The sequence below is a fragment of the Heterodontus francisci genome, chromosome 40 (genome assembly GCF_036365525.1).
Source record: "Heterodontus francisci isolate sHetFra1 chromosome 40, sHetFra1.hap1, whole genome shotgun sequence".
NCBI lineage: Eukaryota > Metazoa > Chordata > Chondrichthyes > Heterodontiformes > Heterodontidae > Heterodontus > Heterodontus francisci.
In genome coordinates this window covers 12,215,544-12,354,828 of record NC_090410.1, presented here as the reverse complement: position 1 = coordinate 12,354,828, position 139,285 = coordinate 12,215,544, and the positions used below count along the sequence as shown (strand labels likewise).

Below are 139,285 nucleotides of genomic sequence, written 5' to 3'. Positions count from 1 at the left end.
AAAAGATCAGAACAGCACCTCCTCCTTCACTGTGCCAAATTTCCTCACTCACCAAATTCCCTGAGTTAAATAATCTGTCATAGCCGTACTCCGTTGAGCTGGCATTTGTGCTACTCAAAGTTTTATTGGATGTTTTGTGTTGGGTGAGTTTGGTTGGATTGATTGTGCTGGGTGAGTCGTGTTGGATGATTTATGTTTCATCAATTATGTTGGAGAGGTCCTGTTGGTTGAGTCATGTTATATCCAGTGAATAAAATAAATTGGGTTGGATAAGTTGCATTGAATGAATTACATTAGGTGAGTTGTGCTATAAGAAAGAAAGACTTGCATTTATATAGCACCTTTCACAACATCCCAAAGTGTTTTATAGTCAATGGAGCTCTTTTTTTAAATTTGCGCACAGCATGCTTATACAAACAGCAACAAAGACCAGATAATCTGTTTTAGTGATGTTAACTAAGGGGTAAATATTGGCCAGGACACCAGGGATAGCCACCCTGCTCTTCTTCAAAATAGTGCAATGGGATCCTTTATGTCCACGGGAGCATACAGGGCCTCAGTTTAACATTGCATCTGAGAAACAGCATCGCTGACACTGCAGCACTCCCTCAGTACTGAACTGGAGTTTCAGCCTAGATTTTTGTGCTCAACTCTCTGGAGTGAGACTTGAACCCTGACTCAAAGACAAGAGCTCTACCAACTGAGTCACAGCTGATACATAGATGAGTTGCATTGACTGAGTTTTGTTGCGTGGGTTGAGTTTGGTGAATTATGTTGGATGACTTACATTCAAGGAGTTACAATGGGTGAGCTTTGTTGGTTGAATTATGTTGGTCAAGTTATGTTGCATGCATGTGTTTTAGAGTAATAGAATCATAGAGAGATACAGCACTGAAACAGGCCCTTCGGCCCACCGAGTCTGTGCCGACCAACAACCAGCCATTTATACTAATCCTACATTAATCCCATATTCCCTACCGCATCCCCACCTTCCCTCAATTCTCCTACCCCCTACCTACACAAGGGGCAATTTACCACGGCCAATGTTTGATGAGATGCTTTGAATACTTTTGGTCAGATGAGTTGTATTGAGCAAGTTGTGATGAATGCATTAAAGTTGCTTTGAGTAATTTCTGTTGGACAAGATGTGTTGAGTAGCGCATGTTATTGACACCTGGGTTGGCGCAATGAACAATAGTTGCCAAGTTGGTCATCTTTCTGTCCTGAATTGCAACACCCAGAACAGGAATCAACATTGCTGCAAAAGGGATCAAGGGATATGGGGAAATAGCAGGAACAGGGTACTGAATTAGACGATCAGCCATGATCTTTTTTGAATGGCGGAGCAGGCCCGAAGGGTCAGCACCTACAGAAATTGTACCCCAGTCAGAGTCAGCACCTTCAGGAACAGTACCCCACTGAGAGTCCCCACCTTCGGAAACATTTTTTTAAAAATTTCATGAAATTTGAGTGTCGCTGGCAAGCATTTATTGCCCATCTGTTATTGCCCTGCGAAGGTAGTGGTGAGATGCCTTCTTGAACCACTGCTGTCCTTGTATCAGTTCACCCACAGTGCTGTTAGGGAGGGAATTCCAGCATTTTGACCCAGCAACAATGAAGGAACGATGATATATTTCCAAGTCAGGATGGTGTGTCATTTGGATGTGAACTTGCAAGTAGTGATGGTCCCATGCACCTGCTACCCTTGTTCTTCTAAGTGGTGGAGGTCGCTGGTACAGAAGGTGCTGTCAAAGGAGAATTGGTGAGTTGCTGCTGTGCATCTTGTAGATGGTACACACCGCTGCCACAGAGCACTGGTGGTGGAGGAAGTGAATGTTTAAGAAGATGGATGGGGTACTGATCAAGCGGGCTGCTTTGTCCTGAATGGTGTCCAGCCTCTTGAGTGTTGTTGGAACTGCACTCATCCAGGGAAGTGGAGAGTATTCTATCACATTCCTGACTTATGCCTCGTAGATGGTGGGCATGTTTTGGGGAGTCAGGAAGTGAGTTACTCACTGCAGAATTCCCAGCCTCTGACTTGCTCTTGCAGCCACAGTATTTATGAGGCTGGTCCAGTTAAGTTTAATGTCAGTGATTCAGCAATGGTAATGCTGTTGAATGTCAAGAAGAAGTAGTTAAATGTTCTCTTGTTGGAGATGGTCATTGCCCAGTACTTGTATGGCACAAATGTTACTTCCCACTTATCAGGCCAAGCCTGAATGTCACCCAGGTAATACAGCCTGCAGGCACAGACTGTTTCAGTATCAAAGGAGTTGCAAATGGAACTGAACACTGTGCAATCAGCCAGGAACATCCCCTCTTCTGATGGGGGGAAGATCATTGATGTAACAGCTGTACCCCAGTTGGAGATAACACCTTAAGGAACTTTATCCCAGTGAGAGTCAGCACCTTCAGGAACTGTACCCTAGTGAACGTCAGCACCTTCAGGAACTGTACCCCAGTGAGAGTCAGCACCTTCAGGAACTGTACCCCAGTGAGAGTCAGCACCTTCAGGAACTGTTCCCCAGTGAGAGTCAGCACCTTCAGGAACTGTTCCCCAGTGGGAGGTAGCACCTTCAGGAACTGTACCCCAGTGAGAGTCAGCACCTTCAGGAACTGTACCCCAGTGAGAGTCAGCACCTTCAGGAACTGTTCCCCAGTGGGAGGTGGCACCTTCAGGAACTGTACTCCAGTGAGAGTCAGCACCTTCAGGAACTGTACCCTAGTGAACGTCAGCACCTTCAGGAGCTGTAACCCAATGAGATTCAGCCCCTTCAGGAACCGTACCCCAGTGAACGTCAGCACCTTCAGGAACTGTACCCCAGTGAGAGTCAGCACCTTCAGGAACAGTTCCCCAGTGGGAGGTGGCACTTTCAGGAACTGTACCCCAGTTAGAGTCAGCAACTTCAGGAACTGTAACCGAATGAAAGTCAGCACCTTCAGGAACTGTCCCCCAGTGAGAGTCAGCACCTTAAGGAACTGTAACCCAATGAGAGGCAGCACCTTCAGGGACTGTACCCCAGTGAGAATCAGCACCTTCAGGAACTGTATGCCAGTGAGAGTCAGCACTTGAAGGAACTGTGCCCCTATCAGAGTCAGCACCTTCAGGAACTGTAACCCAGTCAGAGTCATAACCTTCAGGAACTGTACTCCAGTTATAGAAGTTGTAATTATGAGAGAGTCAGGACCTGTAGCTCACACATGGAGAATGACCTCTGATGTGAGGGATATTGTCATGTGGGAGCTATACTGAGGAATAATCAGGAGGTTTGGATGTACTGTTGAGTTACATTGGATGAGCTGTGTTGCCTGAATTATGTTGGTCAAGTTATGTTGCATGCATGTGTTTTATTTTTATTTTTTTAATTTTTAGAGATACAGCACTGAAACAGGCCCTTCGGCCCACCGAGTCTGTGCCAACCATCAACCACCCATTTATACTAATGCTACACTAATCCCATATTCCTACCACATTCCCACCTGTCCCTATTTTCCCCTAGCACCTACCTACACTAGGGGCAATTTATAATGGCCAATTTACCTATCAACCTGCAAGTCTTTGGCAGGAAACCGGAGCACCTGGCGAAAACCCACACAGACACAGGGAGAACTTGCAAACTCCACACAGGCAGTACCCAGAATTGAACCCGGGTCACTGGAGCTGTGAGGCTGCGGTGCTAACCACTGTGCGGGTTTGATGAGATGCTTTGAATACTTTTGGTCAGATGAGTTGTATTGAACAAGTTGTGATGAATGCATTAAAGTTGTTTTGAGTAATTTCTGTTGGACAAGATGTGTTGAGTGAGTTCTGTTGGGCAGGTTGCTTTAGGCAAGTACTGTCAGAGGTAATGTTTTTGATGAAATGTACTTGGTGAGCTATGTTGGGTGTGTTCCATTGGCTGAATTGAGTTGAGTGAGTTGCTTTAAATAAGTTTGCATTGTTAATTGGTTAATTACATTGTGTAGGCAACAGTTTGTAGGATGAGTTTTGTAGGCAGACTTCTGAATGAGTTATGTTAGGAGCTATGTTCTGTCAGAAACATTATATTGCATGACTTGCATCGAGTGAATTGCATTACATAAGTTGTGTTAGTGAAGCTGCATTGAGCAAGTCATCCTGGGTGAGTTGAAATGGACTGAGTTGTGTTGGATGAATGTGTTTAATAAGCTGCATTGAGTTATGTTGGATGAGTTGTATTGAGTGAGTTTTGCAGTGTTAAGTTGTTGTGAGTGTTCTGCTGTGTGTGCTGTTTTGGTTGCCTTTGATTGAATGAGTTATGTCGTATGAGTTGCAGAACTCTGCTGCTGATGTCCTTGCTCACACTAAGTCCTGTTCACCCATCACCCCTGTGCTCGCTGATCTACTTTGGCTCCCGGTCAAGCAACACCTCGATTTTAAAATCCTCATGTTTGTTTTCAAATCCCTCCACAGTCTCGCCTCTCTCTATCTCTGTAGTCTAATCCAGCCCTACAACCCTCCGAGAACTCTGCGCTAATTCTGGCCTCTTGAGAATCCCTGATTTTAATTGTTCCACCATTGATGGCTGTGTCTTCAGCTGCCTAAGCCCTAACCTTGGAATTCCCTCCCTAAATCTCGCCATCTCTATATATCTCCTTCCTCATTTATGGCACTCCTTAAAACTTACCTTTTTGACTAAGCTTTTGGCCATCTGCCCTAATATCACTTCATGTAGTTTGGTGTCAAATGTTGCTTTTTGACACTCTTGTGAAGTGCTTTGGGGCATTTTATTATGTTAAATGCACTATAGAAATGCAAGTTGTTGTTGGGTGAGTTGCACTGAATACGTTTTGTTGGATGAATGGTGTTGGGTAAATTCTATCAATTGGAGTGTGAGTTCTATTGGATGAATTATGTTGGATGACTTTGAGTTGAGCTTGGGTTCCATTGGTTTAGCTGCATTGGGTGTGTTGTGCTGAATGATTTCCATTGGTTCAGTTGAGTTGGGCTGCTTGCATTGAATGAGTTATGCCATGTGAATTAGTCACATTCTGTTGGGTGAATGTGTGTGAACTTGGTACTAGTCCCTTGGCATTGTTACATTTCATTCCCCAATAGGCTTAATTGGCAGGAAATGCCTATGAAACCTATCTGTAGGAGCCCATGGGTAAAGGTATGGTGGTAAATTAAAGTATGTTAGTACAAAGGTAATGCAGTGTTATTCCTGTAACAGTCACCATGCACTTTTAGCTTAGTTTAGTTTAGTTTAGAGATACAGCACTGAAACAGGCCCTTCGGCCCACCGAGTCTGTGCCGACCATCAACCACCCATTTATACTAATCCTACACTAATTTCATATTCCTACCACATCCCCACCTGTCCCTATATTTTTCCCTACCACCTACCTATACTAGGGGCAATTGCTAATGGCCAATTTACCTATCAACCTGCAAGTCTTTGGCATATGGGAGGAAACCGGAGCACCCGGAGAAAACCCACGCAGACACAGGGAGAACTTGCAAACTCCACACAGGCAGTACCCGGAATTGAACCCGGGTTCCTGGAGCTGTGAGGCTGCAGTGCTAACCACTGCGCCACTGTGCCGCTGTGTTCTCTTTACCAGATTCTCCCCATTCTCAGATCTCCTCAGGTTGGATACCACTGGCAGGTGAGTGAGTTGGCAGAACACTCAGTCCCAATCCTTTGCCAATGCTATTCTAAACCCAGATGCAGGCCAGAGCTGTGGTTCTCCAAAATGTATTTCAAATCTGAAACGTTCCGTGCGAAGTATTCCTTCGACATTGTTTGTTTTCAACCATGAAATTCATTTCAAAAATTTGGTGAAAATTGACCTGAGCATTTCTTTGTCATTGGCTAAATCGTGTTAGATAGGTCCCCAGGAAATGCCACCAAGGATATAAACATCAACGTTTTTGCTTGTTGAGCACAAGACATGCTCCTTTTCAATGTACCATCTACCTTATTCCACCTTGGTCTTCCTGCACCAGCCACCATCTATCGTCAGTGGGACAAATGGTTTTCTCCTGTGATGTACCATTCTTTGATTCCATACCACATCCTGCTCCCAAATTTCCTCCAATTCTAATCTCAGATTAACCACTAGGAAAACATAAGGTTTTGCTGTATTAAAGTGCCAGGCCTTTTCTTGGCACCTCCCCAACACAGTTTAAATTGTGAAACAGTGTGTAACAAATCCCCATCAAAGCTCTTCATGCAACAACAAGTTGTTATGGTAATATATTGGACCAAAATTAGGTGCATTCCAGCAAGCTGCAACACCATGGAGGCTTTACACAAGGTGCCGGCTGTGACTCAGTTGGAAGTACTCTTGTCTGCTGAGACAAAATGGTTTTATGTTCAGGTCTCACTCCACAGACTTGAATATAAAATCTAGGCTGACGCTTCAGTGCAGTACTGTGGGAGCACTACACTGTCAGAGGTGCACACTTTTTGGATGAGATGTTAAACCTCTCCGGTTGCTGTAACGGATCCCACTGCACTATTTTGAAGAGCAGGGGAGTTTTCCCTGGTTCCCTCAATCAACAGCTAAAATCAGATTATATGGTCACTATCTCATTGCTGTGTGCAAAATGGTTGCCATGTTTTCTACATTACAGCTGTGACGACAGCCGCAAAATTGGGCTCTGTAGCACCCATAGTTCCGGTGCTACGGGTGCCATTTTGGTACCAAACTGGCATCCTCGCTGCGCTGGCATGCACCCAGCGAGGCTCGCACCAAACGCCATCTAGGTGAGGACATTAGGGGCATACATTGGAAGTATGCAGAGTGGGCAGATCATTCACCAGTTTGCTGTTCCCTCAATTGTTCAGCCACCAGGTCAAACCAGAGGGTGACTGCTGGGCAACAAGGGCTATCCGCTTAACACGTGGCTCATTACTGTGTTCCGCCAGCCAACCACACGTGGCCAGCATACGTACAATGAGAGTCATGCTGCCACACGAAACGTCAAAGAGCAGATCATTGGTGTGCTGATGCAACGGTTCTATTTCTTGGAGTACTCGTCGGAGTGTGTGTCCTGATTCATGCTGCTCTGCTCCACATTCTGGCCATCGTGAGGACACAGCCCTTGCCATCAGGAGGAGGTAACTAGAGCATCCTCTTCCTGGCCAGGCTGTCCATGATCACCTCATTCGACTTTGGTTCCATTGAATACAACCCAAATCCCCATGGTACGAAAGCCTCGCACCTTACCATTCCTCTGTTCCGGACCATCACAGTGTGCTCTCGGTCACAAAACTGAAAGAACAGCCAACATAAAACAACCATTTCAAAATAACTTTATCTAACAAGTGGTCCAAAATGCAAGAGTCAACCAATCACCCTTGTGCATTCCCTTAGCGCCTGTCTTGCGGGTGCCTTTGCCCTTCGTAGGTGCTCCTACACAGTGGCTGCAGCACAGTTGATGGAAGGCTGCAGATTTTCAGTGGGGGACGCTGCAGATGGACTTTCAGGACTCCCTCGGGCGTCATGATTATGGTTGATCATCTGCTTCAAGCCCACTTTCCTGCCTGTTCCCCACATCACTTAATTCACTGAGAAACTAAAAACCTGTCTATTTCGGTGTTACGATCTCAGTGAGACAGTTAACATTAAAATACGATATTATGAAATCTAGAATAGATAGACAGTTAACATTGAAATATGAGAATTACATGACAAGATTTTATGTTCTAATACCTTTATTATAACAACTAAACTAAAGAAATCTCTATTAACGAAATAGTACTTTGTAAATACTTGATACTCCAAATTATTTTAACTTATTAAAATATTTGAAAACCTCATACCACATTTATACGTTACACAGTCCTCTTTGATGGCGAAATCTTTACTGTTAAAAGTCACAAACTCCTCCCAGTTGCAATGGGTTGGCTCTCCCAGACCTTTTCAAAATCAATGTCCTCCTCGCTCACTTCTCTGAGCACTTTCTACCTGGACGTCTGTGAATAAGGTGATTGCTGGTGATCCTGTTGGGCTTTTACTTCTTTGCAAACTTCAGCTTTCAAAACAGGTTCAAGTCTTCGCAGCCTTTCTCTGTTGTCAGGCTTCAAAGAGCATGTGTTCCCTCTCTCTATCTCTCTTGAGGCTGCCACTGCTGTTTGACTTCCTTTCTTACAACCTGTTCTGAGGCTGCCACCACTGGTCTTCTGTACAGCCTCGCTGCCTTCAGAAAATCTGTTAAATTTATCTGGAATCAAATGTCAATAACTTATTGTCCTTTTCCAATATGCAAAGTTCAGCAGTCTGGTTTCACAGAGCCACCTGGGCCTTCCATTGTTCCCAGGTGTTAACAGCTGCCTGGTACATTTGCATCCTCAGTACCACTGACCCCTTGTTTACGATCTGAAAGTCTGGAGGGTGAAACCCATTGCTCTTCAGGAGTTATCCCTGCAGCCTCCGTTTTTCAAAAAAAAAAATCCCTCGTTAAAAGGTGCCTGAACGAAGTACCCAGCATCGAGAAGAGGGGGGGAGGCCCGCTGAGAGCCACTCCCGTGCCCTTGCTGCCAACCCTCCTACATCCCCTTCCTCCTCGAGTCCCACCGTGCAAGACCCCTACCACCCTGACCTACCTGTGGCCTAGGACCAGCGCCACTCCTGTGCCTCGTGTGGGTTCTCAACTGGCAGTAGCTACCACCTCCACAGTGGTCCTACTCAGTTAACGAGCTGCTGGCCTCTGATTGGTCGGCAGCTCTCAGAGGGTGGGACTTCCATCGCCGGGGTCCTTGATCTCGTGGAAGGCCCATCGCTGTCCACTTAAGTGGCTAATTAGCATTAGATTCGGTGGGCCTCCCACAGAAGGGGCGACGCGGGATTCTCGGCGGCGGTTTTTCTAGACATCGAGTCTCCCATTGCCCAGATAAAATCCCAGCCCAAGATTTCGGTCTTGTTCTTAAGCAGAATAGATGTGAGGTCACCTGACTTCTCAGACTCCATCTTAAACTTTTAAAAATCAGTTTGTAAAACATAATCATATTACAAAGTCCAGTGTTCATAACACTCAGCCTTAAATATATTTAATGATGGAACATCCACAACCCTCTGGGGTAGAGAATTCCGAAGGGGACACAGTCTCAGAATAAGGGGCAGGCCATTTAGGACTGAGATGAGGAGGAATTTCTTCACTCAGACAGAGGGTGGTGATTCTGTGGAATTCTCTACCCCAGAAGGCTGGGGATACTCAGTCATTGAGTATGTTCAAGACAGAGATCGATAGATCTCTAGATATTAAAGATATCAAGGGATATGGGGATAGTGTGGGAAAATGGCATTGAGGTAGAAGATTAGCCATGATCTAGTTGAATGGCAGAGCAGGCACAAGGGGCCGAATGGCCTACTCCTGCTCCTATTTCCTATATTCCTTTGAGTGAAGAAAATTCTCCTCATCTCCGTTCTAAATGATCAGCCCAATTTCCTGAGACTGTGCCCCCGTGCTCTAGATTCCCCAGCCAGGAGAAAGAACTGCTCAGTGTATACCCTGTCAAGCCTCTTCAGAATCTTCTATGTTTCAATGGGATCACCTCTTATTCTTCTAAACTCCAGAGAGTACAGACCCAATTTACTCAGCCTTTCATCATAGGATAACCCTCTCATCCCAGGGACCAATCTAGTGAACCTTCACTGTACCACCTCCAATGCAAGTATATCCTTCCTTAAATATGGAGACCAAAATTGGTGTGGTCTCACCAAAACCCTGTACAGTCGTAGCGACCTCTTTATTCTTGTACTCCAATCCCCTTGCAATGAAGGCCAACATGCCATTTCCTTCCTAATTGCTTGCTCTACCTTTTGGCTAACTTTCTGTGTTTCTTGTACAAGTCCACCCAAGGCCCTCTGAACATCAGTATTTATAAGTTTCACACCTTTTAAAAAATATTCTACTTTTCTATTCTTACTACCAAAGTGAATCACCTTACACTTCTCCACATTATACTCCATCTGCCACGTTGTTGCCCAGTCACTTAACTTGTCTATATCACTTTGCAGCCTCTTTGTGTCCACTTCACAGTTTCCAATCCCACCTAGCTTTTGTATCGTCAGCAAACTTAAATACATTATTCTGTCTCTTCGTCCAAGTCATTAACATAGATTGTAAATAACTGAGGCCCCAGCACTGATCCTTTTTTTTTCTTTCTTTTTTTTCCCCAAGGTGGCCTTTATACCCCAGGCCCCTTTTATATTTTTCATGTCGAGGGGGAAGCACTGATCCTTGCAGGCCTCCACTAGTTCCAGCCTGCCAACTTGAAAATGCCCCATTTATCCTTACTCTTTGCTTCCTGTCTGTTAATCAATCCTCTATCAATGCTAATATATTGCTCCCAACTCCGTGAGCCCTTATTTTGCGTATTAACCTTTTCTGCGGCAGCTTATCGAATGCCTTTTTAGAAATCCAAGTATACTACATCTACTGGTTCCCCTTTATGTACCCTACTAGTTCCATCCTCAAAAAACTAATAAACTTATCAAACATGATTTCCCTTTCGTAAAACTATGTTTACTTTCTCTGGTCACACTATGATTTTCGAAATGCATTGTTAAGATTTCCTTAACAATAGATTCCAGCACTTTCCCGACAACTGATGTCAGGTTAACTGGCCTGTAGTTCCTTGTTTTCTCTCTCTCCCTCCTTTTTTGACTAGCAGCTTCAGACTGCACCACCTCAGTATGAGTGGCAGCAGTTTGAACTGGCTGGCTGACAGGCAACTGCAGGGGCACTGATTGTGTGGCTGTGGTGGGAGCATGAATCTGTCGCACTGAGAGAAGACAACAGGTTTGTGCTCTATGGAGCCACTGCCATTCCCCTGGGGCAGCACATCAGTAATTCTAGTAAGCTGCTGGAGCACAGATTGCTATTCTGCTGTGATGCGATGAAAGCCCCTTTAAGCGCTGGTATCCGCAGCCTTGATGGCAGCAGTGTGTACCTGCTTAGTACCAAGCTGGGATTGCATGCTAACAAGCTGAGATTTCACAAGAACATAAGGCAAAGGAGTAAGAGTAGGCCATTTGGCCCCTCGAGTCTGTTCTGTCATTCAATAAAATCATGGCTGATCTGATCTTGACCTTAACTCCATTTTCCTGTCTGTTCCCCATAACCCTTGACTCCCCAGTCTGAGCTTCCACTGCAGCACTCAGACTTTGTGTGGCTTCTGCTTGTACTGCATTGGAAGCTGAGGCACTGGCCATCAGATGCTGCATCTCTTGCAAGTGCTCTCTTGGAGTTCACCGCCACTTCCTCACTGTAAAGGATGAGCTTCCAAGCTCTGTGCCAGATTGGAGCCCGACTCCTCCATGCTTCTTGATCGTGATATCAGGCTTTCTGGAGGCCTGCCAATATACCAAGCATCGCCTCATACTTGCCAATTTTTCTGTACACCACCCCGTCAAAGTGCTCATCTGAGTCCTCTGCAGCAGAACCCATGTGCAACCTCACCCTCCGGGGAGCTGGCACCTGCGCAATCCTTTCCCCTTGCCCTGGCTGCAGGCCACTCATTCCTGGTGGCTCACCGCATGCAGAAACTGCTGCTATGCTACCCTCTAAAGTAAGCACAGTGCCAGTAGCTGAGCCGGTGGCTGCAAGTGTGAGATCAAGTGACTGTGCTTCTGCTTCAGTCTCCTGCACTTCCTCTTGTTCCTCTTGCACTTCATGCTCCTGTACCAGTGTTTAACCAGGTGGCAGTTCTTGGGTATCTGAATGGAGAAAGGCAGAAGGGGTGAGGGAAGGGGGAATGGAAAGCAAGAGGTGCACGGTTACACCATCTGTAGCTTGTAACTCGGAAGAGATTTTAGGATGAGGGGGAAGTCAGATGTGAGAAGCTGCATCAGGTAGGAACATAGAGCCATCCTCAGTGGTTACAGCCTCGTCGCTGACCACAGCCTCAGTCATGGTCACTCCAATGACGGGCAGCACTGCCTCCTCCATGGAAATTAGGGCATGCAACCTTGCCTGTTCCTCTCCGGTTAGGTGCTGCTGCCTCTGATTATGTTCTGCAAGAGAGGGAAGTGTGTCACTGAGGGTAATGCAATGTGTTTGGGTGATGTGTCTGTCATTGTTGAATAGCTGGCAGTCTGTGCTGGGTGTGAAGCTTGTAGCTAAGTGTGTGAGGGTGAGGCGAGGCTATAAATACGAGGTCTGAACTGTGCTTGGTAGAGATGGTTGGTGGGTGGGTGAAGGAGTTGTGGTGAACGGAGCAGTGTGTGAGGCGAGTAATGCAGTTGGTAGGATATGGCATGTGAAGATGCATTCGCTGACCTTGACCACTCGTGTGAGGTCATTGAACTTTTTGCGTCACTAGACATTGATACCTGCTCCCACCACTTTCTTACTGCCCATCTGGAGGGCTCCCTGGCCCCCTGAGGGAGCAGGGCCTCTCTCCTTCTGTCTACCCCCTCCGCCAAGGTCTCCAGTGCTGCTTTTGGAGTCTGGCCTTCTGCGCCAGTTCCATTCTTCTGTAACCAGTTCCAGCACCTGCTGCAGCCAGAGTGCACCTCACCTTTGAGACGAGCAAACTGGCTTTAAGTCGTGCAGGCTAGTTTTAAGTGCTAGCCTTGCATGAGCCTGGGTCCCTAACTGAGGCTTGTAGCCACTCAGTTGTGTGTTTAATGCTGGGCTGCATGCCGCAATTGTAATTATTTACAGGCAGCACGAAGTTTGCGTGCTGTCTGCATTTCTATGAATGAGTGCGAGTTAACTGTGCATCACAATCCCCAGGGCTGTTTTTCAGCCAAATCCAATTTTTACCCCGACGTTACAAATTTATGTCATTGGCTGAAAAGCACTTTGAGACGTCTCAAGGTTGTGAAAAGCGCTCTATATATTGCAAGTCTTTCTTTACTGTTTAATTTTAAGGACTAATTATTCTGACTATCTTCTGCCCTGGTGTAAAACAAGGATATTGTGCCCAAAGCACACTTTGTCTGTCCTGGCCAAGTGTGGTGCCTGTTTGATAGTCACAACACAGCTCAGGCCTGACAGAACTTTGTATTGGCAAACAGGAGATAGTTGGAGGGCCCCAAGATCAGCTAGGTCATTTTACAATCCAATTTGGTGTCCTGTTAAATATACTACCAGGCCCTGAGACCTTCTGAGCCTCACCGACCACTTCTTACTCTGGCCTCCCCATGCTGCAATGAGAAGAAATTGAGGCAGGAGGCCGGGATCTCCCCATCCCACCTCATTGAGATGAAAGCTGGGCCTGTGCCGGTTCAGTTCCCTGCCCCATTGAGGGAAGCCTTAGATATCCCAAAGCAACAGAAAGAGGGTGTAGGCCTGGTATAATCAACCTGGCATAACAGGTCCTAACCCTCACCCCACCCCCACCTTTGCCCCAGCATATGATCAAAAAGCTGGTATCTGAAACAGTGACCATGAAGATGTTGGAATGTCAGAAAACCCCATCTAGTTCACTAATGTCAGTTAGGGAAGAAAACCTGCTGTCCTTACCTGGTCTGGTCTACAATAGACTCCAGTCACACAACAAAGAGGTTGACGCTTAACTGCCCTTTGAAGTGGCATAGCAAGCCTCTTGCAGTCGGTGTCCACATGCAGCAAGCCTTGAGCTGATAAATTGCAATTAACATTCGCGCCATACAAGTGCCAGGAAATTACCATGTCCAACAAGAAAGAATCTAACCACCTCTCCTTGACATTCAATGGCATTACTAGCCCTGAATATTCCACCATCAACATCCTGGGGGTCGCCATTGACCAGAAGCTTAACTGGACCATAAATACTGTGGCTACAAGAGCAAATCACCTCCTGACTCTCCAAAGCCTGTCCACCATCTACAAGGCACAGTTCAGGAGTGTGATGGAATACTCTCCACTTGCCTCTCCACTGGATGGGTGCAGCTCCAACAACAATCAGGAAGCCCGACAAACCAGAATAAATCAACCAGAGCAAAGCAGCCCACTTGTTTGGCACCCCATCCACCACCTTAAACATTCAGTCCCTCTACCACTGGCGCACAGTGGCAGCAGTGTGTACCATCTACAAGATACATGGCAGTAACTCACCTTGGCTTCTTCGACAGCACCTTCCAAATCCACAACTTCTACCACCTAGAAGGACAAGGGCAGCAGTTGCATGGGAACACCACCACCTGCAAGTTCTCCTCCAAGCCACACACCATCCTGACTTGGAACTATAACACTGTTCCTTCACTGTCGTTGGGTCAAAATCCTGGAACTCCTTCCTGAATAGCACTGTGGATGTACCTACACCACATGGACTGCAGAAGACAGCTCACCACATCCTTCCCAAGGGCAATTAGGGATGGGCAATAAATGCTGGTCTTGTCCACACCCCTTGAACAAAAGTTTAAAAACTTACAGCGCAGAAGATGGCCATTCGGCCCATTGTGTCAGTCCTGGCTCTTTGAAAGAGCTATCGAATTAGTCCCACTCCCCTCCTTCTTTCCCATAGCCTTGTACATTTTTCCTTTTCAAGTATATATCCAATTCTTTTTTGAAAGTTACTATTGCAGGCAGCGCATTCCGAATCAGAACAACTCGCTGAATTAAAAATAAATTCTCCTTATCTCCTCTGTGGGTCTTTTGCCAATTAGCCTTAATCTGTTTCCTCCAGTTACAGATCACAGGAACTTTATAAAGCAATATTTGTAACAGTTGCTCCTTATTTACCCTATCAAAATTTCAACACCTCTATTAAGTTTGCCCTTAACTTTCTCTGCTCTAAGGAGAACAACCCCAGTTTCTCCAGTCTCTCAACATAACTAAAGTCCCTCATCCCTGGTACTATTCTGGTAAATCTTCTCTGCACTCTCTCCAAGGCCTTTACAACCTTCTTAAAGTGCAGTGCCCAGAATTAAACACAATACTCCAGGTGAGGCCAAACCTGTGATTTATGAAGGTTTACCATGACTTCCTTGCTTTTGTGTTTGAAAATTTGAGTATTAGCAGTTTAAATTGAAGGGCTCTCACTCTCATTGGATCCATGCACATCTTTCTCTATATTTTTAGAAAAATTATAATCATTATAATATGGGAGAGTTTGTGCTGTGCTGCTCCTCCGCCAGAAGATGGGGCTACTGTGATTTATTTGCAAATGGTCTTGTGTAACAACAACAATAACTTGAATTTATATAGCGCCTTTAACTTATTAAAATGTGCCAAGATGCTTCACAGGAGCATTATAAAGCAAAATTTCACACCGAGCCATATAAGGAGATATTGGGCTAGAGGACCAAAAGCTGAGCCAAAAAGATAGGTTTTAAGGAGGGTCTTCACAGAATTGCTACAGCGCAGAAGGAGGCTATTCGGCCCATTGTTTCTGCAATGGCTCTCCAAATGAACATTTCACCGAGTGCCATTCCCCTGCCTTCTCCCCATAACCCTGCACATTCTTCCTTTTCATATCACTGTCTAATTCACTTTTGAATGCTTCAACTGAACCTGCCTCCACCACACTCTCAGGCTTTAATGGACCCAGGCCTCGCTTATCTTAATATAGTTATTAAACCTGTCATTATTTTTTATTCATTCATGGGATGTGGGCATCACTGGCTATGCCAGCATTTATTGCCCATCCCTAATTGCCCTTGAGAAGATGGTGGTGAGCTGCCTTCTTGAACCGCTGCAGTCCATTTGGGGTAGGTCCATCCACAGTGCTGTTAGGAAGGGAGTTCCAGGATTTTGACCCAGCGACAGTAAAGGAACGGCGATATAGTTCCAAGTCAGGATGGTGTGTGACTTGGAGGGGAACTTGCAGGTGGTGGTGTTCCCATGTATTTGCTGCCCTTGTCCTTCTAGTTGGTAGAGGTCGTGGGTTTGGAAGGTGCTGTCTAAGGAGCCTTGGTGCATTGCTGCAGTGCATCTTGTCGATGGTACACACTGCTGCTACTGTGCGTCGGTTGTGGAGGGAGTGAATGATTGTAGATGGTGTGCCAATCAAGCGGGCTGCTTTGTCCTGGATGGTGTCGAGCTTCTTGAGTGTTGTTGGAGCTGCACCCATCCAGGCAAGTGGAGAGTATTCCATCACACTCCTGACTTGTGCCTTGTAGATGGTGGACAGGCTTTGGGGAGTCAGGAGGTGAGTTACTCGCCTCAGGATTCCGAGCCTCTGACCTGCTCTTGTAGCCACAGTATTTATATGGCTACTCCAGTTCAGTTTCTGGTCAATGGTAGCCCCTAGGATGTTGATTGTGGGGGATTCAGCGATGGAAATGGCGTTGAATGTCAAGGGGAGATGGTTAGATTCTCTCTTGTTGGAGATGGTCATTGCCTGGCACTTGTGTGGCGCGAATGTTACTTGCCACTTATCAGCCCAAGCCTGGATATTGTCCAGGTCTTGCTGCATTTCTACACGGACTGCTTCAGTATCTGAGGAGTCACAAATGGTGCTGAACATTGTGCAATCATCAGTGAACATCCCCACTTCTGACCTTATGATTGAAGGAAGGTCATTGATGAAGCAGCTGAAGATGGTTGGACCGAGGACACTACCCTGAGGAAAACCTGCAGTGATGTCCTGGAGCTCAGATGATTGACCTCCAACAACCACAACCATCTTCCTTTTCGCTAGGTATGACTCCAGCCAGCGGAGGGATTTCCCCCTGATTCCCATTGACCTCAGTTTTGCTAGGGCTCCTTGATGCCATACTCAGTCAAATGCTGCCTTGACGTCAAGGGCAGTCACTCTCACCTTACTTCTTGAGTTCAGCTCTTTTGTCCATGTTTGAACCAAGACTGTAATGAGGTCAGGAGCTGAGTGGCCCTGACGGAACCCAAACTGAGCGTCACTGAGAAGGTTATTGCTAAGCAAGTGCCACTTAATGGCACTGTTGATGACACCTTCCATCACTTTACTGATGATTGAGAGTAGGCTGATGGGGCGACAATTGGCCGGGTTGGACTTGTCCTGCTTTTTGTGTACAGGACATACCTGGGCAATTTTCCACATTGCAGGGTAGATGCCAGTGTTGTAGCTGTACTGGAACAGCTTGGCTAGGGGCGCGGCTCCCCCATCACTGAGGATGGGGATATTTGTGGAGCCACCTCCTCCAGTTAGTTGTTTAATTGTCCACCACCATTCACGGCTGGATGTGGCAGGACTGCAGAGCTTCAATCTGATCCGTTGGTTATGGGATCGCTTAGCAGTTTGACACGCAAGTAGTCCTGGGTTGCAGCTTCACCAGGTTGAGACCTCATTTTGAGGTATGCCTGGTGCTGCTCCTGGCATGCCCTCCTGCACTCTTCATTGAACCAGGGTTGGTCTCCTGGCTTGATGGTAATGGTAGAGTGGGGGATATGCCAGGCCATGAGGTTACAGATTGTGGATGAGTACAATTCTGTTGCTGCTGATGGCCCACAGCGCCTCATGGATGCCCAGTTCTGCATTGCTAGATCTGTTTGAAATCTATCCCATTTAGCACAGTGATAGTGCCACACAACACGATGGACGGTATCCTCGATGTGAAGGCGGGACTTCGTCTCCACGAGGACTGTGCGGTGGTCACTCCTACCAATACAGTCATAGACAGAAGCATCTGCGGCAGGCAGATTGGTGAGGATGAGGTCAAGTATGTTTTTCCCTCGTGTTGGTTCCCCCACTACCTGCCGCAGACCCAATCTAGCAGCTATGTCCTTTAGGACTCGGCCAGCTCGGTCAGTACTGGTGCTACCGAGCCACTCTTGGTGATGGACATTGAAGTCCCCCACCCAGAGCATATTTTGTGCCCTTGCCACCCTCAGTGCTTCCTCCAAGTGGTGTTCAACATGGAGGAGTACTGAGTCATCAGCTGAGGGAGGGCGGTAGGTGGTAATCAGTAGGAGGTTACCTTGCCCATGTTTGACCTGATGCCATGAGACTTCATGGGGTCCGGAGTCGATGTTAAGGACTCCCAGGGAAACTCCCTCCCTACTGTATACCACTGTGCCACCACCTCTGGTGGGTCTGTCCTGCCGGTGGGACAGGACATACCCGGGGATGGTAATGGCAGTGTCTGGGACATTGTCTGTAAGGTATGATTCCGTGAGTATGACTATGTCAGGCTGTTGCTTGACTAGTCTATGGGACAGCTCTCCCAACTTTAGCACAAGCCCCCAGATGTTCGTAAGGAGGACTTTGCAGGGTCGACAGGGCTGGGTTTGCCATTGTCGTTTCCGGTGCCTAGTTCAATGCCGGGTGGTCCGTCCAGTTTCATTCTTTTTTATTGACTTCATAGTGGTTAGATACAACTGAGTGGCTTGCTAGGCCATTTCAGAGGGCAGTTAAGAGTTAACCACATTGTTGTGGGTCTGGAGTCACATGTAGGCCAGACCAGGTAAGGACAGATTACCTTCCCTAAAGGACATTAGTGAACCAGATAGGATTTTACAACAATCGACAGTGGTCATCATTAGACTAGCTTTTAATTCCAGATTTATTAATGAAATTCAAATTCCACCTTCTGCTGTGGTGGGATTCGAACCCATGTCCACAGAGCAATACCCTGGGTCTCTGGGTTACTAGTCCAGTGATAATACCACTACGCCACCGCCTACCCATTATTAGCCATTGTATTGTTTTTTGCCGTATTCCCTTTTTGTGGCTCTTACTATTTTCTTTGTGTCTCTCTGTCGTGCCCTGATTTTCTCCCACCTGTTATTGGGCTCTGGCCTGGAGGAAAATGACTCACAGCTGAGGGAGAAAAGATAGGAAGGGAGGCGGAGAGCTTTAGGGAGGGAATTCCAGAGCTTCGGGCCTTGGTAGCTGAAGGGACGGCTGCTTAAGGTGGAGCAATTCAAATCGGGGCTGCACAAGAGGCTAGGATTAGAGGAGCACAGATATCTTGGAGGGTTGTAGGGCTGGAGGAGATTACAGAGATAGAGAGGGGCGAGGCTATGGAGGGATTTGAGAACAAGGATTAAAATTGGGACGGTGTTTAAACAGGAGCCAGTATAGGTCAGCAAGCACAGAGGTGATGGGTGGACGGGACTTGGTACGAGTTAGGATATGGGCAGCAGAGTTTTGGATGAGTTTACGGAGGGTAGAATATGGGAGGCCGGCCAGGACCTCGTTGGAATAGTCAAGTGCAGAGCTAACAAGGCATGGAATGAGGATTTCAGCAGCAGATGAGCTGAGGCAGGGGCAGAGTTGGGCAATGTTACGGAGGTGGAAATAGGCGGTCTTAATGATGGCATGGATATGAGGTCAGAAGCTCATCTCAGGGTCAAATATGACACCAAGGTTGCGAACAGTCTAGTTCAATAAGGCAAAATCCTGCGAATGCTGGAAATCTGAAATACAAACAGAAAATGCTGGAAATATTCAGCAGGTCAGGCAGCATCTGTGGAGAAAGAAATAGAGTTAATGTTTCAGGCCAGTGGCCTTTCATCAAATACAGTCGTTTTGTGTGAAACGCATCGTATCTGCAATCATGATTCCACTTCAATAATGAGCAACTGCATCGTCCACTATGCCACTGAGCCACACAAGCTATATTGGGTTCCATCCCCAGTCTGCTCTGCATTGAATACTCCATTGGCACTTACTGTCCATGCTCTCACACGCATAGTGGAATTTTAAGAAGGAAGCCCATGGAACCACACCAGAAACAGTCACCAGCTTTTGGAGAGGAATGGAGAGACTTCGACAGAGGAATGAGAAATCCCTTCCATCGGGTCCCTCCAGAAGATGCTACGCGGCCTGCACCATTGGCAATTCTCGTCCCTTTATGTAGATCTAAGGGATGTGTATAGTTGAGGGAAATTGCCCAACATTGTGAATATATAGAGTAAACCTGAGAATACACAGAGTAAGACAAAGCACCCACCCTTTCACTCCTGTGCCTCAATATTGAGCTTCTACCCCCACGGTAAATGTGAGAAGGTCAAGGATGGGGTAAGACATTTTAAGTGGGGATCATGCCCCAACCTGCTGTGTACACGCCAGGTTACCACAGCAGCAAAATCATTCTCCATTTGGTTCCTCCTCTAGCTCTGGTTCTCCTGAGTTTTGGTTCTGAGACACTCCCAGGATGAGGGAGTTTCTTAGCCTCTGTATCAATTTCTCTATCTTATTATCCTTCACCTTTTGACTCCCACACTTTCTCCTGCCTTTATCACACTCCTTCTATTTATATTTATATCTTCTGTTCTAATTTCTAATTCCCCCTTTCATTTTAGATTATTTTTCTTGCTCTGCTTTGCTCTTGATGTCTCTGCCATGACTTCCTTTGTCCTCCTGTTTGTTACGATCTCCCTTCCCCCCTCCCCCTCCCCTTTAAGCTAGATTTAGCCACATCCCCCAAGAGCTGACTGTGTGTGTGTGTGTGTGAGAGAGAGAGAGAGAGAGAGAGAGAAGCAGCATCACTGAGGCTGTGTAATGTGTTCACAATGACGTGGGACAGTGCTGTGAGGCAGGCCCCCCTCGAATGATGGTTAGGACCCAGTCGGGTAAACCAGCACCTCGGGATCGTCTGTACCAGGACTCCAGCTGAATGGGCCTGCACCACTTGGGACAGGTGATGGGGCAGGTGCTGGGGTTTGGACACTGCAGTATGTTCACCTCCATTTTCTATTGTAATGCCAGCTTTTCTGTACTGACGCAGGGACTGCATGAATGAAATCTAGCTAACAAGAGCCCCACCCCTCTACCCTTGAAGTCTCCCTCCAGTCCTCAGACAACAGAGGTTAGATCCGAGCCACACATCCTTGGTGGTTTAGTTTTAATCAAGCAACTGAGCATCCATTCATTAGGACAAAGAGGCTGCGTGGGTGTGGATGACAGATTGTCGCTGCTTTGCCAGTGTGGGAGGTTGCATGCAATGAATGAATGGATGGAGACGGTCAGTGTTATTGCGACCTGCTAGTGTCCTCTCTGCTGTTCAGTATCTGAGCCAATAGATTTGAAATGCTCCTGATTTTTTTTAACAGGCAGTTTTGCTGTTGACCCTTATGGTGCTGCTTTCCATGCCTGTCACCTCTTGTACCTCTCTCTGCATCTGCATTTTACTGTTGTGTGCATTCTTTCCACAAGACTGTTTGATTTGAACAGAATCCTCACACTTATGCACGCAGACACATTCACACACACATGGACAGCCTCACCTGCACATACATTCTTACATTCACACACACTCGTGATGTACACCTATCTGATACATACATACTTAGCCCTTTCAGTAAAGACATGCCCAGTGTGGCACTGGGCCATACACGAGGATGCTCCAGGTTCAGTCCTTGGACTGTGCTGAGTTAGCTCGGGGTAGCGGTGGGCATGACAATTGGCCACAAGCACACACATCATAAACACACAAGCACCGGCACACACATACTGACACACACACAGCAATGACACTGACACACACACAAGCACACATACACTTTCATGCACTATCACACACATACGTGACATGCACAATCTCAACACTTTTACACACATACACTTTCTCTCATTCATACACACACACTTTCTAACACACAGAAAAACAACTTGTATTTATATAGCGCCTTTAACATAATAAAACGCCCCAAGGAGCTTCACAGGAGCATTATAAAACAAAACATGACACTGAGCTACGTAAGGAGATATTATGTCAGATGACCAAAAGCTTGGTCAAAGAGGTGGGTTTTAAGAAGCGTCTGAAAGGACAAAAGTGCGATGAAGAGGTGGAGAAATTTAAGGACGGAATTCAGAGTTTAGGGCCTTGGCAGCTCAATGCATGGCCACCCATGGTGGGATGCTCAAGAGGCCAGAATTAGAGGAGCGCAGAGATCTCAGAGGGTGTGGAAGTAAAGGAGGTTTATAAAGATAAGGAGGGGCAAGGCCACGGAGGGATTTGAAAACGAGGTTGAGAATTTTAAAATCGCAGGACCCAATGCCAGTCAGTTAGCAGAGAAGTGATGGGTGAACGAGACTTGGTATGAGTTAGGACGTGGGCAGCAGAGTTTTGGATGATTTTACAGAGGGTAGAATATGGAAGACTGTCCAAGCGTGCATTGGAATAATCAAGTCCTAAATCCCTCAGCACTCTATACCTGCTGTGATTCCAGGTGGCCCGAGAACCAAATTAAACTTGTCCTCATGCTCACCAGAATAGTTCAGATCAATTAGCTAACTCAACACAGCTCACCTGTTAGGGTCCTACTGACTTTGCCCTGCACACAGGCGCACAGGTAAGTCGGGGGTGGAGGCCCGCAGCTGGTTTGTGGAGCCAAGAGGAGCATTCCTGCTCCTTCCGACTCCACAAAAAAGAAAACTTTGGAAGTCTCCGGGTCTTTTTTGAGTGGCTTCCCGCATTCCCTTTAAGGACCTCTGGCCAAGACCCAGAAAGTACAATTGGAGGTGGTGTTCACAAACTGCACCTTGAGTGAAGGAGTTAAAGAGCGAAGTGAAGACACTAGCCTCATTTCAAAATTGAAATACTGACACACACAAACACACTAACTCACACACACTTGTTTACACTCAGGAGTCAGCTGTGGTTCAGTGGGTAGCATTGTCGCCTTGGAGTCAGAAGGTTTCAGGTTCAAGTCCCACTCCAAAGACTTGAGTACAAAAATCTAGGCTGACACTCCACTGCAGTACTGGGAATGCTGCACTGTTGGAGGTGCCATCTTTCAGATGAGATGTTAAACTTAAGGCCCTTCCTGCCCTTTCAGGTGGTTGTATAAAATCCCACTGCACTATTTTGAAGAAGTTTAGGGGAGTTCTTCCCGGTGTCCCGGCCAATATTTATCCCTCAATTAACATCACTAAAACAGATCATCTGGTCATTATCACATTGCAGTTTGTGGGATCTTGCTGTGTGCAAATTGGCTGCCGCTTTTCCTACATTACAACAGTGACTGCACCTCAAAAGTGCTTCACTCTTGTAAAGCACTTTGGGATATCCTGTGGTCATGAAAAGTGCTAAATAAATGCAAATCGTTCTTCTTTCAATGATTGGAATAATGTCTTTTATCAATATGGTTACTCCTGCTTTTACATTTTCCCTTTGAACTAACTGAAGACTTTATAGCCTGGGATATTTAGTTCCCAATCATACCCAACTTGAAGTAGGTCTCTGGAATGGCAACTACCTCATACCCCTTAAACTGAATTTGTGCTTCTAATTTACTTGTTTATCCTTTACACCAGATACATTGAGTACAGAACTGGCCACACCCTGCTCATGTGTCCTGATGACGTATTTCTTGTACTTTATCTTATCTTTCAACACACCTGCTTTATTTTTATCAGGTATTTTATCATTATTATCTATAGAATTTTTTTCTCAACCTGAGATTTTTATGTTGTCACTCTTTGTAGTCTGATCTTTGTTCTAATTCCTTTTCATATGAATATAAGAAATAGGAGCTCTAGTGGGCCATTTGGCCCTTCGAGCCTTCAATAAGATCATGGCTGATCTACGTCAATTCTCACAAACACACACACCACAACAACTTACATTTATATAACGCCTTTAAAATAGTAAAATGTTTCAAGCAATTCACAAGAGCGTTATCAAACACAATTTGACACCGAATCACATACGACAGATAGGTTTTAAGCATCGTCTTAAAGAACAAGAGAGGCAGAGAGCTTTAGAAAGAGAATTCCAGAGCCTAAGGTTTCGACGACTGAAGGCACAACTGCCAATGATTATTTTTTTAATTTGTTCATGGGATGTGGGCGTTGCTGGCTAGGCCAGCATTTATTGCCATTCGTAATTGCCCTTGAGGAGGATGTGGTGAGCTGCATTCTTGAACCCCTGCAGCCTGTGTGGTGTAGGTACATCCTCAGTGCTGTTAGGGAAGTAGTCCCAGGTTTTTGACCCTGCAACAATGAAGGAATGGCATGATATATTCCCAAATCAGGATGGTGTGAGACTTGGAGGGGAACTTGCAAGTGGTGGTGTTGCCATGCATCTGCTGACCTTGTCCCTGTAGATGGTAGAGGCCACAAGTGCAGGAAGTACTGTCGAAGAAGCCTGGGTGAGTTGCTGCAGTTCATCTTGTAGATGGTACACACTGTAGCCACTGTGCGTCGGTGGTGGATGGCATGGCTGTTTAAGGCAGTGGAGGGGGTGCCAATCAAGCGGGCTGTTTTTTCCCGGATGGTGTCGAGCTTCTTGAGTGTTGTTGGAGCTGCACCCATCCAGGCAAGTGGAGAGTATTCCTTCACACTCCTGACTTGTGCCTTGTAGATGGTGGACAGGCTTTGGGGAGTCAGGAGGTGTGTTACTCGCTGCAGAATTCCCAGCCTCTGACCTGCTCTTGTAACTACAATATGGCTGGTCTAGTTCAGTTTTTGGTCAATGGGTAACTCCCAGGATGTTGATGGTGGGGGATTTGGTGATAGTAAGGCCATTGAATATCAAGGGGAGGTGGTTAGACTCTGTCTTGTGGAAGATGGTCATTGCCTGGCACTTGCGTCACACGAATGTTACTTGCCACTTATTAGCCCATGGTGGAACAATGAAAATTGTGGATGTGCAAGAGGCCAAAATTGGAGATGTGCACAGATCTTGGAGGTTTGTAAGGCTGAAGGAGCTAACTGAGATAGGGAGGGACAAGGCTGTGGAGGGATTTGGAAACAATGAGAATTTTAAAATTGCGGTGTTGCTCAACCAGAAACCAATCAGCGAGCACAAGGGTGATGAGTGAATGGAGTGGTGTGAGCTAGGGCAGGAGCAGCTGAGTTTTGGATGAGCTCAAGTTTATGGAGGGCGGGAAGACGGGAGGCCGGACAGCAGTAAGTCTAAAGATAACAAAGGCTTGGATGAGGGTTTCAGCAGCAGATCAGCTGAGGCAGGGGTGCAGTCGGTGACGTTACAGAGATGGAAATAGGCTGTCTTAGTGATGGTGAGGATATGTGTTTGGGAGCTCATCTTGGTGTCAAATAGAGCACCTCGATTGCAAACTATCTGTTTAGGCCTCTGTTGGCAGGGAGACGGATAGAGTCACTGACCAGGGAATGGAGTTTGTGGTGGGACAATGGCTTTGGTCATCCCAATATTTTGTTGGCATAAATTTCTGCTCATTCGGTGCTGGATGTCAGGCAAGCAGTGTGACAAACTAGACAGTGGAGAGGTCATGAGAGGTGGTGATGAGCTAGTGTCAGTGTACATGTGGAAACTGACACTGTGTTTTCGGATGATGCCGCCGAGGGATAGCATGTAGATGAGAAATAGGACGGGGCTAAGAATAGATGCTTGGGGGACAGTAGAGGTAATAGCGCAGGAGAGGGAAGAGAAACCAATACAGGTGATTTTCTGGTTACGACTGGATAGATAAGGATGGAACCAGGTGAGGGCAGTCCCTCCCAGCTGGATAACCAAGGAGAGGCGTTGGAGGTGGATGGTGAGGCCAACAGTGTCAAAGGCTGCTGACAGTTTGAGAAGGGCAGGGAGGGATGTCATTTGTTACCTCGATTTTTCAGTACTGTGGGTGAGGTGGAAACTTGATTGGAGGGATTCAAGTACAGAGTTCTGGGAAAAGTGGGCACGGATTTGGGAGGCAACACTAACTCTCACACACACTGACTCACACACACACACACACACACACACACACACACACACAGACTGATTCATACACACACACACACACACACACACACACACACACACACAGACTGATTCATACACACACACTGACTGATTCATACACACACACTGACTGATTCTCTCATGCATATACTGGCATAAACACACACTCACTGACTAATTCTCACACATGCTGGCACACTCTGGGCTGGATTTTCCCATGGGCTTTGGGAGCCTGAGGTCAGGACTAAATGGGAGTCAGAAGTGTGCCCACCAGCACAATCTTCCTGGAGGCTGCCTCCTAATTGGCCGCTTCCACGGTCACCATCCTATGAGGACAGCGGGCTGGCTCAATCAAAGGGCCAGCAGCTCTTGTGCCTCGGCAGCCCCACTGGGAGAGGTGGGCGCTGCTAAGGCAGGTCGAGGATCCCGACGGCGCCTCCACACAGAGGTGCCCTCTGAGGCATTCATGAAATTAGAAATTGAGGAGGATCAAAGGCCCCTCGAACCAGAGGGGAAGTTCCCCTGGAGGATTAGTCTGGGACGCGGGAGTGGTCTTTCTTGCCTTTGCCCTCATTGTTGCGGCATGGAGCTTCCAGCTCCAAAGAACACCCCCCACCTCCCCTTCCCACACACAGCCTGCCATAGAGAGGCTGCCTTCATTGAGATGGTGGCCTCCATACGTGGCTGGGGGCCACTCTGCCTGTGGCAAAATGCTGGCGAGACTGCAAAATTGCTTCTAGTTGGGGGCTTAATCATCTTAATAGGCTGCCTGTCTCTGTGATGTCCTGATTTAGTTCCCCACCTGCCCAACATGGTTTCCTCTACTGGCTCTCCCCCACCTCCAATCCTGTCTCCACGGGCTGGGAAAATCCAACCCTCTGACTCTATCACAAATACTAATTCTCAATCACACCCTAAGATACACATACCCACACTGATTGACTCTCATACACACTGACTCGCACATACGGTTTGTAACATACTGCCTGTAACACACAGGGATTTGAGCTTTGTTCCTCTGATCACCACATTCAGACTGACAATTACAGGCCAGTCTGCCTAATGCCAGCGGTGGGAAAACCTTTGGAGTCAATAATCTGGGACAAAATTGAAGTCCCCTGGAGCTGTGGGTTTGCATGTTAGGTGGATTCATTGCAGTCCAGGTGAGGGAGAATGTTTATCAGCTTCATCATGCGTGACTCAGTTCCAGCTGGGAGTGGGGGAATGTTTGCTGATTTGATGTGATTGCACTTTGCTTTCTCCGTTAGAGGAATCTGCCTCGACCGTCTCCACCACTCCGGATTCTACCCCTTCTTCTACTGAAGGTAAGCTGTGCCCATTAACCCTTTCAGTGCCCAGTGTCTGCTGCTTCCCAGCGATTTGTACTGGTTTTTATGATGTTTCCTTTCGAGTTGTGAAGGACATTAAATTGCATGGTGTAAACAGGATCAACAGACAAGCAGGGATTGGAATACATTAAGCAAGTGGGTTTGGAGGATTAAGGGGAGAAGGTGAGTAGGTAGGGTTTGAGGTTGCAGTGAGAAGGTTCACCAGAATGATCCTGGACTTTGGGGGTTACTGTAAATTCGGGGTCAGGTTGCACTTCCTTGAGTATAGCAGATTGAAGGGTGATCCCATAAGCTTCAATTTTTCTAACAAGTCTATTATGTGGTACTTTATCAAACACCTTTTGAAATTCCACATATACATCAGCCGCACTACCCTCCGTTACTTCATCAAAGAATTCGGTCAAGTTTGTCAGACAAGATTTTCCTTGAATAAATCCATCTTGCCCTCAATCATTAACCCATATTTTTCCAATGGACTTCAATTTTGTCCCAGATTATTGACTCCAAAGGTTTTCCCACCGCTGGCATTAGGCAGACTGGCCTGTAATTGTCAGGTTTATCCCTCTCCCTTTTTTTGAACGGGGGTCTCATATTTGCAACCCTCCAGTCCTCCGTCACTGCCCCCAAATCTCAGAAGGATTGAAAGATTGTGACTAGAGCCTCGGTTATTTCCATCCTTGCGTCCCTCAGCAACCTCCCATCTGGACCAGGTGACTTTTCTACTTTGAGCGCTGCCAACCTTTTAAGTACATCCTCTTTGTCTATTTTTATCATATCCAATTTCTCTACTATCTCTTCCTTAATTGTGACATTGGTAGCATCCTCTTCTTTAGTGAAGACAAATTAAAAGTACTCATTTAGTACCTCACCATGCCCTCTGCCTCCATAAGATGTCCCTTTAGGTCCTTACCTGGCCCCACTCTTTGACTACCCTTTTACTATTTATATGTTCATAAAATACTATGTTCCCTTTTATGTTACCTGCTTGTCTTTTCTCATACATTCTCTTTGGCCTTCTTAGTTCCTTTTTTTTCAGTTTTCCTCTGTATGTTCTATATTCTGCTTGATTCTTTACTGTATTATAAATCTGACATTTATCATAAGCCTCTATTTTCTGTTTAATTTTAGTCATCCAGGGAGCTCCAGCTTTGGATAATCTTCTTTTACCCCACATAGGAATGTGTCTCATCTGTATCCAAACTGTCTCCTCTTTGAAGGCCTCTTTTTTTTAAATTCATTCATGGGATGTGGGCGTCGCTGGCCAGGCCAGCATTTATTGCCTATCCCTAATTGCCCTTGAGAAGGTGGTGGTGAGCTGCCTTCTTGAACCGCTGCAGTCCATGTGGTGTAGGTACACCCACAGTGCTGTTAGGAAGGGAGTTCCAGGATTTTGACCCAGCGACAGTGAAGGAACGGCGATATAGTTCCAAGTCAGGATGGTGTGTGACTTGGAGGGGAACTTGCAGGTGGTGATGTTCCCATGCATTTGTTGCCCTTGTCCTTCTTGTTGGTAGAGGTCACAGGTTTGGAAGGTACTGTCTAAGGAGCCTTGGTGTGTTGCTGCAGTGCATCTTGTAGATGGTACACACTGCTGCCACTGTGCGTCAGTGGTGGAGGGAGTGAATGTTTGTAGATGGGGTGCCAATCAAGCGGGCTGCTTTGTCCTGGATGGTGTCGAGCTTCTTGAATGTTGTTGGAGCTGCATCCATCCAGGCAAGTGGAGAGTATTCCATCACACTCCTGACTTGTGCCTTGTAGATGGTGGACAGGCTTTGGGGAGTCAGGAGGTGAGTTACTCGCCTCAGGATTCCTCTCCTCTGACCTGCTCTTATAGCCACGGTATTTATATGGCTACTCCAGTTCAGTTACTGGTCAATGGTAGCCCCTAGGATGTTGATAGTGGGGGAATTCAGCGATGGTAATTCCACTGAATGTCAAGGGGAGATGGTTAGATTCTCTCGTTGGAGATGGTCATTGCCTGGCACTTGTGTGACGCGAATGTTACTCTCATTGCTCATGTGCTGTTCCACCTGCCAGACTTTCTTTCCAGTCCATCTAAGCCAGATCCCTTTCTCAGCTCACTGAAATTAACCCTCTTCCAGTTGAGCACTTTCACCTTTAATTGTTCCTTGTTCCTATTTCCTATGTTTCTGTAACAACTCTATTCCAATCAGCCGTCATCTAATTGAATGGCGAAGTAGCCTTGAGGAGCTGTATGGCCTACACCTGCTCCTAATATTCCTGCTTCCTAAAAAGTGGTTAGGTGGGATTTGGCGATATAGGAAGAAGCTAGTTAGGTAGGATTGAGGGATAGGGAGAGAAACTCGGTAAGTGGGTTTGGAGGATACAGTGAGATGGTGAGTTTGGGGGATATGGGGAAAGGTGGGTAGGTGGGATTGGGGTATATGAGGAGGAGGTAGGTAGGTGAGTCAATCTATCACCACCAGCTTCTGAAGGGAAATTAGGAATGGGAAACAGTTGCTGGCCTGGCCAGAGACGCACACATCCTACTAACGAATTTAAAAAGAAAACTGGAGTGATGGGTTCGCTTTGACAGCCGTTTGCTGCTCCTGTTCTTTCCATCTGATGTTGTAGCTGAATACTGAGGGATTTTTCTTGCTTTCCTTCCCTGCCCAGGTGTCAGTGAGGAAACAGATTTCTTGGAACCCCAGACTGCAGAAGAACATTCTGATGACGATGTACAGACAGACAGCTCCCTGTACTGGGGTACCCCCCGGCAGATGTCCCTGGAGTCAACCCTGTCAATCGGAACTCCGCTCGGTCAGCCACCGTGTTTCCCAGGGGGGTTTCCATCTAGCAGCTCCCCGGAGCTCACAGTGAGGGCCTTTGCTGAGGGAGCCAATGGCTCGGGGGTAAGGAGGCCCTCGGAGAGTGACGTACCCCACAGAACTAAAGAGAGAACATCCCAGCTGAGGGGGGTCATCCGAACCGAGACAATCGAGACCTTTTTAGCAGAAGAGGAGGATGACACAGAGGAATATCATTTTAATCTGTTTGAAATGACTGACCAACAAAAGGACAAAGTGGAGCGGGAAATAGTCCCCGAGCCCAGGGATAGAGCTGACTGGGATCCCTTGCAAACCACCTTAGTTCTTACGACTTTGGGAAGTGCGCTAACTTGCCGGGATCACGAGGAGACCAAGGTACCCAAATTGAGACTGAGCAAAACCGAGATGGAGCCTCAGGCCGAGGGAATATTGAAGGGGGATCCAGAGCTTGAGTTACTCCCGATGGAAGAATCGGGAGACTGGGAGGCCCATGAGATATCTGAAGCGCATACTGCTGAGGTAGAGACTGAGGCTGACGAAGAAAGGTTTCTGGAGGGCGGCACCTCTAACCAGACCGAGCTGGGTCATGGACAGGTTCTCCAGGTGATGCGACTGAATGCCGAGCCTCATCTGGTGATGATGACTGAACCAGAGTTTACATCTTCAGACCCCTCCTTCCCACCTGTCACTGGTAGGTATGCAAAGGTTTAAGGATCATTGCAGACCCTAGCTTGTTGCGCTGTGTATGGCAAGGCTGCCAACATCAGACACCCGGGGGAAGGAAGGGAACGTACACTGGAGACAGTCACTGGTAGGTAAAAACACAAACATGGTTAAAAACAACAACCTGGATTTGTTGTGTGTCCGCAGGTAATGCCAGTCTTGATGCAATGGAGGGTGGGTTATCCCAGAATCCATTGCAGTACCCAACAGCTTGTGACTAAAACTACAGCACCTCCCCATTTCATGAGGATTTTGTCTGAGAGATGGGACAGCCCAGATTCCATTGTCACTGGTGCGGGGAAAACAACAGAATGAGTGCTAGGAATTACCAACACAGAGCGCACGTGCACCGACCACTATCTTGCGGTGGGACTCCACTCAAGTGTGGCAAAGAATGTGTCTCTACAGCCAGCTTTCTGTCTTAGCTGCCCAACAAATGAGGGGCAGGGTGCAGGGTCAAAGCACCAGTACAAGGGGCAGGGGGCAGCTGAGGGGAAAGGTGCAGGGTCAGGTGCTGGTACAAGGGGCAGGGATCAGCCGAGGGGAAAGGTCCAGGCAAGGGTGCAGCATGGCGTGGATCTCAGCCCTGTCGTCACCTAGTGTCCCGCACTTGCCAGCGGGGGGTCACTGGTTGGTGAACAGGAGAGGGAAACAGTGGCTGATTTCCCCCTCTCCCTGACCCAGTGGTACTGAGTACAACAGTAAGTCCTCCCACTGCTCCTGGCCAGTTAGACAGCTGATGGAGGTGTCAGAAAGTCCGTTCTCAACATTTGCCTCAAGACCATTAAATACAGTAACTACACGCCTGTAATGAATATCCTGGGGATAAAATTGGACATGGGCAGGGGGCAAAACAAGGGGTACCACATCAGGTGCCTATTGTACACCCTGTCCCAAATGCAGCTCCATTGACATCAGTAACACGGAGCATCCAGCATGTGGTTGGCTAAAGCAATCCTGACTGGTTTGTGATCCCTCCAAAGTCCAATTTTATCCTTGCAGTGTTAGCAGGATCGTGTCACTCGGGTTACTTCCACGTGACTTCATGTTTCAGTGTGTGAAGTGCGAACTGCAAATGCACAGTGCAGTGAAACACAACTGCACACAATAGAGCTTCACCCCCGCCCGGGCACTCTCGCTCACTCACACTCAGTCAGTCGCTCAATTGCGCACAGGCGCTCAGGCATGTGCGTAGACACTTGCATACTCTTTCCCTTGTACGCTAATCCACATGCACACGTGCCTCTTACTGGGAGTTGCTATGTCGCGGTCGCAGGGTAGATAAGGACCTTCATGATGTTCACTGTTCATTTCACTTTCAGAAGCCGAGGGAATGGCAGGCGAGATGGAAGTGATGGAGGCAGCAAGTTTGATGGGCACAATGGAGGAAACAGGCTCAATAGGCACAGTCGAGACAACAGGTTCAATAGACAGGGTGATGCCCGCAGGAGTGACGGGCACTGTGGATGCTGTTTTGCCAGGAAGTTGTGACTGCTGTGTTTATACAAATAATGCCACTGGCTGCCAAAACTCACTCGCCCTGGTCACCGCGCCAAGTGGTTATGAAATACGGGAGGTGACGGATGAGGAGACACGTGCAGAGGACTGGCAGTCACCACAACAACCCAGTGCCTTGGACCAATCAGATCATCCCAAATCACAGGGCTTGGAGGCAATAGACCAATCAGGTAAATCCATTTCCAGGGCAGGTACAGCACGAGTTAGATACAGAGTAAAGCTCCCTCTACACTGTCCCCATGAAACACTCCCAGGACAGGTACAGCACTGGGTTAGATACAGAGTAAAGCTCCCTCTACACTAAAAAAAGGGTTAGATATGGAGTAAAGTTCCCTCTACACTGTCCCATCAGACACTAAATCCCAACAATTGATGGTGCCCAGGTAACTGAATCCCAAGGAGAGTCAGCAGTTATATCAGACAGTATCTGAAGGGCAAAGTTTATCCTGGGAACACAGACCAATAGTTTTTGTTACCTCCAGACTCGACTCTTCCTCTGTTCCCCTGGCCGACCTCCCATCTATCACCCTCCATTAATTTGAGCTCATCCATACCTCGGTACCCTAACTCAGACCAAGTTCCATTCACCCATCACTCCCTGGTCCAGCAATGCCTCAGATTTAAAATTCTCATCCTTGTTTTCAAATCGCCTCCATGGTCTCGCCCCCTCCCTATCTCTGTAACTTCCTCCAGCCCCACAACCCTCTGAAATCTGTGTTCCTCTAATTCTGGCTGCTTGCATCACAATTCCATCGCCCCACCATTGACGGCCATGCCATCAGCTGCCAAGGCCGTAAGCCCTGGAATTCCCTCCCTAAACCTCTCCGTCTCTCTCTCCTCCTTTAAGATGCTCCATAAAACCTACCCCTGTGACTTCTTTTGGTCATCTGTCCTAATATTTCGTTATGTGGCTTGGTATCAAATTTTGTTTGTGAAGATAAATGCTCTTGTGAAGCACTTGGGATGTTTGACTATGTTAAAGCATTATATAAATGCAAATTGTTGTAGGGCAGCTGGCGCTACTGTTCAATCACCTCCTCTGGAATGAATCGCTGCAGACCTCTGCTTACTCTGTCTCCAATCTACCAACGACTTGATACAAAACGCACAGTCAGGAAACAGCCCAGATCCTGTCTCACACCATCCAGACAGGAATAGTCCGGATCCCACTATACATCAAATACAGTTGAGAAATAGATAGTGTTTCCCTCAGTCACTGTAGTAACGGCAGGGTGCTCCCCCATTCCGTACTGTGAAAGAAAAACCGTTGACGCACAATAGTTATTTGGCCTTGAAAGACAGCGGCAGAAATACACCTGTAGTTTATCTTGAAGTAATGTTGTCTCTTTAAAAATTCCAATAGGGCTAATACTGAAAGGGTTGCACTGGGTAGAAGCAGGAAATGGGAAGTTGTGCGCTGCTATCTTGGCCCCGATATTGAAAGGGTTAAATTGGGTTCATGTCACTAAGGGTCCAACACAGAAGGGGTTACACTGGATTGCTGTAATTCAGGCTTCCTGGGCTTTATAGATAGACTCTTAGAGTATAAAAGCAAGGAAGTTATGCCAAACCTTTACAAAACACTGGTTAGGTCTCAACTAGAGTATTGTGTTCAGTTCTGGGCACCACACTTTAGGAAGGATGTCCAGGCCTCGGAGAAGGTGCAGAGGAGCAGTGGAGAATGGGTCATTGAGTATATTCAAGGCTGAGCTAAACAGAATTTTGATCTACGAGGGAGTAAAGGATGAGGGGGAGCAGGCAGGAAAGTGGAGTTAAGATCACAGTCTTATTGAATGGTGGAGCAGGGTCAAGGGGCCAAATGGCTTACTCCTGCTGCTATTTCTTATGTTCTTATTTACCAGAATGGTACCAGGGATGAGGGACTTCAGCTATGTGGAGAGACTGGAGAAGCTGGGATTGTTCTCCTTAGAGCAGAGAAGGTTAAGAGGAGATTTGATAGCGGTGTTCAAAATCATGAAGAGTTTGATAGAGTAAATCAGGAGAAACTGTTTGCAGAGAGCACAGATTTAAGGTCATTGGTAAAATAATCGAGCGACATGTTGTAACTTTTTTTTCACACAGTGAGTTGTGATCTGGAATGCACTGTCTGAAAGGGTGTGGAAAGCAGATTCAGTAGTAAGATTCAGAAGAGAATTGGTTAAATATTTGAAGGGAAAACATTTACAGGACTACGGAAAAGAGCAGGGGAGTGGGATTAATTGGATAGCTCTACCAAAGAGCCAGCACAGGCACAATGGGCTGAATGGCCTCCTTCTGTGCTGATCATTCTAAGATTCTATCTATATGTAAGGGTTCCAGCGCTGGAAGAGTTAACACTGCTCGAAGAAGGGTGTTGCTGGGCAACACTCCATCTGCAATCTGATTGGCTGTGGAGGATACTGCAGCATTTACAAAGCTGGCTGGTCCCTCCCGACTCTATCGTAGCATCAGGCAGGATCTGCTTTACCAGCTGTGCCACCGGAAGACCCAGGCTTCAGCTACAGTCCCCGAGACAGGCTTGTGATGGAGGTCAGGTCCGAGTGTCCAGGGATGGAGAGTGTGTGGAGCTCTGTCCTCTGTAAAGAAAAGGGTATTGAGCAATGTTTGCTTCACATTGTGTCGAATAACTAGCTAAACGCTGCCAGCAGATTGTGGGGAGAGAGAAAGAGAGCAGGAGAGAGACAGGCAGAGACAAAGACATGAAGATAAAAAGAGAGACAAAGGAAGATAAAGAGAGAGAGAAAAGACAAAGAGCGAGACAGAGAAAGACAAAGAGAGAGACACACAAGGGAGAGATAAAGGGAGGGAGAAATAGAGAAAGGTAAAGAGATCACGAGGAACAGACAAAAGGGGGGAGAGAGAAACAAAGGGAGAGAAAGGGTGGGACAGAGAGAGAGAGAGAGTGCATTGGTAAAGTAGCAATTAACAGGAGGAAGGGACAGGAAAATTTCCAGCAACAGAGATGAGGCTGCAACAGCATCTTTGTGAGACCAAGGCAGGCAGAGACAGAGGAGAAATAGAAACAAAGAAACACATAGCCAGGATGAGGTTAGGCAAAAGCAATCGTTGAAGAGAGGACAGAGACAAACACAGAGGCTGGGATAAAGTCAAATACAGAAACAGAAGGGTCAGTCAGCAAATGTCTCCTGACACCAATTGTTACATTTCATTTTCTGCCATCTGCTCTGTTACTTTTTATCTTAAGGTTTATAGAACTCTAAATACCAGTTACTGGCGTTTTGTCACTGCCTCGCCCCTCACTGTGAGCCAGGATTGGCCTCTCTGCCTCATTCTTCACTGTGTGCCGGGCACTGGCCTCACACTCCCTCGGTGCTCAAGTGCAGACAATCTATGTTCTGCTGAACATGCACGTCTCGGCATCAAGTAAGAGAATGCTCCTAAACCTGGTGCATGTACTGTCTTGTACTGATCCACAGTCCCGTATACAGTGAAAGTACTGATACAGAAAGGGGAAGGATGGGACAAAGAGAAAAGGAGATGACGAGAGAGTTGGGAAAAGGGCGACAAGGAGAAAAGGAGGGGGAAGAAAATAAGGTTGAGAAAGAGAGACAGGTGAAGGGATGAAGTGAGTGAGCAGGGAGAGATAAAGGAAGAAAGAGAAGGAATTTGAGAAATGGTGAGACCGGAGAAACAAAGAGAAGGGGCAAAAGAGAAATAGAGGCAGATAGAGAAAGAGCGATGACAGATATTGAAAAAGAGAATAAGATAGATGGAGAAAGAGGGGAGGAAAGAAAAAAATTAAATTCTGAAAGAAGCGGAGGGAGAAAGAGAGAAAATAGAGATGGAGGAAGAGAGAAAGACGGGGGAGGAAATGAGAGATCGTGAAAAGAGTGCAAAAGAAAAAGAGAAAATGAGGGAGAAAAAAGACTTGCATTTCTATCGCACCTTTCAGAACCTCAAGATATCCCAAATTGACAAAATGAAGTAATTTATGAAGTGTAGCCACTGTTGTAATGTAGGAAATGTGGCAGCCAATTTGTGCACAGCAAGATCCCACAAACAGCAATGTGATAATGACCAGATAATCTGTTTTTGTGATGTTGATTATGGGATATATATTGGCCTGGACACCGGGGAGAATTCTTTGAAATAGTGCATGCAATGTTCACGCTAATCTGTGCGGGTGGTCACACAGCAGCCTGAAAGGTACCATGCAGGCCTTGTTCTAAAGGAAACATTGGTACTACGGGATCTTTTACGTCCACCTGACAGAGCAGACGGGGCCTGAGTTCAACATCTCATTCAAAAGATGGCACCTCCAACAATGCAGCACTCCCTCAGTACTGCACCGGAGTGTCAACCTCGATTTTGTGCTCAAGTCTCTGGTGTGGGACTCGAACCCACAGCATTTTGACTGAGGTGAGAGTCATCTGAGTAATGACTAAGAATGAGAGGAGATCTCATTGAAACTTACAGAATTCTTACAGGGCGTGACAGGGTGGCTGTAGATAGGATGTTTCCCCTGGCTGCTGAGTATAGAACCTGGGGACACAGTCTCAGAATAAGGGGAAAGCCATTTAAGACTGAGGTGAGGATGAATTTCTTTACTCAGAGGGTGGTGAATCTTTGGAATTCTCTACCCCAGAGGGCTGTGGAAGCTCAATCATTGAGCATGTTCAAGACAGAAAGCGATAGATATCCAGATACTAATGACATCAAGGGATATGAGGATAGCGTGGGAAAATGGTGTTGAGGTAGATGATCAACTGCGATCTAATTGAATGGCGGAGCAGGCTCGACGGGCTGAGTGGCCTACTCCTGCTCCTATGCTCCAAACACTTACAGGAATAGCAAGAAAAAAGTGAGAACGTGAAAGGTGGGTGAGAAAGAGGGTGATAGAAAATAATGAGATGGAGAAAAAGGACAGAGAGAAGGAGAGAGAATGAGAAATGGAGGGAGAGGGAGAAAGGAGGACAAAGCCAATGTGGGAGGAAGAGAAATATGGAGAGAGAATGGCAGTGAATAGAGAGAAAATGGAAGAGGGGAAGAGGAGTGATAGAAATAGAGAGGAAGGGCGACAGAGAATGAGGAAATGAGAAATAAAGAACGTAGAAGTGGAGAGAATGAGGATAAAAACAATGGATCAATGGAGGCTGAGAGGAGATTGCAAGAAGGAGAATGAGGGTGGAGAGTGAAAGACTGAGGGGGAAAGTAGAGAATAAAATGGGGAGAGAAAGAAGGAAAGAGAGAGTTAGAGATGGGGAAAGAGGAAAAGAAAGGGAGGCAGGAGAGAGAGAGGAAGAGAAATAATTAGAGAGAGAGGAAGAAAGTGGAAGAGACTGCAGGAGAGGGAGAAGGGAGAGAGTGAATAAAAAGAGATACAGAGGTGACATGTCTGTAGTTACCTGGCAGGAGAAGGTTAAGCAGTGTGTGAGGTTCTGCCCAGAGTCAGTATGTGCTGCATGCATGCCTAATTGGGCCTGCACTGTCTCTCAGCCTCTAGTAAACCTGAAGTGAATCAAAATGATTAATGTATATTTTATTGTGGGCTGCTGTGGTTAATGCTGCTGCAGTAATTCTGCACCGACGCAAATCTGGGAAGAGATCAACGATGAATAGAGGAGCCCCTGTAGCCATGGTAACTGTGGTCTGACAGATATTGGACTGAAACCAGGGTAACTGCAGTCTGATGGAGATTTGGCTGTATCCAGCGTAACTATGACCTAGTGCAAATTGGGCTGTAATGGTGTAACAGTGGCCTGATAGAGGGATGTGTCATAAATGTATTTTCTATTTCCAAAGGAAGTCTTTCTACTGATTTGTACGTTTGGAGCAAGTTACATGAATATTTCAAGCCACTACCTTTGATCCCAGCTCATCTGTCACTTGGCTCATTCTGTCTGCAGCAGAAACCAAGTGAAAATGACCATCAGTATACAGACACTGCGCAGCTAGCATCACTTTCTGCGACTGACCTTTATAAGGCTTTAGCCGGGAAACTTTCTCCTGGCTAATCGCTACTCTAATTACACGTTTTAAGGGTGCAATAAAGCAGGAGGAACACGGGAACTGTTTGTTTGTGTTCATCTAATCCGCTGAACCCTTGATACCAGAGTGAAATGAAAGTTTGGGAGGAGGCAGTGCCTTCAGGAGAGGAGACTAGGCAGTCAACAAAAGCACATTCTGGGCAATAGGCTGCCAACTGTCAGCTGTGGCTCAGTGGTAGTAGCACTCTCGCCGATTATTTATGAAGGTTGTGGGTTTGAACCCTGCACCAGAGACTTGAGCAAATAACCTTAGACTGATACTCAAGTGGTACAGTCTTGCGGATGAGATGTCATCACCCCGTCTGTCCTCTCAGGTGGATGTAAAAGATTCCATGTCACAATTCGACGAAGCACCAGTGAGTTGTCCCCGGTGTCCTTGCCAATATTTATCCCTCAACCAGCATCACTAAAACAGATGATTTGATCGTTTTCACATTTCTGTTTGTGGGATCTTGCTGTCTGCTAATTAGCTGCCGCGTATCTTCCATTCCATCAATGACACTTCAAAAGTACTTAATTGGTTGTAAAGTGTTTTGGGACATTCTGAGGTCATGAAAGATGTGGCATTAATGCAAGTTCTTCCTTTCGGGAACTTTGGGATGCGGGTTTCTTGGTTCCCTAGCTTGGCTGCTACAACAGGCTGCTAAAGTAGTGAGACGAGGTTCAGGCAATCGAGAGTTAATGTGTGCCGAGGCTTGCCTGGGAACGGGCATTCCTAGCACAGAGTGCTGTCCGCCAGACCCAGCAGCAGGTGCTTCTCCCGGCAACTGAGGAAAAAGACAGGAGCAGAGGATGGGATGGAAAGGTTAGATTTGACGTTTCCTCTCCATACAGCTACAGGATGACAGCGAGAAGCAATGTGTGGTAGCAGGTTTGTGGGCGGAATATAGGTGGTGGAAGTTTGAAAAAGTCTCTCCATGCTGCAGCGGCCAGTGACAACTTCCATTCAGAATTAGCCCGAGCTCTGACAAGCACTGGGGAGAAGGAGGTCTTGTATTTACTCACTTTGGCAATGTCTTTCTCTAGGTAATAGGTCCAGGTACATTCTCTAATTTTTAATGAATTCGTTCTAGCTTCTCCCTCTCCGTGCTGGCCTGAGGCCCTCATAAAACCTCTTTTTTTCCCCTTGCAATTCGATCTGATCAGCTGTCGCAGCAGCAGTGATCACCCAGCTGCTCCGTCCTGTCCCCTTCAGTGAACAGGCTAATCATAGCACCAGGGAATGCTCAGACTCCTAAACACCAGCCCCCTGGGAAGTGACAAGTGTTGTATTTCACTGGCCTGAAACACAGCCCCTGATGGTGCTGGGTGTGTGGCTACGAGGTTGCCAGGCACATGGGCTCTGCTTGCACAGAGTCTGTCACTTCTGCATCCTGAGGCTTTCTTTCATTTTAATGGCATTTCTTTTACAACTGCCAAAGAAATTGATCAGCTAGAGATTGATCCTGGACGCCAGATATGTACCAGACACGATTCACACCATGAATTTTTTTCACTGCCCATAATGGTTCGTCTTTCCCAGGGAGCTTTGACTTTCAGAGGAGGGGAGAGGGTTGCACAGCCACCAGCTGCCATCCCCCAAGGGCTGGAGGCTGGGGAGCAGCTCACACAGGTGCTGCATCACATAGGGCTAGAGAGGGCCCCATGGGCACTGACTGCTGCTGAGCTTACAGGTCCCGCAGACGCCGACGCTCAGAGGGGAGCCTATGCTGGCTGTCAAACCCAGTGCCCTGATTGGGGGGGATGACGTGCCGCAGTAGAACTAGGCGCCGAATCCGAGGATAGATTGCGGGCATCATAAAGTGAGCTACAGTCGTGCGGAAAGTGTTGGTCGTCCTGCAGTTAATTGGGCAAACTACCCTGTCGGGGAATTTTAGTTACTGTGTCAATGGGAATTCAGGCTGCTGAGAAACCTTCCAGTTTTATCCCCAGCAGAAATTGGATGGAGAATATCCCAAAAGCTAGAGGTTTCTGCGTGTTTATCTACCAAATCCATGACCTCTGCCACTTAGATGAACAAAGGAAGAAGGTTCATGCGACCCTCCAAGTCACACACCATCTCGGCAATGGAAGTATATTAACGTTCCGTCATCGTCACTGGCATAGATGCACCTTCAACACACAGACTGCAGCTGTTCAAGAAGGCGACTCACCGCAACCATCTCATGGGCAATAAATGCCAGCCTTGCCAGCGATGCCCATGTCCGCACGAATGATCTTTTTAAAAAACTGTTATTTTTCTACACACAGGGTGCAGCTTGACCTGGACGTCAACCCAGGAACAGTTACAGCAAGTAGCCACTGTTGGAAACCCCTTTCTGGTGACTTGTGCCGATTAAGTGCCAGCTCTTCCATCCCTTTCTCTCCTCATACTGTTTCTCTCTCATTTTCCCGCAGCGACTGACCTTCTGTATTGGGAGGACGTGAAGAAGACAAGCACCTTGTTTGGTGCTATTGTCCTCATCTTGTTCTCCCTCACCCAGTTCAGTGGTATCAGCGTGCTGGCATACTTGACACTGTCTGTCCTCTCCGTCACCATCAGCCTCCGACTTTACACAGCCGTCCTGCATCTGATCTACAAAACACAGGAGGTCCACCCATTCCAGTGAGTACCAAGCAACACCCACAAATAGGAGCAAGAGGAGGCCATTCAGCCCCTCGAGCCTGTTCTATCATTCAGTTAGGTAGGGTTGTTCTCTATTTTAATTCCATCTACTGCCTTGGTCCCATATCTCTGAATATCCTTGCCTAACAAAAATCCATCAATCTCAGTTTTGACATTTTCAGTCAACCTCTCAGCCTAAACAACTTTTTTGGAGGAGAGAGTTCCAGATTTCCACTACCCTTTGTGAGAAGAAGTGCTTCCGGACATCCCCCTGAATGGTCTAGCTCTAATTTTAAGGTTATGCCCCCTTTTTCTGGACTCCGCCCACCAGAGGAAATAGTTCCTCTCTCTTATCTACCTTATCAACTCCTGAAAATCATCTTAAACATCTCATTTATATCGCCCCTTAATCTTCTACATTCCAGGAAATACAAACCGAGTCGATACAATATTTCCTCATAATTTAAACCTTCTAGTTATCATTCTGGCATTTGCTCCGAGTGACAGACACCATGAAGAGCAATTCACCCTTAAACTGGGACAAATTTATCAGTAATGCTTTAATACTTGTTTCGGTATTTTGCTTACATTACAAAATGTTAATATTGAATTAGCGAACACTTTTGTCCCCTTTTCTCCCCAGCCTTGACAGCTTGGCTCCCACTCTCTGTGTGTCTGTCTCTCTCTCTCGCTCTCACCTCTCCCTCTCCTCACTCACTTCTCTCTCCCTCTCCCTCTCTCTCCGCAGGGTCTATCTAGATTTGGACATTAATCTGTCCCAGGAACAGTTTCGGAAATATTCGGAAATAATGGTGCTTTACATGACCAGTGCTGTCACACACCTCCGCCGGCTTTTCCTTGTTGAAGACCTGCTGGATTCACTGAAGGTGAGAGCTGAGAGATTTGGGAATGGGTGGAATTGGACTGTGGGGTGCGACACTATCAGTAACAAGACAAACAGCTGCTGCTGGGTGGCCAGTGAAAGCTGGGTTTATATTACACTGATCAGATAACAGAGATAGACTGTCAGTGTGTTAAATCCACACCTCATATTGACAAATTTTGTTACTCAGAGCCCTGCCGATGGTTTCAATGCAGTGTCAGATTGGGGAGTGATGGATTTTCATAACCGCCTCTCCTGGAAGTTCCCAGTTCAATTTCAGTGATTTTTTAAAAAGCATTTTAACAATTTTATTGGGTACACAACTGTCACTGCAATAACACTGAGGTACAGTACTGGTGGGTACAGATCTGTCACTGTATCACACTGGGATACAATACTGGTGGGTACAGGTCTGTCACTGAATAACACTGGGATACAGTATGGTGGGTACAGGTCTGTCACTGTATAACACTGGGATACAGTACTGGTGGGTACAGGTCTGTCACTGGATGTCACTGGGATACAGTACTGGTGGGTACAGGTCTGTCACTGTATAACACTGGGGTACAGTACTGGTGGGTACAGATCTGTCACTGTATCACACTGGGATACAATACTGGTGGGTACAGGTCTGTCACTGAATAACACTGGGATACAGTACGGTGGGTACAGGTCTGTCACTGTATAACACTGGGATACAGTACTGGTGGGTACAGGTCTGTCACTGGATGTCACTGGGATACAGTACTGGTGGGTACAGGTCTGTCACTGTATAACACTGGGGTACAGTACTGGTGGGTACAGATCTGTCACTGTATCACACTGGGATACAATACTGGTGGGTACAGGTCTGTCACTGAATAACACTGGGATACAGTACGGTGGGTACAGGTCTGTCACTGTATAACACTGGGATACAGTACTGGTGGGTACAGGTCTGTCACTGGATGTCACTGGGATACAGTACTGGTGGGTACAGGTCTGTCACTGTATAACACTGGGGTACAGTACTGGTGGGTACAGATCTGTCACTGTATCACACTGGGATACAATACTGGTGGGTACAGGTCTGTCACTGAATAACACTGGGATACAGTACGGTGGGTACAGGTCTGTCACTGCAATAACACTGAGGTACAGTACTGGTGGGTACAGATCTGTCACTGTATCACACTGGGATACAATACTGGTGGGTACAGGTCTGTCACTGAATAACACTGGGATACAGTACGGTGGGTACAGGTCTGTCACTGGATGTCACTGGGATACAGTACTGGTGGGTACAGGTCTGTCACTGTATAACACTGGGGTACAGTACTGGTGGGTACAGGTCTGTCACTGGATGTCACTGGGATACAGTACTGGTGGGTACAGGTCTGTCACTGTATAACACTGGGGTACAGTACTGGTGGGGACAGGTCTGTCACTGGATAACTCTGGGGTACAGTACTGGTGGATACAGGTCTGTCACTGTATAACATTCCAGGAACCACACTACACTACATGAAATGTAGCACTCCAATTAAACCACACCACACAAAACACATTCTATTACCAACATGTTGCATTACACTAATGACAATGACCTCATCCACCAGCTTTGTAAACTGATTCTTTGGTTCTCCAGCCTGGCCCTTCCCCTCTCCTGAGGCTCCCTTGCTAACCTCAAGGTGAGCGCCACAATTGTCTCATGGAACAAAAGCAGAAAACACTGGAAATACGCAGCAGGTCTGGCAACATCTGTGGACAGAAAAACAGAGTGAACGTTTTCAGGTCTGTCCTTTTATTAGAACTGTCAAAGGTTAGAAATGTCATACATTTTGAGCAAATAAAAGAGAGGGGGGCGGGGGGAAGAAGAACAAAAGGGAAGGTCTGTGATAGGGTGGAGGGCAGGAGAGATTAAATGACAAAAGGTTTCATAATACAAAGCCAAAGGGAGTGGTAATGGGTAAAAGAAACCAACAAAAGATATGTCTCACATTTTGGCAGGATAGCAGCTGTCCAAACCACAAAGTAAAGAGATTAAAAAAGAAAACCAACCAAAAAAAAAACACCAAGAAAGAAAGAAATTGGGGCAGAGGTTATGATCTAAAATTATTGAACTCAATCTGGAGTCCGGAAGGCTGTAAAGTGCCCAGTCAAAAAATGGGGTACTGTTCCTTGAGCTTACGTTGAACTTCATTGGAGCACTGCAGTAGGCCAAAGACAGAAAGATCAGAATGGGAGCAAGCTAGAGAATTGAAATGACAAGCGACAGGAAGCTCCAGGTCATGTTTGCGGACTCAATGGAGGTGATCGGCAAAGCGGTCACCCAGTCTGTGTTTAGTCTCCCCAATATAGAGGAGACCGCATTGTGAGCAGCGAATACACTATACTAAATTGAACAAAGTAAAAGTATATCACTGTTTCACTTGGAAGCAGTGTTTGGGGTCTTGGATGGTGAGAAGGGAGGAGGTAAAAGGGCAGGTGTTACATCTCCTGCACTTGCATGGAAACCTGCCGTAGGAAAGGGAGGAGAAGTTGGGGATGGCTGAGGAGTGTCACGGAGGGAACGGTCCCTTCGGAATGCTGAAAGGAGGGGAGAGGAAGATGTATTTGGTGGTGACATCACGCTGGAGGTGACTGAAATGGCGGATGATCCGTTGAATACCGAGGCTGGTGAGGTGTAAGGTAAGGACAAAGGGAACCCTATCATGGTTCTAGAGGGAGGGGAAGGGGTGAGAGCAGCAATGCATGAAATAGATCGGACATGGTTGAAGACCCTGTCAACCCAGTGGCAGGTTGGGGGGGGGGTGGTGGTGGAGGGGGGGATTCTTCGGTTGAGGAAAAGGGAAGACATATTGGAAGTGCTAGTATGGAAGGTTACATCGTCCGAATAGATGCGACGGAGACGGAGAAACTGGGAGAATGAAATAGAGTCCTTGCAGGAAGTGGGGTGTGAGGAAGTGTAGTCCAGGTAGCTGTGGAAGTCCACGGGCTTATAGTGAATATTGGTTGATAGTCTATTTCCAGAAATGGAGACAGGGAAGTCAAGGAAGGGAAGGGAGGAGTCGGAGATGGACCATGTGAAAGTGAGAGAAGGGTGGAAATTGGAAACAAAGTCAATATAATTTTCCAGTTCAGCGTGGGAGCAGGAGGTGGCACCGACACAGTCATCAATGTACCAGAAGAGATGAGGGAGGAGGTCTGAGTAGAACTGTCATTTCTCTTCAGATGATGCAACCTTCCATACTAGCGCTTCCAATATGTCTTCTTTTTCCTCAACTGAGGATTCCTCCCCCCCCCCCCCCCCCTCTGTGGTTGGCAGGACCGTCAACTGTGTCCAATCTATTTCTCGCACTTCAGTTCTCACCCCTTCCCTCCCTCTGGAACCATGATAGGGTTCCCCTTGTCCTCACCTTCCATCCTACCAGCCTCGGTATTCAACGGATTATCCTCTGCCATTTCTACCAACTCCACCGTGATGCCACCACCAAAACACATCATCTCCTCCCCTCCCCTTTCAGCATTCCGAAGGGACCGTTTCCTCCGTGACACTCTGATCCACTCCTCAGACAGCCCCTACAACTACCCTCTTTCCTATGGCACCTTTCCATACAAGTGCAGGAAATGCAACACCTGCCCTTTTATCTCCTCCCTTCTCACCATCAGAGGCCCCAAACACTCCTTCCAAGCGAAACAGTGATTTTCTTGTACTTCTTTCAATTTAGTATACTGCACATGCTGCTCACAATGCGGTCTCCTCTGCATTGCGGAGACTAAATGCAGACTGGGTGACCGCTTTGCCGAACAACTTCACTCAGTCTGCAAGCGTGACCCCGAGTTTTCTGTCGCTTGTTATTTCAATTCTCCACCTTGCTCCCACTCTGATCTTTTTCTGTCTTTGGTCTGCTACAGTGTTCCAATGATGTTCAATGCAAGTTCCAGGAACAGGACCCCATTTTTTGACTGGGCACTTTACAGCCTTCCGGACTCCACATTGAGTTCAATAATTTTACGTCATAACCTCCTTCCCCATTTTTTTTTCTTTTTCGTGTTGTCTTTTGCTGGTTCATTTTCTTCCCCCCCCCCACACCCCAAGCACCTTTCTTTCTTTCTTAACCCCTTTCCTTTGTGTTCGGATGGCTGTTATCCTGCCATTCGCACCTCATTGAGATACGTCTTTTGTTGGTTTACTTGTCCCATTACCACTCCCTTTGGCTTTGTACTATGAAACCTTCTGTCATTTAATCTCTCCTGCCCTCCACCCTATCACAGACCTTCTCTTTTGTTCTTCTTCCCTCTTCTCACTTGCTCAAAACCTGTTCAATGTCTAACTTTTGATAGTTCCGATAAAAGGTCACAGACCTGAAACATTAACTCTGTTTCTTTCTGCACCGATGCTGCCAAACCTGCTGAGCATTAACAGCACTTTCTGTTTTTGTTTCAGATTTCCAGCATCTGCAGTATTTTGCTTTTTTATTGTCTCATGGCCCTGGTTGAATGGCAGCAAAGAGTCACCGTGTGTAGCCACATTTGACAAACATCAGCTGCTGCTATAGAAACAGGAAAGGCAGGTTAATGAGGTTGACTTTCACCTTCTGCACCAGTGTTCTTAGCATCGCTGGGGTGGAACCCGAAGAGGAGAATGTGGGAAAGGGGACAGCAGGCCCTGACCCTCCCCTCCTGCTAATTTAAGGGGCATGCAAATCAGACGGGTTCTGTTGGGGTCATGTCTCAGCTTATTTGCTGCTGAAGCCCTCATCCATGCCTTTGTTACCTATAGACTTAATTATTCCAATGCACTCCTGGCCAGTGTCCCATCTTCCATCCTCCATAAACTCCAAAACGCTGCTGCTCGAATCCAAATCACGCCAAGTCCTGTTCACCCATCATTCCTGTGCTCGCTGGCCAACACTGGCTCCTGGAGAATTTCAAAATACTCATCCTTATGTTCAAATCCCTCTGTGGCCTCATGCCCATCTCCTCCTCTCAGTAACCTCCTCCAGCCCTTCAACCCGCCGAGATCTCTGCATTCCACCAATTCTGGCATCTTGCACATCCTTGACTTTAATCGTTCCACCATCACCTGGGCCCTCAGCTCTGGAATTCCCTCCATAAACCTCTCCGTCTCTCTCTCTCTCCCCTCCTTTAAGACGCTCCTTTAAACCTACCTCTTTGACCTTGTTTTCGGTCACCTGTCCTAATATCTTGTTCTTTGGCTCTGTGTCAAATTCTGATTGATTACGTTGCTGTGAAGTGCCATATCGGGGCATTTTACTATGTTAAAGGTGCTGTATAAATGCAAGTTGATGCTCTTGTTGTTCATGCTGTTCCTCCCCTGCTGGAGCTTCCTTTCTCATCTCTGCACAAACAACAATTACACCCAGGTGGTAAAGATGACAATCTACCCCCACTCCCCACCCCCCACCCTGCCTCTGGCCTGCCGATGGTTCCCACCAGAAATGTTAGCCTGTTTTATGTTTTTCTCTCAGAGAATCTGACGGCCAGCTGTTTATTTCCAGAACTTTCTGTTTTTATTTTGTAGGAGAAACGCTCTGATTTATAGTTCCTGGTTCAAAATGCCGCAGTTACATGCAGAGACTGGAGAAGCTGGGGTTGTTCTCCTCAGAGCAGAGAAGGTTAAAGGGAGATTTAGTAGAGGTGTTCAAAATCATGAAGGGTTTTGATAGAGTAAATAAGGAGAAACTGTTTTGCAGGGCTATGGGGAAAGAGCGGGGGAATGGGGCTAGCTGGACAGCACAGAATGGCCTCGTCCTGTGCTGTACGATTCTATGATGGGGGTGTTGTGAAGATTAGGTATTGAAGCTGTGTGTGTCTCTCTCTCGCAGTTCGGAGTGCTGCTTTGGTTGATGACGTACATCGGGGCCATATTTAACGGACTCACCCTCACCATTCTGGGTAAGGTGCCACAGTTACTAAATCTGTAAAGACAGACTTCAGTCTAAGTTCCTGCTCCAGGCTTCTGTGTGGCTCCGCCAGTAAGCACACCCTGCAGACTGTTGGAGCGAAAGGATTCTCCATTGTAGCTTTGGCGGAAGAATCACAGGAAAACGGCCTGGGCAAAATTAGGTTGAGGTGAATGAGCAAGAGAATTCTTGGGGGATTCGATCTGAAGTTCAAAGTATGAAAGCCGGAGTGGCCACAGAACTGTAATTGGCTCAGTGATAGACACAGCACCCAATGTGGAACTGACCCAGCACAGCAAGAAAGACCCAGGCCCCATCCTTAGCCTGTGCTGAGTTAGCGTAGGGTGAACTGGATCCTGATTTAATTAATAAAACAGTTCGGATATAATTTCTTGCTTGTCTCCTTTTAATGCTCCACGTGCCCTGATTGTTTCTTCCTCATGTTTTCAGTGGCGGTTGCTGTCTTCATTGTTCCCTTGGTGTACCGGAAACACAAGGTTAGTAATGCTCCCCTGCTCAGCCTCTTGCCACTTACCATATATGTAAACCTGAGGTGGTGTAAAGAGTCACACACGGCCAGAGGCAGAAGCTGGCCTGAGCAGCAAGAGGAGAACCATCCAGTTGTTGATTGCTTTCCCGTTCCCCCTGCTGGGCAATATATGGGCGAGGAGAGAATCAGCCTCAGCTCTGATGCCTCCCACAGTCGATTAGCATGCTGATGGTCACTGCCATGGCTTATATAAAAAGAATGGGAAGTTAAGAGGGCGTGCGGCAACACGAGGGAAAGCAACCATGCAATTGATCATCAATATTGCTTGCTGGAAACCAGCAGGTGTCACAGGCCATTGGTGATGGCAATTCCACCCCATCCCATCCCCTTCTCTGGGCACCCTCCTACCTGCTGTTGTTGAGCAGCCTCTCTCCCATCCCCCATCGACTATTTGCCAATCCCCCACTTCCCTAGAACCCACTTCATCACGTCACTGTGGCACTGATTTAGGTGAGAGGAGTGGCTGGGGAAAGAGCTCCCATTGTGTGATAGGAACATCCCCCACCTACCCAATTAAGCGCCGTTAGCTCGCTGATTTCTTCTCCATTTTCTCTCCAGGTGCAGATCAACCAGTACCTGGGGCTGGTGAGAGGTCAGATCAAGGAGTTCACAGCAAAGTACGTTTCCCTTTGTTGGCTTTAGCTATTATCAAAGAGGGGGCTGATATAATTCCAGCCGAGTCATCTGCCTGCGGGAATGTCTGCAACTGTGCTCATACTGGGATAGCCACAGTAGCAGCAGAGCTAAACTGCATCATAGAGATCATGTTGCAGGTTCAGTGGGATGACTTTCTGAGTGTGTGTGAATGCATGTATGGTGGGTTTAATTGTGTATATGAGAGGCGTGAGTGTATGTGGGTTAGTATGGGTGTGGATGGGACTGTGTGAATGCATGAGCATGAGTATGTTTACATGTGAAAGTGTATATGTGAGCTTGTGTGTGTTCCAGTAGCACCTATGTGTGTTTGTGAACATGTGTGTGAGTGTATGTGGGAGAGTTTGGGGCCAATATTCCTCTCATGTCCCAGATACAAAGCAGATCAGAGAGATGAGGTGAGACTGGCCTGACCCGGAGTTATTCCTGGGGGAGGCGGGGATGTCTTAGAGTGGGTGGAGCCTTAACACCAGCAGCATCTGCACGAGTCTGGAGGATTCACACTGACCTATCAAACACTGACCACCCTCTCCCACTGACCCCTCACCCACTGACCACCCTCTCCCACTGACCCCTTGCCCACTGACCACCCTCTCCCACTGACCCGTCCCCCACTCTGACCGCGCTCCCACTGACCCCTCACCCACTGACCGTGCTCACACTGACCCCTCACCCACTTTCCGTGCTCACACTGACCCCTCGCCCACTGACCCTGCTCACACTGACCCCTCGCCCACTGACCGTGCTCACACTGACCCCTCGCCCACTGACCGTGCTCACACTGACCCCTCGCCCACTGACCGTGCTCACACTGACCACTAGTCCACTCACCCCTCGCTCACTGACCCTTCATATACACTGAATACTCAGTGACTTCTCAAACACACATACACTTAACCCTCACAGACACTGAATACACTCAGACACACTAAACATACAAACACACACATCACACACACACACATGCGCTCACCCACACCAGCCCCACACATTCTCTTGGATGAGTTTAATAAGCCTTTACAAATTAACCTTTGCCTGTAGAAAACTGATGGTACAGAACAACCTCCATCTCTCTTCAATCCCTTTCTCTTCCTTCTCATTGCAGGATCCAGGCGAAGCTCCCAGGCTCCAAACCTAAAGCTGAATAATAAGAGAAGAACCAGCCCTGAGCCTGGAGCACAGCACAGAGCGAGCACCTGAACCCAACAATGCAATTATTATTTATAGATGAAAGTTTTAACCACCCACCAATCAGAGCACAGGGACTGGACACGCAGTCCTTTAAGAGGCAACTTGTGACCATGTTAGGTTTGTCCCAAGTACTGAAGACAATCTCCTTCAGATGAAGCCAACCTTTAATGTGGACTCAACCCCTGTCCCTCTAGTAGCCGAGCTGGTCACTGTGCCACATCTATACCTCATGTGATCCTTGGGAGATTGACAATGTCACTATGAGGGAACGAAGACAAGATTTAGACTGAGGGGATTCGGAGGCTAGAAAAGGTTCAGGGTGAAAATCGTAGAGTGGGGTGATTAGATGGAGGGGGTTTAGGGTACAGGTTGGGAGTTATAGGGTGGTGAGTTTAGATAGAGAGTGTTTATAGTACAGGGTGGGGGAGGGGTTAGATGGAAAGAGGGTACAGGGTGAAAGTTTTTGGCTAGTGGGTTTAGATGGAGGGGGTTTAGGGTACAGGATGGGAGTTGTGGAGTGGTGGGTTTAGATGGAGGGTGGATTAGGGTACCTGGGTGATAATCCTTCCTCACAATTACTCTGATAAAGTTTCAGCACTGAGTAACCAGAAAATAGAATCAAAGTTAACATTTACAGGAAACGTTCAGTAAAAATGAAAGCCCCGGGAATTACGGAAAACCCCCCAGCTCACCACTCTGAAAACTCCTGCTCCCTTTGTTTTTAAGTTTTGTGCTGTGACCTGGTGCGATATTCTACATTAATGCCACATGTTACCATTCTTATTATATCCGATCTCTTTAAAGTTAGTTGATGTCATCGGGGAAATGCCAGAGATTCAATAGTTGGCCTCAGTACCTTAGAGAGGAGAAAATCGGCCGGGGTTCCTGCTTCTGCTGCCTAGCTAGTGATTCCAGCTGGGAAGTGCATGTGTATGGATAACAACTGAGGGCAGGCTTAGCTGTGATGCCCCTCATGGTCCAATATCCTGTTGAAACTTGCTGCTAGGTCACACTTGAAAAATGGTCACATGGATGAGGTATTGGAGCCAATGGAATGCTCATGAGATGGCAAACCCTCAAAATTTAGCAACTGTGAGAGGGAAGTAAATTTAAGATTGGGGACGAAGTATTTATTTAAAACAATGGTGCTTGCTATGTATGAAATAAAGCATCAAAAATATATAGTATATTAAAAATCTTACATTTGCATGCAATTCCTGTTAAAGTTTTACTATTATAAATTCCTGTGCCTATGTTTATAAAGCTATGTAAACATGTGACACTGTAATTACATCCTGCCACCAGTGGCGGCACTGCAGCACTGGTCGGAGGGCAAGATTATAGCAGGGGTGAAGTTCAACTTCAGGCGGGACTACAAAACAGGCAATGGTGGACAGGTTGCCCGATTACACCCGACAATGCAATGGAATAACCAGCCAGGTGTATGACAGGCGGCCAATCCACAACAGCCTGTGTTGCACTGCCACCCAAAGTTGAATGTCACGCCTAGTGTGACAAGTTTACATGGGCAATATCCATTATAAATAAAGACATAGGAATTTACAACGGGAATACAAAAGTTAGAAGAGAATGTCTGACTTTGCAAGGGGGGAATGAATTACATCCGCATGCCCTGGTCCATACTCTCCACCTGTACAATGCCCCAGGAGTTAAACTAGCATAATATAAACATCATTTTAGTTTTTAAAAAATGTATTGCTTTCAGGTTTTTGGTTTCTGTCCAGATACCGAATATAAAATAAAGATAAATGATTCTTCACAACAGGCAGGGCTGATGAGAGAATGGGGTTTCAGGCATTTAACTCTCAAATTCTCCCTTGGCATTTCTGCCATCTGTTCCACCAGGTACCGTTACTGTGCTCATCACACTGATCAATCACTTTCCAAAAGTCTCAGGCACATAGACTGGCACCTGCACTAACTCTCAACCTTAACCTACTTGCTGCTGTGTTGATGTGGCTCAGCTTACCTCTTACTCTCTGTCAAAAACAGGTCACCTGCGCATTAGTGTGTTGCTGTTGGTGGGAGCTTGTTGGAAATTCTGTATTTCCTCCATCATAACAGTGGATGCACTTTACAGACTTTAACGTGTTTTGGGATGTTATGAAAGCTGCAATATAAATGCAAATCTTTCTATTTAAAAAAGTATGCCATTCTAAATAAATCTGTGATCAGAAGTGTCTCAGACTGGCTAAGTAGGCAGTTTGCTTTACCCAGGTAGTATTGAACCATGAGGATAACTTGTGTCCCCTCTCACAGGCTGCGCAGACATCTCCAGCACTTTGAACCATGTTAGCCTTTAGCATTTTCAGAAGAGGAGGTAAAAGGGGAGAAGAGTGCATTGATTATTCCAAAATATCTGTAACTGTCAATCACAGTGAGGTGTGCCCGGCCAGTCCAAGACCCTGTGCTCTGTTGTTCAGTAAATCATTTGAAAGTCTGAACTTGTAAAGGAAAGTGTATCTGCATCTGAATCAGTGCAATAAATGAGGCATTACTCGCCAAGAAGTGTGTGACTCATATCAAAACAGAAAGTGCTGGAAATACACAGCAGGTCGGGCAGCAGCTGTAGAGAGTGAAACAGAGTTAACGTTTAAGGTCGGTGACCTTTCATCAGAACTCCTGAGAGAACGGAGTGCAGCAAGTTCAGAGGGAAACAGGTTGGAGTGAGTGAAGGGAGCAAAGAAGTTGAGTCAGCCGCGTCACGCCCACAGTTCTCAATGAAAAGATCAAGAGCAGGTAAGAGGCCAGAGGGAGAGGTCCAGGTGGAGGGAGAATACTGGAGGCGGGTGAATGGGTCTGCTGGTCAGAGGGAGGACTCCTGGCCAAAGAAGTGAGCCCGGAGGTGATGGAAATTGAAGAAGAGCTCAACATCACGCCGAGGGCAAAATTCATTGAGGTGGGGGCGTATGGGATAAAACTGAGTTCTTAACCGAGTACAGATTGTTTAGTGTCAGAGGGTATGGTGAATACACAGCAAGGGGTCAGATTGGAAGAAGCGATGGGGTCAGAGGGAGGTGAAAGGGAAAAAAGATCTGGAGGATATTGGTACCCATGAGTTACTGGAACTTGCGTTCCTTAACACCTGAAAGGAAGCGAAAAGGTTTTTTGTTAATGCATCAGATAAGGCGAAGGATAAAATGAAAGCACAGACAGGACACTTTGAGATCGGGTGAGTCGGTGCTGCTGGAGAGAGAGGTCCGGTGTGTACATGTGGCGCCGCATGGCACTGAGTGTGGATCTCAGGATGCAGAGAGAACAGCAGTCCGAGGAACGTATATCTCGGAGATACCTGTAATCCTGGGTGGATTCGAAAACATGAAGGATTCAACTTCTGTTGGAATAAGTCGGAGCCGGAGACAGTCGCTGAGGAAGGAGATGTGGCTGCGAAAACGAAAACACCTTATCAAACACCAGGAGGGAAATGGAAAGCAATGGAGGTGAACAAGGTGAAAGAGACGAGCGGAAATCCCGTCGGAGAGAAGAGCAGAACTTCTTCAAGGTAGGAAATCTGAACCGAAAACAGAAAGTGCTGGAAATACTCAGCAGGTCAGGCAGCATCTGTGGAGAGAGAAGCAGAGTTAATGTTTCAGGTCAGTGACCTTTCATCAGAATTGTTGGAGAATGAGAGGGAGGGAATAAGAGGGAGGGGAGGGACCAGGCAGGTAGGTGTGACTTCAGCACAGTAACAGCAAGTGGAGCTAGAGCAGGGATCAGAAGCGGAGACAGCACCCATGGGGAACACCGATTCTTTCAACAATGATACTTACCCCCCGGAGAACACTGAACCCTTCCCCCAGGAGAAGGGACCCGGGAGCCGGGAGAACCCGGTGCGGTTCAAGGCTCAGGATTACGAGCGACTCCGGAGCCGGTGCCTGCGGGATGAGCAGCTCTTCCAAGATCCCCTGTTCCCGGCTGAGCCGGAGTCCCTGGGAAAAGGGATAAATTCCAACATCGAGTGGATCCGCGCCAGTGTAAGAGTCTGGGGCATACAGGGTTAAAGCAGGGATAGGGCGAATGAACTGGGCTGGACTGGGACAAACTAATGGACCCGGACTGAGGTTAAACTGGTTTGAATTGAAAAGTTTCAATCTGGTTTTCCCAAAGCCAACCGGTCCCTGCCAATTATCTCTATCTTTCCGAGATTTAGTGACGCTCAGATTATTTATGTTACAGCGTCAAAGTACATAAACCATTCCTGCATTGATAACGCTGGTTGATGATGTTCTACAATAGTTTTCACTTAATATTGCTGGGAGTGTGTCAGTATTTACAGGGGGTCCCCGGGAGTGTGTCAGTATTTACAGGGGGTTTCCGGGAGTGTGTCAGTATTTACAGGGGGTTTCCGGGAGTGTGTCAGTATTTACAGGGGGTCCCCGGGAGTGTGTCAGTATTTACAGGGGGTTTCCGGGAGTGTGTCAGTATTTACAGGGGGTCCCGGGGAGTGTGTCAGTATTTACAGGGGGTCCCGGGGAGTGTGTCAGTATTTACAGGGGGTTTCCGGGAGTGTGTCAGTATTAACAGGGGGTTTCCGGGAGTGTGTCAGTATTTACAGGGGGTCCCCGGGAGTGTGTCAGTATTTACAGGGGGTTTCCGGGAGTGTGTCAGTATTTACAGGGGGTCCCGGGGAGTGTGTCAGTATTTACAGGGGGTCCCGGGGAGTGTGTCAGTATTTACAGGGGGTCCTGGGGAGTGTCAGTATTTACAGGGGGTCCCGGGGAGTGTCAGTATTTACAAGGGGTTTCCGGGAGTGTGTCAGTATTTACAGGGGGTCCCGGGGAGTGTGTCAGTATTTACAGGGGGTCCCGGGGAGTGTCAGTATTTACAGGGGGTTTCCGGGAGTGTGTCAGTACCTGCAGGGGGTCCCGGGGAGTGTGTCAGTATTTACAGGGGGTCCCCGGGAGTGTGTCAGTATTTACAGGGGGTCCCCGGGAGTGTGTCAGTATTTACAGGGGGTTTCCGGGAGTGTGTCAGTATTAACAGGGGGTTTCCGGGAGTGTGTCAGTATTTACAGGGGGTCCCGGGGAGTGTGTCAGTATTTACAGGGGGTTTCCGGGAGTGTGTCAGTACTTGCAGGAGGTCCCGGGGAATGTGTCAGTATTTACAGGGGGTTTCTGGGAGTGTGTCAGTACTTGCAGGGGGTGCCGGGGAGTGTGTCAGTATTTACAGGGGGTTTCCGGGAGTGTGTCAGTATCTGCAGGGGGTTTCCGGGAGTGTGTCAGTATTTACAGGGGGTTTCCGGGGAGTGTGTCAGTATTTACAGGGGGTTTCCGGGAGTGTGTCAGTATTTACAGGGGGTTTCCGGGAGTGTGTCAGTATTTGCAGGGGGTCCCGGGGAATGTGTCAGTATTTACAGGGGGTTTCTGGGAGTGTGTCAGTACTTGCAGGTGGTGCCGGGGAGTGTGTCAGTATTTACAGGGGGTTTCCGGGAGTGTGTCAGTATTTACAGAGGGTCCCCGGGGAGTGTGTCAGTATTTACAGGGGGTTTCCGGGAGTGTGTCAGTACTTGCAGGGGGTCCCGGGGAGTGTGTCAGTATTTAAGGGGGTTTCCGGGAGTGTGTCAGTATTAACAGGGGGTTTCCGGGAGTGTGTCAGTATTAACAGGGGGTTTCCGGGAGTGTGTCAGTATTTACAGGGGGTTTCCGGGAGTGTGTCAGTATTTACAGGGGGTTTCCAGGAGTGTGTCAGTACTTGCAGGGGGTCCCGGGGAATGTGTCAGTATTTACAGGGGGTTTCCGGGAGTGTGTCAGTACTTGCAGGGGGTCCCGGGGAGTGTGTCAGTATTTACAGGGGGTTTCCGGGAGTGTGTCAGTATTTACAGGGGGTCCCCGGGGAGTGTGTCAGTATTTACAGGGGGTCCCCGGGGAGTGTGTCAGTATTTACAGGGGGTTCCCGGGGAGTGGGTCAGTATTTACAGGGAGTTTCTGGGAGTGTGTCAGTATTTACAGGGGATTTCCGGGAGTGTGTCAGTACTTGCAGGGGGTCCCCGGGGAGTGTGTCAGTATTTACAGGGGGTCCCCGGGGAGTGTGTCAGTATTTACAGGGGGTCCCCGGGGAATGTGTCAGTATTTACAGGGGGTTTCCGGGAGTGTGTCAGTATTTACAGAGGGTCCCCGGGGAGTGTGTCAGTATTTACAGGGGGTTTCCGGGAGTGTGTCAGTACTTGCAGGGGGTCCCGGGGAGTGTGTCAGTATTTAAGGGGGTTTCCGGGAGTGTGTCAGTATTAACAGGGGGTTTCCGGGAGTGTGTCAGTATTAACAGGGGGTTTCCGGGAGTGTGTCAGTATTTACAGGGGGTTTCCGGGAGTGTGTCAGTATTTACAGGGGGTTTCCAGGAGTGTGTCAGTACTTGCAGGGGGTCCCGGGGAATGTGTCAGTATTTACAGGGGGTTTCCGGGAGTGTGTCAGTACTTGCAGGGGGTCCCGGGGAGTGTGTCAGTATTTACAGGGGGTTTCCGGGAGTGTGTCAGTATTTACAGGGGGTCCCCGGGGAGTGTGTCAGTATTTACAGGGGGTCCCCGGGGAGTGTGTCAGTATTTACAGGGGGTCCCCGGGGAGTGTGTCAGTATTTACAGGGGGTTCCCGGGGAGTGGGTCAGTATTTACAGGGAGTTTCTGGGAGTGTGTCAGTATTTACAGGGGATTTCCGGGAGTGTGTCAGTACTTGCAGGGGGTCCCCGGGGAGTGTGTCAGTATTTACAGGGAGTCTCGGGGAGCGTATCAGTATTTACAGGGAGTCCTGGGGAGTGTGTCAGTATTTACAGGGGGTTTCCGGGAGTGTGTCAGTGCTTGCAGGGGGTCCCCGGGGAGTGTGTCAGTATTTACAGGGAGTCCCGGGGAGCATATCAGTATTTACAGGGAGTCCCGGGGAGTGTGTCAGTATTTACAGGGGGTCCCGGGGAGTGTGTGTCAGTATTTACCAGGGTCCCAGGGAGTGTGTCAGTAGTTACACAGGGTCCCGGGGAGTGTGTCACTATTTACAGGGGTTATCCAGGAATGTGTCAGTATTTACACGGGGACCCCGAGAGTGTGACTGTATTTACAGGGAGTCCCTGGGGAATGTCTCAGTATTTATGGGGGGGTCCCTGAGTGTATGTCAGTATTTACAGGGAGTCCCCTGGACATGTGTCAGTATTTATATTGGCGGTGTCCCAGGAACATGTGCACATTTGAGGGGCTCGGGCCAATATTTGCAGAAAGTCTGTGGGAGTGTTTCAGTGTTTCCAGTCAACCCCTTACACAGAAAAGTTGAGCAATTCAATGTTAACCTGAGCTTCTCATTTCAATTTCCAGGAACTCTTTAGAAAGCCCCATTTTTTTGTGAACTCGGTCAGCACTACAGATATCTGCCAGGGACAGTTGGGTAAGTGATGCAGACAACTGAGAACCCCACAGTGAATCCTTCACATTGTTACCTTTACAGATACAGGTCACTCTTTGGTTCCTTTCCCTCAACGTTGACCTCATAATGCCTGTTGCACAGTGCACTGAGAGACTAGATTTCTGACTATAGTTGGGAGCAGCAAGGAGTTATTGCTTGGAGCAATTGTCATGCATGACCCTACCTGCCAAGAATGAGACACATTAATTTCACCACATGAACATTGCTTTTTAAACTGTTACTGGAGTAAAGAAAGAACTTGTTTTTAAAAAAAAAAACACCAGACCCTTGACTGGAAAGACATTTGCATAGTAACAAACAGTACTTGGAAAGGACAAAGGGGCTACTCCCTGCTCCAATTTAATCCACAATAGACTTTTGATTACCAGACGTTGAAGGTGGAGAGGCTAGCATTCCAGGTTAACTGCTAAGATGGCCGAATACACAAACAGACATGGTCAGAACAGTTTAGTCACATGACTGACTGGCTGTTGGAGTTTTTTTTTATTTGAACTTGCCACAGAACGCTGTTTGCTCCTGGACTGAAAAGACCTGTCTCCTGTCTGCTCTCATCTTGTTCTCACCAGCTTCAGAAACCAATGAAGACATGAACCCCAAGAGAGAAAAGTCTGCTACAGTGAACAAGGTTTAAGAAGAATACTGGGCCCCAACGAAAAGCAAGAACTACCTACAAAAGGACTACAGTGAGCTTGAAGCACAGTAACAAGAAACTCTTCTGATATTGCCTCGAACCTCTCTACTTTATTTTTTCTTCTGCTCTTTTCTGTCTCTGTTTGCATGTGCTTATCGCGTATGGATGCTAGCATGGGGCGCAGTATGTATCTGTAGGTGTTAACTGAATTAGAGTTTAAGTTTAAGTTGATAAATTTCACTTTTCTTCTTTAAACCTAAGAAGGGCTGTTTGTGCTCATTTCTTTGCCTTATAATTGGAAAACGGTGAACAAGGATTCACCAAGGGGGAGCTCAAAACACAGTGTGTTTGAAAATTAAATCCTGTTACAATAAGACCAGGTGAAGGCTAAAAGAGACCCTTAGACACCTTCCTCACCTGGTCATAACAAGCAAATTATTTCCTATTGCTCTCTACCTGGACAAGGAGGTTTGCAGAGCACACTACGAAATTTGAAAATAGAAAGTAGACTAAGAGAAAAAAATCCTTTAACTGTCCCTCCAGTTCCCATCTCCACTCAGAATAATTGACAAGATAAAGATCAGAATGTCAAACTGCTCCTGTAAAGGATGCATTTCTGATGTTTGGCTTGAAGCACATTAATGGGACAGTGCAGAGGGATCTTTACTCTGTAGCTAACCCTGTGCTGTACCTGCCCTGGGATTGATTGATGGGACAGTGTAAATGGAGCTTTACTCTGTATCTAACCCCGTCCTGTACCTGCCCTGGGAGTGTTTGATGGGACAGTGTAAAGGGAGCTTTACTCTGTATCTAACCCCGTCCTGTACCTGCCCTGGGAGTGTTTGATGGGACAGTGTAAAGGGAGCTTTACTCTGTTTCTAACCCCGTGCTGTACCTGCCCTGGGAGTGATTGATGGGACAGTGTAAATGGAGCTTTACTCTGTATCTAACCCCGTCCTGTACCTGCCCTGGGAGTGTTTGATGGGACAGTGTAAAGGGAGCTTTACTCTGTATCTAACCCCGTCCTGTACCTGCCCTGGGAGTGTTTGATGGGACAGTGTAAAGGGAGCTTTACTCTGTTTCTAACCCCGTGCTGTATCTGTCCTGGGAGTGTTTGATGGGGACAGTGTAGAGGGAGCTTTCCTTTGTATTTAACACCATGCTGTACCTGCCTTGGGATTGTTTAGATCAGGCATGGCGTAGTCAGTCCACCGGATAGTGCCACATCTGTGTCCGTTCTTGGGGTTAGATTTCGTCCCAGGTCTCTGATTGACAATTAAAATAAAAGCAAAATACTGCAGATGCTGGAAATCTGGAATAAAAACAGAAAGTGCTGGAAATACTCAGCAGGTCTGGCAGCATCTGTGGAGAGAGAAAGAGTTAACGTTTCAGGTCTGTGACCTTTCATCAGAATCATAAAGGCAGCAATGTTCTAGAGTGTATTTGGGACAGTTTTACGGACAAGGGACAGGCCATATGAGATTTCGTGCTAGGTACCGAGTCAAAATTAGTGATCAGCCTGACGGTCAGGGAACATCTTGCAAACAGTGAATTTAATGGTAACTTTGAGAGAGAGAGAGTCACAAACCCAGGTTTTAAACTTAACTCAGGCTGACTTCAAAGGGATGAGACATAAACTGATCACAGTCAACTTGGCAGAACTGTTAACGGGTAAACTTACAGACGAACAGTGGGAGTTATTTGAAGGAGTATTTGGTACAATACAAGACCCGTACGTACGCTTAAAAGGCAAATACTCCAGTTAAACAACCATGGTGAAAAGTGAGATAAGTTACATGGTAAAGCTAAAAGGAAAGGTTTATACAATTTCAAAGAAAAGTGCATATTGAGCAGACTGGAGAGCTAATAAAAGCAACAAAGGGATTTACAGCAAATTTTTAAAGCTGCATAATCTACCTCTCCTGATTCGCAAACTGTGCCATTGGACTGGAAAAAAAATCAGTCAGTTATTTAGAAGTGTGATGTAGAGAAACCAGCTAAGTACAGACCTGACAGTTTAACATCCGTTGTGCGGATGTTGCTAGAATCTCTCAATAGGAATAGAGTGACTGAGACGTGAACCAATTTGTGCCGATTGGAGGCGGTCAGTCTTTTGGGCCTCCTTATCTCGAGAGACAATGGATATGCGCCTGGAGGTGGTCAGTGGTTTGTGAAGCAGCGCCTGGAGTGGCTATAAAGGCCAATTCTGGAGTGACAGGCTCTTCCACAGGTGCTGCAGAGAAATTTGTTTGTTGGGGCTGTTGCACAGTTGGCTCTCCCCTTGCGCCTCTGTCTTTTTTCCTGCCAACTACTAAGTCTCTTCGACTCGCCACAATTTAGCCCTGTCTTTATGGCTGCCCGCCAGCTCTGGCGAATGCTGGCAACTGACTCCCACGACTTGTGATCAATGTCACACGATTTCATGTGTGACTTTTCAAAGAAAAGTGCATATTGAGCAGACGTTCGCCAGGGAGCTCTACTTGGGCCTCAGTTTTTATCAATGACAGATGAAGGAATAGTGAGCTGTACATTCAAGTTTGCACGTGCCAGTACATTGAGAGGCACAGTCATTTATGTAAAAGAGAGCAGGAGGTTACAAAGGGACATCAACAGATTAAGTGAGTGGACAAAATTGGTGGCAATTGGCGCTCAATGTGAGGAAGTGCGAGGTCATTCACTTTGGAGTCAGGAAGCAGACATTAGAGTATTTTCTAAATGGTGAGGAACTAGGGAACTGTGGAAGAGCAGAGATTTCGGGGTTCATGTATACAAATCGCTAAAAGCTAGTGGACAGTTTTAAGAAACAATTAAAGAAGTTTATAACAAGGGGGCTGGAATGCAAAGGGGAGGAAATGATGCTCAGTTCTATAGAGCCTTAGTCAGACCCCATCTGGAAGACTATGTTCAGTTTTTTGGGCAGCACGTCTCAGGAGGGATATATTGACTTTGGAGAGTGAACAGTGCAGAGTCACCAGAATGATACAGCGGGGGTGGGGCAGCGGTGTAATTTTAAGGACACATTGGTTAGTATTCCCTTGAGCTGAGTAGATAGAGAGATGATCTAATCAAGGTGCTTAAAATGATTCAGCAGGGTAGATGCAGCGAAACTATCATCTCTGGTGGCAAAATCCAAACAACGGGGTATCGTCTTACAAATTGAGCCAGGCCATTCAGGAATGATGCCAGGACGCGTTTCCTCACAAAGGGTAGTGGAAATCTGGAACTTTCTTCCCCAAAAAAGTTGAAAATGTCAAGAATGATTTTTATTAGATAAGGGAAATAGACCAAGGCAGGTAAATGGGGTCGAGGGACAGATCAACCATGATCTAACTGAATGACAGAACAGATATAATGGTCTCCTTCTGTACCTATATTTACACAAGCAAATGTGAAGGCTGATGGGTTGCAATAGATACATTGATACAATAGATACATTGCCCTGTCTTTTCTCATTCGGATACCGACTGACCCACTGCGTATTTGCTGGTTACATTCTTACAGTCTTTTCTCTCTCTGACTCTCTCTTTCTCCCCTTCTCTCATCAGGTGACTGCTGGTTCCTGGCAGCCATGTCCTCACTGACCCTGGACGAACAGCACTTCTTCTACGTGGTTCCCAGTGACCAGAGCTTTCAGAAGCTGTACGCTGGAATCTTTCGCTTTCGGGTATGGAGCTGCGATTAATCGCCTCGGTTGGGGCGTGCATGTGTTTTCATGCTTACAGACCTATTAATTTAACCTGGGCAGATTTCCGAGCTACAGGTGACTTCAATACCCCTGGGTTAGGGATCAGCCAGGGTTCCATGTGGCGCCTGCTGGAGAGTGCATGTGTGGATGTTCTTGATGGAGAGCCAATAGGATGTGACGCCTCCCACAGTCGAATAGCCGATGGGCACTCCCCTGTCTAGACGCGCATGTGAAGAATAGCTGCTTGAGTGAGGATGGTGCAGGGTCCCGAGAAGGAATCAGCGCCTTTGAGAGAGAAAGGGAGCAAATAGGTGGCATGCTCAGTCAGAAATGCATGATTTCAGGAAGTGCATTTAATTTTCCTTCTGCCTTCCTATCTTTCTCCACAGTTCTGGCAATACGGGAGATGGGTGGAGGTTGTTGTCGATGATCGACTCCCGACACTGCAAAAACGGCTAGTCTTCACCCGTTCCTCCTCGCGAAACGAGCTCTGGAGTGCTCTGCTGGAGAAGGCCTATGCCAAGTAGGAATTTAACACAAAGTGTTTCCTTCCATTGTGACACAGGGTTTGCTGTCATTACATGAGGGAATATTCTTCTTTACATTCCAAAATTTTCCTGGTAGCTTTTATAGGCCAGGTGTCATTGCTTGGAATAGAACACTTCCTTCACTGTAAAGCCCTCTACAATACCCACAATCAAACACTCCCAGGGCAGATACAGCAGGGGTTAGATACAGAGTAAAGAAGAAAAAAAAAAAAAACGGGGGTTAGATACAGAGTAATGCTCCCTCTGCACTGTCCGCATCAAAAAAAAAAAAAAAAAACGGGGGGGTTAGATACAGAGTAAAGCTCCCTCTACAAAAAAAAAAAAAAAAAAATGGGGGTTAGATACAGAGTAATGCTCCCTCTGCACTGTCCGCATCAAAAAAAAAAAAAACGGGGGGGTTAGATACAGAGTAAAGCTCCCTCTACAAAAAAAAAAAAAATGGGGTTAGATACAGAGTAAAGCTCCCTCTACACTGTCCCTCATCAAACACTCCCAGGACAGGTACAGCACGGGGTTAGATACAGAGTAAAGCTCCCTCTACACTGTCCCTCATCAAACACTCCCAGGACAGGTACAGCATGGGGTTAGATACAGAGTAAAGAAGAAAAAAAAAAAAAAAAAAACGGGGGTTAGATACAGAGTAAAGCTCCCTCTACACTGTCCCCATCAAACACTCCCAGGACAGGTACAGCATAGGATTAGATACAGAGTACAGCTTTAACCGTAAAAAAAAAAGGGGTTAGATACAGAGTGGAGTGTCGCACTGACTGGTCACGAAAAGATTGCAGCATAAATAGAGTGCAAAAATCGGGAATTTGGTGAGAGTAGGAGAGTTCTCCAGTAAGTGTAGATGTGTATTTCTCAAACTGAAATTTAATTTAACATTTTGAATTTAACTTCGAACTTTGGGCTAGTTAACAGAAGCTGTCTGTCAGTGGCAGTTGACTATCAGTCAGCTGTAAGTGATTGTTTGAATAGATGTTAATTCCTGTGAGCAGGATTCTGAGTCAACACTTGTAACTTGGGTGTGGCTCCAAATGTTCTAGAAAGCAAGCAGTATCTGCTCATGCAGATGGTAGTAAATAGAGAGCAACAGTCGGGAATTTGGCAAGAGTTGGAATTCGGCGCAGACAGATTCGGGGTTTTCCAACGGGCTTTGTAAAAAGGTTGGAACCCAGCAGAAAACCCCAAATTTGTCCGAAGTTCTGAAAGCTCTGTCAACTGTGAGGTGTGATCTTTGTTAAAAGCTAACCAACCATCTGCTGTGTGTTCCCGCTCTCTGCAACTGATAGAGAAAAGAGGACAGAGAGAGAGAGAAATGGGGATGGGGTGGGGGGAGGGGGGAAACAGAGAGAGAGGGTGGGGGAGACAGAGCGAGGATGACACAGAGAGGTGGGGTGAACGACACAGAGAGGGGGGACACAGGGAGAGATAGAGGGAGAGAGAGTGATCAAGATCACTCCTGACACATGGACATCTATCCAGAATACTCCACATCACCACAAGTGTGCGGGCAAACATTGACTACTTGTGCAAGCCAATCAATGCCAGATATCTCACTAAATTGGCGTCCAACATAGTGATGAGAAAGTAAGTCAATAAATTAGTCTTCTCATTTAAAGCTTCTTCACAAAAATGTACATTTGTTGTTGTTTTGATTAATAGTAAGATAAATCTTTAATGCCTTTATCTTTCCGAAATTGTCTCACCGGCCCTCTATGTAAGACAAAAATTGTAATGTGGCCCCCGCCACGCGAAAAGGTTAGACAACTTTGATGTAGATGTCGGATTTTTTCAGCAGGGTATGTGATTTCTAGCTTGCTGGAATGCCAGCTGTTACAAGTAGCTTCACTTCCTGGGTCAGTCTCTCTCTTTCTCTGGCTGTCTTTTTATAAGGTAAAACTGCGTCACCTCTCACCTCCTGTTAGGAGATCGTCTCCCCATGGTGATCACACAATGGCCCAGGATGTGGCTACTTCACACCTCCTTTGTTTTAGAAGAAGACATTCAATTCTGGAACGTTTTTTGGATTGGTTTTTAAATGGGTTTTATTGACCTTTTGGCTTTGAAGATTTGTCTTTTGTCTTTGTCCGACTGTTTGAATACACAAAAGACGAATACCCTTTTTCTTTGGTGGCCATTTTGGGCCATTGTTCACTTTTTAAAATAAGGGTTCATTTTTTAAACACAAAGTCTCCAATACTTGTATTGGCTTATGTAAACTTAAGAGAAACACACGGGTTAGATAGATAGAAACTATTTCTGCTGGTTAGGGAGTCTAAGACTAGGGGGCTTGGTGTAAAGGTTAGAGCCAAAACTTTCAGCAGTGAAATTAGGAAATGCTACGTACAAAGTGTGGTAGAAATTTGGAATTCTCTTCCGCAAACTGCGGAAACTGAGATTGATAGATTTTTGTTAGCCAAAGATGTCAAGGGAATGGGGCAAAGGCAGGTATATGGTGTTAGACATAGATCAGCCATGATCTAACTGAATGGCAGAATAGGCTCGAAGGGGTAAATGGCCTCCTCCTGTTCCTGTGTTCCTAGGTTGCTCTGTTCCAAATTAAAGAAGTGTTGGGAATGAGAGAGGTTGGACAATTTGAAGAATCATTGATGGTTCGAAGTTAGTTTTAGTTTAGTTTAGTTTAGTTTAGAGATACAGCACTGAAACAGGCCCTTCGGCCCACCGAGTCTGTGCCGACCATCAACCACCCATTTACACTAATCCTACACTAATTCCATATTCCTACCACATCCCCACCTGTCCCTATATTTCCCTACCACCTACCTATACTAGGGGCAATTTATAATGGCCAATTTACCTATCAACCTGCAAGTCTTTTGGCATGTGGGAGGAAACCGGAGCACCCGGAGGAAACCCACGCAGACACGGAGAACTTGCAAACTCCACACAGGCAGTACCCAGAATTGAACCCAGGTTGCTGGAGCTGTGAGGCTGCGGTGCTAACCACTGCGCCACTGTGCCGTTACATTCAGATTAATCTGTATTCCCCTGTACATTGTCCGAACACACACGCTTCATGCAGAGAGACCTCCCAGTCAGGCAGCAGCATGCGATGGTCAAACAGTGAACATATGAAATAGGAGCAGGAGTAGGCCATTCAGCCCTTCGAGCCCACTCCGCCATTCAGCGTGATCATGGCTGATCTTCTACTTCAACGCCATTTTCCTGCACTATCCCCGTATCCCGTGATGTTTTTAATATGTAGAAATCTATCGATCTCAACCTTGAACATACTCAATGACTTCACAGCCCTCTGGGGTAGAGAATTCCAAAGATTCAACACCCTCTGAGTGAAGAAATTCCTCCTCATCTCAGTCCTAAACGGCCTACTCCCTTTATTCTGAGACTGTGTCCCTGGTTCTGGATCCCCGCCCCCAGCCAGGGGAAACATCCTTCCTGCATCCACCCTGTAAAAAAATGTTGTATGTTTGAATAAGATCAGCTCTCATGCTTCAACAGTGGTCAAGGAGGGAGAAAGATAGTAATTATGATGTAGAGGGACGCAAAGTCTTGGGGTGGATAAAGGAGTCCGGGGAGAATGAAATCTTCCTCTGTGGAGGAGGTATAAGGGGAGGGGGTGGTAGAACTGCTGTTAGTTCTGAGTTTGCAGTATTTCTTGTTCTGAATCTGCTGCCACCCTACGACTCCTTTCCCCAGCTTAGTGACGGGGGAGGGGGAGTTGCCCATCTCCCATCTATAGCCAGACCAGCCTGTCAATCAGGAGCTCTGATGCTGTGGTGGTTAGGGGTGGGGAGGGGGAGAGAGTGAGTGAGAGTAAATGTGTGAAACGTAAAATGGTAATACAATATTTTTCAAAAGTAACTGAGGAATGGCTTTGAATAAAAACCTTCTGACATTCAACTCTCTGAGCAGCAACCTGAAAGCAGAACCTGACAATTTAGCTACACAACTCTTGCTGTGAAACTGGAGTAACCGGTTTGTAATTGTACCTGGGGCCCAATTTTAGCAAAATTGCTTTTCCATGGAAGCCAGAGCAAAAAACTGCACAAAATTGCAACACAGAATTGAACAGAGGAGATGTTTTTTTTTTAACTCAGAAAGGTATAGTGACCTGGAATGTGCTGCCTGAAAGGGCGGTGGAAGCAGAATCAGTAACAACTTTGATAAATATTTGAAAAGGAAAACATTGAGAAGGCTGTGAGGAAAGGGCAGGGGTGCGATGGGGTAATTCAACAGCTCTTTCAAAGACCAGGCACAAGTAGGGTGTTGAACGAATACTTCACATCTGTCTTCACCCAAGAGAATGAGGATGTAGATATGGATCTCAGAGAGAGAGACTGTGAGGCTCTTGAACAAATTGTCATAGGGAGTGACAAGGTATTGGAGGTTTTGGAAGGCTTAAAAGGTCCAGACGATTTGTGTCCCAGGATGCTGTGGGAGGCGAGGATGGAAATTGCAGGGGCTCTGACCTTAATTTTTAATTCTTCTCTGGCCATGGGGGAGGTGCCAGAGGACTGGAGAACAGCTAATGTGGTCCCACTATTTAAGAAAGGTTGTAGAGATAAGCCAGGGAACTACAGACCAGTGAGTCTCACGTCAATGGTAGGGAAACTATTGGAGAAAATTCTGAAGGATAGAATCTATCTCCACTTGGAGAGGCAAAATTTGATTAGGAATAGTCAGCATGGCTTTGTCAGAGGGAGGTCATGCCTAACAGATTTGATTGAATTTTTTGAGCATGTGACCAGGTGTGTAGATGAGGGTAGTGCAGTTGATGTAGTTTACATGGATTTCAGCAAAGCCTTTGACAAGGTCCCACATGGGAGACTTATCAAGAAAGCAAATGCACATGGGATACAGGGTAACTTGATAAGGTGGATTCAAAATTGGCTTAGCTGTAGGAGACAGAGAGTGATGACAGACGGCTGTTTTAGTGACTGGAAGCCAGTGTCCAGTGGTGTACCACAGAGATCTGTGCTGGGTCCCCTATTGTTTGTCATTTATATAAACGACATAGATGACTATGTGGGGGGTAGGATCAGTAAGTTCGTGGGTGACACAAAGGTTGGTTGAGTGGTTAACAGTGAGGTGGAGTGTCTTGGGTTACAGGAAGATATAGACGGGATGGTCAAATGGGCAGAAAAGTGGCAGATAGAATTTAACACTGAAAAGTGTGAGGTGATGCACTTTGAAAGGAGTAATGTGACACGGAAGTATTCAATGAATGGCCTGACACTGGGAAGTTCCAAGGAACAAAGGGACCTTGGCGTGTTTGTCCATAGATCTCTGAAGGCAGAAGGGCAGGTTAATAGGGTGGTGAAAAAGGCATATGGGACACTTGCCTTTATCAATCGAGGCATAGATTACAAAAGCAGGGAGGTCATGTTGGAGTTGTATAGAACTTTGGTAAGGCCACAGCTGGAGTACTGTGTGCAATTCTGGTCGCCACATTATAGGAAGGATGTGATTGCACTGGAGGGGGTGCAGAGGCGATTCACCAGGATGTTGCCTGGGATGGAACATTTAAGCTATGAAGAGAGGTTGGATAGGCTTGGGTTGTTTTCGCTGGAGCAGAGAAGACTGCGGGGTGACCTGATCGAGGTGTACAAGATTATGAGGGGCATGGACAGGGTGGATAGGGAGCAGCTGTTCCCCTTGTTGAAGGGTCAGTTACGAGGGGTCACAAGTTTAAGGTGAGGGGCGGGAGGTTTAAGGGGGATTTGAGGAAGAACTTTTTTACCCAGAGAGTGGTGACGGTCTGGAATGCCCTGCCTGGGAGGGTGGTAGAGGCGGGTTGCCTCATCCTTTAAAAAGTACCTGGATGAGCACTAGGCACGTCATAACATTATTCAAGACTATGGGCCAAGTGCTGGCAAATGGGATTAGGTAGACAGGTCAGGTGTCTTTAATGCATCGGTGCAGACTCGATGGGCCGAAGGGCCTCTTCTGTACTGTATTATTCTGTGAGTCTGATGGGCCAAATGGCCTCCTTCTGTGCTACAAGATACTGAGACTCGACAGCACTCAGCCTGATAGTCGATGCTGGTGTTTATCCTCCAAGAACCTCTTTGCGCATTGTCCCAATATCCCTCTATTTATATGCAGCAAAACCATTTGCTTCAACCATTCCATGTGGCAGTGAGTTGCACATTCTCACCACAATCTATGTGGTAATTCCTCCTAAATTCTTTATTTCATCTGTGAATCGTTATTTTATATTTGTGCCCCGTTGTTCTGGACTCACTGAGAAATAGAAACAATTTCTCTACATCCACCTTCATTGGACCCCTTCACAATTTTAATGAGCTCTATCGTACCTCCTCTTAAACATAGAAAATAGGAGCAGGAGTAGGCCATTCGGCCCTTCGAGCCTTCTCCGCCGTTCATTATGATCATGGCTGATCATCCAAACTCAGTAACCTGTTCCCACTTTCCCCCCATACCCTTTGATCCCTTTAGACCCAAGAGCTATATCTAACTCCTTCTTGAAAACATACAATGTTTTGGCCTCAACTGCTTTCTGTGGTAGCGAATTCCACAGGCTCACCACTCTCTGGGTGAAGAAATTTCTCCTCATCTCAGTCCTGAAAGGTTTACCCCGTATCCTTAGACTATGACCCCTGGTTCTGGACTCCCCCACCATCGGGAACATCCTTCCTGCATCTACCCTGTCAAGTCCTGTTAGAATTTTATAGGTTTCTATGAGATCCCCCCTCACTCTTCTGAACTCCAGCGAATATAATCCTAACCGACTCAAACTCTCCTCATACATCAGTCCCGCCATCCCAGGAATCAGTCTGGTAAACCTTCACTGCACTCCCTCCACAGTAAGAACATCCTTCCACAGATAAGGAGACAAAAACTGTACACAATATTCCAGGTGTGACCTCACCAAGGCCCTGTATAATTGCAGCAAGACATCCCTGCTCCTATACTCGAATCCTCTCGCTATGAAGGCCAACATACCATTTGCCTTTTTTACCGCCTGTTACACCTGCATGCTTACCTTCTGGTACGGAAACACCCAGGTCTCACTGCATATTACCCTCTCTCAGTTTATAGCTGTTCAGATAATAATCTGCCTTCCTGTTTTTGCTACCAAAGTGAGTAACTTCACATTTATCCACATTATACTGTGTCTGCCATGCATTAGCCCACTCAAATCACCCTGAAGCCTCTCTGCATCCTCCTCACAACTCACCCTCCCACCCAGTTTTGTGTCATCTGCAAATTTGGAGATATTACATTTAGTTCCCTCATCTAAATCATTAATGTGTATTGTGAATTGCTGGGGTCCTAGCATCGATCCCTGCGGTACCCCACTAGCCTGCCATTCGGAAAAAGATCCATTTATCCCTACTCTTTGTTTCCTGTCCGCCAACCAATTTTCTATCCATCACAATACATTACTTCTCTTTTCCAGAGAAAAGAGCCCCAGCCTGCTCAATCTTTCCTGGTTGCTGCACCTCTCATTCCTGGCAACATCCTTGTAAATCTTTTCTGCACTTTCTCCAATGTTTCAATATCCTTTCAGTAGTTATGGAGACTAGACATACTTATAGTGTGGTCTAACCAAGGACCTATATAAATTTAACATGATCTCCCTGCTTTTCCATTCTACTACTCCAGAAATGAACACCAGCACTTTGTCTGGACTTTTTAATGACCTCATCATCTCCATTGCTGCTTTTGGTGATTTAAGTGTCTGTAGTCCTTGATATCTCTGCTCCTCTTCCCCGTTTGGTTTATTACTTTCCAAAAGACAAGTAACCTCCTTATTCTTCCTATCAAAATTAATTTTGCTACATTGAATTTCATTTACCATTTTATCCCCTGCCCACTCTACAACCTGTTTGTCTTCCTGTATTTTGATGCAGTCCTTCACATTCTTGGCTACAATCTGAATTTGGTTTCACGTGAAAATTTTGACCGTACCTCGAAACCGTGAGTCCAGGTCATTAATGTCTATGATGAACTTCAGTGGTCCCAGTACCAATGACTGTAAGACACTATGTCCTACTTTACATCAGTCCAAGAAACATCTTACAACTCATACGCTCTATTTGCTGTTTTGTAACCATTGTTTGATTCTATCTGCTACCTGATAGGCTCTGACCATTAACATGAGTCTCTTTTGTGGCATCTAACTGAAGGAGGTTTCAAAATCCATGTCCACTGCATCCACTGCATTGTCCTCATCTTTCTGCTATTTATTCAATTAATTCAATAAAGTTAGTGAAACATGATCTTCCTTTTAATAATCCATCTTGACTTCTTTTTACTATATTCTCTATCTCTAAATGTTTTGTTACCTGATCTTTGAGTATAGATTCTAGTATCTTTCCTAACAGGTCTGCAGTTCTATCTCCCTTTCTGAAAATAGTAATTACGTTTGCTGTTTGTCAGTCCTCTGACACGATTCCTTTTTCTACTGAATTTTTATATATGGAAACTGATCCCTCTGTTACCTGTTTCCTAGTTTCTTTGAGTCTCCATGGGTGCAATCCATCTGGACCTGGGTCTTTGTCCACCTTAGGTTTTGCTAGTTTGTCCAGTATCTCTATTCTTTCTGTTCTAAATGTTGTAATATCCCACTTCTATCATCAGCAAACAGATAACAGCTCCCTGATATATCCCTTCCCTCAGTGTAACATTCTCTGTTCTACGCTGGTAGGAGGTGGTATAGTGGTAATGTCACTGGACAGTTAATTCCAAGGCTCAGGCTAATGCCCTGGGTTCAAATCTCACCACGGCAGCTGGTGGAATTTAAATTCAATTAGATAATAGAAATCTGGAATTGACAGCTAGTCTCTCAATGATGGTGCCACGAAGCTATCATCAATTGGTTCACTGGTATCCTATAGGGAAGGAAATCTGCCGTCTATATCTGGTCTGGCCTACAGGTGACTCCAAACCCACAACAATGTGGTTAACTCTTAACTGCCCTCTGAAATGGCCTAGCAAGCCACTCAGTTCAAGGGCAATTTGGGATGGGCAACAAATGCTGGGCTTGCCAGTGATGCCCACAACCCATGAAAGAGTAAAAATAAGCTCCAGACCCCTTATGATAATGTGCTCTGATATTCCCCACACCCATCACTCTGACCTGTAATTTTGAAGGTTTAAACTTTGTTAATAACAAAAGTTAATTATTTTGGTAGAAAGTTGAAATTTCGATCTTGTTTCTATAGGATGCACGGTTCCTATTCCAGTTTACAAGGAGGGAACGTGTCGGAGGCAATGGAGGATTTCACTGGTGGGATTGCCGTGTCTATTGAGATGAGTTCGACCACACCAGACAAACTGTGGGTGTTGGTGAAAGGTGCACTCACCAAGCAGACTCTGGTGTCCTGCGCTATCCAGGTAATGGCAACACACTGGAGTCTTCACAACCGATGCTCCATCAAACTCTCCACCAGGAGACTGCGGCTCAATGCCACGGAGCAGCCTGCAGGCCTTGACTCTCAGTCTGCCAGGATCCAAGCTCCTCTGGTCCTGGGGCCAGGGTTACTAAGGCGACACCCCGAATGGGCCAATGGTCTCGCCGGGAGCTCTTCAGGCTTCAAATTTCCTGACAAGGCAGTTGCCCCCTCCCCGCTGGGTTTGGCGTTGCCGGGTCAGCTGCCGCCGCTGAGAAATAAGATCGGGAGGAGGGGACGCAAGAGAGTGACAGTGGGGAATGTAGGTCAGGGCATGGGGAGACAGGGAGATGGGAATGAGGGTCAGGGGAGAGAGGGAGATGGGGGACTGGGGAGGGAGGGACGGGGGCTGAGTAGACTGGGGACTGAGGAGAGAAGGGGACAGGGGCCTGGGGGAGAGAGAGAAGGAGCCTGGGGGGGAGAGGGAGGGAGATGCGGGGGTTGGGGAGAGAGGGAGAATGGGGATTCGGGTTCTGGGGAGATGTGGATACTGGTGGGGTGGGGGGGGTGGCATTTGGGGACTTGGGGGGCGACGGGAGGCACCCAATTATGGCTCCTTGCTCTGGGTGCCTCCCTCTGTGGAAAAGAGCTGGAGCTAAAAATTGCTACACACCCAGTTCCAGGCACTGCAGTGACAATTCACAATCTGCCCACACCATTCCCATGAGGCAGACAGCTCGGAAACTTCATGTTGCCTCCTCACTTCCATGATTTATGCGAGCTGGCTGCACGGGCAAGACGGGGCCTAACAGCGAGGGCAGGAGATCCCGTGGGCATGTAGGGTGACAACTTGTATCATTCGCAATCAATCTTTTAGCCTGCAGGCTTATTGAGGGGTGTCGGGATAAACAGTCTTGGGCTGCTGCATCAGTGTGGATTCCCGCTGGGATCCGGTAGCAGGATCTTGGAGTTTGCTGCTGAATCCCAACCTAACGCTCTTGCTATCCTGTGGATTGTTTCCAGGTCCAGGACCCACAGGACGTGGAGAAGGACAATGGCCTTGGTTTGATGTACGCACATGCGTATGCAATCATGGAAGCAGACACGGTGAGTACTGGACAGACCGTGTGATCGCAAGTGTTCCTCTTCCCCTGCCACGCGCTGCAGAGATGCTCATAGTCTGCAAAGTGAGGGCTGAGCTCAGATATACTGAGCCTTCAGTCTGCTCCCTCCTGTCCCCATTCTGAGCGCCATTACTGCTGTGCACGTGGCAAGAGATGGGTGCTTGAAGTTGAGTTCACAGCTTCTATCAATGAGGAGTAGCTGGCGCACACGCCCCTGGTACCTGTTCTACCGCTGACTCTCATCCACTTGTTTCCCACCACTAGGTGAAACAGGGTCAGTCCTCGATAAGACTGTTCCGCTTGCGGAATCCGTGGGGTCACAGGGAGTACAACGGGCCGTGGAGTGACAGGTAACGCGGAGAACTCTTCACTTTGATTTTGTGAATTCTGTGCTCAGACAAATAAGGGAGACAAGTACAGACACTGAAGACACAACATCAGCATCAAACACCCCCAAGGCAGGTACAGCACGGGGTTAGAAAAAAAAAAGAAAAAAAAGGAGTTAGATACAGAGTAAAGCTCCCTTTACACTGTCCCATCAATCACTCCCAGGGCAGGTACAGCACGGGGTCAGATACAGAGTAAAGCTCCCTCTACACTGTCCCCATCAAACACTCCCAAGGCTGGTACAGCACGGGGTTAGATACAGAGTAAAGCTCCCTCTACACTGTCCCCATCAAACACTCCCAGGGCAGGTACAGCACAGGGTTAGATACAGAGTAAAGCTCCCTCTACACTGTCCCCATCAAACACTCCCAGGACAGGTACAGCACGGGGTCAGATACAAAGTAAAGCTCCCTCTACTCTGTCCCCATCAAACACTCCCAAGGCTGGTACAGCACGGGGTTAGATACAGAGTAAAGCTCCCTCTACACTGTCCCCATCAAACACTCCCAAGGCTGGTACAGCACGGGTTAGATACACTGTCCTATCAAACACTCCCAGGACAGGTTCTCCCAGGCATGGGTTAGAAAAAAAAACAGGTTAGATACAGAGTAAAGCTCCATCTACACTGTCCCCATCAAACACTCCCAGGACAGGTACAGCACGGGGTCAGATACAGAGTAAAGCTCCCTCTACACGGTCCCCATCAAACACTCCCCAGGACAGGTACAGCACGGGGTCAGATACAGAGTAAAGCTCCCTCTACACTGTCCCCATCAAACACTCCCAGGACAGGTACAGCACGGGGTTAGATACAGAGTAAAGCTCCCTCTACACTGTCCCCATCAAACACTCCCAGGACAGGTACACCACGGGGTTAGATACACTGTCCTATCAAACACTCCCAGGACAGGTTCTCCCACGCATGGGTTAGAAAAAAAAACAGGTTAGATACAGAGTAAAGCTCCCTCCAGCAGTGGACACCAGCAGTGTCCAACCTTTTCATGTGAGGGGCCACATGATAATTTCTGTCCTACGTAGGGGGCTGGTGAGAAAATTTCATTAAGATAAAGGCATTAAAAATGTATCTTACTATCAAAACAACAAACGTGCCTTTTTGTGAAGAAGCTTTTGTTACGACCAGGTGAGGAAGGGGTCTCAGGCTCGCCCTCCCCCATTCTTTGGCCGTAACAGGGTTTATCTTTTTCACACAATGATTTTGGCTTACCACCATTTTAGCTGTTCAGTTCTGCTTTTTTTAAGAGTTATTTGTAATGTCCAGTAAAAGGTTTCAAACATTGTTCCATATGACAGAATTAATATTTCCATTTGGCATGTGCGATTTCCGTCACACTTTAAATGAGAAGACTAATTTATTGACTTACTTTCTTGTCACTATGTTGAACACTGATTTAGTGACATACCTGGCCATGTTTTTGCCTGCATAAGTAGTCAATCTCTCCCTGCACACTTGATGTTGCGATGCAGAGTATTCCAGATAGATGTCCATCTGTCAGGAGTGATCTTAATCTTTCTCTTCCCTTTCTCCCTCCCTCCCCTCTCTGCCTCTCTCTCTCCCTCCCCGCTCTTTTTCTGTGTATGTCTCTTACTCCCTGGTCTCCACTGCCTGCTCTCCGCCTGTGCCCTCATCATAAATGTGGATAATAGAGGCAGGTGGTGAATGTCACTCATTGGTTGCAGCCATGTTCTGTGGGAGCGGGGTCCTAACAAACATGTAGCTTCCCGCCAAAGTTCCTGGCATTCCGGCAGTTTACTCCAGATGGAACGCTTCGGAGGGCCGGATGTTGGACAGCTCTGCTCTACACTGTCCCCGTCAAACACTCCCAGAGCAGGAACAGTATTTGTTAGGGACACACCTAAACTCCTTCAATGTGCCTCATCCCTGACTCAAGAATTCCAATTTAGCACTCACCAATTTCATTTCAGACCTTTTGAAGCCCACAGCCAGCGGAGAGTCTCAGCCCGGGGGGTGTGGGGCGGATCCCAGGCACATCCAACCCTCTTTCTTCTTATTGCAGGTCTCCCAAGTGGAACAGTGTTAGTGATGAGGAGAAGGCCAGACTGAAGCTGAAGATTAAGGAGGATGGAGAATTCTGGTAGCTGCTTCTCTCCGAGCCTTCACTCTGAACCGGTGCTGAGAGTTCTTTGCTAAAATATGGGGTTAATGGAAGGTGATTTGTGGGGCAGTGCTGGGGCAGTTGTTAGTTGGTGGGGCCGTGATATTGATAGTTTAATTGGTTTTAAAGGTTGCCATCTTTTGTACTCTAATAGAGTACCCACTGGGTACACAGTGCTGAATAAGGCAGAGGCCAGAGAACACACAGCCCATGCGGAGAGAGAGAGCAGTGTGAAGATTCATCCCTTTGAGCTCTGGTTGGCTGGGACACGGTAGCCTCAGAGGCCTGAGTAAGGGAGGGATGTTCAGCCGGGGCTCCTGATCACTATCCAGCTGCTTCCCATGGAAAATCTGCACGCGTGTGATGCCCACAACAGTCGAACAGGCTGTTGTTGAAGTCAGCAGAATTGAATATCGGACTGGGCGTATAATAGATGGTCGCTCAAGCTGAACTTCTACCTCTCAGTGCTTGGGCTGACACACGGCCACTGGGGTGAATGTGGCCTGTCGGCAGTCACGTACATTTCTAGCTCTGCTCGGAGTTGGCCTTCCTGCTCTGTGTCCTTGAAACACCTTGGGGCCTTTCACTGCGTTTAAAACACTATGTAAATGTAAGTTGTTGTTGCTCATTCTGGCACCCTCACATTCAGCAATGGAGGAACCCGCCGAGTTCAGGAATGTTTGGATCTGTCTTGGGTTTAACACGCGTCAGGGCTCAAAGCCACTTGCCTCACTCTCTAACTTTTTGCCTTGTGTCTCACCCGCCCCCTATGCAGGATACCGGCCAATATTCTTGTTGAGAACTTCACCAGCATGGAGCTGTGCAGTTTCAATCCCCTGTGCCAACACAGCACCGACTGCACTTGGGCAATTACCTGTTACGAGGGCATGTGGATATCAGGGGTCAGTGCTGGTGGAAACTCCAGCAAAGGTAGGGGCACTGCGCCCACTGCTGCCTCTCAGCTGCATCATTGCTGATCAGTAACATCTGTTATACATTGTGAGACCCAGGCAAAGGGGGCAGTGCCCATTGTGCGGGATGCCAAGGGTTGAAAAGAGCTGTCTGTTGGCTGCAAGAGGAACAGCAGGAACGAGGGGGTGGGGGGGAGGGGAGGCTCGCCACATTTTTAAAGCCCTGAAGCAAGTTAGAGGAAGTTATGGAAGCAGAAAGTCTCAATATATTTCGACACAGTGCAGGCGTGCGGAGGCATTAAATGCTGACTGCTCAGAGTTAATCTTGGCATTGTCCCAACTGTCTGCCGATGCCTATTACTGTCTGGGTTGGGACTTAAACCTATTATGTAAGCTGGATTGAAGAGTTATAGGGAGCCCTGGAGGAGCAAGCCCCTGGCTCGCTGCACAACCTGCTTGCTGTGGAACTGGATTCTGCAGATCAGAAACATGTTTGCACACAGTCGCTGACACAAGTTGGTGCAGGTTGCGATACGGTAATGATTGGAGGTGAAAGTTGGTGGGGGGGGGATGCAGGGGTGGGGGGGGGGTGCGGGGGTTGTTGATGGGGGTTGACAATGTGTTAGATACCGCAAGAATGAATACTTTCCCAACATCATCCCGACGGCGAAATTTCTTACATTCTTTGAGCAAGCTCCAGCCTGCATTCTCTGTGAGCAGTTGTTTTGATGAGTGCTAGTTTCTGAGGAGGAAAGAGAAACGGAATCCTCTGATAGGGCGAGCCCAGCGCTCACAGGGGATTGGAAGGCCGATGTCTCTATGGGTAAAGTGTGTGCAACTGCCTAGTTACATATTCAGAACCGCTCTCTCACCTCACCTCAGCCCCCATCCCACCCCTGCTGCATCCCCATGGGCTCGAAGGTCAGGCCCAAAATTCGGGGCAGCACCAAAGGCGAAAGGCGTGAGAGAAGCTGCACTCAAGAACCAGAAGATCACGCGTTGAAATCCCACTGCAGGCCTGGAGCCCATCGTCCAGGCTAATGCTCCCGGTGCAATGCTGAGGGAGTGCTGCACTGTTGGAGGTGCCGTCTTTTGGACGCGATGCTAAGTTGAGGCCCCGCCTGGCTGTTCAGGTTAACGATCCCATGGGGCAGGGAGATTGTCCCAGTGTCCTGGTCAACATGTCTCTCTCAGCCAAAGGCTCCCCGCAAAAAAAAAACAACTGGGATCTTACTGTGCAGAAATTGGCTGCTGGGTTAATGTACAACAGTGGCCACACAAGAGAGGTCAGGCATCACAACTAAAGCAGTTTGAGACATCCTGTTAGTGTGATTCAAGTGCTTTACAAATGTAAGAGTGATTTTCGTGCAGGCAGTAATGGTTGGTGACACCAAGTTTTGCTTTGTAAACCGGGTAGAAGGGAAGCCCGAGGGAGGATGGGATATGGAGGCACAGCTCAGGGAGTCTGTGGGAGCTGGAGACGCAGGATAGGGGTCGAAACTGACCATCAGTTTGGGAATGGTAGACGCACCAGGAACATGTCCATTGTGTAACTGGACAGTGGAAAGGAATGTCAATCAGCAAGGGCTGCCAACACTCAGAATCATAGAGACAAAGAATGTTCACAGCACAGAAGGAGGCCATTTGGGCCATCGTGTCCGTGCTAGCTCTCTGCACGAGCAACTTAGCTAGTCCCACTCTCCTGCCCTTTCCCCCTTGGCCCTGCAAAGCTTTTTCTCTCTAGATTCCCTTTTGAAACCCACAACTGAACCTGCCTCCACCACACTCTCAGGCGGTGCATTCCAGATCCTAACCACCTGTGCCTCTCAGTGGAATTCCCTCTGAATCCGGAGTTAACAGATTCACTGATGTATTTCTAATTCTCTCCCTGGTTCCCCCAACACAACCCCGCCTCCCCACACATCTTCTTTCGCTAAGGAACATTCTGGACAAACCCCCAGTACAGACTGAAACTGATTGAAGAAGATGATGACCCAGTTGATGATAAGCTGTCCTGCACAATCAGTGTGGAGCTCCTGCAGAAATACGGCCGCAGAAAAGAAAAGATCGATTTCCACTACATAGCATTCTCCATATTTGCAGTGAGTAACTCCAAAATAATTAAACAGTGTGTTACACAGGGAGCTGTATATATTAAACAGTGTGTTACACAGGGAGCTGTATATATTAAACAGTGTGTTACACAGGGAGCTGTATATATTAAACAGTCTGTTACACAGGGAGCTGTATATATTAAACAGTCTGTTACACAGGGAGCTGTATATATTAAACAGTGTGTTACACAGGGAGCTGTATATATTAAACAGTGTGTTACACAGGGAGCTGTATATATTAAACAGTCTGTTACACAGGGAGCTGTATATATTAAACAGTGTGTTACACAGGGAGCTGTATATATTAAACAGTGTGTTACACAGGGAGCTGTATATATCAAACAGTGTGTTACACAGGGAGCTGTATATATCAAACAGTGTGTTACACAGGGAGCTGTATATATTAAACAGTGTGTTACACAGGGAGCTGTATATATTAAACAGTGTGTTACACATGGAGCTGTATATATTAAACAGTGTGTTACACAGGGAGCTGTATATATTAAACAGTGTGTTACACAGGGAGCTGTATATATTAAACAGTCTGTTACACAGGGAGCTATATATATTAAACAGTCTGTTACACAGGGAGCTGTATATATTAAACAGTGTGTTACACAGGGAGCTGTATATATTAAACAGTGTGTTACACAGGGAGCTGTATATATTAAACAGTGTGTTACACAGGGAGCTGTATATATTAAACAGTCTGTTACACAGGGAGCTGTGTATATTAAATAATCTGTTACACAGGGAGCTGTGTATATTAAACAGTCTGTTACACAGGGAGCTGTATATATTAAACAGTGTGTTACACAGGGAGCTGTATATATCAAACAATCTGTTACACAGGGAGCTGTATATATTAAACAGTGTGTTACACAGGGAGCTGTATATATTAAACAGTGTGTTACACAGGGAGCTGTATATATTAAACAGTCTGTTACACAGGGAGCTGTATATATTAAACAGTGTGTTACACAGGGAGCTGTGTATATTAAACAGTGTGTTACACAGGGAGCTGTGTATATTAAACAGTGTGTTACACAGGGAACTGTACATAACAAACAGTGTGTTACACAGGGAGCTGTACATAACAAACAGTGTGTTACACAGGGAGCTGTATATATCAAACAGTGTGTTACACAGGGAGCTGTATATATTAAACAGTCTGTTACACAGGGAGCTGTATATATTAAACAGTCTGTTACACAGGGAGCTGTATATATTAAACAGTGTGTTACACAGGGAGCTGTATATATTAAACAGTGTGTTACACAGGGAGCTGTATATATTAAACAGTGTGTTACACAGGGAGCTGTAAAGATTAAACAGTGTGTTACACAGGGAGCTGTATATATCAAACAATCTGTTACACAGGGAGCTGTATATATTAAACAGTGTGTTACACAGGGAGCTGTATATATTAAACAGTGTGTTACACAGGGAGCTGTATATATTAAACAGTCTGTTACACAGGGAGCTGTATATATTAAACAGTGTGTTACACAGGGAGCTGTGTATATTAAACAGTGTGTTACACAGGGAGCTGTGTATATTAAACAGTGTGTTACACAGGGAACTGTACATAACAAACAGTGTGTTACACAGGGAGCTGTACATAACAAACAGTGTGTTACACAGGGAGCTGTATATATCAAACAGTGTGTTACACAGGGAGCTGTATATATTAAACAGTCTGTTACACAGGGAGCTGTATATATTAAACAGTCTGTTACACAGGGAGCTGTATATATTAAACAGTGTGTTACACAGGGAGCTGTATATATTAAACAGTGTGTTACACAGGGAGCTGTAAAGATTAAACAGTGTGTTACACAGGGAGCTGTATATATTAAACAGTGTGTTACACAGGGAGCTGTATATATTAAACAGTGTGTTACACAGGGAGCTGTATATATTAAACAGTCTGTTACACAGGGAGCTGTATATATTAAACAGTGTGTTACACAGGGAGCTGTATATATTAAACAGTCTGTTACACAGGGAGCTGTATATATTAAACAGTCTGTTACACAGGGAGCTGTATATATTAAACAGTGTGTTACACAGGGAGCTGTATATATTAAACAGTCTGTTACACAGGGAGCTGTATATATTAAACAGTGTGTTACACAGGGAGCTGTATATATTAAACAGTTTGTTACACAGGGAGCTGTATATATTAAACAGTGTGTTACACAGGGAGCTGTATATATTCAACAGTCTGTTACACAGGGACCTGTGTGTCCACACGATTTGAATTTGGAAAAGATCTTTCCAGTTATATAAAGGCTTATTAAATGGTTTTGTAAATATAGTAAGAGAAACAGAGTGGCCAAGTGAGATGTGAACTCATTAAAGACAGACACATAGGATACGCTAATAGATAACGAGTTGATGGCAGATTCATTCAACAAAATGCCCTGTATCTGTTTTGGCCGTATCACAAGAGGATAAAATACCAGTGATAGAAGGGTTTGTGAAAGTAAATCGAGGGAGGAACTTATTGAATTCAATGCTAGATTTTAAATAAGTAGATATGGTGGGACTTCGGGTTAATAAATCTGGCTGAAGATGTTTGGAAATGCTTCCGTGTGTTACTTGGGTAGGGATGAGCACTGCATGCATTATCAGGACACTAACCCCTTTGTGTTTCTTTTACAGATTCCTGCAGAGGTACGTATCCAGCTGTACAATCATGCCTCGGACATAGAGGATCATAGAATGATTCACAGGAGGTGGCCATTCAGCCCCTGGAGTCAATGCTGTCTCTCTACAAGAGAAATCGAGCTCACCCCACTCCCCTGCAATTTCCCTGTAGCCTTTCAAACTTTTTTCTCTTCAAGAATTGACTCAATGTCCTTTTGAAGGGTGATTGAACCTGCCTCCACCACGCTCTGTGGCAGTGCATTCCAGATCCTAACCACAGGCTGCATGCAAATGATTCTTCACAAAAATGTATATTTGTTGTTGTTTTGGTTAATAGTAAGATATATTTTTAATGCCTTTAGCATTCCAAAATTGTCTCACTGGCCCCCTAAGTAAGACAAAATTTGTAATGCGGCCCCTAAGCTAACAGGTTGGACAGCCTTGTTCTATAAGATCGCCTGTTTGGTGTATTCCAAGTCTCACAACTCTTATATCCCAGTCCCTGACACTGCAGATCGACCTTGTGGTTCTTCTCTGCACTGATTCCAGTCTCTGAATCTCTCCCTTCGGTCTCAGCAACCAGAACTAGACCCAGTTCCCATGGTGCAGTCTGCATGGGTCATGACCTACCCTGACCTTTGGTGACAGAGTTTTGTCGTTCTCTTGGTTTTTGTTGATTGGTTGGATGTGTCACGCAGAAGGTACGTGGGGCGTTGTGTGACCTGCCTCGTGGTCGCCATTATCTCTCGGAACTGGTTTCTGGTCACTTTCAAAGTTCTGAGGGGGTACTGCTCAGAACCCCATTTATCTGAATTGGCCCAGAGTCCTCTCGATCTGTTTTATCCTTTCGATCTGTTTTATCCTTTCGATCTGTTGCCTGTCCCTGGAGATTCCATGGCTCTGGTGGGTGGGAACAACTGGGAATCATGCTTTTTAGTTACAACACCACTGAATGGGACAGATTCAATAGAATAGTTGGTCTTTTTCTGCCCATCTCTCTCCTATGTTGAGTGTTCACTCTACTAAGAGTCCTTGTTCCCTTTCATCTACCCAATGGCTAGCTCCACACCATTTCTGGACTCCCTCCATTGTCCATTTTTCCTGCGATTCAGGTTCCCCTTGACTATAGGACCCAATGCTGTTGCAGTCAGACCCAGTGTAGCTTGTTTTCCCCAACTGAGCGCCCTAGCAGCATCTGCCCACCCCAGAGTCAGCTCCTTGACTGTGCTGCATCATGGGTTTGGGTGTAGGCAGGATGACCTGTGAGGGGGGGGGGGTGCTGCCATTAAACCCACGCCTATTGTCGACGTCAGTTTTGCAGTAGGTGGCTGGATACTGCCCATGCCCTGGCATCATAGAACGGAATCACATCGCAGAAGGAGAACAGAGTGACCACTTAGTAATGCTAAGCAGGGCATGAATGAGTCATGGCTTGTTCAGCTATTCCTCACTAACAGGAGCACAGGGAATCCGAGTGGATTGTTAAGTGTGAAACTAATGAAGCAGCATGTAATCGCAATGCTCTAAGTAACAGGGTTGCTCACGCCTCTAATAATTATTCCGTCAAGTTTCAGAACCAGGCCTCCCACTTTGGCAAAAAGTTCTTCCGTCGTCAAAATCCGGTGTTTCAGACAGGCAACTACATCAATAGTCGGGCAGTATCTAGTCGTCTGCAGCTTTCTCCTGGCGAGTATGTCATTGTGCCATCTACATTCGAGAAGAACAAGGAGGGAGAGTTCTTTCTGCGTATTTTTACAAAGAGAAACAACGTGTCCAGGTACAGCTGTGGGGGCCGTCGTTAATCTCACAGGGAATGGAGTCATTTGTTTAAAAAAGCTCGTACAGCCTGAGCGTAATGTACTTCCTGGCTGTAATGTATGCAAAGTCAGGTTAAAAATTCCTGGATCTTGGGCATCAAAAGCATTCATGGTCCTCGAGAGGGTACAACTATCAGGAAAGATTAAACAAGCTGGGCTCTTTTCTGTGGAAAAGTGACGTCTAAGAGGAGACCTGATAGAGATTTTTTAAATTACAAAGGCGTTCATAATCAGGATGAATTCAATCCGGTCAACAACTGTTCCATCAGTCTATTTCCCCAATCATCAGTAGTGATGGAAAGTGTCGTTGACAGTGCTATCAAGCAGCACTTACTCACCAATAATCTGCTCACTGCTGCTCAGTTTGGGTTCCCAACAGGATAAATCGGCTCCTGACCTCATTACAGCCTTGGTCCAAACATGGACAAAATAGCTGAATTCCAGAGTTGAGGTGACTGCTTTTAACTTCAAAGGCAGCATTTGACCGAGTGTAGCATCAAGGGGCCCGAGCGAAATTGAAATCAATGGGGATTCAGGGAAAACTCTCCACTGGTTGGACCTTGAAAAGTGGGACCTTGGACGGGATGTCCATAGATTCCTGTAGGGGGCTGGACAGGTAGATAAGGTGGTCAAGAAGGAAAATGGGATACTTAACCTTTATTAGCCGAGGCATAAAATATAAGAGCAGGGAGGTTATGCTAGAACTGTATAAAACTGTAGTTAGACCACAGCTGGAGTACTGTGTGCAGTTCTGGTCACCGCTCAATGGGAAAAATGTGATTGCATTAGAGAGGGTACAGAGGAGGTTTACAAGGCTGTTGCCTGAACTGGAGAATTTTAGTTCTGAAGAAAGATTGGATAGGCTGGGGTTGTTTTCTTTGGAACAGAAGAGGCTGAGGGTAGACCTATTTGAAGTTATGAGTGGCTAGGAAGGCCCCATTACCCTTAGTTGAGGGGTCCATAACCAGGGATATTGATTTAAGGTAAGAGGTAGGAGGTTTAGAGGGGATTTGAGGGGCAATTCTTTTTACCCAGAGAATGGTGATCAGGAACTCATTGCTTGAAAGGGTGATAGAAGCTGAAACCCTCATTTACAAAATACTTGGATATGCACTTGAAGTACAAGGCTACAGACCAAGAGTTGGAAAGTGGGATTAGGCTGTATGCTGGCTGGCAAGGACACAACGGGCCGGATTGCCTCCCTTAGTGCTGTAAATTTGTCTGATTCTATGAGTCATCCCTAGTTAGGAAGTGGTTGCAGTTGTCGGAGGTCAGTCATCTCAGCCCAAGACATCCCTGCAGGAGTTCCTCAGTTTAGTGTCCTAGACCCAGCCACCTTCAGCTGCTTCACCAATGGCCTTCCCTCCGCCAGGGGAGACAGTGGACGTAATGGTAATGTCACTGAACTAGTAATCCAGAGGCTCGGGCTAATGCCCTGGGGACATGGGTTCAAATCCCACCACAGCTGCTGGCGGCATTTAAATTCAATTAATTTTTAAAAATCTGCGATTGAAAGCTAGTCTCAGTAACGGTGCCATGAAACTATCATCAATTGTTGTAAAACCCCATCTGGTTCACTAATGTCCTTCAGGGAAGGAAATCTGCCATCCTTACCTGGTCTGGCCTACATGTGACTCCAGACCCATAGCAATGTGGTTGACTCTTAACTGCCCTCTGAAATAGCCTCGCTAGCCACTCAGTTGGGAAGGGCAGCATATGCTGGCCTCGTCAGCGACGCCCACGTCCCGCAAAAGAATTTTTTAAAAGTCAGAAGTGGGGACGTTTGCGGATGATGTCAAGAGCAGTCACTCTCATCTCAGCTCTGGAATTCAGCTCTTTTGTCCACGTTCACAGAGTTCAGTTCCATTCGCAATTCCTAAGATAATGAAGCGTTGCATGGCCATATGTACAAAGACCTGAACAACATTCAGGCTTGGGCTAAGTGGCAAGTGACGTTAGCGCCACACAAGTGCCAGGCATTGGCCATCTCCAACAAGAGAGAATCGAACCATCTCCCTATGACACTTGATGGCATGACCATTGCCAAATCCCTTACCATCAATAATGTGGGGGGATCACCGGTGTTCAGAAACTCAAATAGACCATGTTTGGATGGGTGCATTTCCAAGCTCAACACTATCTAGGACAAAGAAGTTAGCTTGTTCAGGATAACACCCACTCCCTCCATCCTCTCAGCTTAAATCCCCAGTGATTCTGGGTTTAACTCCCCCAAGAGCTTCTCTCATAGTCTTTGAGACATTATGGTAACTGCAATAAAAACAAGAAATGCTGGAAATACTCAGCAGCTCAGGCAGCATCTGTGGAGAGAGAAGCAGAGTTAACGTTTCAGGTCAGTGACTCTTCTTCAGAACTAGCAGATATTAGAAATGTCAAAGGTTATAAGCAATTAACGCGGGGGTGGGGCAAGAGATAACAAAGGAGAAGGTGTTGATAGGACAAGGTCACAGAATAGCTGACCAGAAGGTCATGGAGCAAAGGCAAACAATATGTTAATGGTGTGTTGAAAGACAAAGCATTAGTACAGATAGGGTGTTAATGGACTGAAAACTGAACAGCCACAAGCACAAACATGAAAAAAAACAGTGGGTCGGCAAGCTGAACAAACTGAGATAAAATAAAATAAAATAAGCACAAAAGATATAAAAAAAGAAAAAATAACGAAAAATCAAAGTAAAATGGGGGGCCCGTCATGCTCTGAAATTATTGAACTCAAGGTTCAGTCCGGCAGGCTGTAGTGTGCCTAATCAGTAAATGAGATGCTGTTCCTCGAGCTTGCGTTGATGTTCACTGGAACACTGCAGCAATCCCAGGACAGAGATGTGAGCATGAGAGCAGGGGGGAGTGTTGAAATGGCCAGCAACCGGAAGCTCAGGGTCCTGCTTGCGGACTGAGCGGAGGTGTTCCGCAAAGCGGTCACCCAGTCTGCGTTTGGTCTCCCCAATGTAGAGGGGACCACACTGTGAGCAGCGAATACAGTATACTACATTGAAAGAAGTACAAGTAAATCGCTGCTTCACCTGAAAGGAGTGTTCGGGGCCTTGGATAGTGAAGAGAGAGGAGGTAAATAGGCAGGTATTACACCTCCTGCGATTGCAGGGGAAGGTGCCGTGGGAAGGGGACGAGGTGGTGGGGGTTAATGGAGGAGTGGACCAGGGTGTCGTGGAGGGAACGATCCCTTCGGAATGCTGGGAGGGGAAGATGCGTTTGGTAGAGGTAAATGCAATGTGGTTTTATGAGCAGTGCGACTGCTGTTTGTGTTTTACTCATCAGTTTCTGTTTTTACAGGGAGAACAGCATCACCACTACCGCCTTTAACCCACAGGTAAATGTGAGGGGGAGGGACAAGGGAGTTCTCTCTAAGCTGTGTGCGGGCACAGCCATGCAGTGATCTGGAATGTATCGCACAGGGAACAAACAGGCTGCACAAAACAAACATTCCCTTTAAGTAGCGCGTATGCACCGCCGGGCAGCCATCTTAAAGGCACCATGCAGTGCAAAAAACAGGCCACGCACAGCACAGAAATTAGAGGGAACGCTGACTGAGACGTGGAAGTGAGGGTTCGGTGCTGCTGAAAAGCCTCTGCAAAGGGGGAGTAACAGCACGGGTTAGATGCAGAGTAAAGCTCCCTCTGCACTGTCCCCAACAATCATTCCCGCGGCAGGTACAGCATGGGGTTAGATACAGAGCAAAGCTCCCTCTACACTGTCCCATCAATCATTTCCAGGGCAGGTACAACACAGGATTGGCTGGAGAGTTTGGAGCACTTCCTGTGTGCATTTAGGCGAAAGAGCTGCACCTGAGCAGGCTGTGGGAGCTGCAACTGGAGAGGAGAGAGCAGAGTGGAGAGAGCAGAGAGTGGAGAGAGCTGCAACTTACAGCTTCAACTGTGGAACTGTTTCTATTTTGTAAGAACAAAGAAGACCTACAAGTCATTTTGGAGAGGTGGTTGTTGGAGCACCAGAGAACTGTTTCTATTTGAACTGTTGGGGGGAGGGAGGAGGTGCTGGAAGATCCAGGGGTGGGGCTGCCAAGTTCTATAGGGAACCTCTGTATTTGCTCTTGTGTTTTTCTTCCATCCTGTACAAAGGGGGCTCCCTCCCCACCCCAACTGCATGGCTCGGGACAGCTGGAGCTGCCCGGCTGAAAAAAGTCTTTATGCAACTGTGGGAAAAGGAGAGAACCGGGCAGCTCCAGCCGACCCGGGCGAAGAACCCTCCCCTGACTGGAAGACTGGTCTTTGGACTCTGCAGTAAGGTGCTCCAACCACCGATCGGAGAGCAACATCCTCGCAGCCTTTCTCTCCCTTCCACCATTTTGCCACCTACCCTCTCCTCTCCTTTTCCTTTTCACCCCTACCCTCCTCTAATCCCACCCTCCGCTCACGTTGGCGGAGCTGACTGGCACCCTCCACCAGCTCCCAAGGGAAAAATCTCCGGGGCTGGACAGGCTGACCGTGGAGTTCCTCAGAGCGTTCCAGGACGTCTTGGGTGGCGATTACATGCAGGTCCTGGGGGAAAGCCTAGCGACCGAGGAGATGCCCCTCTCGTGGCGCAGGGCGGTCATCATTCTGCTGCCAAAGAGGGGCAATCTCCGCTTGCTTAAGAACTGGCGTCCGGTCTCCCTCCTCAGCATGAATTATAAGATCTTTTCCCGGGCTATGTCTACCTGCCTGGGCTCTGTGCTGACCTACATGAGCCACTCCTACCAGTCCTACACAGACCCGGGCCAGTCCATCCAGGACAACATCCACCTGGTCTGGGACCTGATCCATCTTTCCCAGAGGACTGGTCTGTCGGTCACCTTTCTCTCCCTCCATCAGGATAAGGCGTTCGACAGGGTGGATGACGAATACCTTTTCGGGACTCTGCGCACGTTAGGACTCAGACCACATCTTGTGGCCCGGGTCTGACTTTTATACACCGCCGCAGAGTGTCTGGTCAAAGTTAACGGGTCCTTGATGGCGCCCCTTCGCTTTGGGAGAGGAGTGCGTCGGGGATGCCCCATGTCCGGCCAATTCTACACCATCTGCGTGGAGCCCTTCCTGTGCCTGCTTTGCAGGAGGTTGACGGGATTGGCTCTGCGCAAGCCGGCCATGCGGGTCATCCTCTCAGCTTACGCCAACGACGTGCTCCTCACGGTCACAAATCCCGTTGACTTGCGGAGGATGCGTGAGTACCAGCGGACCTTTTCTGCCGCGTCCTCCTCAAGGACCAATTGGGAGAAATGTTCCCGACTCCTGGTGGGTCAGTGGCGGGTGGACTCCCTACCGGAGGAGTTGACGCCTTTTGCGTGGAGAACCATGCACCTCCTCTATCTGGGAGTCCACCTTAGCCCCGCTGAGGAAGCCTGGCTATCAAACTGGCAAAAGTTGGAGGCAAAAGTAACCACTCGGCTGGGGCGCTGGACAGGACTACTCCGAGTGCTTTCCTACAGGGGCTGAGCGCTGGTCATAAACCAGCTGGTGGCCTCGATGCTGTGGTACCGGTTGGTCTCTTTGGCCTCGCCCCTTGCATTTGCCACCAAGATCCAGAAGAAACTCATCGATTTCTTCTGGGGCAGGAGGAAACTTGGGTCTCTGTCGTGGTCCTGAGTCTCCCGATTGAGGAGGGGGAGGCCAGTCGCTGGTGTGCGTCCGCACCCACGCTGTGACTCTCCGCCTTCGGACCCTGCAGAGATACCTGTACGTCAAGCACCCTCCTAGATCGTGTGCGCTAGTGATGTATTTTTTCCGCCAGGGGCACTGTCTTCAAGACGACACGCAGCTCCCAGCGGAGAACGTTAGCCGCACATCTCTGAGGGAATTGCCTGTCTTTTACCAGGATCTATTCAGAGTCTGGAATACGGTCGCCTCCAGTCAGGGTGCTCCCCCGCTGGCGGAGGAGAGCGTCTCAACAGTCCGGGCAGCCGGCTCCGGGGACGGACCAATGGGCAGAGGAGTAGCCAAAGCCCCCGGGATGCCCCTCACCACGGGTGATGAGGGGGCTCGGGAGTTTGAAGCGCTCCCGGTCAAGCTGACCCCCGCTCGGCTGGAATGCTCATCGGACCCAGGCCCCAAAAACCTCCTCGGGAGCCAGTCCCACACAACCCGAGCCACCTCTTGTAAATGCCCTCTGTGCCATTCCACACGGCGTGGAGGGGTTTCCTGTACGGGCTGCTCCTGCACACTCTCCACTTCTTCACCCTCATCAGCCAGCTGGACACGCCCTGGCGGTCCGCGTTGCCATCTGGCGACAAGTGGAAACCCCGATGGAGGTCTGTCTATGCGGGAGTCTTCCCCCTTTACATCGGGGACCTGGGGTGGAGGGTGTTGCACAGGGCAGTCCCGTGCAATAGACCTTTAAGCAGGTTCACGGACTCCCATGCCGCCTGTAATTTCTGCGGCCTGGACGAGTCCGCCTTCCACGTGTATATGGAGCGCACGAGGTTGCAGCCCCTCTTTGAGCATTTGAAGGAGCCGCTTCTCAAGTTTTGGCTGCACTTCAGTCCCACGCTCCTGATCTTCGGGCAGAGGGGGTGAGCCGGGAGGAGGATCTCCTCGTCGGTCTGCTCCTGGGCCTGGCCAAGGTGGCAATTCACAGGTCCGGGCTGCGGGCCACTGGGGGGTCAGTCCTCCCTGATTGCCTGCCCCTCTTTTGCGGTTACATTCGCGCCCGAGCATGCGGTGTCCGCCGGTTGGCTTGAGCCCATCGACGACTGGCGGGCACCTCAGAGGCCGGAGTGTATCATTGATGCCGAGAATGGCATTTTAACTTGAGTTTTTGTTTTATTTATTCGATTTTAATAAAGTTATTTTATGAAATGTATAAAAGTGGGGGCGGTGGGGGGGTCCTGAGGAATAAAATATGTAAAAGGAGCCTGGCGTATAAAGGACACCTTATGTAAAAAAAAAATGGGTTAGATACAGAGAAAAGCTCCTCTATACTGTCCCAGTCTTGGATGTTTTTTATTCTTTCATGGGATGTGGGCATCACTGGCAAGGCCAGCATTTGTTGCCCATCTCTAAGTATCCTTGACAACTGAGTGGCTTGTTAGGCCGTTTCAGAGGAACAGTTATGGGGCAGATTTCCTTCCCTAAAGGGACATCAGTAAACCAGATGGGTTTTTAACAACAATTGATAGTTTTGTGGCACCTTTACTGAGACTAGCTCACAATTCTAGATTTCTCTTTAATTAATTGAGTTTATTAATTGAATTTAAATTTCACCAGCTGGCATGGTGGAGTTTGAACCCATGTCCCCAGGGCATTCACCTGATCCTCTGGATTACTGGTTCACTGCACCACCATATTCGGTGAGGTCATTTCCCATTTCTTACAATGAGAAACTCAAGTTTCCAAATCATTGATAGTTTAGGTTGAATATTCTGTGACGGGCAAAACTCCCGGCCCACTGGCTTGTACAGCCATAGAGGGGCTGGGCTGTGTCCATGTCAAGGTCCCGGGACCTGCACTGACCGACTGGTCAACAGCGAGCATTGTGCGCGGCTGGTACCTGTGTCAGTGTTTGTTGCACTGCGGTGGAGGCCTGCTTTAGGTTGGGAGAAAGAACCCGTCCCGAACCCGACCGAACCACAGCGGAGCCGAGCCCGACCCAGCCCGAGTCCCACCGATTTTGCCCCAAGCCTGACCCGACCCCCAAACCCACCACGACTCGACCCGACCATCCCTTTACTTACCTTCCTGACACCGAACCTGCAAGAAGCTGCAGGCGCAGGCGCGATGACGTCATAGTGACGTCACCCGCTCGCTGCCCTGACTCAGTTTCGTCCCGGACTCCTGGCTCAGGTAAGTTTTTTTTTTAATTTCAATACTTATACTTACCAGCAGAGCACTGGCTATAATTCGAGAGAAAGGGAGCATTCTATGACATGCAAGGTGCCTGTGGGACAATCTGTACATTCTCTCCCTCCCCCGTCAAGGCTGATTCATCGTCAGTTCTTCAGGAGCTTCCAGGTTTTGGATTTCATTTGACTTCAATTTTCTTTTGCTGTAGATTGATTGGACAAAGATTGACGCTTCCAACACTGAAGGAAGTGTGTTGGATCTCCTGAGGAATACTGAAAGCCAGGTAGGTGTTTCCCCTGAGCGGGCTTTTTCATTCACCTACTGGCTGATGTCGCCGCACGCTGAGCCTGGGTTCGTGCCCAGTGCGTCGTGCTGCTCATTGTCCGGGCTCTGTTGTGAACGATCTGTCCCTCTCTCTTACAGAAAATCAACCAGAGTGCCTCAGAATTCATGCAGCTCTTCAATTCAGGTTTGTGTGACTTCGAGATAGTGCGAGTGACCCGCCCCTCGCCCACACCAATAGCGCAAGTGAGTGAACCCCCCCGCCTCCCTTACCACCCCATCCACAGTGCCATCTCCTGCCCCGCTACCGGTGCCAACAGCACCAAGATAGATCTATCATCAATTTCCATTTGCGGACGAGAGTTCCAAACTCTGCCACCCTCTGTGTGTAGAAGTGTTTCCTAATTTCAATCCTGAAAGGTCTGGCTCTGATCTTTAGGTTGGTCCCGGATTTCCCAAACAGCGGTAAAAGTTTCTCTCTATTTGCCCAGTCAGTTCCCAACAGCATCGTGTGACCCATTCGCTAACACAAGAGGGTGATTGGTTCCCTGGCCACTGTCACAAGACAGTGAGAAGCTCTCTAGCGAACAGCCTGTTTAACTGAGTCAGTCGATGGCTGAGATCGGGAATGAGTGATTGACTCCAGTGCAGAATACCTGAGAGCAAAAGCCCCCTGCGCACAACACAGGACCCACCCACCACCCAGTATGCCCCGTTGTGTGTGTGTGAGATGTACTGAGGCCACAGCGCCTCATGATTGGTCATAAGTAGCACAGTGCAACCTTTCGCTCCACAGTACAACCTTTATCTCTCCCGCTGATCTCTTACAAACTCCAGAGCAGCAGAAAATATACCATTAAATTAAAATGCTCTTGAAAATTAATTCTTTCCTTCACTGCCTATCTCTTTGTATTTCCCTCTCTGAAATTCTGTCTCTCTCTCTCTCTCTCTCTCTCTCTTTCTCTCCATCTCTTCCTTTCTCTGTTTCCCCCCTTCCTTATCCCCCTCTTTCTCTCTCTCCCAACAGCCTCCCCTGAGAGATACCATCTGACTATGGAGACTTGCTGCAGTTTGGTGTTTGCAGTCAATGTATCTTTTACAGAAACTATTTAGTAAAAATGTGAGGTGGGGGGTCTGAGAGTGCTCTGGAGTGGGCAGTGCATCTTGGGGTGAGGGGGCATGACAGTGCACTGAGCTGTGAGGTGTGGGTCTGTGTTCAGTGTGTTGAGATGGGGTTCAGCCTCAGACAGTCATAGTTAGATACAGCACCGAAACAGGCCCTTTGGCCCAATAAGTCTGTGCCAACCATCAACCACCCATTCATACTAATCCTACATTAATCCCATTTTTTTCCCCTCTCACATCCCCACCTTCCCTCAATTCTCCAATCACCTACCTACACTAGGGGTAATTTTGACTATGGCCAATTTACCTATCAACCCACAAGTCTTTGGCATGTGGGAGGAAACCGGAGCACCCGGAGAAAACCCACGAGGTCACAGGGAGAACTTGCAAACTCCATACAGGCAGTACCCAGAAGCGAACCCGGGTTGCTGGAGCTGTGAGGCTAGCCACTGCGTCACTGTGCCGCCCTGTGAGCTGTTGGACAGTGGAAAGTGGAGTTCAGTCTCGGACAGTGTGAGCTGGGGTTCAGTCTCGGACATTGTGAGATGGGGTTCAGTCTCGGACAGTGTGACTCGGGTTCAGTCTCGGGCAGCGTGAGATGGGGTTCAGTCTTGGACAGTGTGATATGGGGTTCAGTCTCGGACATTGTGAGATGGGGTACAGTCTTGGACATTGTGAGATGGGGTTCAGTCTTGGACAGTGTGATATGGGGTTCAGTCTCGGACATTGTGAGATGGGGTACAGTCTTGGACATTGTGAGATGGGGTTCAGTCTCGGGCAGTGTGAGATGGGGTTCAGTCTCGGACAGTGTGAGATGGGGTTCAGTCTCAGACAGTGTGACTCGGGTTCAGTCTCGGACATTGTGACTCGGGTTCAGTCTCGGACATTGTGAGATGGGGTTCAGTCTTGGACAGTGTGAGGTGGGGTTCAGTCTTGGACAGTGTGAGATGGGGTTCACTCTCGGACAGTGTGACTTGGGTTCAGTCTCGGACATTGTGAGAGGGGGTTCAGTCTCGGGCAGTGTGAGATGGGGTTCAGTCTCGGACAGTGTGACTCGGGTTCAGTCTCGGGCAGCGTGAGATGGGGTTCAGTCTTGGACAGTGTGATATGGGGTTCAGTCTCGGACATTGTGAGATGGGGTACAGTCTTGGACATTGTGAGATGGGGGTTCAGTCTCGGGCAGTGTGAGATGGGGTTCAGTCTTGGACAGTGTGAGATGGGGTTCAGTCTCAGACAGTGTGACTCGGGTTCAGTCTCGGACATTGTGACTCGGGTTCAGTCTCGGACATTGTGAGATGGGGTTCAGTCTTGGACAGTGTGAGGTGGGGTTCAGTCTTGGACAGTGTGAGATGGGGTTCAGTCTCGGACATTGTGAGATGGGGTTCAGTCTCGGACATTGTGAGATGGGGTTCAGTCTCGGGCAGTGTGAGATGGGGTTCAGTCTCGGACAGTGTGACTCGGGTTCAGTCTCGGACAGTGTGAGATGGGGTTCAGTCTCGGACATTGTGAGATGGGGTTCAGTTTTGGACAGTGTGAGGTGGGGTTCAGTCTCAGACAGTGTGAGGTGGGGTTCAGTCTTGGACATTGTGAGATGGGGTTCAGTCTCGGACAGTGTGAGATGGGGTTCAGTCCCGGACATTGTGAGATGGGGTTCAGTCTCGGACAGTGTGACTCGGGTTCAGTCTCGGACATTGTGACTCGGGTTCAGTCTCGGACATTGTGAGATGGGGTTCAGTCTTGGACAGTGTGAGGTGGGGTTCAGTCTTGGACAGTGTGAGATGGGGTTCAGTCTCGGACAGTGTGACTCGGGTTCAGTCTCGGACATTGTGAGATGGGGTTCAGTCTCGGGCAGTGTGAGATGGGGTTCAGCCTCGGACAGTGTGACTCGGGTTCAGTCTCGGACAGTGTGAGATGGGATTCAGTCTCGGACAGTGTGAGGTGGGGTTCAGTCTTGGACAGTGTGAGATGGGGTTCCGTCTCGGACAGTGTGAGATGGGGTTCAGTCCCGGACATTGTGAGATGGGGTTCAGTCTCGGACAGTGTGACTCGGGTTCAGTCTCGGACATTGTGAGATGGGGTTCAGTCTTGGACAGTGTGAGGTGGGGTTCAGTCTTGGACAGTGTGAGATGGGGTTCAGTCTCGGACAGTGTGACTCGGGTTCAGTCTCGGACATTGTGAGATGGGGTTCAGTCTCGGGCAGTGTGAGATGGGGTTCAGTCTCGGACAGTGTGACTCGGGTTCAGTCTCGGACAGTGTGAGATGGGGTTCAGTCTCGGACATTGTGAGATGGGGTTCAGTCTTGGACAGTGTGAGATGGGGTTCAGTCTCGGACAGTGTGACTCGGGTTCAGTCTCGGACATTGTGAGATGGGGTTCAGTCTCGGGCAGTGTGAGATGGGGTTCAGTCTCGGACAGTGTGACTCGGGTTCAGTCTCGGACAGTGTGAGATGGGGTTCAGTCTCGGACATTGTGAGATGGGGTTCAGTTTTGGACAGTGTGAGGTGGGGTTCAGTCTCGGACAGTGTGAGGTGGGGTTCAGTCTTGGACATTGTGAGATGGGGTTCAGTCTCGGACAGTGTGAGATGGGGTTCAGTCCCGGACATTGTGAGATGGGGTTCAGTCTTGGACATTGTGAGATGGGGTTCAGTCTCGGACAGTGTGACTCGGGTTCAGTCTTGGACAGTGTGAGATGGGGTTCAGTCTCGGACAGTGTGAGGTGGGGTTCAGTCTCGGACAGTGTGAGATGGGGTTCAGTCTCGGACATTGTGAGATGGGGTTCAGTTTTGGACAGTGTGAGGTGGGGTTCAGTCTCGGACAGTGTGAGGTGGGGTTCAGTCTCGGGCGGTGTTGGATGGGGTTCAGTCTTGGACATTGTGAGATGGGGTTCAGTCTCGGACATTGTGAGATGGGGTTCAGTCTCGGGCAGTGTGAGATGGGGTTCAGTCTCGGACAGTGTGACTCGGGTTCAGTCTCGGACAGTGTGAGATGGGGTTCAGTCTCGGACAGTGTGAGGTGGGGTTCAGTTTTGGACAGTGTGAGGTGGGGTTCAGTCTCGGACATTGTGAGATGGGGTTCAGTCTTGGACAGTGTGAGATGGGGTTCAGTCTCGGGCAGTGTGAGATGGGGTTCAGTCTCGGACAGTGTGACTCGGGTTCAGTCTCGGACAGTGTGAGATGGGGTTCAGTCTCGGACAGTGTAAGATGGGGTTCAGTCTCGGACATTGTGAGATGGGGTTCAGTTTTGGACAGTGTGAGGTGGGGTTCAGTCTCGGACATTGTGAGATGGGGTTCAGTCTCGGACAGTGTGAGATGGGGTTCAGTCTCGGACATTGTGAGATGGGGTTCAGTCTCGGACAGTGTGAGATGGGGTTCAGTCTCGGACAGCGTGGATGGGGTTCAGTCTCGGACAGCGTGAGATGGGGTTCAGTCTCGGACATTGTGAGATGGGGTTCAGTCTCGGACAGTGTGAGGTGGGGTTCAGTCTCGGACAGTGTGACTCGAGCTCAGTCTCGGACATTGTGAGATGGGGTTCAGTCTCGGACATTGTGAGATGGGGTTCAGTCTCAGGCATTGTGAGATGGGGTTCAGTCTCGGACATTGTGAGATGGGATTCAGTCTCGCGCAGTGTGAGATGGGGTTCAGTCTCGGACATTGTGAGATGGGGTTCAGTCTCGGACAGTGTGACTCGGGTTCAGTCTCGGACATTGTGAGATGGGGTTCAGTCTCGGACAGTGTGAGATGGGGTTCTGTCTCGGACAGTGTGAGATGGGGTTCTGTCTTGGGCAGTGTGAGATGGGGTTCTGTCTCGGGCAGCATGAGATGGGGTTCAGTCTCGGACAGCGTGAGATGGGGTTCAGTCTCGGACAGTGTGAGCTGGGGTTCAGTTTTGGACATTGTGAGATGGGGTTCAGTCTTGGACAGCGTGAGATGGGGTTCAGTTTTGGACATTGTGAGATGGGGTTCAGTCTCGGACAGTGTGAGATGGGGTTCAGTCTCGGACATTGTGAGATGGGGTTCAGTCTCGGACAGTGTGAGATGGGGTTCAGTCTCGGACATTGTGAGATGGGGTTCAGTCTTGGACATTGTGAGATGGGGTTCAGTCTCGGTCAGTGTGAGATGGGGTTCAGTCTCGGACATTGTGAGATGGGGTTCAGTTTTGGACAGTGTGAGGTGGGGTTCAGTCTCGGACAGCGTGAGATGGGGTTCAGTCTCGGACAGTGTGAGATGGGGTTCAGTCTCGGACAGTGTGAGGTGGGGTTCAGTCTCGGACAGTGTGACTCGGGTTCAGTCTCGGACAGTGTGAGGTGGGGTTCAGTCTCGGACAGTGTGAGGTGGGGTTCAGTCTCGGACAGTGTGACTCGGGTTCAGTCTCGGACATTGTGAGATGGGGTTCAGTCTCGCGCAGTGTGAGATGGGGTTCAGTCTCGGACAGTGTGAGATGGGGTTCAGTCTCGGACAGTGTGAGATGGGGTTCAGTCTCGGGCATTGTGAGATGGGGTTCAGTCTCGGGCTGTGTGAGATGGGGTTCAGTCTCGGACAGTGTGATATGGGGTTCAGTCTCGGGCTGTGTGAGATGGGGTTCAGTCTCGGACATTGTGAGATGGGGTTCAGTCTCGGACATTGTGAGATGGGTTTCAGTCTCGGACAGTGTGAGATGGGGTTCAGTCTTGGGCAGCGTGAGATGGGGTTCAGTCTCGGACAGCGTGAGATGGGGTTCAGTCTCGGGCTGTGTGAGATGGGGTTCAGTCTCGGACAGTGTGAGATGGGGTTCAGTCTCGGGCTGTGTGAGATGGGGTTCAGTCTCGGGCAGTGCGAGATGGGGTTCAGTCTCGGGCTGTGTGAGATGGGGTTCAGTCTCGCGCAGTGTGAGATGGGGTTCAGTCTCGGACAGTGTGAGATGGGGTTCAGTCTCGGGCAGTGTGAGATGGGGTTCAGTCTCGGGCAGTGTGAGATAGGGTTCAGTCTCGGGCAGTGTGAGATGGGGTTCAGTCTCGGACAGTGTGAGATGGGGTTCAGTCTCGGGCAGTGTGAGATGGGGTTCAGTCTCGGGCTGTGTGAGAGGGGGGTTCAGTCTCGGACAGTGTGAGATGGGGTTCAGTCTCGGGCAGTGTGAGATGGGGTTCAGTCTCGGGCTGTGTGAGATGGGGTTCAGTCTCGGACAGTGTGAGATGGGGTTCAGTCTCGGGCATTGTGAGATGGGGTTCAGTCTCGGGCAGTGTGAGATGGGGTTCAGTCTCGGACAGCGTGAGATGGGGTTCAGTCTCAGTCTGTGTGAGATGGGGTTCAGTCTCGGGCTGTGTGAGATGGGGTTCAGTCTCGGGCAGCGTGAGATGGGGTTCAGTCTCGGACAGCGTGAGATGGGGTTCAGTCTCGGGCAGTGTGAGATGGGGTTCAGTCTCGGACAGTGTGAGATGGGGTTCAGTCTCGGGCAGTGTGAGATGGGGTTCAGTCTCGGGCAGTGTGAGATGGGGTTCAGTCTCGGACAGTGTGAGATGGGGTTCAGTCTCGGGCAGTGTGAGATGGGGTTCAGTCTCGGGCAGTGTGAGATGGGGTTCAGTCTCGGACAGTGTGAGATGGGGTTCAGTCTCGGGCAGTGTGAGATGGGGTTCAGTCTCGGACAGTGAGATGGGGTTCAGTCTCGGGCAGTGTGAGATGGGGGTTCAGTCTCGGGCAGTGTGAGATGGGGTTCAGTCTCGGACAGTGTGAGATGGGGTTCAGTCTCGGGCAGTGTGAGATGGGGTTCAGTCTCGGACAGTGTGAGATGGGGTTCAGTCTCGGGCAGTGTGAGATGGGGTTCAGTCTCGGGCAGTGTGAGATGGGGTTCAGTCTCGGACAGTGTGAGATGGGGTTCAGTCTCGGGCAGTGTGAGATGGGGTTCAGTCTCGGACAGTGTGAGATGGGGTTCAGTCTCGGACAGTGAGATGGGATTCAGTCTCGGGCAGTGTGAGATGGGGGTTCAGTCTCGGGCAGTGTGAGATGGGGTTCAGTCTCGGACAGTGTGAGATGGGGTTCAGTCTCGGGCAGTGTGAGATGGGGTTCAGTCTCGGACAGTGTGAGATGGGGTTCAGTCTCGGGCAGTGTGAGATGGGGTTCAGTCTCGGGCAGTGTGAGATGGGGTTCAGTCTCGGACAGTGTGAGATGGGGTTCAGTCTCGGGCAGTGTGAGATGGGGTTCAGTCTCGGACAGTGTGAGATGGGGTTCAGTCTCGGGCAGTGTGAGATGGGGTTCAGTCTCGGACAGTGAGATGGGATTCAGTCTCGGGCAGTGTGAGATGGGGGTTCAGTCTCGGGCAGTGTGAGATGGGGTTCAGTCTCGGACAGTGTGAGATGGGGTTCAGTCTCGGGCAGTGTGAGATGGGGTTCAGTCTCGGGCAGTGTGAGATGGGGTTCAGTCTCGGACAGTGTGAGATGGGGTTCAGTCTCGGGCAGTGTGAGATGGGGGTTCCTCTGCTGATGTAGGATCTTCTGGTGTTTTATAATTTGTGAACATGTCCAGTTGACAAAGCAACGGAACATTCCAGAAGGGGATCTCACCAGTAGGACGTCTCTCAGAAAACTGATAATCGCTGTTGTAAAAACAGTTAGTTGTTTCTGTGATCTTTGAACAGTCTCTGAGGTTAATTACCTTAACGGTTAGTGTCCAGGCCCCTGGTCAGCAGGGCTGGCTGAACTCCCAGGAGGCAAAGCAGTTGGTGATGCATCTGAAAAAACTGCAGGTGAGTAAATCATCTCTCGGAGGATGAGGGAGGTACTGTGAGGGGGTAGGAGTGTGTGAGGGGGCGGGAGGAAGGAAGAGAGGCTGTGACGGGGAGGGGGAGAGTGTGAGGGAGGTAGGGTGTGAGGGTTTGGGAGGGAGGGAGAGTGTGAGGCAGTGGGAGGGAGGTAGAGTGTGAGGGGGTGGGAGAGAGGGAAGCTGTGAGGGATGGGAGGGATGGTCTGGAGGGAGGCAGGGCGAATGTGAGGGTGCGGGAGGGAGGGAGGGAGTATGAGGGATGGAGGGAGTGTGAGGAAGGTAGACAGTGTAAGGGAGAGACTGAGGGATAGTGAGTAGATCTTTCCTCAGAAGGTTGTGTGGAGGGAGAGTAGAATGGATGGGTGACTATGGTAACATTGAGATTATGGAAGGTGCTGGGTAGTTTGCGGAGGTTAATGATTGTTTGCCATTGCAGGATATTTTTGACCAGTTTGTGGATACAGATATTGGCCTCATGGACTCCAACGATCTCCGCCCTGCATTGTCTCTCGTAGGTAAGACTAACCCCATGGTTTCAGGTTGTAAATTTTCTACCTTCGTAGATCCCCGTCCGCACTCTCCCAGGGACAAGACCAGACTGGAGGGCAGATGCCAAGTAATCCCATGTCCAGCTTGAGCCCCCAGTAATTACAACCAAGACAACACTGTGAGTGCCCGGTCGAGACCTTTCGACAAACGTCTCAGCCCGACACATCCCTCCCCAATACCGCCCAGGGAATGAATGCCTTGTGAGAATGGGAACTGCTGCCTGCCAAAGTCTCACTGGGCCTCAGTGCAGCTGGAAGCTCACAGACCATCAACAAATCCCTGGGACAGGGGCAATGACAAGGGCAGCAGGCAGTACGAGCAGGCAGCCGGAGGGAACATTGACCCTCAGGAATCCTGGCTCCTGTCGGGGCCTGAATACCTCCCCTCTCCCTGAGCCAACAGGTATCTACCCACTCACCCAAGTCCTCCCACTCCAACAGGCCCATAGGCCTAGGTGGTAGAGGTTGCGGGTTTGGAAGAGGCTGTCTAAGGAGCCTTGGTGCATTGCTGCAGTGCATCTTGTAGATGGTACACACTGCTGCCACTGTGCGTCGGTGATGGAGGGAGTGAATGTTGAAGGTGGTGGATGGGGCGCCGATCAAGCAGGCTGATTGGTCCTGGATGGTGTTGAGCTTCTTGAGTGTTGTTGGAGCTGCACCCATCCAGGCAAGTGGAGAGTATTCCATCACACTCCTGACTTGTGCCCTGCAGATGGTGGACAGGCAATGGGGAGTCAGGAGGTGAGTTACTTGCCACAGAATTCCCAGCCTCTGACCTGCTCTTGTAGCTGCAGTATTTATGTGGCTACTCCCGTTCAGTTTCTGGTCAATGGTAACCCCCAGGATGTCGATAGTGCGGGATTCAGTGATGGGTAATGCTGTTGAACCGCAAAGGGAAGTGGTTTGATTCCTAGCAAATCCTCCCGTATAACGTACTTTTGCTTCTGTCACTCTTAGGGTTTGAGTTGGATTCTGAAGTCCACCAACAGCTTTGGTTACGCCACCAAACCAGCACCAACATGCTCAGCTTCAGTCAGTTCATTAGCTGCACGGCCAAGCTGCAGAAGCTGTTTGGTGAGTAAACATTTGTTATTCAGTTTATATTTGCCAGTCTCATGTTTTCCTTCAGGAAGTTGCCTCAGTGCAGCCTCACAGGAAGCAGCCATTGGTCAGTCAGGTCACGGGCTGTACACCTCCAGCGTCCACTGTTGCTCAATGGGTAGTACGCTAACCTCCGAGTGAGATGATTCTGGGTTCGAGTCCCACTCCAGAGACCTGAGCACATAATCTAGGCTGACACTCTGGCGCAGTACTGAGGGAATGCTGCACTGTCGGAGGTCCTGCTGTTCAGCTAAGACATTAAACCAAAGCATTGCCTGCTCTCTAAGTCAGGCTTAAAAGACCCTGTGGCACTATTGTGAAGAAGAACAGAGCTATTAATATTTAACCCCTTCACTGGTCATTATCTCATTGCTGTTTGTGGGATCTTGCTGTGCAGAAATTGGCTGCTGCGTTTCCTACATTACAACACTTGGTGGGACATCCTGAGATTGTGAAATCCGTGATATAAATGGAAGTTTTTTTTTGTCGGCCGGAGAGGTTCCTCCCCTCGCCTCCTCGCTCCTAATTATCCCATGTTTGACTGGGGTCTCCGGGATTGGAATCCCTTTCTGCAGGGATTCAGCTCACCTCATCAGCTAGAAAACATTAATTATTGTACCGTGCTCGAGTCCCATGATATAATAACCAGTATCAAGTTACTAACACTGTCCCTTTGTTTCATTTCAGACATCTTTGAGAGGACGAAGAGCTCCAAGCCCAAGAGCATCGATGAGGTGAGTCACTGCTGGGTTTCACAATGATCCAGTGGATCACTCGGGACCTTCGCCGCAATCTCGAGCACGGGGGCTCATTTAAATAACCGGGGCGGCACGCCCCCTCCCCGCCCCCCCAGTCACGTGGAGGGGGTGGGCTGTCCGTCCCCGGCAATGGCGTCAGCTGCCTGTGCGCATTCGCTGGCACCATTTTGAAAGGGATGTCAGCCCGACCGGCTTATTTAAATATTTAAAGACATATTCAATAAAATGAAATAAATAACTTTCTTTTGCCCCTCTCCCACCTCCCCTCAATAACAATTACATTTACTATTTGCCCTTCCCCCCCCCCCCACCCACAAAACACTTGCATTTACCCTCTGACCTTCCCCCCCCCCACCCCGTCAAACTACACAAAGTTTAAAGTGCAACCTACACCCATGAGGTTTATTTGACCCCCCCCCCCCACCCCCACCGGCCACCAGGTCGAAGATCGCGGTGGGACATCAAGATTAGACGTAAGGGGTCCCGTCCCTGAGTGGCCGGGGGGGCCGCCACTAGGCCTCGCTGCCACCGGGAGGATCGGGCCGGGCCCTACAGGCATCGAGGTCTGTGGCCGGCTTCATCCTTCAGGCCACGCATCCCCCCCCCAACCCCGCCACGGAGCCCGTCTTCACGGGCTCCTTAAAATCCAACCCCAAGTGTCCAGTCCAAATTGGGACGGGAAGTGTCCATTCCAACTCGGGAGAGGGGATGACCAGTCCAGTCCAGCTCAGGACAGAGAGTGTCCAGTCCAGCTCAGGACAGATAGTGTCCAGTCCATCTCAGGACAGAGAGTGTCCAGTCCAGCTCTGGACAGATAGTGTCCAGTCCATCTCAGGACAGAGAGTGTCCAGTCCAGCTCTGGACAGATAGTGTCCAGTCCATCTCAGGACAGAGAGTGTCCAGTCCAGCTCAGGACAGAGAGTGTCCAGTCCAGCTCTGGACAGATAGTGTCCAGTCCAGCTCTGGACAGATAGTGTCCAGTCCAGCTTGGGACAGATAGTGTCCAGTCCAGCTCAGGACAGTGAGTGTCCAGTCCAGCTCAGGACAGTGGGTGTCGTCCAGCTCAGGACAGTGAGTGTCCAGTCCAGCTCAGGACAGTGGGTGTCGTCCAGCTCAGGACAGTGAGTGTCCAGTCCAGCTCAGGACAGTGAGTGTCCAGTCCAGCTCAGGACAGTGGGTGTCGTCCAGCTCAGGACAGAGGGTGTCCAGTCCAGCTCGGGACAGTGGGTGTCGTCCAGCTCAGGACAGTGGGTGTCGTCCAGCTCAGGACAGTGGGTGTCCAGTCCAGCTCAGAACAGTGGGTGTCCAGTCCAGCTCAGAACAGTGGGTGTCGTCCAGCTCAGGACAGTGGGTGTCCAGTCCAGCTCAGGACAGTGGGTGTCGTCCAGCTCAGGACAGTGGGTGTCCAGTCCAGCTCAGGACAGTGGGTGTCCAGTCCAGCTCAGGACAGTGGGTGTCGTCCAGCTCAGGACAGTGGGTGTCCAGTCCAGCTCAGGACAGTGGGTGTCGTCCAGCTCAGGACAGTGGGTGTCGTCCAGCTCAGGACAGTGGGTGTCGAGTTCAGCTCAGGACAGTGGGTGTCCAGTCCAGCTCAGGACAAAGGGTCTAGTCCAGCTCAGGACAGAGAGTGTCCAGTCCAGCTCTGGACAGATAGTGTCCAGTCCATCTCAGGACAGAGGGTGTCCAGTCCAGCTCTGGACAGTGGGTGTCCAGTCCAGCTCAGGACAGAGAGTGTCCAGTCCAGCTCAGGACAGAGAGTGTCCAGTCCAGCTCAGGACAGAGAGTGTCCAGACCAGCTCAGGACAAAGGGTCCAGTCCAGCTCTGGACAGAGAGTGTCCAGACCAGCTCAGGACAAAGGGTCTAGTCCAGCTCAGGACAGAGAGTGTCCAGTCCAGCTCAGGACAGTGGGTGTCCAGTTCAGCTCAGGACAGTGGGTGTCCAGTCCAGCTCAGGACAAAGGGTCTAGTCCAGCTCAGGACAGAGAGTGTCCAGTCCAGCTCTGGACAGATAGTGTCCAGTCCATCTCAGGACAGAGAGTGTCCAGTCCAGCTCAGGACAGTGGGTGTCCAGTCCAGCTCAGGACAGTGGGTGTCCAGTCCAGCTCTGGACAGTGGGTGTCCAGTCCAGCTCAGGACAGAGAGTGTCCAGTCCAGCTCAGGACAGAGAGTGTCCAGACCATCTCAGGACAGAGAGTGTCCAGTCCATCTCAGGACAGAGAGTGTCCAGTCCAGCTCAGGACAGTGGGTGTCCAGTCCAGCTCAGGACAGAGAGTGTCCAGTCCAGCTCAGGACAGAGAGTGTCCAGACCAGCTCAGGTCAGTGGGTGTCCAGTCCAGCTCAGGACAGAGAGTGTCCAGTCCAGCTCAGGACAGAGAGTGTCCAGTCCAGCTCAGGTCAGTGGGTGTCCAGTCCAGCTCAGGACAGAGAGTCCAGTCCAGCTCAGGACAGAGAGTGTCCAGTCCAGCTCAGGACAGAGAGTGTCCAGTCCAGCTCAGGTCAGTGGCTGTCCAGTCCAGCTCAGGACAGAGAGTGTCCAGTCCAGCTCAGGTCAGTGAGTGTCCAGTCCAGCTCAGGACAAAGAGTCCAGTCCAGCTCAGGACAGAGAGTGTCCAGTCCAGCTCAGGACAGAGAGTGTCCAGTCCAGCTCAGGTCAGTGGGTGTCCAGACCAGCTCAGGTCAGTGGGTGTCCAGTCCAGCTCAGGACAGAGAGTGTCCAGTCCAGCTCAGGACAAAGAGTCCAGTCCAGCTCAGGACAGAGAGTGTCCAGTCCAGCTCAGGACAGAGAGTGTCCAGACCAGCTCAGGTCAGTGGGTGTCCAGACCAGCTCAGGTCAGTGGGTGTCCAGTCCAGCTCAGGACAAAGAGTCCAGTCCAGCTCAGGACAGAGAGTGTCCAGTCCAGCTCAGGACAGAGAGTGTCCAGTCCAGCTCAGGACAGAGGGTGTCCAGTCCAGCTCAGGTCAGTGGGTGTCCAGTCCAGCTCAGGACAGAGAGTGTCCAGTCCAGCTCAGGTCAGTGGGTGTCCAGTCCAGCTCAGGACAGAGAGTGTCCAGTCCAGCTCAGGACAGAGAGTGTCCAGTCCAGCTCAGGACAGTGGGTGTCCAGTCCAGCTCAGGACAGAGAGTGTCCAGTCCAGCTCAGGTCAGTGGGTGTCCAGTTCAGCTCAGGACAGTGAGTGTCCAGTCCAGCTCAGGTCAGTGGGTGTCCAGTCCAGCTCAGGACAGAGAGTGTCCAGTCCAGCTCAGGACAGAGAGTGTCCAGTCCAGCTCTGGACAGTGGGTCTCCAGTCCAGCTCTGGACAGAGAGTGTCCAGTTCAGCTCTGGACAGAGAATGTCCAGTCCAGCTCTGGACAGAGAGTGTCCAGTCCAGCTCTGGACAGAGAGTGTCCAGTCCAGCTCTGGACAGAGAATGTCCAGTCCAGCTCTGGACAGAGGGTGTCCAGTCCAGCTCTGGACAGAGGGTGTCCAGTCCAGCTCTGGACAGAGGGTGTCCAGTCCAGCTCGGGACTGTGGGTGTCCAGTCCAGCTCTGGACAGAGTGTCCAGTCCAGCTCTGGACTGTGGGTGTCCAGTCCAGCTCGGGACTGTGGGTGTCCAGTCCAGCTCTGGACAGAGTGTCCAGTCCAGCTCTGGACAGAGGGTGTCCAGTCCAGCTCGGGACAGTGGGTGTCCAGTCCAGCTCGAGACGGTTAGTAACAGCACAGAACCGGCGACTCTGTGCTAGGTAAGTGGGAAAGAATGATTATGAGACACTGAGTGTATTCCTTCTCTCTTTTCCCAGTGGCTCCTGCTCTTTATCGGGATCTGAAGCGCTGAGATCCTGGGATCTGCTCGGCTCGGATTTTCCGAAGAATCCAGGGCGGAACCACATCTACTTTCAGTAAACTGGGGCTATTGCATAATTCCAAACATTTATGCTTTGCTTTATTTCCAGTATTTGCATTTCATATTTGGCAAATGCTGCTCAGATATATTCAAGCGTCATTCACAAGGGTTTGACTATGTGAGAGAGGCCAGGCCCATGGGTACTGCCCGGGACTGCAGCGTTCCGAGTCACAGACTCTGCGCCATTCCTCAGTCTTTCCCACCTGTGATGAACAGTCAATCTTGGTGTCCCCTCAGCATTGCTCCTTGAGTTTCTGACTCACTTTATCCTCTAAATAGGGGAATGGGCGTAAGGGCCATTGACACTGTACGATTGTCTTTGTCTGTGGGCATCTAGGTTTGTCCCTGTCGGGGAATGAGATGCCATGTGGATTGGTGACACATATCGCTGGGTGTTATTAATTGTTATGGGATTATTAATAAAATTAAGCATCGCAAAACACATTCACATTTCTTCTATAATAAGTTCAGCAGGTAGCAGAGTTGTTCATAAGAGAGTGCAGAGTACATAGCAACAGCACGCATAAATACTACAATATCAAAATTTACAGGGGTTCCCGGGGAGTGTGTCAGTATTTACAGGGTGTCCCGGGGAGTGTGTCAGTATTTACAGGGGGTCCTGGGGAGTGTGTCTGTATTAACAGGGGTTCCCGGGGAGTGTGTCAGTATTTACAGGGGTTCCGGGGAGTGTGTCAGTATTAACAGGGGTTCCCGGGGAGTGTGTCAGTATTTACAGGGGGTCCCGGGGAGTGTGTCAGTATTTACAGGGGGTCCCGGGGAGTGTGTCAGTATTAACAGGGTGTCCCGAGGAGTGTGTCAGTATTTACAGGGGGTCCCGGGGAGTGTGTCAGTATTTACAGGGGGTCCCGGGGAGTGTGTCAGTATTTACAGGGGGTCCCGGGGAGTGTGTCAGTATTTACAGGGGGTCCCGGGGAGTGTGTCAGTATTTACAGGGGGTCCCGGGGAATGTGTCAGTATTTACAGGGGGTCCCAGGGAGTGTGTCAGTATTTACAGGGGGTCCCGGGGAGTGTGTCAGTATTTACAGGGGGTCCTGGGGAGTGTGTCAGTATTTACAGGGGGTCCCGGGGAGTGTGTCAGTATTTACAGGGGGTCCCGGGGAGTGTGTCAGTATTTACAGGGGGTCCCGGGGAGTGTGTCAGTATTTACAGGGGGTCCCGGGGAGTGTGTCAGTATGAACAGGGGGTCCCGGGGAGTGTGTCAGTATTTACAGGGGGTCCCGGGGAGTGTGTCAGTATTTACAGGGGTTCCCGGGGAGTGTGTCAGTATTTACTTCAAACTCCCATCACTCAGCTCTGTGTAGTTGGTTCAACAACAACTTGCATTTATACAGCGCCTACAGCATAGCAAAATCCCAAGGCGCTTCACTGGAGCATAATCTGGCAAAACAATTGTCGCCGAGCTAATGATGTAGAGCTGTGTTTATTGTCTGTCCCAATTAGTCCTGAGAAGGTTGAGCCTTAACTTTGGTCTACTGCAGTCGGTCTGCAGGACCATGGAGCTGTAGCTATTGCTTGTCGCCTGTCACCCACCCCAACACGCTCCATTCACGCTAATTCAAGATAAATAGATTCTTAGTCTGTGACCACTTTATTGTTAGGGGTCAGCGTGGCTCAGTGAAGCAGAGTTAAGTACCAAATCCAGGCTGACGCTCCACTACAGTACTGAGGGAGTGCTGCACTGTCAGTGGTGCTGTCTTTTGGCTGAGATATTATGAAGCGAGGTCCTTGCAGGTGAATGTAAAAGATTCCATGGCACTATTTGAGGGAGGGCAGGAGAGATCCCCCCTGGTGTGCTGTTAATACCTTTCTCTAGTCTCTCTCCTATCTCCACTTACGCCCTCTCCGAGCTCATTTTGTCCGTGAGACCATCTGCTCCCTCAACCCTGTCCTCACTGAACTATTCACCAGCCAACTTCCCCTCTTGGTCCCCATGTTAGCTGATATTTTTAACAGTTCTCTCCCATCAGGTTCTACCCCTCTCCTCAAAAAGCCAACCTTTGACCCCACCATCCTTGCAAATTACCTTCATATCTCCAACCTACCTGTCCTCTCCAAAGTCATTGAACATGTTGTCACCTCTCAAAATCCCTGCTTATCTTTCCCGGAACTCCACGTTTGAATTCCTCCAGTTAGGTTTCCGCCCCGGTCACAGTTCTGAAACAGCCCTTAACAAAGTCACAAATAATGCCATGTCAAAATTATCCCTCTTCGTCCTTCTCGGCCTGTCTGCAGCCTTTGACTCGGTTGACCACACCATTCTCTTCCAACGCCTCTCCACCACTGGCCAGTTGGGTGGGACTGCACCACCTGGTTCCATACTTATCTATCCAGTCATAGCCAGAGAATCATCTGCAATGGCTTCTCTTCCTGCACTGTTACAACTGGTGTCCCACAAGGATCTATCCTTGACCCTCTCCACTTTCTCATCTACCTGTTGCCACTCTATGCCATCATCCAGAAACACAACATCACGCACATGCCGACAACACCCAGATCTACCTCACCATCAACTCCCTCAGCCCCTCCACTTTCTCGAACTTGCCAAGGTGTTGGTCTGAGCTCCAGCACTGGATGAGCGGAAATGTCCTCCAACGAAATATCGGGAACACCGAAGCCTGTATCTCGGGTTCCCCACCATAAACTCCAATTCCTCGCCATCAACTCCATCCCTCTCCCTGGCAACTGCCCGAGGCTGGACCAGACTGCTCGCAAACTTGGAGCCATATTTGACCCCGAGATGAACTTCCGGCCACCTAGCGCCACTGCTAAGGCCGCCTAATTCCACCTCTGTAACATCGCCCGACTCTGCCTCCGCCTCCGCTCATCGGCTGCTGAAACCCTCATTCATGTCTTTATTACCTCCAGACTTGACTATTCCGACGCACTCCTTGCCCGCCTCCCACATTCTGCCCTCCGTAAACTTGAGGTCATCCAAAACCCTGCTGCCGTGTCCAAATCTGCATCAAGTCCCGTTCCCCCGTCACCCCTGTGCTCGCTGACCTACATTGGCTCCCAGTTAAGCAACATCTCCGTTTTTAAAACTCTCGTCCCGGTTTTCAAATCCCTCCAGGGCCTCGCCCCTCCCTATCTCTGAAATCTCCTCCAGCCCCACAACCCCCCCAAGATCTCTGCACTCCTCCAATTCTGGCCTCTTGAGCATCCCTGACTTTAATCACCTCACCATTGGTGGCTGTGCCTTCAGCTGCCTGTGCCTTAAGATCACCCTGAACCTCTCCACCTCTCTAGCTCTCTTTCCTCCTGTCAAACGCTCCTCTTTGACAAAACTATTGCTTATCTGCTGATGTGGTTCAGAATCAAATTTTGTTTGATAATCAACCTTGGGGCATTTTACTACATTAAATGCTCTTTATAAATAAAAGTGGCAGTTATAGTTGTTGTCGGTTATGCATTAGATCAAAGACATAGCTGTGGGCAGAAGGAGTGTTGGGGACGATGGAAATGGCCCGTAAGCTGACACTGACTCACAGCCTCTGGGTCGGGTAAATCTAACTTTCAGTTGATGTCTTCGGGACAAACAGGAAGTGCTCCGGCGTCACTCGCTGGTGTGACGATTGTGCTTCCTGCTATTGTCGGCTTTGTGTGTCTAACATGCTGAATGCTAGGCAACAAACTCTGCACTCAACAATCACATGGCTCTGCGTCACCTCCCGTCAAACACTTGGGGCTCCCTTCACTCAGGACTCAGTAGATGGCGCGACAATTTGGATTAGCGGACGCTCACAGGAATGTAATCAGACAGAAACAATTGATGCCAGGCTAAAAGACAACAGGACAGATGGATGACCAAAGGCTGAAAGTGTGTCTTACAGAAAGAAGGACTTGCATTTATATAGCACCTATCACAACCTCAGGACATCCCAAAGTGCTCTATTGTGAAGAGTTTTTGAAGCGTAGGAAACGCGGCAGCCAACATTCGCACAGCAAGCTCCCACAAGTGGGAGGCACCCTCTTCCACTCGATAGTGAAGGGGCTGAGGAGCCTTTTGATAGATTGTCCCAGCTAAACAGGTCAAGGAGGAGCCAGGAGACATGAGATTAAACTGAGTAAGAGACTGGATGTTGTAGAATTTCAAAAGGACATAGACAAGTTGGTGGAATGGGCAGACTGGTGGCAGATGAAGTTCAATGCAGAGAAATGTGAAGTGATTCCTTTTGGTAGGAAGAACATGGAGACAACATAGAATAAAGGGTACAACTCTAAAGGGGGTGCAGGAGCAGAGGGACCTGGGTGTATATGTGCATAAGTCATTGAAGGTGGCAGGACAGGTTGAGAGAGCGGTTAATAAAGCATACAGTATCCTGGGCTTTATTAATAGGGGCGTAGAGTACAAGAGCAAGGAAGTTATGTTGAACTTGTAGAAGACACTAGTTCGGCCTCAGCTGGAGTATTGCGTCCAATTCTGGGCGCCGCACTTGAGGAAAGATGTGAGGGCATTGGAGAGAGTAAAGATTCATGAGAATGGTTCCAGGGATGAGGAACTTCATTAATGAAGATAGATTGGAGCGGTTCGGACTGTTTTTTTGGAGAAGAGAAGGCTGAGAGGTGATTTGATAGAGGTATTCAAAATCATGAGGGGTCTGGACAGAGTAGATAGAGAGAAACTGTTCCCACTCGTGAAAGGATCGAGAACGAGAGGGCACAGATTTAAAGTGTTTGGTAAGAGAAGCAAAAGCGACATGAGGGAAAACATTTTCACGCAGCGAGTGGTTAAGGTCTGGAACGCGCTGCCTGAGAGCGTGCTGGAGGCAGGTTCAATTGAAGCATTCAAAAGGGAATTAGACTGTTATCTGAAAAGGAAGAAAGTGCAGGGTTGCGGGGAGAAGGTGGGGAAATGGCACTAAGTGAATCGCTCTTTCAGAGAGCCAGTGCAGCCATGATGGGCCGAATGGCCTCCTTCTCCACTGTAACAATTCTGATTCTATTCCCAGAGTGTAGTGAGCCTCTGCGAAGTGTTGCCAGCTGGAGCTGCCTTTTGGAGGAAGCTGGAGTCTTTCCTGACTGGGGCGGAGATCACATTTTATAGAAGGTCGGTGGCTTGGCCGATAACACTCAGCCTGCCTGACCTCCTGGACTGGTTTCGATTGTCGGAGAGGAATTCTCCAGGATATTACTCTGCCTGTGCCAGGAGATTGCACGGCTGCGAGGGGGATGACGGGAAAAGTCTCTGGTGACAGTGCTCCAGCCACCATGAGGTGTGGAGCAGTGTTAACGGATCAGCTGCCCGTCATTTTCCTGTGTTTGGATGATCTCACTCGCATGGCTATACCTCATGAGGCAATCTCGAGGGTGAGCAAAGGTCAATCATGGGAGGCGGCGCAGTTGAGACAAATCGACTGCGATTTAACCCGACGCACGCACGCACACACACACACACGCTTTCAACAACAGTCTCTGGGCTGTGTGACCCTGGCTGCTTTCGCCCCTTCCTAACTCAGAGGGCAGTGACCGTCCCGACTCCCACCCCAGCTGAGAGCAGCTCAGCACCAGGTGGAGACGTTTTTGGTCCCCACCGCTCGGATTTATATGAAACCATCTGTGAGGCATACAGCATTTCCTGCAGTGACAGACACATGGTTCCCAGATCAGGCCAGACTGATGGAACCAGCTGTCACTGTAGGAATAGCATGAGAGAGGGTAAAAAGGTATCTGTATAAGAGGGAAGGGGGTATCTGTATGAGGGGAAGGGGGTATCTATGGGAGGGCAGGATATCTGTATGAGGGGGAGGTTCTATCTGGGGAAGGGGTATCTCTCTGAGGGGAGGGGTATCTGTATGAGGGGGAGGGGGTATCTGTACAAGAGGGGAGGGGGCATCTATGGGAGGGGAAGGGGTAGCTACAAGAGAGGGGTATCTCTGAGAGGGGAGGGATATCTATGAGAGGGGAGGGGGTATCTGTGGGAGGGGAAGGTGTATCTGTGTGAGGTGGGAGGGATATCCGTATGAGGGCAGGGGTATCTATGAGATGGCAGAGGGGGGTATCTGTGTATGAAGGGGAGGGGGTATCTATGAAGGGGAGGGGTATTTGTATGAGGGGAGGGGGTATCTATGAAGGGGAGGGGGTATCTTTATGAGAGGGGAGTAGTTTATATGATCATTACAAAATAGTTAATACAAGGGCGGCACAGCGGCGCAGTGGTTAGCACCGCAGCCTCACAGCTCCAGCGACCCGGGTTCAATTCCGGGTACTGCCTGTGTGGAGTTTGCAAGTTCTCCCTGTGTCTGCGTGGGTTTCCTCCGGGTGCTCCGGTTTCCTCCCACAAGCCAAAGACTTGCAGGTTGATAGGTAAATTGGCCATTAGAAATTGCCCCTAGTATAGGTAGGTGGTAGGGAAAATATAGGGACAGGTGGGGATGTGGTAGGAATATGGGATTAGTGTAGGATTAGTATAAGTGGGTGGTTGATGGTCGGCACAGACTCGGTGGGCCGAAGGGCCTGTTTCAGTGCTGTATCTCTAAACTAAACTAAACATGTAAGATGTGTGTTTCGTGAAGTTCCACTGGGATCTCCAGATTGATTTCTGCAGATTCTCACTGTGAACAGCAGAGGGAGCATGTCAGGAACAAAGCACAGCAGTGCTGGCACCTGCCACAATCAACAAAGTTAAGCCTCAAAAAGTTGATCTGCTGCCTGCCATTGAACAACAGTAATAAGTGCCCAAGTGAGTCAGATGTTGCTGAGGAGGCAGAAAGACATTGTTCACAACAGCTCCTGAGTAAATGGCAAAAGTTGTGGTAGAGCAAGGAAGAGAGAGGGACAGAGCATGTGAGGCACTTACTGACATCATGGCTCCCTGTGAGGTCATTGCGCACGCTGACATCATCGCTCCCTGTGAGGTCACCGTGCGCTGACATCATGGCTCCCTGTGAGGTCACTACGCATGCTGAGATCATGGCTCACTCTGAAGTCACTGCACATGCTGACATCATCGCTCCCTGTGAGAGCACTGCACACGCTGACATCATCGTACCCTGTGAGGTCACTGCGCACGCTGACATCATGGCTCCCTGTGAGGTCACTACGCATGCTGAGATCATGGCTCACTGTAAAGTCACTGCGCATGCTGACATCATCGCTCCCTGTGAAGTCACTGCGCGCGCTAACATCATCGCTCCCTGTGAGGTCACTGTGCATGTTGACATCATCGCTCACCGTGAAGTCACTGCGCACGCTGACATCATCGTACCCTGTGAGGTCACTGCGCACGCTGACATCATGGCTCCCTGTGAGGTCACTACGCATGCTGAGATCATGGCTCACTGTAAAGTCACTGCGCATGCTGACATCATCGCTCCCTGTGAAGTCACTGCGCGCGCTAACATCATCACTCCCTGTGAGGTCACTGTGCATGTTGACATCATCGCTCACCGTGAAGTCACTGCGCACGCTAACATCATCGTCCCTGTGAGGTCACTGCGTGCGCTGACATCATCGCTCCCTGTGAGGTCAGTGCGCACGCTGACATCATCGCTCCCTGTGAGGTCAGTGCGCACGCTGACATCATCGCTCCCTGTGAGGTCAGTGCGCATGCTGATATCATGGCTCCCTGTGATGTCACTGCGCACACTGACATCATCGCGCCCTGTGAGGTCACTGGGTGCCCTGACATCAACACTCCCTGTGAGGTCACTGCCAGACGTGACATCATGGATCATTGCAAGGTCATTGCAGGGCATGGCATCATTACTCCCTGTGAGGTCATTGCAGGTCATGACATCATCGCTCCCTGTGAGGTCAATGAGCGCACTGACATCACCTGCTATATCATTGCGAGTGTGACATTTAACGCTCCATGATGTCATTGCGATTCTGATATCTTCATGCTCTGATATCACTTTGGCTCCAGTCTGGCTCCTGCTACTGATCATTTCTCTGGGACAGGCATTAAAATAATACTGACTCTACAAAGGTGTTTATGCAGCTACAGAGACAATTTGTTGCTCAGGAGAGAGTTGTTCAGACTTTGAGGCATATAACATGGGGAAATTAAATAAACATGGGATATAGCAACTAAATGGGGAATAAACAGAGGGAAGGTAAAGTCAGTGGGAAATATAAACTACGAGTGCAAAAGACATAAGTGCTGAGACATTCACCATCATCTTCACGGAAATGTCAAGTTGATGATCCATCTCAGCCTCCTCCTGAGGTCCCCAGCATCACAGATGCCAGTCTTCAGCTCCTTCAATTGACTCCATGTGATGTCAAGAAATGACTGAGTGCACTGGATACAGCAAAAGCTACAGACCCCAAAAACATCACGGTTGTAATGCTCTAGACCTGTGCTCCAGAATCAGCCATGCCTTTAGCCAAGCTGTTGCAGTTCGGCTACAACACTGGCATCCACCTGGCAATGGGGAAAATTGCTCAAGTATGTCCTGTACACAAAAAGCAGGACAAATCCATCCCAGCCAATTATTCCCCATCAGTCTACTCTCGATCATCAGTAAAATGATGGAAGGTGTTATTAACAGTGCTATCAAACAGCACTTACTTAGCAATAACCTGCTCAGTGACACTCAGCTTGGGTTCCACCAGAGCCACGCAGCTCATGACCTCATTACAGCCTTGGTTCAAACCTGGACAAAAGAGCTGAACTCAAGAGGTGAGGTGAGAGTGACTGCCCTTGACATCGAGGCAGCATTTGACCGAGTATGGCATCAAGGAGCCCTGGTAAAACTGAGGTCAATGGAAATCAGGGGGAAAACCCTCCACTGGCTGGAGTCATACCCAGCGCAAAGGAAGATGGTTGTGATTGTTGGAGGTCAATCATCTGAGCTCCAGGTCATCACTGCAGGAGTTCCTCAGGGTAGCGTTCTAGGCCCGACCATCTTCAGCTGCTTCATCAATGACCTTCCCTCCATCGTAAGTGGGGATGTTCACTGATGATTACACAATGTAAAGACGCTGGTCAGGGGTGTGATGGATTATTCTGCACTGTATGTTGTGAAGTTAAACTGACTGCTCAGAGTCAGATTCTGTCAAACTGTGGGTTTTATTAGGAAGGAAATTTACATCGAACTGCACTGGAGAACTGTGTCCGACAGGAAGTGTCTCATGCTAACTCGGCTGATTTCTGCACAGATTAAAACACACACAAACACAGAGAAACCAAATGAACAGCAAAACCCTGGAACATTTCACCATTTCCTATAATGGGTTTGGATCTTGCTTTTAACTGACTGGATCCCAATATCTGTTCCAGTAACGTCAATAAACATGAACTCCCACATATCAACGACTTGGGTAGGGGAAGGGGAGGTGGAATCTGATAACCTTCAACCCTTCGGAAAGCTCAGCAATAATGAGAAGGTAACAAGACACCTACAGAGTATCTTCCGCAGAGGACGAATTTAAAATGGCAACACTGAGGCCCAGGCTTTTCAAAGATTCAGAAGTCAGTCAAGTTAAAACTCTGTACCCCCGAACCCCACCGTCCTTCTGTACCCCCAAACTCCACCATCCCACTGTACCCCCGAACCCCACTGTCCCCCAAAACCGCACCATCCCACTGTACCCCCGAACCCCACCGTCCCACTGTCCCCAAAACCTCATCGTCCCACTGTACCCCCGAACCCCATGGTCCCACTGTCCCCCAAAACCTCATTGTCCCACTGTACCCCCGAACCGCACGGTCCCACTGTCCCCCAAAACCTCACCGTCCCACTGTGTACCCCCGAACCCCACCGTTCCACTGTCCCCCCAACCTCACCGTACTCACTGTACCTCCGAACCCCACCGTTCCACTGTACTTCCAAACCTCACCGTCCCACTGTGCCCCCGAACCCCACATTCTCACTGTGCCCCCGAACCCCTCCGTTCCACTCTACTCCCAAACCCCACCGTCCCACTATACCCCCAAACCCCACCTTCTCACTGTGCCCCCAAACCACCACTTCTCACTGTACCCCCAAACCTCACCTTCTCACTGTACCCCCAAACCCCACCATCCCACTGTACTCCCAAACCCCACCGTCCCACTGTACCCTGGAACCCCACCTTCTCACTGTGCCCCCAAACCCCACATTCTCACTGTGCCCCCAAACCCCACCTGCTCACTGTGCCCCCGAACCCCACCATCCCACTGTACCCCCGAACCCCACCTTCTCACTGTATCCCCGAACCTCACCGTCCAACTGTACTCCCAAACCCCACCATCCCACTGTACCCCAAACCCCACCGTCCCACTGTACCCCCGAACCCCACCGTCCCACTGTACTCCCAAACCCCAACGTCCTACTGTACCCCCGAACCCCACCTTCTCACTGTGCCCCCAAACCCAACATTCTCACTGTACCCCCAAACCCCACCGTCCCATTGTACCCCCGAACCCCACCGTCCTACTGTACCCCCGAACCCCACAGTTCCACTGTCCCCCAAAACCACACCGTCCCACTGTACCCCCAAACTCCACCTTCTCACTGTGCCCCCAAACCACACCATCCCACTGTACTCCTGAACCCCACCGTCCCACTATGCCCCTGAACCCCACCGTCCCACTGTACCCCCGAATCACACCTTCTCACTGTACCCCCGAACCCCACATTCTCACTGTGCCCCCAAACCACACCGTCCCACTGTACCGCCAAACCCCACCTTCTCACTGTGCCCCCAAACCACACCATCCCACTGTACTCCCAAACCCCACCTTCTCAATGTACCCCCAAACCCCACCTTCTCACTGTGCCCCCAAACCCCACCTTCTCACTGTACCCCCGAACCCCACCGCCCCACTGTAACCCCGAACCCCACTTTCTCACTGTGCCCCTGAACCCCACCTTCTCCCTGTGCCCCGAACCTCACTGTCCCACTGTACCCCCGAATCCCACCTTCTCTCATACCTGTCTACTGATTTTTAAGGATTTAGACTCGGAAATCTCTTTGCTGTTCTACAGCCCTTAGTTTCCCACCATTTAGGAATGACTCTGAATTAGCCGTCTTGGATCCAAAATGGTCAACCTCACACTTGCCAAAATTGAATTCCATTTCCCAAATATATATATACCTCGCGGTGTGTCTAACTAAGTTTTTTTTATTCATTCATGGGATCTGTGCGTCACTGGCTAGGCCAGCAATTATTGCCCATCCCTAATTGCCCTTGAGAAGGCGGTGGTGAGCTGCCTTCTTGAACCTCTGCACTCCATGTGGGGTAGGTACACCCACAGTGCTATAAGGGAGGGAGTTCCAGGATTTTGACCCAGTGACAGTGAAGGAACGGTGATATAGTTCCAAGTCAGGATGATGTATTGTTGGAGCTGCTCCCATCCAGGCGAGTGGAGAGTATTCCATCACACTCCTGACTTGTGCCTTGTAGATGGCCGACAGACTTTGGGGAGTCAGGAGGTGAGTTACTCACCACGGGATTCCTAGCCTCTGACCTGCTCTTGTAGCCACGGTATTTATATGGCTACTCCAGTTCAGTTTCTGGTCAATGGTAACCCCGAGGATGTTGATTGTGGGGGATTCAGTGATCGTAATGCCATTGAATGTCAAGGGGAGATGATTAGATTCTCTCTTGTTGGAGATGGTCATTGCCTGGCATTTGTGTGGCGTGAATGTTACTTGCCACTTATCAGCCCAAGCCTTTATATTGTCCAGGCCTTGCTGCATTTCTACCCGGACTGCTTCAGTATCTGAGGAGTTGCAAATGGTGCTGAACATTGTGCAATCATCAGTAAACATCCCCACTTCTGACCTTATGATTGAAGGAAGGTCATTGATGAAGCAGCTGAAGATGGTTGGGCCTCGGACACTACCCTGAGGAACTCCTGCAGTGATGTCCTGGGATTGAGATGATTGACCTCCAACAACCGCAATTATCTTCCTTTGTGCTAGGTATGTAGCAGAGTATTTTCCCCCCGATTCCCATTGACTCCAGTTTTGCTGGGGCTCCTTGATGCCATACTCGGTCAAATGCTGCCTTGATGTCAAGGGCAGTCACTCTCACCTCACCTCTTTAGTTCAGCTCTCTTGTCCATGTTTGAACCAAGGCCGTAATGAGGTCAGGAGCTGAGTGGCCCTGGTGGAACCCAAACTGAACGCCACTGAGCAGGTGCCACTTGATAGCACTGTTGACGACACCTTCCATCACCTTACTGATGATTGAGAGTAAATTGGTGGAGGTGATAATTGGCCGGGTTGGATTTGTCCTGCTTTCTGTGTACAGGACATACCTCGACAATTTTCCACATTGCCGGGTAGATGCCAGTGTTGTAGCTGTACTGGAACAGCTTGGCTAGGAGTGCGGCAAGTTCTGGAGCACAGGTCTTCAGTACTATTGCCGGAATGCTGTCAGGATCCATAGCCTTTGCAGTATCCAGTGCCTTCAGGCGTTTCTTGATATCACGCAGAGTGAAACGAATTGACTGAAGTCTGGCATCTGTGATGCTGGGGACTTCAGGAGGAGGCCGAGATGGATCATCAACTCGGCACTTCTAGCTGAAGATTGTTGCAAATGCTTCAGCCTTATCTTTCGCACTGATGTGCTGGGCTCCCCCATCATTGAGGATGGGGATATTTGTGGAGCCTCCTCCAGTTAGTTGTTTAATTGCCCACCACCGTTCACGGCTGGATGTGGCAGGACTGCAGAGCTTAGATCTGATCTGTTGGTTATGGGATTGCTTAGCTCTGTCTATCGCATGCTGCTTACACAGTTTGGCATACAAGTAGTCCTGTGTTGTAGTTTCACCAGGTTGACACCTCATTTTGAGGTATGCCTGGTGCTGCTCCTGGCATGACCTCCTGCACTCTTCATTGAACCAGGGTTGGTCTCCTGGCTTGATGGTAACAGTAGAGTGGGGGATATGCCGGGCCATGAGGTTACAGATTGTGGTTGAGTACAATTCTGCTGCTGCTGATGGCCCACAGCGCCTCCTGGATGCCCAGTTTTTTTGAGTTGTCAGATCTGTTCGAAATCTATCCCATTTAACACGGTGGTGGTGCCACACAACACGATGGAGGGTATCCTCAATGTGAAGACGGGACTTCATCTCCACAAGGACTGTGCGATGGTCACTCCTACCAATATTGCCATGGACAGATGCATCTGCAGCAGGCAGATTGGTCAGGATGAGGTCAAGTATATTTTTCCCTCTTGTTGGTTCCCTCCAGTCTAGCAGCTCTGTCCTGTAGGACTTGGCCAGCTCAGTCAGTAGTGGTGCTACTGAGCCACTCTTGGTAATGGACATTGAAGTCTTCCACTGAAAGTACATTCTGTGCCCTTGCCACCCTCAGTGCCACCTCTAAGTGATGTTTAAGTACACCTATCTCTGTGTGTGTCTATTGCTTTAAGTACACCTGACTCTGTGTGAGTGTATGTGCAATTGTGTGAGTGTATGTGATTGAATGAGTGAGTGTGTGAGTGTGTATGAGAGTGAGTATGCGTGTGAATGAGTGTGTGTGTGTGTGTATGTGCGTGTGAGTGAGTGGGTATGTGAGTGAGTGTATGTGTACGGTGTACCGCAGGGATTGGTGCTGGGATGCTTGCTGTTTGTAGCGTACATTAATGATTTAGACGTGAATATAGGAGGTATGATCAGTAAGTTCGCAGATGACATGAAAATTGGTGGTGTCATAAATAGTGAGGAGGAAAGCCTTACATTACAGGATGACATAGATGGGCTGGCAAGATGGGTGGAGCTGTGGCAAATGGAATTTAATCCTGAGAAGTGTGAGGTGATGCATTTTGGGAGGACTAACAAGGCAAGGGAATATACAATGGATGGTAGGACCCTAGGAAGTACAGAGGGGCAGAGGGACCTTGATGTACTTGTCCATAGATCACTGAAGGCAGCAGCACAGGTAGATGTGGTTAGGAAGGCATATGGGATACTCGCCTTTATTAGCCGAGGCATAGAATATAAGAGCAGGGAGGTTATGATGGAGCTGTATAAAAGGCTAGTTAGACCACAGCTGGAGTACTGTGTACATTTCTGGGCACCACACTAGAGGAATGATGTGATTGCACTGGAAAGGGTGCAGAGGAGATTCACCAGGATGTTGCCTGGGCTGCAGCATTTCAGCTATGAAGAGAGACTGAAAAGGCTAGGGTTGTTTTCCTTAGAGCAGAGAAGGCTGAGGGGAGACATGATTGAGGTATACAAAAATATGAGGGGCATTGATAGGGTAGATAGGAAGAAACTTTTTCCCTTGGCGGAGGGGTCAGTAACCAGGGGGCATAGATTTAAGGTAAGGTGCAGGAGGTTTAGAGGGGATTTAAGGAAAAAAAATTTCACCCAGAGGGTGGTTGGAATCTGGAACGCTCCGCCTGAAGGGGTGGTAGAGGCAGGAACCCTCACAACATTTAAGAAGTATTTAGATGAGCACTTGAAACGCCATAGCATACAAGGCTACGGGCCAAGTGCTGGAAAATGGGATTAGAATAGTTAGGTGCTTGATGGCCAGCACAGACACGATGGGCCGAAGGGCCTGTTTCTGTGCTGTATAACTCTGTGACTCTATGTGAGTGAGTGTGTGAGTGTGTCTATGTGAGTGAGTGTGTATGTGTGCATGTGTACGTGAGTGAGTGTGTGAGTGTGTGTTTGAGTGAGTGAGTGAGTGGGTGACTATCTCTTTGCTGTTTCACCAGCTTGCTTAGTAATTCCCTTCTCCCTCCATGTTTGTGTCTATTTTCTCTGCTACTCTCTCTTCATTTTTTCCCATTTTGTAACTGCTGATTCTATTAATAGCTGGCACTGCTCTCAGCTGAAACAGTCATTTCAGGAGATGGACAAAAATACAACAACAAAAATAAAAGCGTCACAGGCCCCTTCACGTCAGTGTAGTTATTCATAGCAGCACAGTGCAGTGTGCGTGGGTGGAGAGCCCTCTCTCTCTCTGCCGTTAGAAAGGATAGAACGTAAGATAGATTCCACGCAGGCTGCAGTACAGAGAGATACACACAAACCGAATATTGCAGTACAGAGTGATACACACACGAAGGCTGCAATACAGAAAGACACACACACACACTGCAGTACAGAGAGATACACACACACAAATGTTGCAGTACAAAGATACACAGACACACACACACACATGAAGGCTGCAGTACAGAGACACACACAGCCTGCTGTACAGAGAGATACTCACACACGAAGGCTGCAGTACAGAAAGACACAGACTGCAATACAGAAAGACACACACACACATGAAGGCTGCAGTACAGTGATATATACACACACACACAGACTGCAGTACAGAGAGATCTTCTTTCTTCTTCTTCTTCTTCTTTGGCCTCCTTGTCTCGGGAGACAATGGGTAAGCGCCTGCAGGTGGTCAGTGGTTTGTGGAGCAGCACCTGGAGTGGCTAGAAAGGCCAATTCTAGAGTGACAGACTCTTCCACAGGTGTTGCAGATAAAATTGGTTGTCGGGGCTGTTACACAGTTGGCTCTCTCCTTGTGCTTCTGTCTTTTTTCCTGCCAACTGCTAAGTCTCTTCGACTCGCCACACTTTAGCCCCGCCTTTATGGCTGCCCGCCAGCTCTGGCGATCGCTGGCAACTGACTCCCACGGCTTGTGATCAATGTCACAGGACTTGGTGTCGCGTTTGCAGATGGTCTTTAAAGCAGAGACATGGACGGCCGGTGGGTCTGATACCAGTGGCGAGCTCACTGTACAATGTGTCCTTGGGGATCCTGCCATCTTCCATGCGGCTCACATGGCCGAGCCATCTCAAGCACCGCTGACTCAGTAGGGTGTATAACCTGGGGATGTTGGCTGCCTCGAAGATTTCTGTGTTGGAGATACACACACAAATGTTGCAGTACAGAGACACACACACACACACAGACAGCAGCATAGAGAGATACAAGAAGGAATGCAGAGACACACACAACAACAACTGATATTCATATAATGCCTTTAACATGATAAAATGTCCCAAAGCACTTCACAGGAACATTTTCAAACAAAATTTGGCATCGAGCCACTTAAGGAGATATTGGAGCAGATGACCAAAAGCTTGCTCAAAAAGATAGGGTTTTAAGCAGTGTTTAGGGAGGGAATTCCAGAACTCATGGCCCCAGGCATGGCCACCAATAGTGGTGCGATTAAAATCAGGGGATGCTCAAGAGGCCAGAATTGGAGGAGTGCAGAGATCTCGGAGGGTTGTAGGACTGGAGGAGATTCCAGAGATAGGGAGAGGCGAGACCACAGAGGGACTTGAAAACAAGGATCAGAACTTTAAAATCAAGACATTGCTTATCTGAAAAACCAATGTAGGTCAGCGAGCACGGGGGTAATGGATGAATGGGATTTGGTGTGAGTAAGGACAAGGGAAGCAGAGTTTTGGATGAGCTGAAGTTTACGGAGGGTGGAATATGGGAGGCCAGCCAGGAGTGCATTGGAATAGTCAAGTCTAGAAGTAACAAAGGCAAGAATGAGGGTTTGAGCAAAGATGAGCTGAGGCAGGGAGGAGTTGGTCGACAGTACAGAGAAGGAAATAGGCGGTCTAAATTTGGCGCCAATATGTGGTCGGAAGCTCAACCTGGGGTAAAATTTGGCACCAAAGTTATGAACAGTCTGGTTCGGCCTCAGCCAGTTGTCAGGGAGAGGGATGGAGCCGGTACCGAGGGAAGGGAGTTTGTAGCAGGGACCAAAGACTTCCCAGTATTTTGCCTGAAAGAAAATTCTGCTCCTGCAGAAATAAGGAGGAGGGCCAAGGATAGATCCTTGGGGGAAACCAAAGGTAACTTTGGGGAGCAGGAAGAGAAGCCATTGCGGGTGATTCTCTGGTTATGACTGGATAGATAAGAATGGAACCAGCTGAGAGCAGTCTCATCCAGCGGGACGACGATGGAAAGGGCGTTGGGGGAGGATGGTGCAGTCAAGTGTGTCAAAGACTGCAGACAGGTCCAGAAGGATGAGGAAGGCTAGTTTACCTTTGGCACAGTCAAGTGAAGTAACAGAGAGGGTGGATGAGGGAAGTGTGGTTGATGTGGCGTACTCAGGACTTCCAAAAGGTGTTTGATAAATTGCCACATAACAGTTTGTCAGCAAAGGTAAAGCCCATGGGCTAAAAGGGACAGTGGCAGCACTATAAGCCCATGCATTTTTAACCTTAATTGTATTAATCACTCTTAATCATGTAAACCTTGCTTTCATTTTTTTCTTATTAATGAATGTAAGCTAGCGGTGCTGGCATGCTATGGGCTGAGCTTGTCTCAGGTGATGAAGACGTGGAGGTGAAGGACATTGGGATGAAGGGAGAAGAATTCTGAGTGAAGACCAGGTGGTCTTGCATAGCCAGGGTGGGATTGATAAGGCAAACTAAAGTCAATTCAAAACATTACGTTACATGGACCAAGGACCAGGGTCAGGAAGGTGTATAAAGCTACAGCCCTCAAGGGCATTGATACAGCTGTCGGCAAAGTGGCCTGGTCAGCCATTCCAAAGTCACGCCAGCAGATCTGTCGAAGGACTGACCACATGAGACGGACCCTGGCTGGCGGGATTCCTAAGTGTCATTGTGAGTATGTACTATTGCTTAGAGATTTAATAAAGGTGTATCACCTTTAGACCAGAGATGGGGTCTTACAACACAAAGTTAGCTGGGTGAGAGGAAACAGAGAGTAGTTGCGAACAGTTGTTTTTCAGACTGGAGGAAGCTATACCGTGGGGTTCCCCAGGGGTTGATGTTAGGACCCCTGCTTTTCATGATCTATATTAATGATCTAGACTTCAATATACAGGGCCCATTGTAAAAATTTGCAGATTAGCACAAAACCTGGAAGTATTGTGGACTGTGAGGAGGATAGTGATAAACTTCAAGAGACAGGCTGGTGGAATAGGCAGACACATGGCAGATGAAACTTAATGCTGAGAAGTGTGGAGCAGTACATTTTGAGAGGAAGAATGAGGAGCGGCAATGTAAATTAAAGGGCACATTTCTAAAGGGAATACCGGAGCAGAGGGACCTGGGGGTATAGGTGTACAAATCATTGAAGTTTGCAGGGCAGGTTGAGAAAGCAGTTAATAAGGCATATGGGATCTTGGGCTTGATAAAGCAGAGGCATAGAGTACAAAGCAAGGAGGTTGTGGTGAACCTGTATAAAACACTTGTTTGGCCTCAACTGGAGTATTGTGTCCAGTTCTGGGCACCACACTTTAGGAAGGATGTGAAGAGGATGCAAAAAAGATTTACTAGAATGGTTCCAGGGAGGAGGAACTTCAGTTACATGGATAGATTGGAAAAGCTGGGGTTGTTTCCCTTACAGAAGAGATGTTTGAGATGAGATTTGCTAGAGGTGGTCAAAATCACGAGGGGTTGAGACACAGCAGAGAGAGAGAAACTGTTCCCATTGGCGGAAGGGTCGAGAACCAGAAGACACAGATTTAAAGTGATTGGCAAAAGAACCAATGGCGACACAGGGAAATGGTTTTTCACGCAGCGAGTGTTAGGATCTGGAATGCACTGCCTGAGAGTGTGGTGGAGGCAGATTCAATCATGGCTTTCAAAAGGGAATTGGATAATATCCAAAGAGGAAAAATTTGCAGGGCCATGGGGGAAAGGCGGGAGAGTTGGACTCGTTGAGTTGCTTTTGCAGAGAGCTGGCACAGACATGATGGGCCGAATGGTCTTCTGTGCTGTAACCATTCATGACTCAGTCACATTGGATGTCATTTGTGACTTTGAAAAGAGTCATTTCAGTACTGTGGAAACCTGACTGAAGGGATTCAAACACGGAGTCCTGGGCACGGATTTGAGAAGTGACAACACATTCAAGGACTTCGTAGAGAAAAGAGAGGTTGGAGGTGGGGCAGTAATTTGCAAGGACAGGGGTTTTATTTTTAAGGGCCAATGACAGCAGATTTAAAGGAGATTGGAGCAGTACCTAAGAGTGAACCATTAACAACATCGGCTGACGTGGAGAGCAGGATGAGAAGTTGAGTGGTCAGCAGTTTGGTGGGAATAGGGTCCAGAGAGCAGGAGGTGGGTCTCATGGTGGTGAATAGCTAGTTATTACCATATCCCTTCAAGTCCCTTGAAATTAAAGGGAGTGGAGGTGTGGGCAGTAGCAGAGGGATGGCCAGAGTGAGAGAGAGAGAGAGCAATAGTTTTAATGGAGACGAGGGGGTCAAAGGTGGAGGTGGGAATGTGGTTGAGCAGAACGGGAGCTGCAGAAATGTTGCGGAGAATGGAGGGCCAAAGGCTAAAGAGTTGGAATTTGAAAGGGCGGTAGTAAGTGAATTGGGAAAGGGCTTTATCCAGGGGTGGACACAGAAGGCAGTCAGGTTGGGAGGGGAAAGGGGAATGTGGGTTTAGAGTAAGACAGTTGGGCTACAGAGAGACATGCAAGCTGCACTATAGACACTGGGATACAGTCACATGCAGGCTGCAGTACATGGGTTGCACTATAGAGGCACATTGACATCAGATACAGAGAGAGATCGGACGCCCGTTCTGGCATCAGTGAAACAAAAGTGACCAAGGAGCTGTCAGATAAGTGTAAAAACACAACTGGCTGATCCAAAGTTTTTTAGGGAAGGAGCCCTGCTGTTCTGACCTGGTCTGGTCTATATGTGACTCCAATCTCACACCAATATGACTGACTCTGAAGTGGTCTAGGATTCCCCTCAGTTGTATCGAAAGGCGACAATAAGGTCTTCAGTGCACAGACAGCAGTGGTTCAAGAGGATAGTTACCACCATCTCAAAGCAATTAATGCTGACTAGACCAATGTTTAATCTCTCCGATTTGATTTCCTGCCACAGGACTGAAACAGCCCTTATCGAAGTCACAAATGACAACCTATGTGACTGCGATCATTCTCGATCATCTGTTGCTGAAACATTTATCCATACCTTTCTTACCACCAGACACGACCTGGCCTCACATGTTCCATCCTCAGTAAATTTGAGCTCGTCCAAAACTCTGCTGCCTGTGTCCTAACTCGCGTTTAGTCCCGTTCACCCGTCACTCACTATGCTCGCTGACCTGCATTAACTCTTTGCCCAACAATGATTCAGATTTAAAATTCTCCTCCTTGTGTTCAAATCCCTCCAGGGCCTCGCCTCTCCCTATCTCTGTAAGCTGCTCAGGCCCCACAACCCCTCCGAGATCTCTGCACTCCTCCAATTCTGGCCTCCTGAACATCCCTGATTTCCATCGCCCCTCCATTGGCAGCTGTGCCTTCAGCTGCCGAGACCCTGAGCTCTGGAATTCCCTCCTTAAACCTTTCTGTCTCTCTCTCTCCTCTTTTAAGACACTCCTTAAAACCGAGCTCTTTGACCAAGTTTTCGGGTCACCTGTCCTGATATCTCCTTCTGTGGCTCGGTGTCAAGTTTCATCTGATAATCGCTCCTATGTAGCGCCTTGGGGTGTTTTACCATGTGAAAGGCACTATATAAACGCAAATTGTTGTAAAGTGATTTGGCAAAAGAGCCAGAGGTGACGCGAGGAAAATCATTTTTACGCAGCGAGTGGTTCGGATCTGGAATGCACTGCCCGAGAGTGTGGTGGAGGCAGGTTCAATTGAGGCCTTCAAATCGAGAATTGGACGACTATCTGGAGAGAAGACATTTGCAGGTCCACAGGAAACAGGCCGGGAAGTGGGACTAGGTGAGTTGCCTTTTTCAGAGAGCCAGAACAGACATGACGGGCCGAATGGCCTCTTTCTGTGCTGTAGACATTCTACGACTCTATGACGTCCATACCCCAAGAATAAACAAAAAGAAACTTGGGGGAGGGGTGGGGGAGGGGTGGGGGAGGGGAGGGGGAGGGTTTGGGACTGGACAGTGATTGGGCATGAACATGAATTAACAGCCCTCTAGCCTGAAGGAAACAGTGGTGTGGCGATGCTGTCCCTAAGCTAGTAACCCAGAGACTCTAAACTATGGCCTGGGACGTGGGTTCAAATCCCAACACAGCAGCTTATGGAATTTAAATTCAATTAATTTATTCAACTAATAAAGAAATCTGGAATTGAAAGCTAGTTATGAAAATATCATCAACTTTTGAAAAAAAAACGTCTGGTTCACGAATGTCCTTTAGGGAAGGAAATCTGCTGTCCTTACCCGGTCTGGCCTACATGTGACTCCACCCACAGCAATGTGGTTGACTCTTAACTGCCCTCTGAAATGGCCTAGCAAGCTACTCAGTTGTTAAGGGCAATTAGGGATGGGCAAGAAATGCTGGCCTTGCCAGTGACGCCCACATCCCATGAAAGAATTTTAAAAAACAGCACAATGTATCAGAGTTTGCTGTGTGTTGTTTACTACCACACCAGGTAGTGCATTTACCCACTGAGCCAGTAGGAGGCCTTCAACCGGACCTCAGTGAGAGATCAAGGCTGCTAAGGGCACAGTAAGATCCCAATCCTATGAGAACGGTGCTGTGAAACACCTTGGCATGCAGTTGAAGGACTGTGCCTTTAACCCTCTCCCTTCAGATGCTAGTTCTTGCTGTTTTCAGTGCTGGGTGATACATCTACACTCCTAGTAACACTGCACTCTGTTCCCCACGTGGATAAATCCCTCTCCCTAAGTATCCTAACCATGGCTGATATAGGGAAACATTGCAACCTGTGACAGCTGATGGGATCTCTGGTAAATGACACAAAAACTGACACACCCCTGTCTCAGTAGGTAGGTGCACCCCTCCTTGTAGCTACTGAATCCTACTGACCAACAGATCCCGTGTTTGATCCCAAGTCTGCACTGTTAGGGAACGAGAAATTGAGTCACTAAGGGACAGACAGCCACAGCTTCAGCAAATGAGCTGCAGTCGCAGACGGCCCTCCAAGAGCTTTGCTCACTCCTATTTATTACAACCAGTGCTATTTATAAAGCAGTGAGCCACAGAAAGGGAACAGGAGAGAACAGAAATAGCGGCTGAGTTCTCGTTGTGCTGATCACTCATACTTCCGGTGAAGCACAGACTCTGGCAGTGAGAGGGAGCAGTGATCTCACAGAGCAAAGTGCTGCTCCTCCCTCTTGCTCACCTGGACCCCAAGGAGCTTGGGTTGCCAACTCTCCAGGATTGCACTGGAGTGCTCAGGAATGAAAGATTAATTTCCTGGATGCCTCTGTGACAAACCCTGGACAAAAGTCATAGAGGCGTTAAAAATAAGTGTATTATTTTTTATTTTCCTTGAACATTTTTAATTATTGGAACGAAAGAACTTGCATTTATATAGCACCTTTCACAATATATCAGGACGTCCCAACGCGCTTTACAGACAATGAACTACTTTTGAGGTGTTTTAATGCAGGAAACCTGGCAGCCAATTTGCGCACAGCAAGCTCCCACAGACAGCAATGTGATAAAGTTGGTTGAGGGATAAATATTGAGAGTTAGTGGAGACGTTGCAAGTTCCAACCTCCTGGTCGCCTTCCGCTGAGTCCGCGATAACTGCCTCTCACCCTTAGCCTCCCCGTTATTTTTTTTTTAAAGAACTTTGCAGGGCAACGAGGAAAAAGCAGGGGAGTGGGACCAGCTAGAGTTGCTCTCGTAGAGAGCCAGCACAGATGGGACGGGCTGTAAGGCCTCCTTCTGTGTTGTAACCTTCCTACGATTCTATAATTTGCACACTAATTGCCCATTAAACCTACTGCAGAAAGCTCAGGCTCATAATTAAAAGCGGAAGTACCCTTTTATCGAAGTGATAATTGTTAATACAATGCCAATCAATGTCTCCGGCCCAGAAAGGATATGCTTTAAATGGACTCTTTCTCGATCCTTAAATCTCATGGATTAAGGAGATAAACTGCTGACACTGTCCCTCACTAAGGTGCCCTGTTGCCCTCACAGTGTCGTTACCAGCTCGCACCCCCGGTAAGTTACGCCGCAAAGACGTTTCTGAGCTGAAGGGTGCAGGAAGATGTCTAACTGGCCACGAGATGGACCCTGGCAGCAAAGTTGGAAACCTATCAATCCGACGCTGGCTTGGGCCTCTAGTTAGCTTCTAATATTTTCGAGCTCTGTTTCTGTCAGCTTGACTGGGTAAAATGGCACATGGTGTGTCATTTAAAGTCTCGGTTCTGGAGCCCTCCAGGAGATCAGGATCTGAGGTCTGTCTGCGTCAGGGCAGCTGACCTGGTTTGCAGAGGGCTGTCAGCTTTCACACTGAGCCTGTCCCCACAAGCTATCAATCAAACCAGCAGTGACTCCAGTCGTGAGATTAGTGTAAGCAATTGACATCACACACTGAGATCACGGCATTACCACCTCCGTCACAGCTTTGCTTCCTTTATAACTGTAGTGGGTCGAAGCAGCCTGTCAATGGGACACAACAGATTCTTGTATTTATATAGAGCTTTTAATGTAATTAAACATCAAACAGGGACGATTATCAGGGAGAATTTGACAATGAGTCACATAAGGAGATAATTAGGACAGGTGACCAAAAGCTTGGTCAAAGAAGTAGCAATTAAGGAGTAAAAGCAAAATACTGCAGATGCTGGAAATCTGAAATAAAAACAGAAAGTGCTGGAAACACTCAGCAGGTCTGGCAGCATCTGTGGAGAGAGAAGCAGAGTTAACGTTTCAGGTCGGGGACCTTTCGTCAGAACTGTTCTGATGAAAGGTCACAGACCTGAAGTGTTAACTCTGTTTCTCTCTTCACAGGTCATAGAGTCATAGAGAGATACAGCACCGAAACAGGCCCTTCGGCCCAACGAGGTATTGAGGAGCGTCTGAAAGGAGGAGAGAGGTTTAAGGAGGGAATTCCAGAGCTTAGGGCCCCGACAGCTGATGACATGGCCGCCAATAAAGGAGTGATGCAAATTAGGGATGTGCAAGAGGCCAGAATTGGAGGAGCACAGAGATCTCGGAGGGTTGTAGGGCTGGAGGAGGTTACAGGGATTGGGAAGGCTTGGCGTAATTTGTAAAGAAGGACGAGAGTTTGAGTCATTGTTGGAGTCAGTGTAGGTCAGTGAGCACAGTTGGTGATGGACGCACGGGACTTAGTGCGCGTTCGGACACAGCCAGCAGGGTTTTGGATGAGGTCAAAGTTTACTGAGGGTGGAACGTGTGAGGTCGGTCAGGAGAGCGTTGGAGTAGTCGAGTCTGGTGGTAGGAAAAACATGGATAAGTGGCTCAGCAGCAGATGAGCTGATACGGGGGCAGAAAGCTGACAGTCTTGGTTGTAGGATCAATGGCAGAGCTGTACTGAACCTAGCGGATGGTAGCCCCTGGAGTGGGGAAAATCAGCCAGGGCTCCTAATCCTGATCAGTGTCCACTGACCCCGGCCAGAAAATGCCCCAGTGTGGAGACATTGGGTGAGGTCAGGGGTTAGAGGTCAGAGTCCAACACTACGCCAACATTCACTGCCAGGGCTCCTGCTTGAGAGAATGAGGATCTGAAGGGCTGTGGGTCTCACAGAACCCGTGACGCAAGATGCAGGATCTACGGGAGAGGGGGTACGGGGGTGTGGGGGGGCGTCAGGGGCCCATCGAAAGGAGCTTCATCAGCAAGAAACCAAGTGTGAGGGATCCAAGCCTAATTTCACCCTATTCTACCCCTATCCGCCCCTTGTCCTGTTACTGATGGGCGCTAACTGCCGGAGTGTTTACATTCCGACCCTCTCACCCCTGTGTCCCAGGTCCCAATTCACACAAGACAGACGGCGAAAAGCTCACTGCTCCCCGATGATGTTCTAGTGAGAGGCGATTGGTCACAGGCTGAGATCAAGTAGTAACAGGTCGAAACAGGTACAGCTGGCGTGTAAACAGATGCAGGTGCCCGGGGCCATTTACAGGGACTTACATAACTGACAGGCTGGGTGATGTCAGCAATAACAACACAGGGCAGGTTTCCCACATCACAATTAACAACGCAATTCCACGGGTGAACTGCTGCTTGCGACAGTCAACGGGAGAGACTCCTCCCTGTAACCCGGAGAATAGAGCAAACTCAGAGAAACAAGTTGGTTACGCGCCCAGCAACTGGCGCAAAATGTCAGAGGAAGCAACACGGAGACAATTCTGGTTGGAACTAAGTGGAATTCCATTCCCCATCTAAATTGTCAGCCGTGGCTCAGTGGGCAGCACTCTCGCCCTCCAAGTCAGAACTACTCCATATCTAGGCCGACACTCCCAGTGCGGTACTGAGGGAGTGCTACACTGTTGGGGAGTTGGTAACATTGGTGGTTGGGGGCAGCCGGGCAGTGTCAGGTCACCAATGAGATGAGGGATGGTGGGTGGGTGTGCGGATCTATCCCAGGAGCTTGACTCAGACCCAGAAGAGGAATTCCCCCCGCCCCCCCATTTTCAAAATAACTCGTTAAAGAAGGGGCCACAAGGACATAGCTTATTGTTTTATGGCAGCAAGGCAGTGGTGCAGTGGTAATGTCGCTGGACTAGTAATCCAGAGCCCCAGGCTAGTGCCCTGGGGACATGGGTTCAAATCCCACCAGGGCAGATGAATTCAATTAATAAATCTGGAATTAAAATCCAGTCGAATGGTGACCATGAAACCATTGTCAATTGTTGTAAAAACGCATCTGGTTCACTAATGCCCATTAGGGGAAGGAAATCTGCTGTCCTTACTTGGTCTGATCTACATGTGACTCAGATCCACAGCAATGTGGTTGACTCTTAAATGCCCTCTGAAATTCTTCTGTAAAACATCGAAAAGCAGGACGGAGCTTCAGAAACAAGATGGTAATACAGTTCATGTCAGATGTTTAGGCAAAAGCCCACTGAGCTCAGCCCCGCCCAAGGCACCTGACACACAATTCATTACTTTATTTGCCCAGTCGCTGTGCTGCTATTTTGAGCACAGCAAGATTCCAGAAGTAGCCCTTCAGTGGGGTGACCGTGAGTCACCGTGGGTGTCACCAGATGGGAACACAAGTTATTAAAGGCAAGTGCCCTGAAGTATGATAACCAAACAATAACTACTTACAGCAACATTACACAAATTATGAAATCATAACTTGATTATGGGTGTCGATTGTCGCCTTCATGCCCCACGGTGCCCACTGGTTGTGGAAGGCATCTGGCAAGATCCTGGTAGAGAGGCGGGCAGTCAGAGTGACCCCTCCCCACATCATTCCACAAGTAGGTATGGGATAAGTGACCAGTTAATGGGGATAGGGCAGAAAGTAGAATTGAGGTAGAACATAAGAACATAAGAAAGAAGAGCTGGCAGAGGCCATTCGGCCCTTCGAGCCTGCTCCACCATTCAATAAGATCCTGGCTGGTCTACCTCAACTCCACCTTCCTTCACTATCCCCGTATCCCTTCATTAGCCCCGTATCCCTTGATTCCCTTAGTATCCAAAAACCTATCGATACTGTCTTGAATATACTCAATGATTGAGCATCCACATCTCTCTGAGGTAGAGAATTCCAAAGATTCACAACCCTTTGAGTAAAGAAATTTCTCCTTCTCTCAGTCCCAAATGGCCGAACCCTTATTCTGACACTATGACTCCGTGTTCTAGATGTGCCAGCCAGGGAAAACATCCTCCTGGGATCTACTCTGTCAAGCCCCTTAAGAATTTTATATGATTTAATGAGAGGACTTCTCATTCTTCTAAATTCTAGGGAATATAGGCCTAGTCTTCTCAATCTCTCCTCACAGGACTATCCCCTCATCCCTGAATCTTCAGCTTGACAGGCCACATGATGTGCTCCTGCTCCTGCCTGTTATGTTCCTGATCTGATTTTGGTTAAGGGAAATGTTGACTGGGAGAACTCCCTACTCGTGCCCTGGGATCCTTTGCCATTCCCTCGAGCAAACAGACGAGTCCTCAATTGAATATTTCCTTCAAAGAACAATGTCCCTTCCCCCAAAACCCCAACACCTCTTAAAATAAATCTACTAATTCAGAACAAAAAGAGACTGAAATTCAGAGGTGCACCAGTTTGGGGGGCAGGGTAGACATGCAAGGTTGTAGGATCAGAACATCTCTAAAGCCAGATTGCATTTATATAGCTTCTTTAACGTAGTAAACTTTCCCAAGGTACATCACAGGCCTGATGGTCAAACAAAATTTGGCACCAAGCCACATTAGGAGATATTAGGACAGATGACTAAAGCTTGGCCAACGAGTTAGGTTTTAATGTTTTTTTTAAAGAAGGAATCTCGTGTTACAAGGAGAATTGCCTCCAAACATTTAGTGACGCAACACCCAATGATGATGCCACAGCAATGTGTTAGTTCAAAAATATGGCATCCAACATAGCTGCAATGATTGCAAATTCCTGCACGCAAACACCTTTCCACTTGGGTGGCGCAGTGGTTAGCACTGCCGCCTCACAGCTCCAGGAACCTGGGTTCGATTCTGGGTACTGCCTGTGTGGAGTTTGCAAGTTTTCCCTGTGTCTGCGTGGGTTTTCTCCGGGTGCTCCGGTTTCCTCCCACAAGCCAAAAGACTTGCAGGTTGGTAGGTAAATTGGCCATTAAAAATTGTCACTAGTATAGGTAGGTGGTAGGGAAATATAGGGACAGGTGGGGATGTTTGGTAGGAATATGAAATTAGTGTAGGATTAGTATAAATGGGTTGTTGATGGTCGGCACAGACTCGGTGGGCCGAAGGGCCTGTTTCAGTGCTGTATCTCTAATCTAATCTAATCTTCACTCTCTACAAGCGATCATTTTTTAAAATTTCTTCATGGGATGTGGGTGTTGCTAGCCAGCCTGGCATTTAGTGCCCTTGAGAAGGTGGTGGTGAGCCACCGTCTTGAATACAATTGAGGGGCTTGCTGGGTGATTTCAGAGGGCAGTTAAGAGTCAACCACATTGCTGTGCGTCTGGAGTCACATGTAGGGCAGTCCAGGTAAGGACGGCAGATTTCCTTCCCTAAAGGATATTAGCGAACCAGATGGGTTTTTACAACAATCCTGTAGCTTCATGATCACCATTACTGATAAACATTTTTTTTAATATTCCAGATTTATTTTATTAATTGAATTTAAATTCCTTAGTGCAATAGTGGGATTTAAACTCATCTCTCCAGAACATTATCCCAGGCCTACTAGTCCAGTAACATAACCACACTCCCAATAGCTAAGACATAATAGATAAGAAACACAAAGTCTGTTATGATTAGTAAACAGACAGCAAGACACCTGGGAATCATTACATATTTTTAAGTTGCTGTTGTGGTTATTGTCTGGGAAGTTTTGGTGAAAATGTTTTATTAATTATTGAACTAGCAAGAACCAGTTCTGATTCACAGTGGTTGAGGTTGCTTTGATACATGCAGTGGCACTGTGTGTGTGTGTGTGTGTGCGCCCGTGTGTGCGCGCGCGCTTGCGTGCGTCGTAATGGGTTTAGTCCCAAAAGCCTCTCAACTCATACCCTGAGGCTCGTACCAGGTCGGTACAGATGATGCACATGGAGAGGCGGTGGCGTACTGGTATTGTCACTGGACTAGTAACCCAGAGACCCAGGGTATTTCTCTGGAGACATGGGTTCAAATCCCACCACAGCAGAAAGTGGAATTTGAGTTCGATTAATAAATGTGGAATTTAAAAGTTAGTCTAATGAGGGCCACGAAACCATTGTCAATTGTTGTAAAAACCCATCTGGTTCACTAATGCCCTTTAGGGAAGGAAATCTGCCATCCTTACCTGGTCTAGCCTACATGTGACTCCAGACCCACAGCAATGTGGTTGACTCTTAAATGGCCTAGCAAGCCACTCAGTTGTATCTAACTGCTACAAAGTCAATAAAAAAGAATGAAACTGGATGGACCACCTGGCATCAACCTAGGCACCAGAAATGACCACGGCAAACCCAGCCCTATCGACCCTGCAAAGTCGTCCTTACTAACATCGGGGGGCTTGTGCCAAAGTGGGGAAAGCTGTCCCACTAACTAGTCAAGCAACAGCCTGACTTAATCATACCTTACAGACAATGTCCCAGACACTGCCATCACCACCCCCGGGTATGTCCTGTCGCACCAGCAGGACAGATCCAGCAGAGGTGGCGGCACAGTGGAAAATAATTGGGAGAGAGTTGCCCTGGGAGTCCTCAACATCAACTCCAGACCCCATGAAGTCTCATGGCATCAAGTCAAACATGGGCAAGGAAACCTCCTGCTGATTACCACCTCCTGCCCTACCTCAGCTGATGAGTCGGTGCTCCTACATGTTGAAAAGCACTGAGGGTGGCAAGGGCACAGAATGTACTCTGGGTGGGGGACTTCACTGTCCATCACCAACAGTGGCTCAGTAGCGCAACTACTGGCCGAGTCCTAAAGGACATAGCTGCTAGACTGGGTCTGCAGCAGGTGGTGGGGGAACCAACAAGAGGGAAAAATATACTTGACCGCGTCCTCACCAATCTGCCTTTCCAGAGATGCATCTGTCCAAGACAGTATTGGTAGAAATGACCACCGCACAGTCCTTGTGGAGACAAAGTCCCACCTTCACATTGAGGATACCCTCCATTGTGTTGTGTGGCACTACCACCATGCTCAATGGGGTAGATTTCAAAAAGTTCTAGCAATGAAAAACTGGGCATCCATGAGGTGCTGTGGGCCATCAGCAGCAGTAGAATTGTACTCGACCACAATCTGTAACCTCATGGCACTGGATACTGCAAAGGCTATGGGCCCTGACAATAGGACTGAAGACCTGTGCTCCAGAACTTGCCAGGCCCCTAGCCAAGCTGTTCCAGTACAGCTACAACACGGGAATCTACTCATCAATGTGAAAAATTGTCCAGGTATGTCCTGTACACAAAAGGCAGGACAAGTCCAACCCGGCCAATTACCACCCCATCAGTCTACTCTCGATCATCAATAAAGTGATGGAAGGTGCCATCAAGCGGCACTTGCTTAGCAATAACCTGCTCAGTGACGCTCAGTTTGGGTTCTGCCAGGGCCACTCAGCTCCTGACCTCATTACAGCCTTGGCTCAAACATGGACAAAAGAGCTGAACTCAAGAGGTGAGGTGAGAGTGACTGCCCTTGACATCAAGGCAGCATTTGACTGAGTATGGCATCAAGGAACCCTAGCAAAAGTGAAGTCAATGGGAATCAGGGGGAAAACTCTTCGCTGGTTGGAGTCATTCCTAGCGCAAAGGAAGATGGTTGTGGTTGTTGGAGGTCAATCATCTGAGCTCCAGGACATCACTGCTGGAGTTCCTCAGGGTAATGTCCTAGGCCCAACCATCTTCAGCTGCTTCATCAATGACCTTCCTTCAATCTTAGGGTCAGAAGTGGAGATGTTCGCTGATGATTGCACAATGTTCAGCACCATTCGTAACTCCTCAGATACTGAAGCAGTCTGTGTAGAAGTGCAGCAAGACCTGAACAATATCCAGGCTTGAGCTGATAAGTGGCAAGTAACATTCACGCCACACAAGTGCCAGGCAATGACCATCTCCAACAAGAGAGAATCTAACTGTGGGAGCAATTTTGCTGAGTTTTGCTTCTATAACTATTATTTTGTAAGTAGATTAATATAATCCTAGTGAATACGTATACATATATTCTTTCATATATCAGTTGAAAGTATAGCCACATATTGATACAAAATGGAGTTTATGACCGCGGCCTTGTGGGACAGGTTAGTTAGCTCGCAGTTTGAGCCTGGTACAGCATGGCACAGACAACAAGAGGGCCCCTCTTATCAGTGTAACTGCAGACTGCGCGAAGCACTCAGGAATGCAGGCCCAATTAAAAGTGACAGTTGGGAGACTTCAGGATAATGGATGGGACCTGAGCTCATCAATTGGTGATCAGGGGCTTGCATGAGCTGATCACGTTGCCACATGATGCCTAATCAGTAATCTAATTGGTACTATGTGTAATGTATGTAATCAATAACCGTTCTGATTGGATTGTATCCAGCCGGGATGGACTGAGTAACTGTATATCCGTTGTGAATTTCCTTTGTTCTGTGGAGTAGCACTGGACCGCCTTTCGGGAAGGTGTGATCCCCATGATATCATGAATAAAGTGTTTATTCTCAAAGTCTGAGTCCGGAGAATTTGTTGAATAATTGGGCATAATCTGGATTTTCTCCAACACTAACCATCTCCCCTTGACATTCAATGGCATTACCATCACTGAATCCTCCACAATAAACATCCTAGGGGCTACCATTGACCAGAAACTGAACTGGAGTAGCCATATAAATACCGTGGCTATAAGAGCAGGTCAGAGGCTAGGAATCCTGAGGCGAGTAACTCACCTCCTGACTCCCCAAAGCCTATTAGGCACAAATCAGAAGTGTGATGGAATACTCTCCACTTGCCTGGATGGGTGCAGCTGCAACAACACTCAAGAAGCTCGACACCATCCAGGATAAAGCAGCCCGCTTGATTGGCACCCCATCTACAAACATTCACTCCCTCCGCCACCGACGCACAGTTCCAGCAGTGTGTATGATCAACAAGATGCACTGCAGCAACTCACCAAGGCTCCTTAGACAGCATCTTCCAAACCTGTGAACTCTACCAACTAGAAGGACAAGGGCAGTAGATGCATGGGAACACCACCACCTGCAAGTTCCCCTCCAAGCCACACACCATCCTGACTTGGAACTATATCGCCATTCCTTCACTGTCACTGGGTCAAAATCCTGGAACTCCCTTCCTTACAGCACTGTGGGTGTACCTACCTCACATGGACTGCAACGGTTCAAGAAGGCAGCTCACCACCACCTTCTCAAGGGCAATTAGGGATGAGCAATAAATGCTGGCCTGGCCAGCGACGCCCACATTCCATGAATAAATTAAAAAAAAACAATAGCACAGATGTCCGAAAATGTCCAGTTGCTAAAGACCAATACTGACACCTTCAGTGTACAGAACTCGCTGTCAGTGCACAATGAACCACAGGCATAGTTCAAACTGTGCAAGGAAGCTGGGCTCATTCTACTTCTATCTCCTTCCCTCCCTAGTCTCGTATTAACCCACCCTCCTCCCACCCCCTCCCTTCCACAACCATCTCTGTAATCTCCTCCAGCCCTACTACCCTCCTAGAACTCTGCGTTCCTCCAATTCTGGCCTCTTCCACATTCCCGATTTTAATTGTTTCGCCACTGGCAGCTGTGCCTTGAGCTGCCTAGGCTCTAAGATCTGGAATTGCTAAACCCAAACCTCTCCTCCTTGCTCTGCTATTAAGAAGCTCCGCAAAAACCTCTTTAACCATGGTTTTGGTCACTTGTCGGAATATCTCCTACGGGGCTCAGTGTCAAACCTTGTCTGATTGCGCTCCTGTGAAGCACCTTGGAACACTTTTACTCTGTTTTAGGTTCTATACAAATGTAAGTTGTTGTTATCACCTCAACATTACTTCCTGGTTCACCTCTCACCTCTCCTTTCTGTCTCCTGCACTCAGGACCTAAAGAAACAGCAGTCCACCATTCAACCCCTTGAGCCTGATCCGCCATTCAATGAGATCATAGGTGATCTCTGACCTATGACCTGTGACCTATACCCACCTTGGACCCATATCATTTAATACCTTTGGTTAACAAAAAATCTTATCAATCTCCGATTTAAAATTAACAATTGATCTAGCATTGACTACCATTTGCGGAAGAGAGTTCCAAAGTTATACCACCCTTGTTGGGTTGAATTGATTCCTCATTTCATTGAAAGGCTGGCGCTAACTTTTACACTATGCACCCTAGTCCTGAACTCTCCAACCAGCAGAAATTGTTTCTCTCTCTCTACCCTATAAGTTCCCCGAAATATCTTGAAAGCTTCGATCAAATCATTCCTAACCTTCCAAATTCCGGGGACTATAACCCTAGTTTCCTTGATCTTGACTCTTAGTTTGGGCTCCCTCAATAATTGTAGAAAAAGAAAATAAAATACAATACTTTTGTGATTAAACTCTTTGCCCAAATCTCCATAGATACGACGAGTAAAAAAATCATCGAGCAACATTATGAATAAAATTAAATGAAATTCTAAAGTAAACAGACTGGATTTAAAAGCTTTAGCTCTGCGTGGTTGTGTTTGTGAACAAGTCTCGTAGGCGTGGGTGGGAACAACAAAGACAACAGATTAACTCATACGTAACATAGGAAAACCGCAAAGTGAAAATAAAATCACCGCAAGCAGTTTAATGTTTGCAACTGTAAAGGAAGAAAGGGGCAGAGGGAAGTGAGGTGGATCTCACGCCAAAGACGTACGACATGTGCCAAATATTTGTTGCTAAGCAACAAGCAGTATCCTGCTGAATGACAGCCTTGTTTAATGTGGCCTCTGTCCAGACTCCATCTCTTCCTTGAACTGCGGAATTTTGGCCCTGATTCAGGACTGTGCAGCATGTTTCTGCCAGCTTAGACCTTCTATACTGCACACTGTGTAAAGGCAGATATTGTACTGACTGGATTCAGCGTTTATACTGGAGACAAGCGTCATTCGTACAGTGGGCTCCAATAGTACACAGGATTTCTCATTGACCTTAAAACTGAGATATTAGATATGAATTAGCAGTCTGTACCCAGATACCAGTTCTTCCATCATTCACACGCAGTCTGTCCCACTCTCAGATACCAGCTCCTCTATCACCCGCATACAGCCTGTCCTACTCTCAGATACCAGCGACATACACACACACACACACACACACACTGTCCTATTCTCAGATACCAGCGACACACACACACAGTCCCACTCTCAGATACCAACTCCTCCATCACCCACACACAATCTGTCCACTCTCAGACACCAGCGACACACACACACACACCCTGTCCCACTCTCAGATACCAGCTCCTCTATTACTTGACTGTAGTTGGTAGCTCGGTTGCTTCTGTGTTGGGAGGTGAGCGGTGAAGCATGACTCGTTAAGCCGATAGCTCAGTGCAGCGCTGCAGGAGGTCAGCACTACAGGAGGGAGTGCACTGTCCTTGCAATAATATTCTGAGGGCTTTCCTATTCACTGGTTCAGGTGGATGTTAAAGATCCCACAGAGCTAGTCCAGCACCATCAGAAACATCAACTGGTCATTCGTCCCATTTGCTGCTTGTGGGATCTTGCTGTACACAACATGACTCCTGCATTTGCCTACATATCAGTAATTTTCATTTTGAATTAAGCTGCTTGCTCGTTTATCTTATTGGTCGCAAAGCACTTTGAGACATCCTGTTCTTTTTGCCTTCTTTCACTGACGCAGCCTATCCTGAAACACACCCTGCAGCTCTGCTGTCTGCTCACTTGCCACAGTTGGTCCACACAGTCACTTAGGCAGGTTGTCCGATAGGCTTGTGCAGGAGTCAAGTGTTTGGCTCAAGAATACAATTGGGGAAATCCTCTATTTGGGGAACGCACAGATACACACAGGCCTCATACGGGCATATGTGAGATGTACAGTAAAATACGACATGAGTGCTTTGTCATTTTTCCCTGGAGTACATTAGGAGCTGAAACTGAGACACACCTGATCTGTGTACACAACTGGCTTGTATACACAATTACCTGGTACACCCTGTAGCCAACTCAGTGAGAAACAAACTCAGGCAAAACTCAGCAGATAGAATTGATGGTTATAATTAGGCAGAGGAAGCAGATAGTGTTACACTGACCACTAGTCACTTCATTCCCACAAACTTGCCAACACCACCACAGTTTACAGCACTCTATCTGGACTCCATTTAGTTGGTCTAACACTAAGAAAGTCAGTCTCCCTTGGGTGGGGGGGAGGCGCAGGGGAAGCATTCTTTAAACTGTTTATAT

General features: G+C 48.3%; 2 protein-coding genes across 4 annotated transcripts; both read left to right on the top strand.

Annotated features, from left to right (window-relative positions):
- The first annotated feature begins 20,411 nt into the window (after positions 1-20,411).
- On the top strand, positions 20,412-50,003 carry LOC137353218 (reticulon-1-A-like). 3 transcript variants are annotated; one of them, XM_068019291.1, is made up of 10 exons: positions 20,424-20,497; positions 26,742-26,798; positions 29,460-30,302; positions 31,657-32,022; positions 40,258-40,465; positions 41,214-41,352; positions 47,180-47,249; positions 47,708-47,754; positions 48,366-48,424; positions 49,567-50,003. In XM_068019291.1, exons 1-10 carry the CDS (start codon positions 20,440-20,442, stop codon positions 49,607-49,609), a joined length of 1,890 nt encoding a protein of 629 aa, XP_067875392.1. In that variant the 5' UTR covers positions 20,424-20,439; the 3' UTR covers positions 49,610-50,003. The 3 variants fall into 3 exon arrangements, with proteins under 3 accessions (XP_067875394.1, XP_067875392.1, XP_067875393.1); XM_068019293.1 differs by lacking the exons at positions 26,742-26,798; positions 29,460-30,302 and having other exon boundaries at positions 20,412-20,463; XM_068019292.1 differs by lacking the exons at positions 47,180-47,249; positions 47,708-47,754; positions 48,366-48,424; positions 49,567-50,003 and adding an exon at positions 42,976-43,018.
- Positions 50,004-53,368: 3,365 nt separating this feature from the next.
- On the top strand, positions 53,369-105,100 carry capn12 (calpain 12). The gene is made up of 22 exons (XM_068019207.1): positions 53,369-53,647; positions 56,965-57,034; positions 61,250-61,368; positions 61,779-61,912; positions 71,114-71,285; positions 72,305-72,388; positions 72,670-72,755; positions 74,829-74,906; positions 75,703-75,857; positions 77,777-77,940; positions 80,620-80,631; positions 81,253-81,507; positions 82,062-82,381; positions 85,728-85,764; positions 90,435-90,509; positions 90,650-90,695; positions 91,536-91,597; positions 98,275-98,346; positions 98,800-98,878; positions 99,869-99,985; positions 100,700-100,746; positions 104,549-105,100. Exons 1-22 carry the CDS (start codon positions 53,408-53,410, stop codon positions 104,573-104,575), a joined length of 2,451 nt encoding a protein of 816 aa, XP_067875308.1. The 5' UTR covers positions 53,369-53,407; the 3' UTR covers positions 104,576-105,100.
- Positions 105,101-139,285: the final 34,185 nt, after the last annotated feature.

Excerpts from the sequence above, each read along its gene's own strand:
- LOC137353218 (XM_068019291.1), top strand. The coding sequence starts at position 20,440 with ATGGGCCTGCACCACTTGGGACAGGTGATGGGGCAGGTGCTGGGGTTT. Across the intron at positions 41,353-47,179 it reads ACCTGCTGGATTCACTGAAG|TTCGGAGTGCTGCTTTGGTT; the intron begins GTGAGAGCTGAG and ends TCTCTCTCGCAG. Across the intron at positions 47,250-47,707 it reads ACTCACCCTCACCATTCTGG|TGGCGGTTGCTGTCTTCATT; the intron begins GTAAGGTGCCAC and ends TCATGTTTTCAG.
- capn12 (XM_068019207.1), top strand. The coding sequence starts at position 53,408 with ATGGGGAACACCGATTCTTTCAACAATGATACTTACCCCCCGGAGAAC. Across the intron at positions 74,907-75,702 it reads AAGGAGGATGGAGAATTCTG|GATACCGGCCAATATTCTTG; the intron begins GTAGCTGCTTCT and ends CCCCCTATGCAG. Across the intron at positions 91,598-98,274 it reads GTTTGGTGTTTGCAGTCAAT|GCCCCTGGTCAGCAGGGCTG; the intron begins GTATCTTTTACA and ends GTTAGTGTCCAG.